The sequence below is a fragment of the Ochotona princeps genome, chromosome 7 (assembly GCF_030435755.1).
Source record: "Ochotona princeps isolate mOchPri1 chromosome 7, mOchPri1.hap1, whole genome shotgun sequence".
Classification (NCBI taxonomy): Eukaryota; Metazoa; Chordata; class Mammalia; order Lagomorpha; family Ochotonidae; genus Ochotona; species Ochotona princeps.
Window position 1 is genome coordinate 43,564,329 of NC_080838.1, and position 144,179 is coordinate 43,708,507.

The 144,179-nt window shown below is 42.3% G+C and overlaps 1 protein-coding gene, 1 non-coding gene and 1 pseudogene across 2 annotated transcripts; 2 read left to right on the forward strand and 1 right to left on the reverse strand.

Annotated features, from left to right (window-relative positions):
* The first annotated feature begins 17,069 nt into the window (after positions 1–17,069).
* On the forward strand, positions 17,070–17,204 carry LOC118759070 (small nucleolar RNA SNORA70). Its single transcript, XR_004995969.2, has one exon. It is a non-coding gene; the product is annotated as a small nucleolar RNA SNORA70 (small nucleolar RNA).
* Positions 17,205–19,830: 2,626 nt separating this feature from the next.
* Positions 19,831–90,795, reverse strand: TET2 (tet methylcytosine dioxygenase 2). The gene is made up of 11 exons (XM_058666980.1): positions 90,460–90,795; positions 62,911–63,059; positions 39,365–42,772; positions 37,997–38,087; positions 36,615–36,708; positions 35,885–36,093; positions 29,680–29,830; positions 28,627–28,716; positions 27,099–27,236; positions 25,667–26,015; positions 19,831–24,440 (listed from the first exon to the last, which is right to left on the reverse strand). The coding sequence occupies exons 3-11, from the start codon at positions 42,723–42,725 to the stop codon at positions 22,876–22,878; spliced, it is 6,048 nt and encodes a 2,015-aa protein (XP_058522963.1). The 5' UTR covers positions 42,726–42,772; positions 62,911–63,059; positions 90,460–90,795; the 3' UTR covers positions 19,831–22,875.
* On the forward strand, positions 32,765–32,834 carry LOC118759022 (U4 spliceosomal RNA; annotated as a pseudogene).
* Positions 90,796–144,179: the final 53,384 nt, after the last annotated feature.

The window sequence follows — 144,179 nt, forward strand, 5'->3', positions numbered from 1 at the left end:
GGGTGCAGCGGTTCAAGCATTTGGGCCATGCTCCCCTACTTCCCCAGGCCTTTAGTAGGAAAGTGAATCAGAAGCAGCACCCATGTGGGCTGCCGGCACCACAGCTGAAGGAGTAGCCTTTATACTATGATGCCCACTTCCATCTCAACTGTTTTTAAGTGTACAACTCACTGATCTATTTGTATTCCTGATGTAACCATCAGCACTGTCTGATAGTGGTAGGAGAAGGAAATGCAGAGAGGTTTAGGAAATAAAATCAATTGCTATTTAGTGGGTGAATAATGAATAAATGTGAAAACCAAATGACATGGGGGATAGAAAAAGGAGTCAGTGAGGATGCTCAGAATTTTAGCTTGAGTAACAGGTGCTGAGGTGAGGTTAGACCGATGGTATTTGGTCTAGGGGATACAGTCCCTAGTTGGGATATCCACATCCCATAAGGAAGTGTTTGGTTTGAAGCCCTGATTCCTGTTTCTGATTCCATCACCTGCTACCCAGGGAAGCAGCAGGTGATGGCTCGAGTACTTGGGTTCCTGTCGCCCTTGAAACAGATTTGGATTGAGAACCCAACTCCCAGCTTTAACTTGGCAGAGCTCCAGCTATTAGCTGCCCTGCTGAGGAGTGAATCAGCAGTGCGAGTTGGCTTCTCTTTGCTTCTCAAGCAAAGAAACAAAACTAAAAATGTAAGAATGGTGATATATGGGCCTGGTGCGGTAGCCTAGCATCTAAAGTTCTCCTTGCATGTGCAGCATCCCATATGGGCGTTGGTTCATGTCCCAGAGATCCCACCTCCCATCTAATTCCCTACTTGTGGCCTGGGAAAGCAGTTGAGGATGGTCCAAAGTCTTGGGACCCTGCACCTGTGTGGGAGACCTGGAGGAGGCTCTTGGTTCCCGGGTTTGGATCGGCTCAGCTCTGGCCGTTGTGGTCACTCTCCTCCTCTCTGTATGTCTGCCTTTCCAATAAAAATAAATAAATCTTAAAAAACGAAATTAAAAAAAAAATAAAGAATGATGATGCACTAAACATGTTGAATTTCAGATGTGGCTGGGCACCCAAATAAAGGTGCTTGGCTCACAAGCAGAAGGAGCTGTGGGCATGAAGTTCAGAAGAGGAATTAGGACATGAATTTTGGATTTACCTTTTTTTCCCCTGTATCCTTATATCCATAACAAGATGATATGCGGGCCCGGCGCCATGGCCTAGCGGCTAAAGTTCTCGCCTTGATCGCGCCAGTATCCCATATGGGTGCCCGTTTTAATCCCAGCAGCCCCACTTCCCGTCCAGCTCCCTGCTTGTGGCCTAGGAAGGCAGTAGAGGATGGCCCGGAGCCTTGGGACCCTGCATCCACATGGGAGACCTGGAAGAGGATCTGGGCTCCTGGCTTCGGATCAGCACAGCACCGGTTGTTGTGGACACTTGGGGAGTGAATCATCGGATGGAAGATACTTCTCTCTGTCTCTCCTCCTTTCTATATTTATCTGAATTTGCAGTAAAAATAAATATATCTTTTTTAAAAAAGATGATATGCTACTTGAGGCCATTTCAAACATTTTGTAATTCTCTGGTTTTTAGTTGTACAGTAAAATCTTAGAATCTTTCAGGCTTGAAGTGTTACACTGCTTTAGAGGAATTAAATAAGTAAGTGAACTTAAATATTGATTAAGGGCTACATAAAATTTACAAAATCAAGCATTTCTACTCTGAAAAATCAAAATCCCAAATGCTTCAGAATCTGATGCTCTTGAATGCCAATGTGATACTACAAGTGGAAAGTGTCACACCTGACCTCGTGGGATGGATCAGAGCTAAAACACAGGATCACTAAAACTATTACTTTACTAAGGTTACCTTCAGGCTCTGTGGGCCATCAAAAATATCCCCTTGGCTCATTATGTAACTGCAAACATTCCAAAATCTGGGTGATTCCTGATCCCAAGCATTTTATATAAATAGCGCTGAATCTGTGCATAAGTAATGCTGTAAGAGAGGCGACATTGGGGTAAATAGGGCATGTTTGGTAGTTCTAAAGATCTGAGTGGACCAATGATAATTACACATAAAAGGACTCCAGTACTTCTTTGTTTGAATGGTGTAATTAGGGTGCATACATGCTTTGCGGGACCTGGTGCAGCATGAAAAACCTACAGCTCCTTGTTCCAAAAGCCGGGCGGGGCAGGGGGATACTCCTCCTTAAATGTTCGTATTAACTTCCTTTCTTTTGTAAACTCTCTTAGATTGGCATGATATTTTGTGTTTGTCATTCAGTGTCATATAAAAGAACTGAGAATTATCCACACTGGATTTTATCATCTGCATTTATATTATGTGATGCTGGTGTAAAATACAAATATTAGAGCATCTGACACATAGGCATGATCATCCAAATGATACAAGTGGAATTTCATGACTCATCCCCTTCAAAGAATGTCTCAATCTAGCTGGAAGAAATGAATGCCAGCCAGGTCCAGAAAGGTCAGGAAGAGGAGATAGGAATCTCCTCCCACACAAACACACCTGCCGTCTACCACAGCCTGGGTGTACACATTGGAGGGATGAATTTACAACTTCACAGGCTTTGGGGACTGCGACTTGCTACAGCCGAGAAGGCTGGGATTCCAGTGGGCAGTGAGACTGCAGGTGGCAGCGTCTGGGAAGATCAGATCAGGGCTGTGCCTTTCCCAGGGATGGTGCCCTGACCTGTGACAGACAGGAGGTTTCCAAGGATCTTGAGCCTTCTTCCTTGGGTCAGGGATGGATGGAGCAGGGATTCCCCCATGCGAGACCAAGCCCATGGCAGCTGCTTGCAAGGAACATCAGGTGATGCCCTGTCCAATGAGGCCACCCTCAGCTGAGTCTTGCACTAGGATATTGCCTGCCATACTTGCCAGACCCAGCCCATATGTACTCCCCACAGCAGGTGGAAGGAAGATGCAGTTGAGGGAAGGGGCGGGAGAAGCCTTAGTGGGGCAGTGGGCTGGGAGGTTGAACATACTACTCTTTGACCTTTGGCAGGTGGCATGAGCCAGGTTCCATGGTCGCAGCACATCTTCCATGGTTTCATCAGACTTCACTTACAAATACACATTCAAAGGGAAGATATTCAGAGTTTCAAGAGAATGAGAGCAGAGCGTTAAACTCCACTTAACATGGGCCTGGTGTGGCTGCAGTGATTATAGGCCAAGAGCTGACCTTGGATGTCATCCATCCAAGAGAATGGGACAGGGGTTGCCTTTTTAGCACCAGGCTTTCTGTGCTCTTTAATCCAAGCTACCATCGTCAAGGAACCAGAAATAGGCTCTTCTTCTCCTTGAATGTGTACAATTATGCCCAGACCCACAGAAATGGCCCTTCTCCTCAAGGTAGTTAGAGCATGCCTTTGAGGCCACCTGTTTGACACCCTAGGAGAATGGAACCACAAGCTGGCATGGAAGTATTCTATGTCCCCCTAACACTCCCCACCCCCATCATGTTTCATTTATCCTAGCCTGGAAAATAAACAAGGAAGCAGCACACAGAAAATGTGAGTCTCAAGTCTCAGCTGCTTACTTGTTCTGACGGTTCCTGGGTGGGATGGAACAGAGAACAGGAAGGTGTAGGTGGCTTTTATTTGACACTGGAAAAGAAACATCCTTCTAAACTCAGGTCAGCCTTTGCTTGGTGTTCTGCCTTCCATAACTCCTGTCGTGTGATTCTGTTCTAGCCTGCATCGCAATTGTCACTGTTCCTGCTTTATCAGAGTGAAGGCAGGGAGGCTTCTGAACTCCAGTGATGGGTTCAGGTTCAAGGTGTGGCGGGTCGGGTCTGAGCCCAGGTGTGCTTGGCTGCACAGATGCTGCTGCTCGCTCTCTGGTGACCATCTCCAGCACTCTGCAGCTGACTTCCAGCATAATTCTATCAATAGCCTTGTGCCTGCCTGGTCAGAATTAGATACTTTCTAACAAAACAGCAGCCATTGGAAGAGGAAGAGGAATGGGACTTGTGCCCTCCTGGTGCTAGGAATGGCCTGCCTTCCTAGCTGGAGAAGGAGCTACTTCTGTTTCTCTTTCTCTCTCTCTTCACCCCTCTTCTCTCCTACACTCCGGTTCTCTTGTAATTGGCATATGGAATCCACAAGTAGGAGAGCCAACAGCAAGAAGGTGGAAGATGACTCCTCTAACCCAGTCAGCTTTTTTCACCTTGAATTTTTTTTCAGCACAGATACTGAACATCCTGGATTGTGAGAGTGCGTGCTTTTATGTGTGAGCTCATTCTTAAACCCAGTGATAGGGAGCTGCCTCCACTGGGTGGCCAGCTCCCAGCAAGCCTTCTTGGTGTCTCTGTTAGATGATGGAGAGAGACCAGCTCTGACTTAGAGGAAAGGCGCTTCTGGTCTCTGTCTTGCTCCCTGCTTCAGCCTCCGTGGTTGGCGCTGTTTCCAGCATAGGTAGCAACTCTTTTGAGTCATTCTTTCTGTCTCCAGATGGCTCACATTAACAGTGACTCAGAAGAGGCAGCACGGAAGTATCTCACGGCCCGATTTGGTGAGCCGCCTTTTGACGTTCTGCCCTTCCGTTGGAGAATGTCACGCTGTACAGCCCTGGGGGTTTTCCCTCTCCCAAAACTCTAGTTATGAATGGTAACCATGAGAGTGAGTGACTCACCAAGGCATGGGCGAGGCTCTGGGCTGTCCAGGGCTTGGAGCCAGACGCAGAGCCACCCACGCCCACGTGGTTTTGCTTTTGTCAGTCAGAGCTGGAAGTGCTCAGCAGAGCTGGATCCCAGGTGCTGGAACACACAAGTGCAAGGTTTTCCACTGACGATTCTGAGAAGGGAGCCGCCCATTCGGGGAGTTACAATGCGATTCCATCACCAAGGAATCCCTGTTGCAAGAGCTGAGGGAGGCTCTGTGTGGCTTTCCTGGCTACCCACTTGTTTTCACTGACTCGCATCCCGTGGCCCGGAACAAGGAAATAGTGGACTATGTGTTAACTACTTCATTGAAGAACCCCTGGGCAGGGGCCGCAGGACCAGCTGAAACCAATATGCACGTGGCCGCCTGGGGGCGCTGTTAAGGATTAGCCGCTCAGACAGAAGGCGGAAAAGCCCACATCTGCCTTTCTTCCTGCCAAGCTCTCATGCCACTGATTAGTTCTTTAATCCTGAGGAAAATACGTAAGTTCTGTTTCTCTACAGAACCTAATTTAAAATCTAAGTCAAAATATCCTTTAACTTAGGGATGATATTGTGGCACAGTAGGCTAACCTGCCGCCTGTAACGCTCACATCCCATATTCAAAAACCAGCTACTCTGCTTCTGATCTGGCTCCCTGCTAATGCACCTGCGAGAGCAGCAAAAGGCAGCCCACCTACTTGGGTCCCTGCCACTGATGTGAAGAACTCACATGGATTTCCAGGTTCCTGACTTCAGCCTGACCCAGCCTGGCTGTGGTGGCCATTAAGAGAGTGAACTTGTGAATGGAAGACCTCTCTCTTGCTCTCTCTCCCTCTATTCCTGTGTTTCAAAAATGAATAAATATTTCAGAAATGCATAATTTAAATGTTCTGTTTTTCTCAACTAGAAAAAGATCAAGTAGTAAGTACTCCCCTTAAGGATGACTAGTGGGGAATGAAAGAGTTAATACATATAAAGCAGTTGGTTCAGGGGCCAGTGCTGTGACATAGTATATAAAGCCAGGACCTGTAGTAGTGGCATCCATGCAGGCACTGGTTCATGTCCTGGATGCTCCTCTGCTGAGCTAGCTCCCAGCTCATACGCCTGAAAAATCAGTGGAGGATAACCAAGTTACTTAGATGCAAGGACCCAAGAAGACTGAGCCAGCAGATGGAAGATTTCTCTTCCTCTCTGTAACTCAGTCGTTCAATCAAAATAAATAAAATAAAATGTGTTTGGCCCATTAAGGTTAGTGGTTAGTAATACCCTTCCTAAGCCACATGTTTGGAAGTCTCATAAGTGGCAAGTCTGTAAGTGCTAACACAGCCTGCCTGGGAGACGAGAGCTCAGTCACTGGAAAGTTCTGTGTCTTGACCTGCGATTGGAGATCGGACATCAGTACCGTCACCGTCTGTCAACAATCAAATAGTCCTTTAATGTGACACTTGCCACCTGCTGTGGAACTTGGGAAGCCTGTACAAGTTGGAATGAAATTGTACTTAGAGCCGTTTCCAGCTCTCCTGGAGCTCTGCCGAAAAGCTGGCTGTGTGGTTGACACGTGACGGAGTCGGCACTGAGCCCTGTCGCTTTGAACCTTCATCATGAGAAGGTCGCCTGAAAACCAGAAACAACAAACGAACAACAAGGCCATTCCTGCCGGACAGTGCACAGCTGCCTGCTCTGTAGCATGGTGCGGATTACTTAGAGACAACAATAGCTGCAAAATCCCTGTGTTTACTATGATGTCAATGTGCCAATGGGATTTTACATATAATATATATGCATATGTAATATAAATATATTACAAGGCTGAGTGACAGATGAATGAGAGATGAAGAGAAAGAGAACTTCCACCTGCTGCTTCATTCCCCAAATTTCTGCAACAGCCACAGCTGGGCCAGGCTAAAGTCAAGAGCTGGTTCACTCCCCAAATGGCCACAATGGCTAAAGCTGAGCCAATCTGAAGCCAGGAGCCAGGAGCTTCTTCAGGGTCTCCCACATGGATGCAGGGTCCCAAGGCTTTGGACCATCGTCTACTGCTTTCTCAGGCCACAAGCAGGGAGCTGGACGGGAAGTGGGGCTGCCAGGATTAGAACTGGTGCCCATATGGGATCCCGGCATGTGCAAGGTGAGGATTTAGCTGCTAGGCTACCACGCCAGACCCAGGATTTTAAAAGTATACACACAACTGTTGGAAATGTGTAGACAGTGGGATGCTGGACTGTTTGACATTGTCTGTACCACCAATGTCGGGGCACACTTAAATAAGAGACTGATGGAATTATGATTCCTTATAAGGGACTATACTATTGTAGTAACATGGGGAAAAATGTTGGGGGGTGGGAGTTTGAGGGGGAATCCAGTCTATACAAAATCGTACAATAAAATTCAAAAATTTAAAGCAAAAATTTAACAAAGATAGGAAAGCATACACACATAATATATAGTTTATGTATTATAAAACAAGTATGTAGCAAATTATATATAAATAGTAATAACAAATTACATATATTATATATAATATATAATGATAAACTGAATTATTTCATCCTTACTTGAATGAGCTTTCACACTGTTTAGCCATCATCACTAACCATTTTCAAAAATTGTTCATCTCCCTAACTTGACACTATATCCAGTAATATTAACACTTAATTTCTCCCAGTACCAGCACCCGGTGACCACCATTCTATTTTTTTTTTTTTTGGTCTATAAATTTCATTAAGTATCTCATTAGTGGAATCCTGTACTCTTCATCCTTTCATTTTTCTCACTTATTTGTTTGTCTATATCATACCACACATCAGGATGTCCTCCATTTTTGAGGCTTACATTTGATTGTTGATACATATTACATTTTGCTTATTAACATATTAGTGGAAAATTTAGTTGCTACTGCTTTTTGGCTGCTGTGTATACTGTAATTAGCATGAATGCCTCAATGTCTGGGTCTCTGCTCTCAGGAGTTTGGGGTATGTTCTCGAAGTGGACTTGCTATCTCATATGCGAATGTTATTTTTACTGTTTTGGGGATCATCATACCATCTTTCATAGCAGCTGTAGGAATTCACATTCCCCAAAAAAGTGCAAGAGTTCCATTTTTTTCCCATATTCTCATGATTTATTTTTCTGTTGTTTTTTTAGGGGGGAGGCGGGAATTTGGTATTTTTTTAAAGTAAGCAGCACACTAACATGGCTATGAAGGGGTGTGCATGACTTTGACTTGCATCTTCCTAATGAATCAGCAGTGATCGCCCATCTGTTTATTGACCATTTATTTTCACTGAAGCATTTACTCAATTCCTTCACTCATTTTCTTCAGTTAGGCTGTTGATTGTTGTTGTTGTTGTTATTTAGAAGTTCTTTGTAAAAGTGCAACTTGGGCATGCAGCAATGGCTTAGTGGAAATATCCTTGTCTTGCGTGTGCCAGGATCCCATATGAGTGGTGGTTCATATCTCGGCTACTGCACTTCCCATACAGCTCCCTGCTGTGGCCTGGGAAAGCAGGAGAGGACAACCCAAAGCTTTGGGACCCTGCACCTACATGGGAGACCCTGAAGAAGCTGCTGGCTTTGGATTAGCTCATCTCTAGCCACTGTGGTCACTTGGGAGTAAACCAGCAGATGGAATATCTTTCTCTCTCTCTTTCTCTGTGTACATCTGCCTTTGCAATAAAAATAAATAAATCTTTTTTTTTGTAAAAGATGCATCATTAAAAAAACTATGCATATACTCCAAAATGTTTTTGCAACAAAATAAACATCCTTTAATTCAATTTTTAAAGTTACTTTCACATATTTTACATATTAATACTTCATTAGATATATGATTTGCCAGTTCTCTCCCACATTGGCTTTTCAACCTACTAATAATATTTTTTAAAATTAGGTTTAATTTTGGTGAGATGTAATTTTTGCTATTAGCTGCAATTTAATGTCATCACTAACAACTCATTGCCAAATCCAACAAATAAGTTTTTATTGTTATATTCTAAGAGTTTCACAGTCTGAAAACTCATATTTAAATTTAATGCATTTGTACTCACTTCAGGAGCATATATACCAAATTTGATGCACTTTTTAAAAAAGATTTATTTATTTTTATTACAAAGGCAGATATACAGAGAAGAGGAGAGACAGAGAGGAAGATCTCTCATCAGATGGTTCACTCACCAAGTGGCCGCAACGGCTAGAGCTGAGCCAATCTGAAGCCAGGAGCCTGATGCTTCTTCTGGGTCTCCCATGCAAGTGCAGGGTCCCAAGGCTCCAGGCCATCCTTGACTGCTTTCCCAGGCCACAAGCAGGGAGCTGGATGGGAAGTGGGACTGGTGGGATTAGAACCGGTGCCCATGTGGGATACTGGAGCGTTCAAGGCGAAAACCTTAACCACTAGCTAATTTGATGCACTTTAAGCATGGTGTGATAGCCTACTTGCTAAATTCTTTCCCTGCATGTGGAGGGATCCCATTTGGACCCAGTTCATGTCCCAACTGCTTCACTTCCCATTTAGTTCCCTGCCTGAGAAAACAGTAAAGAATGACCCAAAGCCTTGGGACCCTGCACCTGTGAGGAAGACCCAGCGAAGCTCCTGGCTCCTGGCTTTGAATCAGCTCAGCTCTGGCTGTTGCAGACAGTGAATCAGCACATAAAAGATATTTCTCTCTGTCTCTCCTCTTTGTAAATCTGTCTTTCCAATAAAAATTTTTAAAAAATCTTTTAAAAATATTTGATGCATTTTAAGTTCATTTTTAAATAGAGTGTAATAAAAATATTCAGCTTCTTTCTTTTATGTGGCAACATTGAGTTTTGCACCATCGTTGTTGAAAAGACTATCCTCTTTCCATTGAATAGAGTTTCCACTCTTGCTGATTTGCCTGTGTTTGTAAGACCAAGTCCGTTGTTCTGCATTCTGTCTATGCTGGCACATCAATATTTGGGATTCTAGAGCTTGTAGAAGATTTCCGATTCAGGGATTGTGAATCATTCAACTTTCCTAGTGTTTTATTTCCCCTCCATTAAGAAAAGCAATGGACTTTTGTGTGTTTTTGTTTCTTAAAAATTTTGCTTAGTTCACTTATTGGTGCTAATTGTACAATTCTTAGGGTTTTTCATAAACAGTATCATATTATCCAGGACCAGAGATTCTTTTACTTCTTCCTTTCCAATTTTGATTCCTTTTCTATTTCTCTTGCCTGGCTATTAGAAGTAGACATCTATCATTGGTTTGAATAGAAGCAGTGTAGGCAGGCTTGTTGTCTTGTTCCTGCGAAGGGGAAAACCTTCAGTCTTCCATCAATGAATATTATTTTTGCCAAGGATTTTTTTTATTGTTGTTTATTTTTTTGACCGTTATTACATTTTCTTTCATTCCATTCTGCTAATGTTATCCATTACTTCTGTTAGTTTTGTATACTAAGCAATCCTTTCATTACATGATTAAATCTCAGTTGTGAGATAATTATTTTTTAATATCTGTTAAATTTGGTTTGCTGGTAATTTTCTGAGGTGTTTTACATCAATATGCAGTGAGGATATCAAACTATCCTTGTTCTTGTGATATGTTTATTATCAAGGTAATGCTGGTTCCCTGAAGTGAATTAGTTTTCAGTTTTATTGGAAGAGTTTGAGATAAATAGTGGTAATCACCATTTAAATATTTAGTAGAAATACTGGTGACAGCAAATGGTCTCAAGATTTTGTTTAATCTTTGTATTCATGATTTAGTCTTGGTACATTGTGTGTATTTCTAGGAATTTGCCTATTTCATTTAAGCAGTCTAATTTGTTAACATACAGATATTCACACCGATTTGTGGCTTGTGGTTTTTCATTTAAGGGGATGTACAGTAGCTGTGTAATGGAGACTATCATATCCAGATGTGAGGATACAATGCAGTATGCATCTCTACTTTCAGACCAAAATTTGACTTCCAATGAAACTGTTAACTATATCTTGACAATAGGATGCTGGACTCTCTGCCATTGTCCATGCCCGCAATGATGGACATATGACTGTGTATGAAGAACTATATTATAGTAATAATATAGGGGAATTCAGTGAGGGGAGAGGGGGTTGGGTAGGGGGTAAGGGAAATCTCAGGGCCTATGGAACTGTATCATAAAATAATAATAAGAAGAAGAAGTAAAAATAAAAAAAAAACAACAAGCTTGTGTGGCTTCTCTGCTTGTCTTCCCTCTTCCCCCAGATACAGGAAGGAGAGAGAATGTGCAAAGGGTGATCTCACCCACCTTCCTGTAGCCCTTGACCCTATTCACCCTAATCAACTATGGTAAAAATCATCAAAATTAAAAATAATCAATAATTTAAAAAGGCTTTATTGTTTAAAACAAATTTAGATTTGCAGTAAAATTGAGTGGAAGGTGCGATAATTCTCCACATCGATGCACAGCCTTCCTCATGACCAACGGCCACCACCATGAAATATGTTGACATATAGTTACGACTCAAGGCCCAGTGCTTACCTCTGAGTTCACTCTTGGGGTTCTGTGTTCTATAGTACAACCATTACTAATTGGTCCCATATATCTTCTTTCAAGTCTGCCAGTGTTGCTTCATATATTTTGGCATTTTGATATTTATTGTATATGTGTTTACTTTTGTCATGTCTTCTTGGCAAACTGATTATATGATTATACAGTACCATTTATCTTTCATAATAGATTTTTACAGATTATTTCTCTGGTATTAGTGTAGTTTTATGTGCTCTATTTTTGCTAGTAAAGAGTATTTTTTATCATTAAAGGTTTCATTATTGATTCAAAATATGATTACATAGAGAGGGAGAGACAGAAAGACCGTCTAACCACTGGTTCACTCCCCAAATGGCCACAACAGCCAAAGCTGGGCTGATCCAAAGCCAGAAGCTAGGAGTTATCTTCTAGGGTCTCTAAGACTTTAATCCATCCTCCTTAGATTCCCCAAGCACATTAGCAGGGAGCTAGATAGGAAGTGGAATGGCGGGGACTTGAAGCAGCACCCATGTGGAACGCCAGCACTGTAGACAGTCTTAACCTATTATGCCAGCCCCAATCCTTTTACTTTCAACTTTTGTGTGTCCTTAGATATAAAGTAAATCTCTTACAGATAATATAATTAGGGCCCGACGCAGTAGCCTAGTGGTTGTAGTCTTTGCCTTACACGTGCTGGGATCCCATATGGGTACAGGTTCGTATCCCGGCTGCTCTACTTTCTCTTTAGCTCCCTGCCTGTGCCTCAGAAAGCAGTACAGGATGGCCCAAAGCCTTGGGACCCTGCACCCACACTGGAGACCCAGAAGAGGCTCCTAGTTCCTGGTTTCTGATCATCTCAGCTCTGGCCATTGTAGCCACTTGGGGAGTGAACCAACGGATGAAAGATTTTTCTCCGTTTCTCCTCTGTAAATCTGACTTTCCAATAAAAAAATTTTTTTTAATTTAAATATATAATTAGATCCTGATGATTTTTGTATTTTTGCCAGTCTGTATCTTTTGAGTAAGGAGTTTAGTTTCTTTATTCTTTCTATAATTACCAATAGGACAGGATATTCAGCATTTTAGGTTGGGTTCTGTATGTCTTCTAATGTTTTATCCCTTTTTCTTCTATTACTATCTTCCTTTGTGTTTACAGGATTTCTTTTTTTTTTTTTTTTTAAGATTTATTATTATTGGAAAGCCGGATATACAGAGAGGAGGAGAGACAGAGAGGAAGACCTTCCTTCTGATGTTTCACTCCCCAAGTGAGCGCAACGGGCCGGTATGCGCTGATCCGATGCCAGGAACCAGGAACCTCTTCCAGGTCTCCCACGCGGATGCAGGGTCCCAATGCATTGGGCCGTCCTGGACTGCTTTCCCAGGCCACAAGCAAGGAGCTGGATGGGAAGTGGAGCTGCTGGGATTAGAACCGGCGCCCATATGGGATCCCGGGGCCTTCAAGGCGAGGACTTTAGCCGCTAGGCCACGCCACCGGGCCCTAATTTTAAGCATCTTTTAAAAATAGTTTTTGAACATTTCATTTATGGGACTGATGTTGCCATGCAGTAGGTTAAATGAATACTTGTGGTGCCGGCATTCCTTCCCGGAGTGCCAGTTCAAGTCCTAGGTACTCCACCTTCAATCCAGCCTTCTGCCAATGCGTCCCAGGAGGCAAGAGGTGACTGCCTGAATTCATGAATCCCTGCATCCATGTGAAATACCCACATGAAATTCTGGACTCTTAGCTTCAGCCTAGCCCTGCCCTGACTGTTGTGGGCATTCGGGGTAGAAACCCACAGATGAAAGATCTTTTTTTTTTTTTTTTACTATTTCTTTATTGCTCTGCCTTTTGGACTGATTTATTCCCTGATAGCTCGTAATGTCCAGGCCTGGGTCAAGCCACAGCAAGGAACCAGTTATTCCCAATGCAGTATTTTTTTGCCTGCTGTATATCTGATTTCCTAGAATTTCTGTAAGGTTATTTTAGGCAGATTTTATTGTTGGGTTTAGTTCCTGTTATTGTTTTATGTTCTATGGGGAAATGGGGTGTAGAATTTCCTAGTTTGCCATTTTGCTGCCATTACTCCTCAACTTAGGTCATGAAAAGTATTTTCAGAGTAGTTTTGGGGTGTTGTGAGTAATTCATACTTTAAAATTACTTATTTGAGAGAGAGAACATAGGAGAAAGGAGAGAGAGAGAGATCGCTCTTTATTGGTCATTCCCCAAATGCGTGCAACAGCTCAACAGCTGGGGCTGAAGTGGAAGCTGGGAATTCAGTCCAGAGCTTCTGATTGGCAGGAACCCAATCACTTGGGCCATCACCACTGTCTCTCCGTTTCTACATTAGCAGCAAACTGGAGTCAGGAGTCAGCCCTAGGAATGAAAGACTGGAAACCCAAGGTTGGATGCATGTTCCTTGACAGCCAGGCTAACTGCCTGCTCCGGGAGAGTCATATTTCTGACTATTCTGTGCACTGAAATTACTCTTAGGAACTGTTAAAGATTTCTGGATTTTTGAAACTATGAAAGTAATTATTAAATCCCACTAGGAAACATAGGAAACTGGACTTGTGGGAAGCTGTATTGGGAATTGAGAAGACAGCGTTTCTGGTATCTGCCATGAGGAAATCACTGAGGACATTACTCCAATGTGTCTTTTATGAGAACCCATGGAAGTTTTTCTCCTCGTGATAGGGTGGAGAATACACAAGTGTATGTCCAAATCAGGCAGAACATGTGTCATGTCCAGTAACCTCAGGAGGAAACAGAGCGACCGTTTGTGTTGGTGCAGTAGGATATAGAAACTGGCATATGTCCCGGCTACTCTGCTTCCTATCCAGCTCCCTGCTCACGGTCTGGGTAATAAGCAGGGAAGATTCAAGTGCTTGAATTCAAGTGCTGGATGAAAGTTCTATCTAGCTCCTGGCTCTGGCCAGGTCCAACCCATTGTGGCCATTTGGAAGGTGAATGAGCAGATGAAAGATCTCTCTATCCCTTTCCATCTTGCTCCCCATAACTCTGACTTGCAAATAAGTAAATGTTAATGAAATACAGAAAATTGAAGCAGGATCCCTTTTCCTGCTTTGCTATGCTACTCTTGCCCATCTCCCTGGATGTGGAAGCTGAAAGCAGGGTCTCTTACTTGTTTGATGACAGTTTGGTGACAAATTCCCTACATCTAAAATGGTGCTTGGCACCAGAATGAGTGGGGCTGGTTTCCTATCATAAGAAAATTGAAGATTATTATCTTCGGAAATCTTTCTATAGTGAGCTTTGTAATGAAACATGACAGAGACACACAAAAGGTAGCTGTCACGTGACTATATGTCTTCGATCCCTCTTGAGTGGATGCAGTGAAGTAATCAGGTTCAGACATGGGAGCAGCATTGATCAGCTCCTGGGAAGCAGAAATGCCCTGTTGGATGCCCTTTCCCCGTTACTCACCACCAAACCTCATCTCACCCAGTAAATGGCACCAAGTATGCCAAATAAATTCATGAATTTGCGGTGCTTGTTTTTGAACTACATCTAGATGAAAAAGATAGGGTGCTTTTGGGGTTTGGGCTTTTTTGCTCAACATTTTGTGTCTTAAATCCAGATTGTTCGGTGAGATTGTAGTTGAATGTTGTAACTTTTGGAAACTTTGTAAAAACACAATAGTTTGAAATGAATCAATACAGGGTGAAACCCCACATCTACAGAAAACCTCTAATAATATTCATTTTGTTGAGCACACAATGACAGACATGTGGCTGAGAAGTGACATGTATGGATGGCGTCACTTAATTTTCTCAACAGTTTCTTGAGAGCTAAGCATCGTTATCCTCACACACTGATAAACTTGGAGAGACGTTAACTATGTTGCTGCTTAATGACCAGCTCATAACTGAAGAGATCTCATCTGAATCCCAGTCCCTTCATGAGCCTTGCTTCTCTAAGTGAGTGTGCATTTAGGTCAACTAGGGAAGGAGGGACTGGAATTGATTTAGAGTTGCTCTTTTAGGGTCATCTGTGCCCTGTGACAGCATAGTTTCCCAGGACCTCCTTGCTGTCTGGAGCTGTGGACAGCCAGACTGCTTGCAGTTCTTCGCCTGAGGCTGACTCAGGAAGCAGAGCTGGAGGAGCTGAGCAACTGGGCCTGGCCCTGCTTCTGCATTGCAGAATAGAGCCAGAAAGGATTGGCTCCAGTTACAGCCTGTTTTCCTAAGGGCTGTCACAGTCACAGAACACAGACCCGGCTAGAGGTCAGCTCCAGCCAGCTGTGCTCAATTTTTTTTGGTTGGGGGTGGTGACTTTGGTCTGAGTTCAGTTGAGAAGTGGATGGCCTTGTCAGTTTGTAAGGTACAACTCCGGAACTTTTCTCAGGAGGCAAAAATCTTTCATTCTGGGGTTTATTTTGCCTAGTTCTCAGCTGTAATAAATATACCTGATTAGGGTTTCCTTGAGGCAACACGTGGCCTGCTCCAGTGTTTGTAGCCTTTCAACACTCTCAACTTCTTTGGACTCTTTTGCATCTGTTTGCAGAAGATATCAGCTAGCGAGACCAGGGACTACCATCTGCAGCAGCCAAGTCCGCATTCGCATTGTGCTGTCTCGAAATTTCGACCAAATTCTCCTTTTACCTCTCTCTCTCTCTTTTTTTCTTTTTTTATAGAAAGGAAAAAAAATGGCTTACTTCCTAGTTTGGCAGATTCAGCCACAATTTCATGCTCGGTTTAGATTTTTCAATTTCCTAGTTCTGGAGGAGAACAGAACCTTCCCTCTATATTCCAGTTATTTTCTGCACTTGTCTTATTTCAAGCTTTCATCCTGTGGGGTAAATTCTCTTGGTGTTGTGAATTCCCTGACAGTTCAACAAGGTTTCTTCTTTTCTGTAGGTCTCTGCTGCTTTCACAGATACACACTCTCTGGGGTTTTGGATCATGGCCTTTACTCTTCTGCAGATGTTAGTCCCTTTTTTTTTACAAGGCATCTCTCACCAAACTCTCCCTTTTCAGTTCTGCATCCTCTTTAAACAATGATTTTTAAACTGGATAAATGCAAAATCCATAGTCCCCCAAGCTTCCTGTAATTGATTTGGAAGAGTCAAACTTACTTGTCTCTGGGCATTCTCTTGGGCACATTCTCATGTTTGGCTCACATAATTTTCACGGCCACTTTTGGGATAGACATGACTGTTTATTCCAGGTTGATAAACAATGGTGTCCAACAGCATGTGTAACTTATCTGAAGACAGAGCAGAAATGAATCATTAAAAGTCAAAACTGGCGTTTGCACCATGGGTCAAAAGGCCAACCCTCCACCTGCAAGCATAATGGGTGCCATAATGGGTGTCAGTTGGTGACCTGGATGCTCCACTTTCAATCCAGCTCCCTGCATACGGTCTGAGAAAGCAAAAGAAGATAGTCCAAAGTCTTGGAATCCTACACTCAAATGGGAGATCTGGAAGACGCTCCTGGCTCCTGGCTTCAGATTGGCTCATCTCCAGCAGCTGTTTGGGGAGTGAGCTAGCCAATGGAAGATCTGTCTATGGCTTATCTCTTTGTAGATCTTTTCAAATAGACAGATAAACAGACAAATAAACAAATCCTTAAAAAGCAAAAGCAAGCAAGAAAGAAAAACTTTGTCTTGACCAATAATGTGGTAGAGCTAGTTAAGCCTCCACTGGTAATACTGTTGTGCTTTTTGGGCACTGGTTTGATCCCTGGCTGATCAACTTCTGATCCAGCTACCTGCTAATGTGCATGGAAAAGCAAAAGATAATCCAGGCACTTGGTTATCTGCATAAATGAGGGAGAACTGGAAGAAAGCTCTAGGCTCCTGGCTCAGCCCTGGCCATTGCTGCCATTTGGGGAGTAAGAGTAAACAAACAGAAGATCTCTCTCTTTCTGTGTCTGTGTGTGTTTCTTCTCCTGTCTTTATAATTCTTCCTTTAAAATATGTTCCTGCAGCTAATTAAGCCAACCAGCTCCCTTCTGCCATAGACGCCTGGTGTGCAATGGCTGCAAACAGCATTCTCCTTGGTAGTGTATGCAACCTGTTCCTTGTATGGGTTGCTCTAAGGGACCTCGGAGATAATCCTTCAAAGTGGCCAAGCCTGCTTCTCACCTCATGCTGTTCCTCATCTAGGCTGCAGACAGGTATGCAGGGTGCTTTTGGAAAGCCCCAGGGCACAGTCGCCAGGGTTCACATTGGCCAAGTCATCATGTCCATCTGCACCATGCTGCAGAACAAGGAACATGTGGTTGAGGTCCTATGCAGGGCCACGTTCAAGTTCCCTGGTTGCCAGAAGATCCACATCTCCAAGAAGTGGGGTTTTACTAAGTTCAATGCAGATTAATTTGAAGACATGGTGGCTGAGAAGCGGCTCATCCCTGATGGCTGTGGGGTCAAATACATCCCCAACCGTGGTCCCTTGGACAAGTGGTGAGCTCTCCACTCATGAGGCCTCTGCTCTTCTGCGCTCCTAAATTTGACCAAAATAAATCTTGATTGTTGAAAAAAAATATATCTTAAGGGTTGGTAGGAGGGCCAGTACTGTGGTTCAGTGAGTTAAATCATCATTTGCAGCACCAGTTTCCCATATAGGTGCCAATTCAATTCCCAGTTGCTCCACTTCTGATCCAGCTCTTTCTTCATGCACCTAGGAAAGCAACAGAAGATGGCCTGGGTGGTTGGGAGATATGAATGGAGCTCCTGGCTCCTGACTTCAATCTGGCCCAGCCCTGGCCATTTGCAACTATGTTGAGGTAGGCCAGTAGATGGAAAATCTCCCCCTCTCTGTGATTCTATCAGATTAAATAATTAAAAAGAATCTTTTGTCTCCTCTGCCCTATTGCCTCTAAGTTCTTTTATTTTTGATAATTACAGAAGAATGCTATTCGGTGGGGGAAGAATACATCCTATACAGTTTCTCAGGGTTTTGCTCTAAAACAGCAAGCCTTTGGGTAGTCTGTGCATTGCACCTGTCCAAATACTTGAAAGCTCTGTTGAGATTCCTCCTCTTCCTTAAACCTTCCCTGGGAGCATTCCTTCTCAATGCTGTCTTGTGTGTTTGAATAAGGAGAATTGTTTGATCAACTCTTTGAATCCTACTTCAAAACAGTCTTGTTCCTTAAAACAGAGTCCATTTCCACCTCCAATCGTCAGCGTCTTACGGGTGAATGGAACAGCTACTTCTCTAGGTTATTTTTTAGATTCAGCTGTTCTCTATAATATTGTAATTTTTATTAATAGGCAACAACTGTACATCTTTGTTTCATTTATTATAAAGTGCATTTTATTTTTTTAAAGCTTATTTGAAAGACAGACAGGAAGAGTGAGAGTAAGGGAGAGACTGTGCTAGTTTTATCTGCCTTCCTTCCCAAATGATTCTACCAGCCATGGCAGGACCAGGCTGAACCCAGCAGTGTAGGACTCTACCCAGGTTTCCTGCATAGGTGGCAGCGGCTCAAGCACTGGGACCTCCTTACTCACTACTTCCCTAGAGGCCTTAGCTGGGAGCTGGATTAGAAGTAGCTCTCCTGGGATGTTAGCATTGTAGGTCATGGCTTTACATGTTGTGCCACAATGCATGCCCAGGTATTTCTTTCTTAGGTTGATTTCATTTTCTTGAACTACATTTTAAAAAATTGGTATAGTTGAGTCACATAGTAGATCTACTTTTATGGTCTGGCCAAAGCTGAGAGGCAGGAATGCAATTCAAGCTTCCCACATGGTTGGCAAAGACTCAAATATTTGGACTAGCATATGCTGCCTCCCACAGAAAACATAACAAGCTGGAATTAGCAATAGAGCCAGGGTTTGAATGTACCTCCTTATCAACATCCATTGTTTTTGTCTTCTTTATAATAGATTCTATTGGAGACACCTCACTGTGGATTTGATTTTCATTTTCCTGACATTGCCTAGTGATAGTAAACATTTTATATACTTGTTGGTCATTTGTATTCCTTCTGCCATGTTCGTTTAGACATTTTGACTGTTTCCTCTCTAGATTGTTATTTTTTGTTGTGGTTTATTGAGCTCTTGATATAGTTGGAATAATAATCATTTGTCATATACTTTGTGAAGATAATCCCCCTTTTAATGGAAAGGCAGATTTTATAGTGAGAGCCAAAGATCTTCCACCTACTGGCTCGCTCTCCATATAACCACAATGCTTGGGGCTGAGTTGATCTGGAGCCAAGAGCCAGGAGCTTCTTCAGGATCTCTCATGCAGATATAGGGTCCCAAGCCTTTGGGCCATCCTCCACTACATCAGGTAATAGAGTATCCAGGACACAAACTGGAGCCCGTATAGGATGCTGGTGCTTACAGGTGGAGGATTAGCCAATTGAGCCTCATGTTGGCTACAACTGGTGCTTATATAGGATGATATTGTTGCAGGCTGAGTATTAGCCACTAGGGCACTCCCTAAATGTTTAAGGTTTCATAATGTTTCAAGTGAAAGAAATTCAAGAAACAAAGAGCCCATGCATGACAAAAGTGATAGGGCACCATGGGCATCTCAAGTTTCCACCAACAACCAAATTTCTATTTCAATGACAATTCTGTACAAAGGCAAGTGCTTAGTGGACCTTGCTGTTCATTTAATTCCAATGAGATGTCTCATAAAACAGAAAAAGTAAACATTTTTCAAAGTATTCTCTTTGTAAGGTAACACTGATTCAGGCAGTAATGAAACTCCCAGACAATACTTTTGAGTGCATTAAATAAATATAAATTTTATTAAAAACACTCACATAGCGTTATCAGGAATGATATAATAAACAGCTTTCAAATAACCTGCATCCATAACATTACAATACTTACATTATTTATAACCATCCTTAGATTTCATTATAAAATGAAAATGAAGTGAACTAGTTAAAAAAATAAAGCATAGGAAATGCACACAGAAGTTCATTTTCTTAGTGTCAAACTGCAAAGTTTCCTAAACAAGTTACCACTAGCTTTAGAAGTGAACTGTACACCACTGTGCGTCAATCAGGATGAAAATTCATTCAAGTAACGTTGACACCACTCAGAAACATTTCAAGTATGGCTATATAGTCAACCTGATATTCCTATACAAGCAAACTGTACATCTGCTTTCCATTCATTCTGAGGCAGGTTTGCTATATACAGTTACAGATGGGATATTTACAACATGCCATTCAATCTCCTTTCTTCTTTCCTACCTAACCTCTCCCAACTCGCCAAATTACACTTCTTGCTCTTGCTGCTAGCAGTTTGACAAATGACAGTGGATGATGCAAAAACCAAATATTCATTAGGGATGGCTGACTCTGTACCACCAAATGCACATCCGGTAACCACTTTGGATTAGGTATATGGAAAACAGGAAAAGCTCAAATGGCTTCATTTGATGAAGAGTTGATGGGAAATGCTACTAAGCAAAAATGTATTTAAACAAAGCATAATTGTACAGTTTATTGCACACGAAACCTCAAAGTGTTTTGCCTGGAGAAGTACTTAGGGAATATTCACTTGCATTGATTACAAGATCAAAAAAGCTTTATTCAGAGATTTAAAACACTGGCCAACAGCCATTTGCCAGACTCCTGCCTTACAATTTTCCCTTTTATCAACTCAGTGCATTCTGTTAATCACTAATGTTTCTGTCCTGCCTGACACAGTCAAAAGATTCCCCGAATTTCTAAAATGCTTTTAACAAAGAGCCAACAAATTTACAAAATTAGTTTTAGTTACATTATTAAAAATATAAGTGAAACAAGAGGGATTCAAAACAAAAGGATTAAATCCCTGAAAAAGAATATATTTATTAACCTACAACAATTTTACATAAACACAGGTGACATGTTGGCATAAGGAGAACATGAGCTGAAATATCCCTGAATTTTTAGAACAAAAAGATTGAAGTTCAAGTTATACTTGCTAAGAAATCAAGTATTGAAAAAAGTATGCTTTCTTAATAATTAAAAAAAAAAGACTTGGAAAGCAGTGATGGTACACAATGCTATAAGCTGTCATTCTCACTCTCCTATTGCCAAACTAGTGTTGAGGTATATGACAAGTAGGAACATCACTCAAACCTTTTATGAATTCTTAGCTCACATTATATTTTTAGCAGGCTGAGTAGCACCATCAGGATCTGAATTCTGCTTCAATTTCATTTATATATATATGTGTGTGTATGTATATATTTAATTTTACAGTACTAAAATACTAAAGCATTGCGTTAAAAAAGTTTTGTTTACAATTTAATTTACTATACATCTCTTTCAATTCTTTATACAAATTAATGATTCAAAACCACCACAGCAAACCAGCTGCCTGTTTCTTTAAATCAATAGATTCACATGGAACTAACCCTGTTTATTCATCTGACGCAGGCATCAGTCCACTCCATCTTTCTGGTAAAGAGGACACTTAAGCTAAGAAAAGACAATCGCACAATGTACATAATGATCAACACCAAGGCAGACGGCCATCGGCTCTGTTTACAGCACGCAGATCCATGAAATGGCACACGCTTACGTGAATGAGTTGTGCCTGGAGCATGCTAATTATGACTGGCAGATGATAGAAAACTCTTGAAAACTCTAATACTCGAGCAATGACTTTGTCATACAATTTTGTATAAAATTGTTTTACAGTATAGCATGAGATGAGCACCAGAAAACAAGTTGTGTGGACTAATGTATTCCATTAAATCCAGTAAGCTCCATGGAGGATTTAACTGGCTGTGTTAAAAAATGAACATGTTGCTCATCAGCAGATGCATGGGTAAAAGCAAAATATACTTTAAAAGCCTTGTTTCATTAAAAAAAAAATCAACTTTGCATTCTAAAATGAAAGTAAACTTTAAAAATAAAAGTCTCAGTACCTTAGCATTGTTCAAGTTGTCAAAGCTTAGGTAGACAAAGTGCGTCTAAAACACCATTTAAAATATTTATACATTTTATATTTGTACATGTGTGTGCACATATACATGTGTGCATATATGTACATATATGTTTATTGTCCTACAAGGACATCGCTGGATGAGTGCAATCCAGAGTCCTTTAAAAATGTGAAGAATCTGCAATGGTAAAAATCTGAATGAAAAGGTACCCCGTATTACTGAAAGGGTATTGGAATACACAGACAACATCTTGATGATAAAGGCATTAAATTTTCAACTGTTAAAGACACCATTTTCTTAGCACCATTTCTTAGCACATCCAAATTCAGTGTTTTGCTGCTATTCATTTACACTCTGTAACTATTTTGATAAATAAAATATTAAGATTACAGTAAAAACTGCATATTTTAAAAGCCATAATTCCAGTATTTCAGTACATTGTATATTCAGCACCAGATGGTATTGTATGATTCCTGCAACTGTAATTCTACAGTACTTGTTTGTGTTCTATGACTATGCAAACTTGGTATTATTAAAAGTTGGTCACAGATGTGTAGAGTAGTAAGGGGGAAAAAATCACATTTACATCTCTTCTCATCCCATAATAGAACCAGTGTTAACAATGTAAATTGTGGAGCACATTCTTCCCGCCTTCTTTTTGCATAGAATGCTTTGGTCTTCTCCCTAGACACCATCTGTGACCACTTGGGCAAATGAAGTGCTGTGGTAAGATCCCCTCCTTTGTTGCTGGGGAGCAGGGGTTTTCCCACCACATCAGGAATACTGTGACCTCTCCCCCACTGCCCACATCATGAGAACGAAACTACAGACAGGTTTGGTTGTGGACTTATCAAGTGAGGTAACTGACAAAAGCGACCGCATCATATGTATCTGTTGTAAGGCCCAGTGACGCGAGTGAAGGCATATGGAGATGTAGTTATGGTGGAGTCTGTGGTCGCGGACATGGTCCTCTCGGCGAGAGTCTTGATGAAGCGCAGGTAACTGCGCTCAGAAGGTTCGTGTGGCTCAGTGGGTTCCCGCTTGCATTTTTTGCCATGCGTTTTCTGGGGCACGTGGTCCGGGCCGTACTTCTCACACTCTTCTTCTTTCTCACGAGCTTTCTCAGCCATTTTGGCTTCCCAGAGAGCCAAGCCGTGTTTTGGCTCATTCATGCTCTTATGTTGGTAAAAGACAAGTGAGACCCGGGTGGGGCTGTTCCTGTCGGGATTGTTTAAAGGGGTGGTGGCATGAAGCTCACGCTTTGCACACTCGATGAGAACGGACCCATGTGCTGGGGCCACAGCCACTCCCCCAATGTCAGGATCCAGAAAGTTCTGCTCACTGTCCGACCACACTTCATCATTTTCTGCTGCCACAGGAGTCCCAGCCTGAACTGTTTCCAAGGCCTGCTTGTCCTGACTATTAGCATCACTGGGTTTATGTGAGCTGCTGGGGACAGCAGCAGTTCTGTGGTGGTTCAGCCCTGGAAGCATCTTGGGCATCCCATTAGCAGTGTGGGGAAGAACTTCATTCTCCTTGTTCTGGAGATGCAGAGTGTGCGGGGAGCTGTCGAAAATGCCAGGAGCTACTCCGTAGTGATGAACCACGTGAGAAGATGGATGATGTTCGCCGTTTTTGTACTCTACAGTTGGGTTATTCAAATTGGCTGGTAGTCGAGAGGTGGCACCTATGAAATGGCTATCCATTTCATGAGTGGAGTAAGAGGGAAATCCACCAAGGTGGTGTGAATTTGATCTAATGGTACAGTTGCTGAAAGCATCTCCTTGCATATTTTGGTTGCCATAGCCCAGGTACTTAGAAGAATAATTCTGGCTGTTTCCAAACCTTGCCTGGTAAAATGTGTGGATGGGTGGCAGATTGAGCTTGGAGAGAGGGTCTTGGCTTGGATACCTGTATAGATCCATGGGATGGGACTGGGGAGAATAGGAGCCCAAATAGGGTGAGCAATTGTCCATGGGTATATTTCCATTACATTGAAAGGATGCATATTGATTATTTTGATTTAACAGTGCTGAGTAGGGACTCATGGGATTAGAATAGGAACCTGTGGCTTGGGATGAGGTGGGATAAAGGTTCATAGCATTGGCACCTCCATAAACATCTGAAGTGTGTGAAGAACCAGGGTGAGCACTCACTGGGTTGAGCCGTCTCATGTACACATCTGTGGACCCGGAAGAAGAGTAAGAGTTGGTGGCCTCTGATGGAGGGTTACTGGTCCAGGCATGATGTGCCGGTGGGGGCAATGGAGGCAGTTGCTGCTGCTGCTGGGGCTGAGACTGGGGCTGGGGCTGGGGCTGGGACTGCGGCTGGGGCTGCGGCTGGGGCTGCGGCTGTGGCTGGGGCTGGAGCTGGGACTGCAGTGGGAGCTGTTTCTGTTGTTGGGACTGAGACTGCTGCATGGCTGGTCCTGAAAGACGCAGAAGTTCTGTGAAAAGGGCAAGAGAATAACAACACGTATATTTATGGTGTTTTCTAAATGCTAACAAGGAGGCTTAAATCTGTAAGATAAACACCAACAGGATTATTCAATAACAATTAAGCAAGGACAAGGACCAAGTCAGGGTATTGGTCACTGAATTGTTTTGTGATCAAAGCATTAGAAATAAAATGTGGAATGTTCCTAGGTCAATGAACAAAAATGTAAAAAATATGCTGCCATGTCACTATGACCATCACATTGCCAGAAGTGCCCTGTTTCCATCTCCCAACAACTCTGTGACTTAGTGCAGATGCTGACTCATGAAACAATGGTCACAATGTAATGATTGGTGTGTATCACCATCCCCATTCCCAAAACTAACTTTCTAGAAACATGGCATGTTTTGCACATTTTCTCCACAGCCTGAAATGCACCCAAATTTCTTATATTTGTTATAGAAGACTTAACAGCTGGTTTGAATCCCAGCTATTCCACTTCTGATCTAATTTTCTGTTACATACCTGGGAACAGAAATGTTTTATGTACTGGAGCCCCTCCACCTGTTCAAGTATTCAGCTACTGGAGACAGCTGAGTCTACAGTGTGCTGCCTGTCAAGTATTCCAGACAGGAAATGTACAAGGCTATAGATTTTATAACTTTTTGGTGATGAGTGCAAAACAAACAAACAAAAAGATCTTACTACATTTCACTAGCTTAGTATGTCCTAGATTAAATAGTTTTGGTTAAATAATGTTCCACTGCTACCACTATAAGTGTTAAAATATCCTAAACAGTATATCATTTACATAGCATTTGTTGTATTAGGTGTTACAAGTCATTTCAAATTAGAGTATGGCAGAATGCAAATGACATAAGGAACCTGTTACACCTGAGATACTGAAAGACAATTATATTGATATTTTTTACTTTTGGAAGTTTAACACATGTTAAGAACACTGAGGCCATCAAAATTTAAGGTGTTAGTTTATCACCACAATATCTGACTTGGGCTACCAGTCATTGCAAGACTCAACCTAGCTTCAAACTTTGTTGTCCATTATGGGATAAAATATAAGCTTTTTCATCAAGCTTGGCTTGGTGGTGTAGTATCACATTACTATGTCCAACAGCAAAGGTACAGAATTAGAACTGTGACTGAAGCTACATTCCAATATTTAGCAATGGCTATTTTAATACAACACATATCCACAAAGCTTCGTATTACACTCACCTGCCAACTGTTTAGCCTGGCTTGCATTTTCAGGCTGTTTTGTACGTGAGGACTTTTCCTTTTCATTCTTATTTGAGTTATTCTCTAGAGCAGAAAGCTTTTCGGCAGCAGCTTTCTTGGCTTCCAGTTTCTTTTGTCGGCACGTCTTGACAGGTTCCGCTAACATCCTGACTTTGCGCCGAAAAGAAGTCAGCACCTCAATGGCACCATTCCGTTTCTTCTCCTCCTGACCCTCTACACTTCCAAACTCATCCACATCAGAGATCTTGTATAATGGCAGAACATGGAGCTGCTCATCCTGAGGTTTTGCTCCAAATTCTCGATTGTCTTCTTTAGTGAGGGTGCATACCTGATGGGCAAGACATAGCTATCTCAGGTAGGGGTCCAAAAGGAAAGACACACTAGGCAGATTTCTGCTGGTGGCCAAGATGCACTAGATCAATGACATGCATATTTCCATAAGATAGCTAGGTGGTGAAGGGAGAACTGTCACATGTCACTAACAAGCTAAAATCAGTACTTAAGCGCAAAGTGAGATGAAATCTTAGGAAGAAACAATGGAATGGAACATTGTCATGATAATTTGACTTGGAAAATAATCCTAACAAATCCAGGCCTCTGAGTATCTTGTTACCTTTTACCACATAGGTAAACCCCGTATTTAATTCCTGTCTAATCAGTCCATTTTATCTGACAGAGCATGAGATCCAACAGAGGCAAATTCCTCTTGAGTCTAAAGATCTTTCTCATGTCTCTATTTGCTGCCACCTTTACGTAAGGCAGTGAAGTGGGACAGAACCCTGCTCAATGGTAGGGATCCTGGATATGGCATCTCCCCTCATCTCCCTCCCTCCCCCAGACAGGAAATAGAAAATTTGAAAGCAATGTTCACACCCATTTTTCACTAACCCTCGATCTTTCCCACCCTGATCAACTATTTAAACATCATCAAAAATGAAAACAAAAATTTCTTTTTCAAAAGGAACCATGCTCGAATGTAAAGCCTCACTGCTTTTCTCCTCTCACGCTGGCCATCAATTCTAAGACCTGTCCACTGTGAGATGTTACCATCATGGGCTGCTTTGCACTAAGAAACTGCCAGAGTCATTATTGTGCTTGACTTTTGGAGAAAGAAGTGACAATGGCTTCACATTTTCCAGTTAGGCCTTTTTCCAAAAGAGGCTGCGACTTTGGGTTCTGTACGGATTTTGCTAAATTAATCATGTTTTCTAACAATATATGGTCACTGGTTAAGATCAGCCCTTAAAATTTCCATGATTCTCATGTTTTTAGGTTGGAGGACACCTTGCAACAGCAGTTCAGTATGAAAACACTACTGTACCATGGAACCCACATTAAACACACTAGTAGAGAATACCATGTTCTTATTGTTGAGTTGGAAGTGCTGCCAGGCTGTTCTCAAACCACTTACCACGGTGCTGCCATTATGCATGTTGTGCAGATCTCTATGGGCATGAGCACAGAAGTCCAAACACGCAGTGACCCCTGAGAACGGACGCCCTTCCTTCAGACCCAGACGGCACTCTGGAGCTCTGTGTTCATATTCAATCTGCAAAACAGTGCATAAGAAAGGGGAGACTGCATCCCAGTCTCCAGTGTGAGTTGCAGGAACCCAAGCACTTGTTTACAGTGTTACTAATTATTTTACAGCATTACTGATGTATAACTGACAAACATTAAATAGCAAAATATAAGCATACGTACATGCTTATATTTCTTGGAAAAGGATTAAAGATAACATTGATACAGGCAAAACAAAGCATGTATTTACTTCAGCAAGTTTTATTGTGTCTTTATAGCTGATATTACAATTCATTGCCAGACAAATACTGATCCATAACTAGTTTCTGCCAATGTATGGAACCTTAAGTAAATGAACCCATCTTGACTACTGTGAGGCTAAGTGTCAAGATTACCATTCCCAAAAACATCTGCAATACTAGAATTTAATCTGTCTTACTGAAGGAAGGTAGGGATCCACCAATTTCACCCATCCCCTGCTGACCACCAGCATACACATTAGCAGAAAATTCAATCAGAAGTGGAAGAAATCCTGAACCTGTAATTCTATACAATTAACAGGAGATAGTTTGGATCCTCAAATTTCAAGATGCTTAAAATACATTTAATTGCTTATAGACAACATTTGAAGGATTATGTGAATTCTCCTTTCCTCAGATGTTTCAAATTTACTCTGTTTAACATCTATGTGATTTCTTTAATCTAGCACATTTAAAATGACCTGCCAAGGGTGCCAGCATGGCACATTAATCCTCTGCCTACAAAACCACCATCGCAAATGGGCGTTGGCTCATGTCCCAGCTGCTCTGCTTCCGATCCAGATCCCTGCCTATGTCTGCAACATGGCTCATGTCCTTGGGTCCTTGCACTCACTTGGGAGACCAATGAAGAAGCTCCTGGTTCCTGATGAATCAAGCTTTGGCTGTTATTCAAGACATTTTGTTTTTGATGGTGAAAAACACATGTTCTTTTTGCTTCTATCACTAGAGAGTTTTGACCAAATTAACTACCTATCTGTTAGGTATTGTTCAAAAGCACCACACAAAGCCAAGTCTGAACAGAAAATACAGAAATATGATGCCTGTACAAAATGCAGTTATCCTGAACAACATATGCATACTGAACAACTTACTATTTATACACTTCATAGGAAGTAGAAAAATTTATGATCAATAGTGTGCACCAGTAAATTTTAATGATTACCAAACAAAATTGGAAGATAAAGTTTGTGAGTCCATTACACATATATAGCTAAAAAGACCACCAATATGCTTGTTTGGAGAGTAAAATGATCACATGCCCGAAATTTATGGTGGCTTCAAAATGAGTAGGAAAACATAGAAAAACAAAGGGAAATTGTTGGTTTGAAATTATTTTTGGAGATAATAAGGTCATCAGTAATGATGATTTAAACTTACCTGATTATTATATGCATCAGGTGCAAGTCTCTTATATACTGGTGCCAAGAGAGTGGCTAAGTTTTGCAAATCAGATTCCAGTTTCTCTTCCTTTGTGAAAGGAATAATTATATTAAAATCTATAAAATACTTCCACTACAGTTGCATTCATATACACGGCACTGACTTTTCTTCCTACATAGACTATCTTAGATTAGTTCTAAGTGAAAAGTTGGGTAATCACTTTTTTTACCATGTGCTATTTTGGTTGTTCTATTAGATGTAACTGACTTTATGTTTTGAGTACAAATGTTTGGAATTTTTAAGAATACAAGCCTTAGCTGGAAGTAAGAGAATAATGGCATTTAATATAGAAGGCTTTATTTTTTTATTTTTTGGCACTCATTGTCCAACCAGCTGCAAAGAACATCAACTTCAAAAATCAAGTAAACTATGTTTGCTTGTAGTATGTTCATATAAAAGTGAAAAACATAAAACATATATATATTTATATCAATAATATAAACATGGTAAAAATAAATATAATAAAAGCATTTCATCAATGCTTCTTAAACTGCTATCTTAACATGTTCTAGAATGTGCAAACTGAATGAATTTCGTGTGTACGGCCAGATCCCGACAACCACTTGGTAGTGTCTTCTTTTAGCTAGCAGCACACATGTCTATTTGTCTTGCAATACATACATGTCTGCCAGGTGGCTGCAGCACTGAATGCAATCATCCACCAATTTCACAGGAACATTATTGAGCAGGGTCAGTGCAGACTAGTGACTTAATGAGAAATCAATGTTCAAGTACTTCTGCTGAACATTTATAAGCATTACAAATATGGTTTAGTTTTAAACATTTAAGGAGTCAATAAAAGGGCCAAAATTTGTGGCTGAAATTTCATCTATAGCTTTGACACAACATGCTTACTCTATTGAGCTAAGTTCATAAATTATGAGCCTTCAAATTAAGTTGATTCATCGCAAAATACACCACACTGTTCATTTCATCAATAGCCTTCAATTCTAGGAGTAACAGAAAGATTATGTCAACAAGTGCACCCACCTCCTTCGGGTCATCCCCAAGCAGTTTAAATTTCCTTGGGACCTTGCTTCTGGCAAACTTACATCCATTGTAGTACATACTCCATGAACAACCAAATGAGAAGGAGGCACCACAGGTCTCTGGATCCAGCCCCTGACAAGCACAGGTTCTCCTGAGAAGTCAAAGGATCAAGTTCATGGCTATGGATAGCATTATTTAAGCTGTCATTCACATGCGGGGTGTATGTATGCACACACACACAAAAAAACTAAGGGAATCTAATTCCATTATGCTGTGTTATAACCACATAAAGTACAAAAAAATTTGACCTCATTTTTACTACAAGAGGGTTTTTATTGCAATATAACATATATAAAATATGCAGTTTTGTAGTCTGAAAATATTCATAAACACTTCATACTCAGCAGAGCACTGCCCAAAAAACAAAACAAAACATTTGCTGGTATTTTTATTGAAACAATCAGGATACTCTCTGCCAGGTGCTATCTCAGTAGTCATAAACTTGCCTCAGAATAGACTGTAACTTACCCATTTTTTTTTTTAAAGATTTATTATTATTGGAAAGCCGGATATACAGAGAGGAGGAGAGACAGGGAGGAAGATCTTCCATCCGATGTTTCACTCCCCAAGTGAGCCGCAACGGGCCGGTGCTGTGCCGATCCGATGCCGGGAACCTGGAACCTCCTCCGGGTCTCCCACGTGAGTGCAGTGTCCCAAAGCTTTGGGCCATCCTCGACTGCTTTCCCAGGCCATAAGCAGGGAGCTGGATGGGAAGTGGAGCTGCCGGGATTAGAACCGGCGCCCATATGGGATCCCAGGGTGTTCAAGGCGAGGACTTTAGCCGCTAGGCCACGCCGCCGGGCCATGTAACTTACCCATTTTTATATTTGAAATATAATGCACATCTATTTATGCCTAGCTTCACTTATAATATTACATTTGACTTCTTTATCCACATTTTTGTCTGTAGCCATACTTTATGCGACAAAGAATGTTCTCTATTTTTTTGCTAAAACAAAGTATTACCTTCACAGCCCTAGTGTGATATGTCCCAAAGACATTAAAAAAACCTACACAGTATCTTCACATTATTTTTTAAAATATTAACATAAAAACATTATTTTAAGTGTAAAGTAATGCAAAAGTTAACAGCTCATAATCCAATCATTATTTTCCTTTAAAATGAGCAGGTTAATTTGACAGCTATCTTTTATGTACAAACTATATTCATTGATAACAAAAACCTCTATTCAATGAAGCTGATAGTGCTTCAGAGCCATCAAAACCATTGAAGTGACAACCTTGGAACATTCCTTCCCATATCAGTATCGAGGGCCTCATAAAACAACTGTTCATGTGTTGTTGTAGTTTGAGAGTAAGGATCAACAACTTCCCCTTCACCTTCTACCAACATGAGATTTTAAAAAAAACAAAAGAAAAATATTGTCCCATCCATGTTTCTCCATCCCTTGACCCTCCCCACCCTAACTGGAATGCCACATGGGTATACATTCCTCAACCAAGTGTACAATATTAAAAATAAAAGCAGAAATTTTCGTAAGAGGTTTGTGTTATTTTATCATGCTAGTCTTGAAACAAACCTTTATGATTTTGCAGCCTGGTATCCATTAGATAGAAAATAGTTTGGATATTGTCCAAAGGCCTATCAAAAAACTGGCACTTTTGTACTTATTATTTTCCACTATCCAAGAATAGTACTTAGTGTTTTCAATATCATTTGTAACAGCTGATGTCTCACGAGAGACAATAGAACCCAATCAACAATGGAATTCTGCAAGAATTCCAAGCAAAAGTATCCTTTAAAATTCAAATATATCAGGCCCAGCGGTGTGGCCTAGAGGCTAAAGTCCTTGCCTTGAAAGCACCAAGATCCCATATGGACACCAGTTCTAATCCCAGCAGCTCTACTTCCCATCCAGCTTCCTGCTTGTGGCCTGGGAAAGCAGTCAAGGACGGCCCGGAACCTTGGGATCCTGCACCAGCGTAGGAGACCTGGAGGAGGTTCCTGGCTCCTGGCTCTGGATTGGCGCAGCACTGGCCACTGCACCCACTTGGGGAGTGTTTCATTGGACGGAAGATCTTCATCTCCTCCATCTGACTTAGCGATAAACATAAAGTAAATCTTTTTTAAGACAATTCAAATATTTCACAAGGTGCTCCAATAAAAATTCTCCATGCTCCAGCAGAAGATGGAGCAAAATGTTGGTTTGTTTTGGAGCTCAGGCTTGCTGTGGTGACATTCAGAGGCCAGCATCCCCAGGCCAGTATTTGCCAGTGCAAGAGCTAGACTTCATCTACTACTGGGACGCTGGCACGCTACAGTCTTACTGAATTACTTCATTTTCATACAAACTTGCAGTGTAACTGCAGGAAGGCTGAGAGACCTGAAGGGGCAAAACTAAAGAGAAATACAGTTTCAGGCAGCCTGGACAACCTGAGAGCAGCCATTGACACTCAGCCCCAGTATTGTATCTAAAGCAAGGGGAAGTTCTTTGGCCACAGGCAAATAGGAGCAAACTAGAACCCAGGTAGGCAAAACCTCTGTGCCAAACTGACCTGGACCAATGGATGGTTGCAGCAAACCTGAATCACAAAGTCCACCACATAACCCAAAACCATATATCTCTGCCCCTTGGCAGACTGTGCCTACCAATGCCACAATGACAGGATTTCTCAAACCATTCCTGCCTAACCCAATAGGGAAAAATGACACTAACTGATTGGCAGAACACGTAGGTGAATATTACATAGAAATTAGGGTGTGATTCCAGGGATCCACTGGGATTCTGGGTCTGATCAGTGTAGACTGACAGCATCTAGAGGTTTTGCCTGGGATTCCTGTAACTCAGACGTACACTGCACAGAGGCAGGCGAGGATACAGGGGCCTGGAACAAAACCCAAAGGTGAAGTAACCGATCTGCCAGATGTGCAAACATCAACTTAAGAACATAGAAAGTATGAAAAAATAGTGAACTTAAATGGTGTTTTAGTTAATAGATTACCAAGGGAAGAGATTGATTGCCTCACAGAAGCAGGAATTTGGGTTCTTAGATTGCCACACCCAGTTTTGCGCAGTGGCAGTATCGTAGCCAATGAGGTTTATCCGAGGCGCGATTATTGCTAATTGAAATTGCCACATCCTTCATTCACCTCCTAGCTCTGGCCTGGAAAGCAGTGAGTGCAGTACGCAAGAGCTCTAACACCTGCAGCCAAGGATGCAGTTCAGCAGAAACCTCGGAGGCAAGGAGGGCATGGAATGACATGTTAAAAAAAACAAACCTGAATTTTCTATTACAGTGGCTTAACACTGATTTGTCTTCAGATTCCAACATTGCCAATAGGCTGTTGTATTTTAAAATGTATTTCCACTGCAATGGATATTTTTCCCTTTAAATTCAAAGTAATAATTATATGTATTTATAAGGCAATGTCTAATCATTGAAAATGTGTACCTAGTATATAATGGTAAAATTAAGTTAGTTTGCATTTTATTTATTTTTATTGGAAAGGCTGATATACAGAAAGGAGGAGAGACACTGAATCACTCCCCAAGTGAGCGCCATGACCAGAGCTGTGCCAATCCAGAGCCAGGAGCTAGGAGCCAGGAACTTCCTCCAAGTCTCCCACATGGGTGCAGGGTCCCATGGTTTCAGGCCATCCTCCACTGCTATCCCAGAACACAAGCAGGGAGCTGGATGGGAAGCGGGGCTGCTGGGATTAGAACCGGTGCCCATATGGGATCCCGGAACATTCAAGGTGAGGAATTTAACCACTATGCTATCGCACCAGACCCAGTTTGAATTTTCATCTCCTTTTTATTTCTTTATACTTACAACCTTCAAACTCTTTTCTCTGCTTCTTCATAAAATATGTAATGGGCCAATATTAACCCTGGTCACCTCACCATACTGTGGGATGTTAAAACTGGCTTCTCCAACCAGTTTGAGGGCTTAACATCCACCCTTGGTATTTCACTCCAATGTCCTGCCTGGTTTCTAGTTGTTACTACTTGACTCTACAATTTTCAGCCTCCTCATCTAAGTGACTGCACAGAGTAACTGCCCATCTATGTCTGGCTTATTTCCCAGAATGTAATGTCCTCCCACACTGAATCAATTTTCAATAGCTAAAATGGAAAATATTAACAAGATCATGGGTTTATATCCTGTTTGATATTCTAAGTCTGTGACTTAGCCCCTATCTCATTTTCAACTTTACATTCTCATCTCTGATTGGAGCTTGCTAATGTCTACTTCTTAGAATTATGATGGCAATATTTTGAATATTTTATTGAAAATTAAAATAAAATAATATGTGTCAAAAAAAGCACTGATCCTGGCTAACCTTAAGAACTTCAAAGCTAAGCAAAACCCAAGGAATTCATCACCACTTAAAAAAATCCTACTTACATATTGAAAACAAAACTACCATTCTGAATTATTTTTCAATGTCAAGTAGACATACGGTAGAATGAAGCCATATCACAGAGCAAACTGACAAATCTTAAAGATAAAATAAAGCATAATAATATTTAACTGAGGGTCTATCATTACAAACTTCAATGTCAATAGACTACATTTCCCAGTTAAATCACATCGCATGATTTAGCAAGACACAAACACTGACTTTACCAGTAAAGATACTCAGAGTGAAAGTGAAAGGCTGGAAAAAAGTTACCGCAGGTAGATGAAAGCCCACAGCAAAGAGAACTAGCCACACTTATGTAAGAAAAAGTAGCCTTTAACACAAAACCTGAAATACAAAGATGGCTGGGCTTAGCACATTAGTTCAACTTGCTAATCCTCCACCTCTAAGAACCAGCATCCCATATGGGCGCTGGTTCATATCCTACCTGCTCCAGTTCCCACTCAGCTCCCTGCTTATGACCTGGGAAAGCAGCAACTGATGGCCCAAAGTCTTGGGACCCTTCACCAGAGCAAGAAACTGGAAAAAGCTCCTGGTTTCTGGCTTTGGATCTTTGTCTCTCCTTCTCTCTGTAATTATTTCCAATAAAAATAAATCTTTTATTATAAAAGCCAAAGATAGTCACCAATTCACAATCAGTACAGTTACATCCAATTTTATAAAATAGTGGAAAATTTCCTTTCCATCTATAGATAGGTCATCCAGTCAAATTTAAAAAAGAAATGAGAAAAAAATTAGCCAGAGAAATAGAGTTAGAGTTAGGCTACACTACAGTCCCACTGGGGAGGTGGAGGGGAAGAACAATTCATTTAAAAACCTTTGTATACATGTTGGTTTCACCAATATACAGAATATTGTCAAGGGTTAAGTATATAAAAGTCCCCATGAAAGCTTTAAAAGAAAGTCATCAGGGCCTGGCATGGTAGCCTAGTGGCTAAAATCCTTGCCTTGCACACCCCAGGTTGCTATTGCGGCCACTTGGGGAATGAAACAGTGGATGGAAGATCTTACTCTCTGTCTCTTCTGTCTGTAAATCTGACTTTCCAATAAAAATAAATAAGTCTTTTTAAAAAAGTAATCAAGGCATTTTTTTCTGACCACAATGAATTAACACTAAAAACTACTATACTCTGAAAAACACATGTATGAAGACTGATAAACACTTCTGAATGAACAATTGGAAGCAAAATTTTTAAATAGGTATCAAATAACGTTAACAAGGCTAAAGGAGATAATAAGTGAAAAAAAATTCAGATTAGCTAAATTTTGTAATCAACATTTAAAAACTGACAATGATTACTATGTCATTTAGTAATTACTAAATTACTATGCATATATCAAAACATTAAAATTAAAAATTATTTTTGAACAGCATTATTTAGGAGCAGTGTTCCACTGTAAGATTTCCTGCATTTTCTGAGGTTAAATGGAGTCACCCTACCATAGCAATGATAGGCAGGATGTGGGAATGTATGCTTCACATCTGCGATCTTTGAAAAATATGCATCCATAGCCATCAAAAGTTTTCTCATGGCATGCAAAAACTTTCAAGTTTATGGCAAAATTGCGGCTATTTTGTTACAGGTAACGAATGGCTACAGTGCCCGAGTGTGCACAACACTGCTTAATCAATTCTGAATTCATAATGCATGGCTATGAAACATGCAGTTCAATGCTCATTTTGTAAATGCACAAATGTAGCATCAACTCTTTCCCATCAGCAGCTCCTCCAAGAGCAGGAATCCTGGCCTCACTTACTCTTCATTCAGAGCACACCGACGGTTGGTGAGAGTGCCATGGTTCTTCAGGACTTTTGTGATGTCAGAGTAGAGTCTGTCTGCCAGGAAGCGCGGGATTCCTTCCCACAACATGATGAGAATTACAATCACTGCAGTGCTACAGGTGTGGCCTACACGCTTCCGCACCAAACACAGTAGCTTCTCCTCTTGGCTGCTTCTGCGAATCACCTGTGTGGATTCCGATCGGACCCAGACACCCCAGCCCACCCCAAAGAAAACAGGGTCACTTGGAGCAGATAACAACAATGTACATCACTACATCTAGGGTCACATACATTGGCACCTGCAATTGGCTCCCACTGCCCATCTATGCAGTGGGGGCATTCTTTGGTTTCTGCAAAGAAGCAAAAGCAATCCTCAAAATTCAGCAAATACTTGGAAACAACGAGAGCAATTTATTGGACCTGAGCTTAATAAAATAGTTGCAGGACTCAGCTCAAGGTTTTCTTAAATAGTAAACTATAGAACTAATGGTATCATAAGGGGTTAAAGACATCTTTACATTTCAAGCATTAGACTTCAAGCAGCCACTAAAATAAGCATCCTTCCTGTCAATCAATTTTTCCAATGAAATACAGTTTCATCTTCAGAAGGAAGACGATGAAAACAAGCAGCGTTCCATTCATGGTCATCCCATGAATCAAAATGCCCAAGCTTGAAGACCAGAGGCCTTGTGAAGTCACACTTACCCATTTGGCAATAGGACAGCCCTGGGAACTTTTGCCTTCTTTACCAGTATAGATGACTCTTTCAATCCTAATAGCTTTGCCCTTCTGGCCATACCTTAAAGAAACCCACAGAAACACACACACACATACATACACACACACACACACACACACACACATACACAAAATTAGCAATCAAATTTGGGAGGCATTCTATAACCACATCATGAGAGGTTTTTTAATTATTATTATTATTTTTTGTCCAACAGAAATCTCACGCAGGCGAACCCGATAAAATCTTTTAAGCCCTTTTTCCCAGTCTTAATATGCTGGTAATTGTAATAAACTATTTTATAAACTATATGCTGGGTGAAAAACAGTGGGAAAGATTATTTTTATAGATAATTTAAAACATAACATTTTTAAATTAGTTTGCAAAATTCGGTCTACTAAAATTTATGGTATTAATGCCCTTTACTAAATTTAACTATTTTAAAAGGTAAGAAGTCATACAGATTTTATTTAGTTATTCCTCAAAGGTTCTCTCATTTTGTAAATAAATCTGGGAAATAATTAGTAGCCAGCCATTCAGAAAATATAAGATATAGTTCTTGAAATACTCCATGTCCTTGTTTATAACCAAAGCACTACTTACTGCTACTGCTTATATTAATTCACTGTTAGTTTGCTACTCTGACCAGGGTGCTAGATGACCAATTCAGACATGGTGCTCTAGAAATGAATCATTTGCAAATGGAGTAAGACTCTACCCTTGCTATCTGAAGGTATCCTATAATAACTAACCAAACATACTGCCTGCCTTTTAATTAAAAAGTACCCTGCAAACATAGATACCTAGATGAAAACCCTGTCTACAAGGCTTATCTCACTGGTAGACTCTTCATGCAGGATCAACTGTACATTTAGGCAAACAGTTGAAGATTAATGATTGATATGGGGTGAAAAGGAGCTATAAACAGAAACTCTCTATTCAATATTCCACACTTGCGCTCTGTAGTTAACTCAGCTGTAGATGCATGTAAATCAACGCTTCCTTTCTTCATGCTACACTTTGTCCCTTACACCTTCTCATCAAGTAGGAAAGCCAGAGTGAGTCCGCTCTGCAGCTTTTACCAGGCTGGTTGGCTGGTTCCTGTTCATGCCTGCGTTTTCTGGCTTTAATCTCTGAGTGGGCAGCCTGTGCCAGCCAGCAGACTATTAGGCCTGTCAAATATTGTGACTCTGTGAATAGCACAGTGTGTAGTGTTGGCAACCCTGGAAGAGCTGGGTCTAATAATTACTCAATTTACAATTGTTTACAGCTTTGTGTGTGATGGCTGGAAAAATTCTGACATATACAAAAGGATAAACGTTACTCTGCCCTGTGCCTTTGCGTTAATTACCTTTCTTCCATGATTTCTCTAATAGCTGCCACATTAGGACCTGCTCCTAGATGGGTATAAAAAGGACCTTCATCTTTTTCAATAATTTGCTCTGTTGAGATAATAGAAGATTATTATTTTAGACCTCAATTATACTAAATATAAAGGCTACATCCACAAAGCGTATCCCCCAACTGCACATTAAGGGTCCTAACTGACTTTCAAAATTTCTTCTCTTTAAAATGAGTAAACTGATGGACTGATCAATTAGAAAATGTGCCAGATAATTAAGTATATGTACATGCTAGCTGTTGGATAAAAACATTTTGGTTTAGATATGAAAGAAGAAAATGAGTAGAATTAAAGAAAACAGGGAGAGGGAGAGTATTAGAAGATATTACATGTAACATGAACTGTAACCCAATCTTTGACATTGAAAAAAAAAATTTACTTAAGGTAACCATGACTGCTGCTGGGAGGTTAAAAGATTAAAAATTTTTCCTTTCCTATACCACCCCCTGAACAGTTTTGTTTCCTACAACATCTAATTATTCTATTTTGAAAATGAGTATAATCAATCCAGATCCACATTTGTGTTCAATGTGAGCACTTTATGTTGAGAAAAAAATTCTGGGAAATCAGGTGAAAGAAAGAGCCTGTTGCATTCTACAAAGTGGGAGGGCAGGATTACAGCGATGAGTGAGGAAGACGGTAACTTACCTAATGTTATCTATGGCATGTGTGGCGAGTGAACAGCCATGTACCAAATTAGGGAAGTTGGGGATAGTTCTCCCACTTTCACTCCCAATGGACAAAGGACTGGAGCCTTACGCTCACGAATTCAGTATCTTCTCCCTACAATGTCATCTGCACCCATATTCTAAGACAGGTTTTTAAACTGGAAATGCCTATAAATTACAAAGGCTTCTTGTGAGTCCCTCTAGAGCATTCACATTGTAATTTCACAACCCAGCAAAACTGAAAATAACATTATCTCCTTAATGCAAAAACATATAATAAAAACAATGTAATGAAAAAAGCTCCTACATATGGCAGTCATCTCATTTTACTATTTTTTTACTTCTCTTTCTAGAAAATGATATAGATAGAATCAGATAGAGATTAGACTAGAAATAGACATGTTTTAAAGGGGGAAAAGGAACATATTTTTTGAAAAGCTGCATGTAAGCTAAGGTCTCCTTTGCATGGCACAAGCATCTGTACTACAAAGAACAAACAAAATAAAATTATATGTAAGAGTCAGCTTTTCATGAGCCTTTTCAAATTGCTGCCAGATTTGAGATTTATATGAAGAAAATCCCATAACAGAAGATAAATTCACTAATTCTGGATAAACACCATGTGTTTCAAAACATTTCTGGCACTTACCTACACATCTGCATGACGGGAAATCATACTGAGTCTTGACAGGTGTGTCCAATAAATTTTTTATCGGAGTATCTAGAAATGTATAAGGTGATTCTAAGAAACTATTGAGAAGAGAACCAGCTGTTTTTTTGGTTGGAGTCCTTTCTGAAGCAGTTACGAGCTGGTCTGAAGCTGCAGTGTGGCTCTCAAAATCCACAGCAGTGATCTGCCTGCTTAAAACCGTGAGTGAGCCTGACATTTCAACTTTTATTTGCTTCTGTGATTTCAGAGCAAGAGCCTTATGGTCAAATAGTGATTTGACCTGAAACTGCTTCAGATGCAGCTCCATGGTCTCAATAATACTCTTCTGCTGCATATTATCACAGCTCGAAGGCAGATTTTCTTGCTTACTTATCTTTTTCCACGTTTTATTGTCTGCTTGTGCTGATGGGGAACGCATACAGGAATGGGGCTTGGATCCAGGTTCAACCTTAATTGACCTGTGCACCTGACTATGGCAAGATTCCGTCTGGACTTGTTGCGCTTGCTGCTGCTGCTGGTGCTGCTGCTGCTGCTGCTGTTCCTGCTTCTGTAACAGGTGCCACCTTAAAGCAGCATGCTTTTGCAGGTCCTTCTGTGGAGGAGTCTGAGTGTGACTTCCTCCCTGCTCAGGAACAGGAAAAGCATTAGCTTGGTTATGCATCATGTACCTTGGCTGAGCTAGTTGTGTGGCTAGCTCACCAGACATATCTGGGTTTCTACTTTTATATCCCTGTAGAATTGAAGCCGGTTGAGGCTTCTGCTCTTGTTCATGAAAGCACCTGTGAAGAACATTTTGCTTTGAAGTCACATTATTTGGAAAATATTGCATGTGATCCAAGGTTTGGGCCTTGTTTTGGGCCAAGTTTGAAACAGTCTGTTCTTTATTCTCTGGAACTGTGTGTGTATTGTGTGAATAAGAAATGTGCACGTTACTTGCACTTGGTTTCACCTGTCCATAGGGAGACTTTCTACCGTTCGCATGCTGTACTGGCTCCGATCCCACTTGGGGATTATGAATCTGATGTTCACTTGATCTTGAATACTGATTTTCACCATGAAAGCATTCCTCGACTTTAACATGGGCAAAGAATAACCGTTCTCTTGACTGATCATTGTTGCTCTGTGGATGAGCCACAGTCTGGGGCGTTTGTTCTTTATTCTTCATTTGTAACTTCTGTTGCTGTTGGCATTGAAGGAGATGTGAATTTTGGGATGGTTGTGTTTGTGCTGCCTGCTTCTGAGGCAACAGCTGTGAATTTGAAAACGGCTCAGTCACTGAAACCTGTTGATTCAAGTGCGGCTTTAACAGTGGCGACATGAGTTTTTCGGTGTGAAAATCTCCTTTCTGTGGAAAATGAAATTTTGGGTCACATTGTGACTGCAGGTGAGTGGCAGGTGAAAGGTCTGTCTTGGAGAAGGGCACCTGCTGTGGGGCTTTTGGAAACTGAAGATGTTGGTCCGCTGCACCTTGACACTGATTCACTTCAACTGGGTACATTGGTGACTTTTGTTCTCGCTGCCTTGATTTCTGGATGTAAGCTTGCCTGGGGAGTTCCCCAGGCACATTGGAATTTCCAGTGTATTGTGTAGAGGCCATCTGATTGGAGGAGTTGGACTGATACTGAAGAACTGACCGCAGGGATGTGTCATTACATTTTGGATGCGATTCTGATGCAGAAAAACGAGGGGACTTCAATTCAATCCATCCTGGCTTCACACAGCGCCGCATCGGGAGCACAAGATCTTGTGTTTTTTCCTTTTCTCGACCTGTCAGAATCTCTTGCTCCATCTTCCAGCAGTGGTCCTGTAGCTCTCCACTGCTAGTAAGAGACGCTGGGTTATGTTTTAAATGTTCTGATACTGGTCTTATATTTTCAGAAGTCAATGGAACTGTCTTTGTCCCTGGGGTCTGTATGCCATTCTTGCTAACACAGTTATTCTGAGGCCCTTCTGGAAGTATCAGAGAGGAATTAGATGTGTGTGTAGTTGGAATAGGACTCGGGCATATTGGCGTGTCAGATTGACGCTCTATCTTTACTTCCTGTAAAAGTGCCCTTTTCTTTCGGATAGGCTGGTGAGGGTGTTCTTCCAAACCTACATCATTCAGACTCCGTTTTCGTTCTGCAGGCAGCTGAAGAAGTGGAGTGGGAGGCGGAGAAAGCAATTGTGATGGTGATGTGGTAGTGGCAGAAAAGGAGTCCTTAGTGAACACTGAGATCTGCTTCATGTAAGCACCATTCGTTTCATTTTGCTTTAAATACTCAGAGCTGCTACCAGGAGCTTGCAAACTGCTGCTGGAACCTGAACCGAATTCTTCAGATAACAGATTTGTGGCTCCTAGAATGTTCGCGTTTTCTGCAGGAGATGGGCATATCTCAGGCACGGCCTTTGGCTGTTTTGGTTGGTCTGGTTTCTGAAATGGACAGGTCCCTAGCATCGCAGCTGGTTTCCTAGCATCAGCATCACAGGCCTCGGTTTCCATTGCAGCTGGCTCCGGAGGCAGCTCAGAATTCGAGGTCTGTGGGGAATTGAACTGCCCTGAGGTATGCAATGGCTGAGTGATCTCACAGGACAACTCATGAGGAGCCTGACTATTAATGGCATTTTGATGAGATGTGGTTTTCTGCACCGTAATGGAAACACAATCTGGGTAATATTGAGACAGTGTTTTCTCCAGGAGTTTACCATGTGTGTTTTCCACGGAAGAGGCAGAAACTGTAGCACCATTAGGCATTAGCACTGCCTTGTTTTTAAGAAGTAATTCCATGTTCTGGTCTTGCAAGTTAACATTTTTCCCTTCTTGCTCAATCAGAATCTGAAGCTCTGGTCTTTCTGGCCCACTGGTGCTGCGTGATGAGAAACTGGCCAAATCTTTGTTACTGTCTTGGGCTACAAAGCTTGCAGATTCGACTTGATCACTCAAAGCGGAGACATTTGGTTGACTGCTGCTTTCCCCTGGATTTTGTTCATGGCTTTCCCCGAAGTAAATTCTTTCTTCATTAGCCTTTTGGTCTAGTTTTCGTTTTTGACTCTGAAGGAGCCCAGACAGAGAGGATTCACTAACTGTGCGTTTTATTCCTCCATTTTGGAAACACGTGGGATACCCTTGCATAAAATCCAGACTCTTCTGGCTTTCCTTGACATTGGCTGTTCCCTGGCGACTTCTGATGGCTTGCCACTGGGTGTCTCCGTTGACCTCTGGAGGAGCTCTCTCGGGTAACGGGCTGCCATTCTGGAGGTTTAAGGCCAGAGGTTCTGTCTGGCAAACTGCAGAAGGTGACGGTATCAGGAATGGACTTAGCGTGTTGCCCTCAGCATGGTTGGTTCTATCCTGTTCCATCAGGCTTTACTTCGGGGCCATCCACAAGGCTGCCCTCTGAATGAATCCTAAAACGCAGAGAAGCAATCATGAAAATACATTAGTATATTGCAAGCAATAATTACAGATCTTATGAAAAATAGTATAAGAATACCTCCGCATTGTATGTATACTGATAATTATTTACTTTTTCATGTTGATATGTCACAAAGAATTGTACAAGTCATGCTGGAAACATTCATGAACACAGCGAGCAAGAATGGACAATGTCATCAACTGATACGTTAACTGCATCCCCTAACAACTGTAAAATGCCAGTATCAATTAAAATCACTGGGTAGAGCACTTCATATGCTAAAGTCCTGTTACATATATTACCTCTAGATCACTGCTTCATGCCTGTGACCAGCCCTGACTGCACTTTTGCCTACTCCTTCGGGGCTCCCTTTAATTTGCTGAGAATGTTCCAGGTAGCTACTACTCCTTATCTCCTTTCACTGCCTCCGCCCTGCCTGCATTCCTTTTTACCTGCGATTAGGCCACACTGCCTTCATTCTTAGCAATTTCCCAAGTCTCTAACTGCCCTTCGTAGATGACTCTCCCTCAGGAGCCAGCTGTCCGCTTCCACTGAGAACTCCTGCTTGATAGAAAATGACTTTCCTATGCAGGTTTCTATCTAGCTGCTGCTACCCCCATCTCTTAGTTTATATTTCAGCAACAACATCTTAGAAATACCCAAACACACCTTCACTGATGCAGCCATTTGGAAAGTGAATCAGAGGATGGAATACCTCTCTCTGAATTAAAAAAAAAAAGAAAGTCTGTGAAAATATTAACAATCTCATGACTGATTAAGGTATTTTGTTCTGATATAAAAAATGTACTAAATGTACTAAAGTATGCCTGCAAAATAAAATTTAACACACACAGCATTCCTAAAAATTGCTAATAAAAGCAGGAAAACATACAAGGCAAGCGGACAGTCCACAAAACTAAATACAACTGTAAATCTTATGTAGGACAATTATACAGCATGAACAAATTTCAGAAACACTGTCATCAACCCCTTTAAAAAAAAAACAAAACAAAATAAACCGGTAACAATTTTTTACCTATAGCAATAGGTTATAGGTACAATATAAATAATAGGCTACTTGACTGAGAAAAAAATGATATTTCTACTATATCTGCTTCTTTCCAAACATTAAAAGGTAGATATGCAGGCCCAGTGCAATAGCGTAGCGGTTAAAGTCCTTGCCTTAAATGCGCCAGGATCCCATATGGGCGCCGGTTCTGATCCCGGTGGTTCCACTTCCCATCCAGCTCCCTGCTTGTGGCCTGGGAAAACAGTCAACGACGGCCCAATGCATTGGGACCCTGCACCCGCGTGGGAGACCTGGAGGAGGCTCCTGGCTTCGGATTGGCTCAGCTCCAGGTGTTGCGCTCACTTGGGGAGTGAATCATTGGACGGAAGATCTTCCTCTCTGTCTCTCCTCCTCTCTGTATATCTGCCTTTCCAATAAAAATAAATAAATCTTTACAAAAACAAGGTAGATATGCATCATTCAACATAACAGTGAGTAGCCCCAACCAGTTATTCAGTCCTGCGTACAGAAAGTGTGACCAATCATTGCATTTTAAAGATTCAAATTTTTTTAGAATAATTAAAATTATACTATTTTGGATATACCACATAAGAAAATTTGGTTTAAGAGGCTTTTATTTAAATGAGGGCACTACTACCTCAGTTAAGTGCATCACAAATCTAAAAGAGACTAATTAGCTCTCCAAAAAAAAAACCCAAAACGCTCTTTTGCCACCTAAACCAATTCCTTGCAAAAAAAAATTTATGCCCCACAAAAATGAACACAACTGTTCAGATTATATAATTACACAAAATTCATAAGCCCTCTCGATATATTGTCCTTCATGCTACATAAAATATTTCAGCTAGCTAATACGCCATTCTCTAAGATGTCACAAGAATCACACCTGCTGATGGCTCCTTGCTGACCGAGTCCTGACACATCAGAGCACATTGTTGTATGGTGAAGACAGCATGCTGGTCTCTTCCCCTCTTTTCACTCAGTGTTACCAGAATTCAGGTCCCCATACTGCTGACTTTCTATAGTCTTAATCAACTCCCCTGGGCCTCATCTCCAAATATCTCACTCAGATTGAGTTTCTACTTTCTCAATACCTGAGAATGGGGATTAAACTTGTATAGAGGTGAAAGGACAGGCAATCCTTGTACAGATGCATATAATGAAAGTAATGCCTATCAATGGGATTTACACACAGCCAATATTATTCACTAATCATTATTTTCATTTCTGACAAAAAATGATTTTAAAATACAAACTGGTAGAACTGGCACCATGGCTTCACAGACTAATCCTCCACCCTGTAGTGCCAGCATCCCATATGGGCACTGAGTTGTGTCCTGGCTGCTTGAATTCTGATATGACTCTTTGCATCTGGTCTGGGAAGGCAGTGGAGAATGGCTCAAGTCCATGGGCCTCTGCACCCACAAGAGAGTCCAGGAAGAGGCTCCAGGCTCTCAGTGTCACATGGGCTCAGGTCTGGCTGTTTCTGCCATCTGGGGAGTAAACCAGAGGGTCATTTTGCTCTGTAAATCTGCCATTTATATAACAATAATAAAAAAAATTTAAAAATATAGACTGGCAATCAGAAATAAGGCATTATGTTTCTCTGAAACAAACTATTAAAAGTTATATTTAAAAAATAGGGAGAAGAGTCTTTCTGGCAATATTGCATGCTGAACCATTTACTTACCATCTCAAACAGGTATAAGCTGTTTTTAACATATTCCTTGAGAGGGTCTTATTTGACACATTCATTGAGAGGCCAGGGCTGGTATCAGGGGCCAAAGTCCAGTGAAACTTCAAAAAAAATTTCACAATAAGCTCTTCAGAGCTATCAAGATCTGTTTCTAACTATATCATTAGATCTACTGGAAGATTATTAATCTCTTAGTCATATGAAATTTCTCTGTGATATTACATGTTTCTGTCCATGCTTCTAAGAACTCCTTCCCAATATGAGTCTTTGGAAATCCTAATGTACTCTGACCTAACTTTTCTTATGGCAGATAAGGCTCCTGCCTGAGACCCAGGAGAGAAAAACACTATACTGGGAGGCCAAGAAGAATGTGAACAGACAAGCCTTGCTGGGTTTTCCCACTCAGTCTATTAGTATCAGAATTGCACCAAAAGTTTCTCTAAGGTTTAGGCAGATTCTAGAGAATACTCTGAGATTACTGAAGTGGGTATGCTTAGAAAGAGCACCCTTTCATACACAAAGCTGTACCAGCATTATTTTTTTATATGCTTTATATTAAGTAAGTAAGCCGTGTGTAAGGATGTGTGTGTGTGTGTGTGTGTGTTTTCCCTGAGTTGTTTAGTCAAATCACGCAATGAGGGAATAGCAGGAAGCCTGTACAAGTGAAACAAGCTGAGATTTGGCCTGAGAGTTCCACCACGAGGAGCCCCCACTGCTACCAGGTATATAGGGTCAGAACGGCATCTAACAGAGAGACGCCCATTTGTCCGTGTTGCTGCTGGGGAGCGATCACTGCATTCCTCAGTATTCTCTGTTGTGAGGCTCAGTGCATGCCGGTTACTTGATAACCTTTTTTATATTCAGTCTTGTCCAGCTGGCAAAATTACTAGGTAGAACTTTAAACTTCAGATGGCTGAGACATCCTCAATGACACTGACATGAGAGTCATCATGAAATGGCTGATGTGTTTTAATGATGTATAAGAAGATCTCAGGGTCTCAGAAAGGATCCAGAGTTACATATAAACCCAAGCATCTTCCCAGGACTAAGCATTAAAGGAACAGAACCACAGTGTTGAACCTACAACCTTCTAGGAGATCATCATGATACCCACTGCATAATCCTGTGGGTAGCTTTTAGTTTTCTCATTCTATGAGCTTGTTTTTAGTTACAATCGAAACATGTTTTACTTATTTGGAATTTGGTCTGTTACATTTACTATGATTTGTAGATAAATGATATTTATAAAAATGATATTGTCCTCCTTCCTTTCTGCCTCCTTTGTTGCATTTTTATTTTTTCTTCATTATTCAGCTATGCAGTTTGTAAGAGGATAATGATCAGATTTTCTGTAAAACATCTGAGGGCAATTATAGCATTTAGCATTAGTGTGCTTTGGTATAATGCTAACATGAGGATATCTACCCATATTGCCTGATAACAAGGTAAATTAAAGTTCTAGATGTGTAACTGAAAAAAACCATTTGAGGATTTTTTTGAAGGTGAAAAGAGAATTATAGGGCCCGGCGCGATAGCATAATGGTTAAGGTCCTCGCCTTGAACGCGCAGGGATCCCATATGGGCGCCGGTTCTGATCTCGACAGCTCCACTTCCCATCCAGCTCCCTGCTGGTGGCCTGGGAAAAGCAGTCGAGGGTGGCCCAAAGCCTTGGGACCCTGCACCAGCGTGGGAAACCTGGAAGAAGTTCCTGGCTCCTGGCTTTGGATCGGCATAGCACCGGCCGTTGCAGTCACTTGGGGAGTGAATCATCGGATGGAAGATCTTCCTCTCTGTCTCTCTTCCTCTCTGTACATCTGCCTTTCCAATAAAAATAAATAAATCTTAAATTAAAAAAAAAAGAAAAAGAAAAAAAAAAGAAAAGAGAGTTATAAAAATTATCTTCTACCTAAATGACAGAGGTTAATTAAATGTTAATTGAGGAAAATGTCATAACTCAGAAACAAGTTATATCATTTATTTATGTTTATCCTTTCAGCCTAATAGTCTGGCAGTCCTTATAAAGCAGAGTCTTAAAAAGAACTCCAATAAATCTTCAATAAACACAATCAATTGTTTTGTAAATTTGAAAGGTCAAGTTATAATCAGGTAATTTAACAGAGCAATGTAACAATGATATGACTGGTCTGTGGTTTCAGCTACTACCACCAGGTAACCGTTTGTGCACCAGGAGGGGAACCAAGATGAGGAGAAACTTATGTCAAGCCGTATATTCTACATCACAGGGACACATGAAGAAACGATTCTTTCAGTGCTGGCCTTTTGACTGAGTACCAGCTAACATTCTTGCTTGCCAGAACTAAAGCAGCTGCTTTTCAGCCACAGCAGTTTTCCCACTTTTCTGACAATTTATTATGAATTCAAGTCGCATCGGCAGCATCTGTGAAACAATTACTGCATCTAGGACTGACTCTGCAGTCTAATCCATCATAATTATGACAGGCCTCTTTGAAGATGCCATGATGCATGACTTAAAAATAGCACATTAGTGTGCAAATGGATCAGCCTCTCATTTCACCAATATGCACAGAGGGTCGTAATTTACCTCAGCACCATTTGACTCTTTGAATTACTCACGAATGGAAGCTGTCTCTCTCACCACATAAAACCCTAGATGAAGCTCAATGTTTGCAAAGAGGGGTTTCTGTTTTTGCATTTTTAAAATTGTTGATTTTTGTGAGTGCTATAGGAGAAAAAAATGATTTAAATCTCATGTTAGCTTCCTTCAAATAAAACAGAGGACTAACCAACAGAGTTGTATAGTTGCCATTCCATAAGGGATTTGTTCTGTGAGAAATCATTCCCTGTACCTTCCAATATTGCAGTTTTTATAAAATACCATCATGAGGTGAATCCTGTTAATTGATTAATGCAAAGAGTAGCAGGCAGGGTCACTTGTGAAGACAGTAGCATCTAAGGCCAAAACATTTCTGTGTCAACTGGTGTTTATCTCTGTCACTCTTCCTGGCAGCTGTGACCCTGTTATTAACTCAGGGTGGTAGAAATTACATAGACACAGAAAACATGGAACAAAGATAATATATTTGACTCCTATGTGGATGACACTGTTCTCAAAACTACTTTATTGACTTCCTACTGAAACAGGTCGTAATTTGTGTCAATTATATACTTAGTTCAAGGTAAGTGAGGGACAAGCTTAATGCACATGTGGGTGGTACTCTAAAATCCCGACAAAACTAGCTTGAAATCCTATCTTCTGCGTCTCTCCTTTTTTTCTCCAATTTTATCATTATTTAGAATTTGTGGCAAAGATGACTTACTCCACGAAGCTGCAGTTGTAAATATGAACACACTCACCCACACGTGTGCACACATCCTCACACAAGGCACTCCAGGTCCATTTTACCCCCTTCCTGCCCAATCTTTAGGAGAGGGCACACAAAGCTCAGAGTGGGAAGACATACACAGTGTGACATTCCCTACTTCTAGCGGAGGAACCAGAGTTTTAGCAGACTGGAATTAAATTGTTCTAACTTAAGATGCTGCAAATGATCTGTAACCTGTGTTAATGCTCGTCTGCTGCTCAGCATTAACATTAATAGAAAAGTTCAAAAAGAAGGTGTTGTATCCACAGGGAGTGCTGCCATATATTAGTGTGAAGTAAACTAACAACACACTCAATAATTTAAAATAACCCATAGCACAGATTCTTGAAACAAATATTTTGGCAACTATGTGCCATATTATATTCATGAATTGATTCTCCTCAAAAATATTTTGTTCCCTAGCTTGAAGTGAAAAGGCATGCCAATGTGCTTCTGAGAAGTTCTGCACAAGCTTGAGCAACTTCATCTTCATGCTGATCTATGCAATCCTAATCAACTGTTACCATGACAACCTTTCATTGGTCTTCCTCCTATTTACCAGCAATTCGTGTTTTGGTTATTCTCTGGGTGTATTACAGTGCTATTGTGTCAATGCTGCTAGAGTTGTGTCAATCCCATATCAGAATGCTGATACACACCTGGGTGCACAACACATGTGCTTGGGTTCCAGCCTCTGAGCTTTGTCCTGTCCCAACCCAGCCACTTGGGGAGTGAACCAGAGTTTAGAAGATCTCGCTATCTCTGTCCCTTTGCTTTCAGATAAATCTTTTTTTAAAGCTAAACAATCTTTTTAAAAAGTTAACTCTTTTGGGCCCGGCGGCGTGGCCTAGAGGCTAAAGTCCTCACCTTGAAAGCCCCGGGATCCCACATGGGCGCTGGTTCTAATCCTGGCAGCTCCACTTCCCATCCAGCTCCCTGCTTGTGGCCTGGGAAGGCAGTTGAGGACGGCCCAAGGCTTTGGGACCCTGCACCCACGTGGGAGACCCGGAGGAGGTTCCAGGTTCCCGGCATCGGATTGGCGCGTACCAGCCCGTTGCGGCTCACTTGGGGAGTGAATCATCGGATGGAAGATCTTCCTCTCTGTCTCTCCTCCTCTCTGTATATCCGGCTTTCCAATAACAATAAAATCTTTAAAAAGTTAACTCTTTTGACTCCTCTCTCGCTGTGTAACTTTACGTTTCAAATAAATAAGGCAATCAGTCACAACTGAATGAAATATGTGCTCCTGCAGTATGAATACAAAGCAATGCAAACTGAAATTGTCAACCACCTTATAAGTTGTACTTTATCCCACTGCTGTCTTGTAAACACATATGGCTCCATAAAATATTCTTCCAACTAAAATAACCACTAAATTGGGAAGCAGCACAACACGTCCATGAAAAGGCTTTCTATTTCCTTTAAACTTTCTATTGCAAGGAATTACAGTGACTACCTAAGCAAGCGTTACAGGCAGTTAGAGCTTGGAGTGCATGCATCGGGATTGGGCCTCCTCTGTTGCTCATGACAGTGCAGGGGACAGCATGTCCAGGTGCACACAGAGGATGAGACAGCCAGCTTGTCTAGGCCAGAAGAGGATATCAAGTGCCCTATCTGAGGTTGGAGAGCAGAGTAGGTTGGACAACTCTCCTGGCAAAGCTTTGCAACATGTTTCAAGGTCTGTGGATGCACTAGGTGGACTTGGTTAGCCGTTAGGCCTTGGAAAGGTTTCCTCAGCTATGTTGCAGTTGAAGTCCAAGCTGCCTCACAATTATCAAGTAGCACCCTCAGAGCACTCTTCCTCACATTAGGATCTCTATGTCAGCGTCAGAGGACTGACTCCTATCTCCATGTGCACTTACTCCAAAATACACACAGCACAGTGAAGTTCTATACTCTTACTTATGCAGTTAATTTATATATACAGGCTCAAAATCCAGAGTCTCTGAGTGCAGAACAAAAAGCTGGTGTGTAGCTAACAGGGAAAGTCACATCACACACAATGGAAAAAAAAATTGAGACGTTTCCACTGAAGAGTATTGACTCAGAAAACAGGTTACTGAGGCCATTCATTGATATGCATTAGAATCCCCCAAACTATTTGGTATTCCATTTCAAAACTTAACACAAATTCTTTCCCATGTTTAAATGTTCTCTTTGTGACAAAGCTGCAGCATGAAGAGATGCAGAAAGCCACTGCAGCTAAGCAGACACAGCTGATGCCATCTGCGCTGCAGTTAGTGTTCGGAGATGATGCTGCAAGCAAGGAGACTGAAGCAGTGCTGGGAAAGCGTTCCAGTTCTTTCTGCTTCTCTATCAAAAATACTTGCAAAACTCTGAATCTTACAGAGCACCCCCCATTTTTTGGGAAGCCAGCCACATCACCACCAATCTTTGAGCTCCTCCCAGCTAGACTTTAAATAATTAAAATTAGAGTGTGCTGTGTAAGATTTCTGGCTTTCCCATAATATATATACATATATATATGAGATATATATATCAAATGTCAAACTTAAAAACCTCTTTGAGTAATTTTCCAGAACATATATTTCATAGCCTGGCAAATGATCATAAAACACTGAAATAACTGATTCATTTCCACTTAAATGTTACTCAGTTGAAGAAAATTCAATTTCATAAAATCGCTTCCTATAGCATTTTCTGTGAAAGTCAGCTTCATTCCCTCTAGTTCTACAAAGGACAACCCTCTAGGATATACTTATTGATACACAGACTCAAAGCTCTAGCTTAGCTGTTCAGTCTTCATTGTGATTTGTGTTATGGATGTATAGTCTTAGAGTTGCTTGTTATTCCTTGATCATCAGGAATTCCTGGATATGCTGATTGGTCTGCTTACCCCAATTTTGGAAACTTAGATGTGACCAGCCATCTATTCATCTGATCACCAGGGTTAGGGATGTAGAGGGTAAACCAGACAGTCTGGCTTCCTTCATTCAATGAAGATTTTAAAGACAATGAAGTAGCGACAACAGTTGATAAACACTAATTAGGAAATAAACTTGACTGACAAGAGTGCAGAGGAACCAAAGGAGGACTATTCAATTCCCTGCTTTCCTTCAGACTGGCTCATCTCTGCCTATTGCAACCATTTGGGTAGTTGAACCAGTGGATGGAAGGCCTCTGTCTTCTTTTTGTGTAACTTTGCCTTTCAAATAAAATGAGCTGGAAGAATTTCTGTTAGGGTAGTAAAGTTCAACAGCATTGACATATAAATTGATTTGGAATATCTAAGTAATGCATAAATAATTCTCAATCAGCAAGAAAACATGTGGTTTTAAACTACAGTTGGCAGGCCTGGGGGAAGTGGGAAGGTGCTGTACCAGTGGGATGCTTGTGCCCAGACTGCTGGGCCTTTGCTCACTCCTACCACCTTCCCACTGATGTACATCAGGGAAAGTAGCAGATTATGGCTCAACTGCTTGGGCCCTACTCATGTACTTGAAGTCCCAGGTAGAGTTTTAAGCTCTTGGTTTCTGCAGGAATTTAGAAAGTAAAACAGCAGATGGAAGATATTTCTCTTACTCTGTGCCCCGAAGGCACTGTTGATCCTGCCTATGCTGGTGGGCTGGGGGCTGGGCCTGAGCAGCCTGAAAGTCTATTGTCATAGGCCTCTGCAGTTATGGCCAATACACATGTTGGTATGGGCAACGGCCCTAGGAGTGGGCCAAATTGGGAGCTTCCTGGGTGAGGTGGTAGGGAGAGGGCATGCAGGCCAGCGCACGTGGGGTACACACTGGCCTTAGTACATGTGCCGCACTATTAGGACACATCTGTTGCTAACAACTTCTCAGAGTGAGAGTCACTGGCAATGACACTGAATGGAGGTTTTATAGCTCACAAGCGGTATGTATTCCATAAGACAGAGATTTCCTGAAGCCAAAACAAGCAAACTCCCAATCAGCAGGAAGTAACTACTGAAATCTATGAGGAAAGAATGAAATGGCATAGCTAACTTGGGGAATCACTGCTCCACCATATGTAACTCTGACCTGCCCATCTATCAATCCAATGACCCCTGCTGCGGAAGTATACCCCCACTCCTTGACAGGTTCATAGGTATCCTAGCGATGTTGATGGCCTTCTGTCCTTAGTCTCCTGCTCCACTCCATCCCTGAAATAGCTCATAAGTGTCTCAGAAAGTCTCACTTTTTAAATTAGCTTTATTTCATATGCAATCAAAGAAGTTGTATCAGCTGATGGACAGTATTTAAAGCCAAGTGACACAATGGAATAATTCCAATAGACTTCAATTGGTGGCCTCAAAACCCAGAGTTCAAATGACCTAAAAGATGGCCCAGACAATAAGATAACCACCTGCTGGATAACCCACTTTAGTCCTATGGACTCAAGTGGTAAACATCACTGCTCTTCCCAGTTTAAATGATGCAAATCCAGATCATTTCTTACTTCAGACCTATCCTTTATATTCCCTATCAAAATGAGTGGCAATATCTACATGGCTTCTTCCCTTCTTAGAAACACGTCAATCACCAAGCACTACTGGTTCTACATTCTTACTATTGCTGGAATCAGTTATTCAGATCCAGAAATCCCCATGGCTGGATGATACTACTCCCACTCTAGGAATGTGTACTGAAATTATACATTACATAGATTCACCTCTAGTGATACTCATCTGTTATCTATTCTTCAGTATAAAGGCCAACTAAAACCCACATCTCTTCAGTCAATGCAAGCAGACATTTCCCACTTCCTCCTTATCTAAGTTTTGGTACAGAAACCTGTCACTAACCTTGTTTGGGCAAGTGTCCATGGGAATGGACACCGTCATCCCAGCTAGGGGATATCACAGTGCAGAAGTTTTGAGTTAGGAGCAGTTCAATTACTCGAGTCCCTGCTAATCACATGGGAGATCTGAAAACAAAGCTCATTGTTGCTGACATTACAGAAATAAACCATTATATGGACAGTCTATATCTCTGCCTCTTGGAGTGGAAACGTTTACCCTCATCCTATATACTCAGTTTGTCTTGCAGGAGTCCTTGCCCAAACATGCCTGAGACCTCTACAATTGCTGAGCAGGTTCTAACTCATTAAACACCAAACTTAATTAAACTGGCAAGAAACTTCGAATGTTTTCCAACAGATGGCAAAATGTAATAGCTCTGTCCCGTTTTTTTTTTTTTTTTTTTTTTTTTTTACTCTAAAAACACTTATCACGGCTTGAATTTGAGATGGTATCTGCTGACAGTCAAGGTCTCTGGTGGAAGGTTTTAATTGGTAACAAGTTTCCAACAGTTTCTTCCTTCTAATGGCAGGTCAAGATGTCAAAAAGAAGAATGACACCAAAGAACAGAATTCATGCTAAATTAATCCTCAACTTTGAAATTAATTGGAAACAGTACCAAGTCACCCATTCCAATTTCAGTCTTCTTGTTACAAGCTAGTAATCAAAATTGGGCATGTTCAGCAACTTCTCAATGACTAAAAACTTTCAGGAAATATAAAAAGGTTAAGCGACAGATAAAACTAGTTCACACAGAAATCCATAGTCTCTGTGTATCTCTTATCATTTACAAAAATCCCAAAATAATCAGACAACAACAAATTAAAAAAAAAAAAAAAAAACAGAAAAACAAACAAAAAAAATCCGAAATTACTAGCTGTGGAATTAATTCTTCAGGACCCCAAATGTACTAAAAGGAAGATGGGCATCTCAGCCATGGTTGGCCACGGAGACTATTCTTACAGTGGATAGCTTCCCCAAAGAACAGAAAGCCTTATGAAAATATTACTAGCCAGCAGAGAAATAGGAAATTTGTTCCACTTCTGTGAAATTTATTCTTATTCTAATGCACAATTATATAATGATAGTATCCACAATGATTTCTGTACCAAAAAAGTAATAGCATCAAAACAGACTATCATGAACAATCATTTTAGTTCCTTTCTATGATATCATAACTGAAGCTGTGGCCAAAACAGAACATGATCTTAACTCTGTCTCACTTTTTTCTTCAGCATTCTAGAAGAACTATACACAACAGAATCTTCTTTAAAATAAAATCTCTGTCTCTCCGCTTCACATCAGTTAGATTCTCATGTGGCTCATGAAGTCACAAAATGAATTTTTATATGACTTTCTTCATATATGAAAGCAATAATTACTATGACATTTCATATAATCAGTCTCTCTTCTCCAAATATGAGGTATGATAGTGCTTGTAATACTTATCAGTTAAGGATTTTGGCTCTATAATTGTGTGTGCTAAGTAGAACTCAAATTTGCAATGTAGAAAAAGTTCTTCCCAAAACCTGTTTCAAAGATTTGGCTTATTTTTGTCCTTGTGAGACTGGGTGTTAATTTATTCTCTCTTAGTGAAAGCCTGTCTTCTATTTTAAATTTCCTCGAAAGCATTATCCAATATTAAAGCCACCTAAGGTGCTAATTTCTAACATGCTCATGAATAAATTAAGTTAGAGAACTTGTAGGAATGGAAGTGTAAAAGCAGATATCCAAGCCCTCCTTTCAAGTGAATAGTTAATAACCACAGAGAAGCAAACAAAAACTATAGGATATTAGCACAAGAATGAGTACGAGGCAATATTGCGAACTGAGATGCAAAATTTTTTCAAGAGTTAAAAAAAACCAGATGAAGTCACATGAAAGGGCATTACTAATGTAAAATCACACATAAAGTCAATTGTGGCATGGTGTACAGAAAAGAGAGAAAGTTCCAGCCGGTGTTCCATCACCATAATCTGAGAGCACATGTTGGGGTACATACAACAAACACATGGCAAGACAGTGCAATTGAAACTACCAAATCTGCACCATAGCTGCAAGGGACATGAAAACATTGAGCAACATGTGCTAGTCCTCTGCTCCCCCTTAATGCTAAGTGACAGGAAACCAAAAAAACGTAATCCAGGAGCAGCAGTGCTGGGTAAGGGAAAGGTGCACACACTCAAACAGAATGCCTGTGGGTGCCTGGACTCTGCTAACCAGGCTTCTTGCTCAGAGCAGGCTCATTTCAGACAACCAGACCTTCCAGGAATCAGAAAGACAATGAGGTCTTAAACAAATATGCGAATAAGCATTCTGAGAAAGCACTAATACTATTATAGATACAGGTGCATCAGATACGTTTATTTATTGAAAGGCAAGGAGAGAGGCAGAGACTGACTGATCTCATGCCTACTGGTTCACCTAGCAAATGGTCAGGTACTTGGAACACAATGTGGGTCTCCTGGACTGAGGCCAAGGACTGGGTTAACCTGTTGCACATAAGCACAAAGATCTGATGTGGAGATGGTACTGAATCTCTGGCACTACAAAATGGAATGCAGGTGTCTAAAGTCCCAGGGAAACCTACTAGCTGCACTTCAGTACCTGTCCCCTACAAATACTGTTCTGACTAGGGACTAGTACAATTGCTCAGTAGCACTGGCATCCCATATGGGTGCTGGTTCAATGGTGCAGGCTATGTTTTCACCCATGGTGCAAAAATCCTAGTTCGAGTCATGGCTTCTCTATTTCCAATCAGGCTGCCCTCTCAATGTGCCTGTGAAAGCAGCAGAAGAGAATGTACATTCTTATAATTAAACTGAACTTACCCAAGACATTCAAAATTTCCTTATCAAGATTTCCCGTCTGCTGGATCACAATGTAGATGCCCTCAATAACCCACCCTGGGAATGGACAGCAGCCCAGAACTCCCACATGGAGGCAGGGATGCATCACCTACCGCTGATGTTGCAAATCAGGGAGCTGCAATGGAGAGTTCGATGCAGGCAACCTAAGAGCAGGTTAACCCACTCTGCCAAACGCCTACCCCTCTGATTCTTCCTGTTTGGCAGCATCAGTATTGTAATTATGAATCATGTAAATGTACTTTCCAAAGAAAGGCACTCCCTTCTCAGTGGCGTCATGCACTGGTACATATACGAAGACCTTTCTCTGGGACAAAGCACATTCAATTCCCAAGTGATTATGATTATTTGTCAGGAAATAAATCATGGCAAAACATCACCTATTATTTGTTTTCCCAAATACCTTACTAACCAATTTGTACAAATTATACTGGATAAATGTAACCTAAGTAACAATTAACTTACTCTTAATGAAGCACAGCATCCATATATGGCATGCATTTTTTCTTGAAATTTCTTGAAAATATTTCAAAGGAGCTAAATTGCTATTGATGTTGATGATAGCCACTAAAGCAAACGTAGTCGTCCAAAAGTTATCTATAACAATCTTTCAGTCCAAATACTTTGGAACTCAACTGCATCTCACAGTGTTTCTGTGTGGAATTAAGTCCAGGATCTAAAACCCTCAGGAGCACCAGGAGCACCTACACAAACTTTTTCACTTACATAATCAACTCTACATTACTGGCAATGACTGAAGTGATGTGTATCTACGAAAATCTGTTACTAAGCAATAATTGGTGCTGGCGTTATGGAAACCCATGTGAGCACCAGTTTAAAAACTGGCTGCTCTACTTCCAAAACAGCTCCCTGTTAATGCACCTGGGAAAGCGGCAAAAGATGGCAAAGATCCTTGGTCCCCTGTAAAAAGGTGGGAAACTCCCAGCACCAGCTATTGCAGGCACTTGGTGAGTGCACCAGTGAATGGAAGGCCTCTATTTCTTGAAAACCCAATCAAAGATAGGTTCTTTATGTATTTTAAGAAGGGAAAGGTAGGATGCAAAGAGAAATAAAAGGCATGAAAATGATCATAAGCTGAACTCATTCTTACATGGCAGAATCAGGCACTCTGTTAGGAGTAAAAAAAAAAAAAAGAAAGAAAAAGAAAGAAAAAACCCAACCTAAAGGATTTCAGAGAGGTTGGTGCCTTGGTATGTTGAGTTATGCCCGCATCTATAGTTAAGCGTGGCTATTTTTTTTCCTCTGACTGCTATAGTTCTGATCCAATTCTATGTAAATGTGCTAGGAAGGCAGCAGAGAATGGCCCAGAGCCTTGTTGCCTGGCTTTGCACTGGCTCATCTGGACAGCGAACCAGCAAATGGAAAATGTTCCTCTCTGTGTGTAAACCTGCCTTTCAAATAAAACACAGAAGCAAATGACTGCAGTAAGTATTATGTTTAAGGTACAAAACTGGCACAAGGTGGCCTGGGGCAATACCCTAGTGCTAGATCTTCATCTTGCATCTGCCAGGCTCTCATATGGCTCCCTGCTTGTGGCCTGGAAAAGCAGGAGAGGATGACCCAAAGCTTTGAGACCCTGCACCCATGTGGGAGACCTGTAAGAAGCTCCTGGCTCCTGGCTTTGGATAGGCTCAGCTCCAGCTGTTGCAGCCACTTGGGGTGGGAATCAGTGGATGAAAAATCTTTCTCTCTGTCTTGTCTCCTCTCTATATCTACCTTTTTGATAATAAATAAATAAATAAATAAATCTTACAACAAAAAAAAGAATGGCACAAGGGTAGCAAACACTTGGACCATCATGCACTGTTTTCACAGGAATTATGGGAAATGCAGCCACTGGTAATTGAACTAGCATTTGTGGGATGCTGGCTATTTGATTTGCTGCTTCACAGTGCTGGCATCCTACCTTCATTCTATTCTGCCTGGTTACATACTTTAAAATCCTCAGATGGGTATCCATCAATGAAGGTGATCTGGTCAGTGCAGAGCTGAATATGACCTAACATTCTTATAACCAAACTATAGTTCTTCACAGTGACCCACAGCAGCTCTGTGAACACTAGAGATCAAAAGAACATAATCCAAAAACCCACTAGTTTAAAGGAACACCAGCTAATTTTCTGTTGTGTATCCTGGTCATCCCTTAACCTCCTTGCTATGTTGCTGTCCCTCAGTTCCTGCTAAGTAATTATTACAAACTGCACATTTTTAACCTGAAATTACATTTCACACATTTCAACCCTTATATTCACTCTCCTGAAACTTTTTTTATTACAGGTGTGTGTTGGAGGGAAATCTTCCATCCATTGGCTTATTTCCTAAAGAAGCTCAAAGCTTCTTTTAATTCTCCCACGTGGCTGCAAGAGTCCAATTACATGGAACATCTTCCACTGTTTCCTGGGTGCCCTAGCAGGGTCTAGATCAGAAGTGGAGCAGCAAGACTCGAGCTCGCACCCATATGGAAATACAGGCATTGAAGGCAGCAAATTTCCTGCAACAAGTGCAGTGATGACCCCAACCTTTACAGCTAAGGTTTCTTATCAGAGTGGCAGAGGACTGCCCAAGTACTTGGGCCCCCGCACCCACCTGGGAGTGCAGATGAAGCTCCTTGGTTCCTGGCCTGAAAGCAGCCCCGGTGGAGCCACTGAGACCTCTCTGGGAGTGAACCAGTGACAAAAACCTTTCTCTCGTCTCCCCCTTGTCTTTATACATGCATGCCAGAAGTCATGAGGCACTGCAAGAAAATAAAATGGTTTTTATAATGGAAGTTCAAAGCTTTCCATAAAAAATAAGCAAGCTGGAGAGAACAGAAAGATGGACAGCATGTGTGTGTATGCGCACATGCATGCCAACTGCATCTATCTGAAGACATGCTCAAAATCTATGATGACCACTACATTTTAAAATTCCCGATGAGACGCCTCCAAAGGATTACACTAAGGCTTGGTTGAAAATTCACCAACTGCTTTAGAAGATGACAGTTATTTTCCAAACATTAAAAATCCTTAGAATTCATTTCTCCCCATAACTGAGGAAAAGAATGGCCAGATACACATCTGAAAACCTTTACTGGCTTTGTAACTCATTTATCCAATACAAAGTATTTTCCCCATCACTCTCATTTCTGCTGAAAATATCCTATGAGATCAATAAACACAACTGATACTTCACCTTTTGATGAGGAAACTGAAACATAAGAGTGATGAAAATGACTTTCATAGGGTGCAGTCGATTTTAGAACCACTTACTTGTTTTTAAACCCAAAGGTCACATCACATGAGGATATGCATTAATTAAAAAAAAAATGCCATAGAGCTATTTGTGGATTCCGGAATTACCAAAGTTCTCAGCTGAACCATGAGAGAATGTGGATGGGTCTCCTGGGATTTACGGACTATTGAGACCCCACAAGATGCCACGAAGAGAGCTTGAGCGTTCACATACTTCAGTTTCGACTTGTTTCATACTGTGGTATGTGTCACAGAAAAGGTAGACACATATGCAAAGTTGTAGAGCTATTTCAAAAAAATGTTATTGTTTAAACACATTTCTGCTCACATGACAATTACATGTCAGTAAAAATAAAATACGGGTGGCAGAAAACATGAAGTTCACTGGATCCAATGAACTCTGTGACTCGAGGATAAACTGCTCATGACTATGGGTTTCAGTTCCCATTAAAGCTAAGGTGGGATTTTAAATGTTGGGCATTAATCAATGACTTGATCAGAATTAACAATCATGCCATCCTATTTTGCAGGCCAATAAGAAAAGCTTCTTTTAGTGTGAAAGGCCAAAGCGGGGGGCGGGGAACACAATAATTTTGCTATGTATTTTAAATGCAAAAAAGATCATCAGGAACAACTAAACCTTCTAAATATTCTACACACAGACCATCAAAACATCACAGGAGAAATACGATTTCTTACAGAGACACCATGGAAAAGCAGGGCTTGGAGACAGCTCTTCAAGAGGATTGGCCAGTGTTGAGATATAAGCTTCTGCCTACAATGCCAGCAGCCCACGCAGGAACTGGTTCCTGCTGACTTGTCCCAGCTTCCAAAGCAGACCCCTAATAAGAAAACGGGGAAAGCAGGAGATGGCCTAGGTCCTTGGGACTCTTTATGAATGAAACTCTTGGCTTGAGCCTGGTTCAGTCCTGGTCCATACTCTCCACCTTTCAAATAATCATTTACTAAAAAATCTTATAAAAATAATTGAAACAATGAAGGAAAGATTGTTTCTAGGAAATTTTCTTTGCATTAATAGAATTTTAAAAATGCTTTTATTTATGTGAGGCACACACACAGAGCAAGAGATAAAGAAGGACAGAGATACTCAGCTAGTTTCCATTCACTGGTTTAATTCTCAAATGCCTGCTCAAAAAAAGCCAGCAGCCCAGGATTCAGACTCCCCCATGGGTGGGGCAGGAACCCAATTATGTGACTTACCAGCCCCACTACTGCAAATGTGCCTGGAATTTCATGCGTGTATAAAAACACTTCTGAAAGAATTTCTGTGTTGAAACAGAAAGCAGGATGGGTCGATGGGTTAAGACACTGCTTAGGATGCCTTGTGTGTGGCTAGAATCAAGTCCCAGCAGGCTTCCAATTCTGACTTCCTAGAAATGCACCACCTAAGAGGTGGCAGAGGAAAGCTCAAATTTTTTTGAGTCCCTGTCACCCACCTAACTCAGCACCCCCACCTGCACAGGTCCTTAGTAAGAGGAAGCTGGGAGGGGAACATACACATGCCAATGTCATATGAGAATCCTAACATCTTAACACTAGGCCAAATGCTCACCCTCCACACACACTACAATCATTTACTATTATCTGCTTTCCTATTGGCTGGGTTGAAAGTCAAAAGCAAAGCCTTCATAAATGTACTAAAAAGAACTCTTGTGGTTATTTTCTCCTAAAAATAAATGAAGCTTAAATTAGCCATCTGACAAAAGCTAAATAAAAACTAAGCTTTTGCAAGAGGTGGGAAAAACTGGGAATATAGGCGAAGAATCAGAAAGAAGGGTTGCAAAATGCTCAAGCAGTCAGTGTTTGATTTCTTGAACTCTGTTAGTAATTTATTTTGTAGTTTTTTTTTTTAACAAATATTGATACTTCCTTCCTTTCCACCCTTCAGTTCCAAGAGAAAAATCTTCACTACAGAGATGAAAATTCCATCTTAAATAGAACAAGCACAGAATGAGTGGCCACGATCTTCATGGTGTGTGGTAAAGCAGTCACTTGGGGAGGAGGGGAAAAGCAAAAGATGCTTTATTCATAATTACCTAAGATTTTCCAGCTTGAGGGGAGAAAGAGGAAGTCTATTTTCAGTGACAATGATTACTCTAAAAATATTAACATGCAAGGGAAAATGTTCATTCTGAGAGTTACAAACGTGCTGAGTTCTTTTTGTCTCAGAGTGACTTCACATTCCGGGGCAAAGGTAATCTAGGCAGATGCACTGGCCCTAGGGCTTCCAACTGGCAACATCTAGGAATCATGGGAGTTTAACTGAGGACATGCTGGAATGGACTGCTCAGGACCAGGGTCGTACTGGGTGGCAGAACAGACACAGAAACAGACAGCTGGCACATTGAGAAGATTTCATATGCCAACCACATAATAAGGACTTAACCTGAAGCTCAATTCTCTGCCTGTCACTGCTTCTGTATATTTTCACAATGTCATACAAAAAAAACCACACAGGGGGTGTCATTTCCTCTTGATCAAGTTGCTGGCTCAAGGGCACACATTTGATGAGACCTGCCTACGTGGAATCAGGGAGTGCTGTTTGTAAGAGCAGCAAACCACCCTGAACCCTGCTCATCACAAGCAGAGGGTAGAAGGAGATTCTATCGTAAGTGCTTATAGATTGTACCTACAGTTTGGCTTCATCCTTGCTTTTACAGATATTAACAGGGCCTGGCACAGTACCCCAGTGGCTAAAGTCCTCGCCTCACATGTGCCGGAATCCCATATGGGCACCGGTTCTAATCGCAGCAGCCCTGCTTCCCATCCAGCTCCCTGCTTGTGACCTGGGAAAGCAGTCGAGGACGGCCCAAAGCCTTGGCGCCCTGAACCTGTGTGGGAATCCCAGAAGAGGATCTGGGCTCCTGGTTTCGGATTGGCAGAGCACTGGCTGTGGTGGCTGCTTGGGGAATGAATCAATGGATTAAAGATCTTCCACTATGTCTCTCCTCCTCTGTGTATATTTGACTTTCCAATAAAAATAAAATAAATCTTAAAAAAAAACCCAGTACGGTTTCAAAAAAGATATTAATAGACATTGGCATGCTGATGAAAATCTTCAATAAACATTAAATTCAGGCAACAACTGCAGGTTGGAAGAGATTCACATTGTATAGTAAACAAGCCATGTGTCAAGTGTCCCCAGCTCCTTACCAGCAGCTTTATCCCTCACTGCTCCTCCTGGATCATGTCCTGTTGGCCACTGCCGAGCCCATCTCCTGCTTTCTCCAAGTGTGGCAACTCAACAGGACCAAGGCTGAGAGGACGATTTTGAGAGGGCCTGCTGCTCAATGTTTGCCAGCCTGAAAAACAAAAAATTGAATCTTACAGTTAGCAAAAGGTATTAAACGCTAACACCCGCTAGGAAAGCACACACCTAGTATGTTCAGGTTAGGTTGTTTTAGATACATAATGGGGTATTTAGCTATTAACATTTATGATTAGATAATCTTTGTCAAATCAATACAGCATAGAGTTACTGTAACCTGTATAGCCGCTTTCACTGTCCTAAGCATCCCTGTTGATCATCAGTTAGGCTTGAGGATCCCTGATGTCATCATTGCCATCTGCTACTTCTCAACCTGGGTGTCAAAAGATGAGGTACCGAGCTGAGGTTCTCTGCCCAGGGATTCTGACTTACAGGTTAGGATCACATTTCATTCCACTGATACTACTAATGTAAAGTGAAACAGGATTTAGACTCATCAGTGTAAACCCCTGAACATTAATTTGTTGATCACCTAATAAAAACATGTGAAAAACAAAACCATGGGCCTGGCACAGTAGCCTAGCAGCTAAAGTCCTTGTGTCGCATGCACCGGGATCCCATATTGGTGACAGTTAGTGTACTGTGGCCCCACTTCCCATCCAGCTCCCTGCTTGTGACTGAGAAAGCAGTCAAGGATGGCCCAAAGCCTTTCGACCCTGCACCGACATGGGAGATCTGGAAGAAGCTCCTGGCTCCTGGCTTTGGCTCAGCTGAGCTCTGGCTGTTGCGGCCTCTTGGGAAGTGAACTAGCAGACAGATGATTTTTCTCTCTGTATCTCCTTCTCTCTGTATATCTGCATTTCCGATAAAATGGGGGGGGGGGGGGAAAGGCACAAATCCAGGGAGTTAGATTGGAAATGAAACAGCCAGGACACAAACAAGGACCCATATGGGATACTCTTCTTGCTGTAGTAGTAGTGCATACTATATATTAAATTACCCATAAATAAACTCTGGAGTTGCTTTCATCTTTTGGTTATAATGGACAAGAGTGTCTATTGTCTTTTTTTTTTTATTAATTACATTGCATTATGTGACACAGTTTTATAGGCACTGGATTCCCCCCCAAACCCCACCCCCCCTTGGTGGATTCCTCCACCTTATTGTCTTTTCAATAGACATGTTTTCAAATCTTCTGGGAATAGAATTGTTGGATCATATGGTAATTCTCTAGGTACCTCTTTGAGGAACAAACTGCTTTTGTAATTTATCTGGGTTCCAATTCTTCCATTTTGTTATTTTATATCTTTTGAATTATTAGATAAGTGTGAATTGGTAGAAGATTAGGGTATTACAAATAATCATATGCAATAAACTGGATTATTATTTTATGTATAAAGTTATATCAGCCTAAATTAGAGAATGGTACAACCAATGAAAGAAAGCAGGGAAGCATCAATGGAGAAAGTCTCAATTACAGTACTCAGTGCCTGAAGGAATGAGGAGATTAAACAGTTAAATAAATACTTCCAGAAAGGAATATTATATACTAAACAGCCATGAGGCAGGTCAAGCAAAGAAAACATTCAAATCTTAAAGATCTAGGTATGTTCATCAATTTATGGAACAAACATGGAAAAAGGCAATAGTGTGTTATCTTTATTTTTTGCTAAAATGACCATTCATTCACTCAGATTTTCATTGTTACTTCTTTGAGCTGCAGAAGGGTGATCACAGATCCTCAGCAGCCTTAATGGGATTACCCTTCAAGAACTGGCACAGAATCAGGAGTGCTAGAGGCCCGAGTATTCCTCAAGAATTGATGTGGGCGACCGGGAAATCAGCTTGCAAACTCTAGTGGAAATGGGATGAAGTTTCAATGCTTCAAGCAGGAAGCTCCCGTAGCTTCAAAGCAAACATCCCTGATAAACAGTCTCTTGTGAGATTACGACTCAGTATGATCTATGATCCTGACTTGTTCCAGTGTAATAATATTCAGAATAAATATGCATACTTGATTCCTATCTTGAAATTAACACTATGAGATCTTGGAATAAGCTTTCACAATGAAAATGCTGACACTGAATTTTTCTTCTCTCCTCTCAAGAATTAAAAAGAAACAAGCATCTAAAGAAGGCACATAGTACCCTCCTCCACTATTGGTGGTAATGTGGGCTAGTGCAGCAACTACAGAAATCAGTAGAGTGCTCAGACAACTGAAAATGGAGCTCTCCATGACCCAACGAATCCCAAGGAAGTAAAATTTGTGTAAGAAAGCATCCCGTAACACTATATTTATAGCAGCACAATCTATAATAGACATGGAAAAAAACCCAGATGGCACTTCTATTCCATGGAATACTACTCTACGATTAATAACAATTCAATTCTACTATTTAAAACAAAATGGTCTCAACTGGAGACCACTATTCTCAGTGAAATAAGCCAACCTTTATGCAAAATACAAGTTAAAAGCATACAGATAAACATGCATATGTATACATTCTCACAGATCACCGTGAAGAAGTGAAGATACATTGCAATATGCATCTCTAATCCCAGATAAAAGGAGAGAGGATTCCCAATAAAACGAAAATACCAGATGTCTACCTTTGCCTGTACCTACAAAGTCATGATACAGAATGGGATTTTGGACTGCTGCTGAAAAAATGTAGTATTGTACTAATACAGGGGCAGGCAGTAAATGCACAGGAAGGAGGAATCCCTGTGCCTGTGGAATTGTACTGTGAAAAATGGGCCTGGCGGCATGGCCTAGCGGCTAAAGTCCTCGCCTTGAACGCCCCGGGATCCCATATGGGCACCGGTTCTAATCTCGGCAGCTCCACTTCCCATCCAGCTCTCTGCTTGTGGCCTGGGAAAGCAGTCGAGGACGGCCCAATGCATTGGGAAACTGCACCCGCGTGGGAGACCCGGAAGAGGTTCTTGGTTCCCAGCTTCAGATCGGCGCAGCACCAGCCCGTTGCGGCTCACTTGGGGAGTGAAACATCGGATGGAAGATCTTCCTCTCTGTCTCTCCTCCTCCTCTCTGTATATCCGGCTTTCCAATAATAATAAAATCTTAAAAAAAAAAAGAAAGAAAAATTATTTTCAATTTTTTATTTTTATTTTGATGACCCTTACATAGTTTACTGGGGTGCAAAGGATCAATGACTACAAGAAAGTGAGTAAAACCATTATTTCCACATTCTCGTTTTTCCTTCCTGTATCTGCAGGAAGGAGGTAGTAAAGGGAGGAGCCACACCTAGCCTCCCAACCATCGCAGGGTGCCCAGTGTGGGGCATGCTCCGAGGGCACTGCTCAAGTGGTTTTGGTAGTTCAACAGTTCTAAATTTCTGCCAATCTCACCATTCCAAGTACGATGAAATCTCTCCAGAACCCACTGGCTGACACAGTCCACCTTAGAATCTCCGTTTGCCCATCTTGTCACTGCTCAACACTTGACTGGGTACTTGATCAATCTGTTCTGTCCTCCATCCTCTGTTATGGTACTAGGTGTCCTCTGCAGGTTCTAACATATTGTCATATCCTCCATGTGCAACTGACGATGTTGTCCACTGTGCCATCTAAGCCACTGAGAAGGCCCAGTTCTGACACATGTACTCCACAGTCAGACCATTGGACCTACAATTCTCTCCATGATTGGAGTTCTAAGCACAGCGATTCAGTTGGGGGATCCCCAAAGAAACCTCATCTGAAGTGATTCCAGACCTGATTCTTGTGTGTGCTTGCCAATACAGGGTCCAGCACAGTCTGTTGCCCCCATCAGCTTACGCTCACATTGGTGGTTGCAATTGCTGGGTCAGTTCTATCTCCAGCCTTGTGCTAACTACAAACCAATGTGTGTTGCAGCTCACCTGGTCCTCCCCACCACACACTTAGCTATATCAAGCAGTGGGAGCTGCAGCCTAGTAATAGGGGCGACATACAATAGTCCCCATCAGGAGCGCCTCCTGCCCTGGTTCCCGTGATTGCCAATATGTACAGTAGACTGGTCCTGTCCCTCCCACATCCCATCCAGCTCTTGTGTATGTCAATGACCATTGAAGACTCGCTCAACCCAACCAGCCCCCATCCAGCCCACACACACCTGCCGGCGGATATCACTCTGTCTAGCCATGCCTGCCCCTAGTCCTGGTTTCCATGCTCACCAATGGGAATGGCAACCCAAGAGAGAGATACCAACAGTTTTCCTACTAGGCCCACTCCCAGTCCTAGATCTTGCATTGTCCAGGTGGTTCTGCAGTTTCACTTAACAAAATTAGCCTCCAGTGCCAGCATCTGCCAGCTGATGTTGTGGTAAAGCTCAACCAACCCACATGCGCTATATTTATTGAAAACAATAACAAAAGGCTATTCAGTGAGCAACTCATTGCTTTCTGCAATTTTCCACAATGTCAACATCAAAAATAATACTCCAGTTCATTTTCCAGTGGACCCCCTTCCCACCCAGCACCCTGGGAAAGCAGCTGAGGGTGGCCCAACTTCCTGTGCCCCTGTACCCATGCAGGAAACCCAGAAGAAGTTCCTGGCTTTGGATCAGCTCAGCTTTGGCCAGTGTGGCCATTTGAAGACCTGAGCAGCAGCAGCAGAAAGATCTCTGTGTCTCTCTTTCCCTCCGTAATTCTGCCTTTCAAATAAAACTAAACCTTAAAAAAAAAAAAAAAAACAGTAAATGTAACACATCCTCAATCACTGAATCTCTGTTGTGAACCTTGGTTAACACACACTGTGTAGAAACCAGTGCCTGGGTTCTTACCTACCGTGTTCATGTAAAGAGCACAATTTCCCTTCCACAAAAAGATAAAAGGAAAAAGGGAAACAGTTATTCTAGACACTTATTATTCTACATATAAACTGGTATACAGTAATAATTAGCTATCTTGCAGTGAAATCTTTTTGGGCAATAAATAAATTCTCCTTTCAATACACCCGTACATCAGATCAAATGTCATGAACCACTTCCATTAAGAACTGGGCTATGAATCAAGTGCTGAATCAAGTCTTTCCCTTTCGTGCTTCTCCTGTGCCCTCATGCATGCCTCTTCAAAGTTTCCCACCAATAGTCGTTTCCTTCCTGTTGCAATGCTGCATTAACTGTAGTGCCCCTTCACATGACTCTTACCGAGTTCTAAAACAGCAGCTTATGACGTCAGCAGGATATGCCCAGAGTTCTGCATGCTAGCATACAAATGTACATACACACTCTGTCTCTCCCATACAAACACCTTTCTTTCTGCAAGTAAATGATCCCAATAGGGTCCAACAAGAAGTGGTCTTGCAGAATGTCACATATTTGGTGGCAATGGCTGTTCCCATAATATTTTTTTTTTTTACTAGAGTTACTTATTTTTATTAAAGTCAGTTTTGTAGAGAGAAGGAGAAACAGAGAAAAGAGTCTTTCATCCACTGGTTCACTCCCCAAGTTGCCACAACAGGCAAAGTTAAGCCAGTGAAGAGCCAGGAGCTTCCTCTGGGTCTCCCACGTGGGTGCAGGGTCCTAAGGCTTTGGGCTGTGCTCGACTGCTTTCCCAGGCCTCAAGCAGGAAGCTAGAAGGGAAGTGGAGCAGTCAGGGACATAAAGCAGTACCCATATGAGATCCCGGCACACGCAATGAGAGGATTTTACCAATTAGGCTACCACACCTTGCTACATAGAAGTTAAACTCTAAGAATAAACCAAAGATCCTTGGAGTATCTACTCCATGCCCCTTTCTCAAAATAGTGACTCAAGGAAGACTCTAGTAAGCTTTTGCAAAACAAATCTACTCTACTCAGGGGGACTTCCAATAAACAGTCTCACAGAACTAAAATTGCTCAGCAAAGCAGAAATGTTAACAAGCAGTTACAAACCCTGTAGCATAGAATGTCTGTTACACAATGGAATTGTTGAACAATCGTAGGACCATGACGGGCACAGGCATTCAATTCCACTAGCACTGTTAGCTAGATTTTCACTCAAGATAGAAAATTTTTAATAAATGGGTATTTTTTAAAAGAGGCCTCTTTGAAAACCACAATAGATGGAAACTGAAAATATCAGGCAAGGGGACTGCTTTCACCTGTGAGTCCCAACTGCCTGTCCTCTGATACAGCACCCTAAAGGGTACTAAAAGGAAAATTGTCATTTGAGACTTGCTAAGTAACAGTGGGAAAGATATTACACTGACTTTAAAGTTTCTAAGGTTGACATTGATTCCACTCATCTTGGAAGAACTTCTATTCCATTGGTCCTATCAGCAAACTCAGGGAGTATACACAAAGAGCTATCAAAATATAAGCCACTCAGGTTTGACTGATAAATTCATGATTTGTAACCAGAAAAGACTATAAAAGAATAAATTGTATCACCTCTGCTCCAACCCAGCCTTGAGGCTTTGCTAGTTTCAGATACTGTCCAACATATACTGTTTTATAACACAAGCAACTTGAATATACAAATCAACATTAAATTTTCAAATAAAGCTCATGATTACATCCAAAGCAACATTTTTGTTTCCTTAGAATTCGCCAAAATGAAGCATAAGGCTGCCAGTTAATTTTGGCACCGTGGCATAGTAGGCTAAGCTTTCTGCCTGTATGGCTGGGATTCCATATAGGTGCTGGTTTGTATCTCAACTGCTTCACCTCTAGTCCAACTCGTTGCTTATGGCCTGCATCGAGTCTTGGATGCTATACTTTTTTTAAAAATTTATTTATTATTTTTAATTCATTAATTCATTAATTACATTAATTACATTGTATTATGTGAAAACAGTTTCATAGGTACTTGGATTCTCCCCACCCTATACTTTCCATTTGGCTTCCTGTAACATATCTGGGAAAGCAGAGGAAAATGACCCCTGCACCCATGGGAGACGACCCAGAGGAAGCTTCTGTTCGATTGGTTCAAAGACATTGCAGCCATATGGGGAGTGAACCAGTGAATGGAAGATCTTTCTTCTCTATTTCTTCTTTTCTCTGTATTTAGGCTTATCACATCCCAACATTTTAATTTGTTCCAGAAAGTAAAAAGAATTATTTAAAAGTGATCATTATAAATCATCTATAACCTAACCAATAATTTTAAATAAGAATGTTCTGAGACAGGTAACTCAGAACTAAGCTATGAAGTCAAATTAGTATTGGGGCTAGCAATGTGGCATAGTGGGTAAAACTTCCATCTGTGACACTGGTAAACCCCATAATCCAAACTAGGCTATGACAGCCACTTGGGAAAAAAAATCAATGGATGGAAGTTCCCCCACCCACCTTTCCGTCTTTCAAATACATAAACAGGTGCCGAAAAAGCTGTGAATGTGTATTTTTCCCTTTTTTGTGAATATATAATTTACTAAAAACAAACAATTTTCCCAAATTGGAAGTGTCATTTAGACTTCAGAAAATACCCCTATCATAATTTTTTAAGCGATTTATTTTGTTATTGGAAAGGCAGACCTACAGAGAGAAGGAGAAACCAAAAGACCTTCTGTCCTCTGGTTCACTCTCCAAGTGAAGCAGAAGCCAAGAGCCAGGAGCTTCTTCAAGGTCTCCTACGTGGGTACAGGGTCCCAAGGCTTTAGCCTGTCTTCAACTGCTTTCGCAGGCCACAAGCAGGGAGCTGGATGGGAAGTGGAGCTGCCGGGATTAGAACCGGCGCCCAAATGGGATCCACCAGATACAATGTGAGGATTGAGCCACTAGGTTACTACACCAGGTCCTATCATAATTCTTAAAGAAGGTTAGTGATCACCAAGTTAAGATAAATAATTGCCAACATACACACAAATGATAATATAACAGGTGATATTTCAAAGCCCAGTGTTCTCCTGGAGAAGGATAGTGGAGTCCTTAGGAAAGAATAGTGGTATTCATGGTCTCACAATGACAGCCACCTTGGAACTGTTTGCAGGAGTGCCAGCACAGCCTTACTTGCCATGCATCAGCTCTCACTGCTTTTACAATCTTTAAGTAAGGGATTCTTGAAAAAGGAACAAAGCAGTGTTACACGCCCTTGTAAATCTACTAGTTATGGCTTGAGAACAACACTACGGGAGAAATGAAAATGTAAAGATGAAAATTGTGGGGTCGCTCCGCCGAGCAGCGTTGGGCTGGGCGCGGGGCACTGCTCAGCCCCATGAGGAGCCGGAAACTCACAGGTGAGGTACGGTCTTCGGTGAGCCTGAGAGCCCGAAGCTGCTCGGCCCCCCGCGCAGGACGCCGCTGGTACCACATCGCAATATGTGTAAGCAACATTAAATAAGTTCGGCCTGGGCCCGGCGGCATGGCCTGGAGGCTAAAGTCCTCGCCTTGAAAGCCCCGGGATCCCATATGGGCGCCGGTTCTAATCCCAGCAGCTCCACTTCCCATCCAGCTCCCTGCTTGTGGCCTGGGAAAGCAGTCGAGGACGGCCCAAAGCTTTGGGACTCTGCACCCGCGTGGGAGACCCGGAAGAGGTTCCTGGTTCCCGGCATCGGATTGGCGCGCACCGGCCTGTTGCGGCTCACTTGGGGAGTGAATCATCGAACGGAAGATCTTCCTCTCTGTCTCTCCTCCTCTCTGTATATCCGGCTTTCCAATAACAATAAAATCTTTAAAAAAAAAATAATAAGTTCAGCCTTTATGTAAGGAATGAGATGATTACTTTATATATCCCCCCCCCCCCGAGACATTTAGTATGAGAAAGTGCAAATTCACATGCAGTTAATAGTGTGGAGTCATAAAGAAATTATCATTACATTATACTGTATTTTCATGCTGTAAAACTTCCTGGAAAAATTATGAAACAATTGCTACTTAAAAGTTGACTTGTTAGAAATGCTTAAGAATAGCAGAGGTGGGCACTTGCTGTGGCAGTTAAGATGTCAACCAGTACGGTGACACGCCGCACATCAGTGCTAGGTTTGTGTCCAAGGGAGGCTTCACACCTCTGGCTTTCTGATACACGTATTCTGCCAGCAGTGGTGATGGCTCTTGCCACCAAAGTGTTCATACTGAGTTCTACTACAGCAGCCGCTAGAGCACTGAGGACATCTGGGCAAATGAACAGGCAGACATGCACATTGAAGAAATTTGTTCATCATCCTTGATTGGCTAGATCTTCCAGGCGAGACAGAATCTGAAGATAGCAGGAAATTGTTGACTGTCCTTTGTTGAAAAGGATTAAAGTTACTTAGCAACTTCTGAATTCTAGAAACAAAAACGAAGATTCAAATGTGAACCACCAGTTCTAAAGTGACAGAGCAAATAGAAACACATAAATTATGCCATGGTGTTTTCACAAAAATTCTTTATTGCATGGCAAAGTAAACATCACCAAGAATTTCCCGGGAAAGTAAACTCCTCTAAAAGTAGATTACTTGTGGCTAAATTGCCTTTAGGTACTGCCATGTTCACAAATGCACACACAACACATACTATCCACAAAAGAGGTAGATCAGGGTTTAGAAAAGATGATTGACCTGGCTTCAAAATATCCCAGGTAAAATACAAATAAGCCTGATTAGTCATAGGATTAGGGACTGTATCTTAAAACTAACAACCAAGGAAGGTAGGTTGAATTAGCAGGTAATTAGGGAAATAAATAAATGTGGGGTCTGAGCAATAAAGCCTCAAAACGTGGGCCTGGCAATATAACATAGCAGCTAAAGTCCTCACCTGAACATGCCAGGATCCCACATGGGCGCCGGTTTTAATTCAGGCTGCCCTGCTTCCCAATCAGCTCCCTGCTTGTGGCCTGGGAAAGCAGCTGAGAATGGCCCAAAAATCACCCTCATGGGACACCAGAAAAAGCTCCAGGCTCCTGGCTTCGGATCTGCTCAGCTCTGGCCATTTTGGCCATTTGGGGAGTGAACCATCAGGGGGAAGAGCTTCCTCTCTGTCCCTCCTCCTCTCTGTATATCTGCCTTTTTAATAAAAATAAATAAATCTTTAAAAAAAAAGGAAATGTAAAAAAAGACTCAAAAAGTGCATTGTTGATCATAATCTTTTTGAAGTAAAAAATGCACAAATTTAGCTTCTTTTTTAAGTCATTATTATTTTTTAAAGATTTATTTATTATTATTGGAAATCCAGATATACACAGAGAAGGAGAGAGACAAAGAGGAAGATCTTCCATCTGATGATTCACTCCCCAAGTGAGCCGCAACGGCCGGTGCTGCGCCGATCCGAAGCCGGAAACCCGGAACCTCTTCCAGGTCTCCCACATGAGTGCAGGGTCCCAAGGCTTTGGGCCATCCTCGACTGCTTTCCCAGGCCACAAGCAGAGAGCTGGATGGGAAGTGGAGCTGCCGGGATTAGAACCGGCGCCCATATGGGATCCCGGGGCTTTCAAGGCGAGGACTTTAGCCACTCGGCCCAATTTAGCTTCTTATCTGGGTGTATTTATGTACAAAGTCAAGAAGCACATGCACATGGCAACTTCTGTTTTCTTTCACATGATGTGACTAACCTTCTAATACAAGGAGGTTTTTCAAATTCATGTCAGAAGAAAATCACCATTAAACAAAGTAGAGTTGAAGAAGCCAGACTGCCCTTATCAAGACTTTAGTGAGAAGCAAGTTCAAGTCCATAAGCCATGTATAATCAACAGTCTAATCCATATGTTAAGCAAATGTTGGAATATCTTCTTATATTTGCAGATGTGCAGGGACAATGTCTATCTATTGTCAGTTGACCAGAGAGGAACAACATTGTAACTTCTAAGAGAGGAGAAAGGTTACAATCAAATGAACAATGGTTAGTTCATGCATGAGGTTTCACCTAAGTAGTCACCATGCCAGGAAGGAAAGTCTCTAATCCTGCAGAAGCTGAGAGAGACCGCTGCTTCACAGGAACTCGCCGCAGTGGGCTGTCAACCCTCCTTCCAAGTGCGGCTGAAATAAAATGACTTCACACTCCAGGTTTATGCCAGGTAGCTACGTCACCTCCAGAGCTGTGCATGACGTCAGGCACGATCAGAAGTCAGGTCAGAAGGGACGTAAGTCATCCACATGTAACATCTGACTACAAATAACTTTCTATTACAAGCATTCACTTCCTAAATGAAAATCAGATGGCAAGAAGGGGACTCCTCACATCAAACCAAACCAAACTGGAATTCCCAATTTCCATTCATGGGGCTTACAAATCACACTGAAAAGAACACTGCTGCTGCTATTGCATGCTTCATCTCTGGGAGATTACCACAGCTACGCTACATGGATCTGGAAGTCAGTTTTCACCAAGATGCTATTGGGCACGTCTACACTCTATACTGAAGTAACTAGGCTACAGTCCTGGCAGGCTGTGCTCTCCAACCTTGCTGTGTACAAAGAGCACCTGGGCCCCACCATCCACACAAGAAACACACATTCAGTTGCTATTTCCTGGACTCTGCCTGGCCCCACTAAGCCTTTGTGGACATTTGGTTAGTGAATCAGTGAATAACTCACCAAATCAACGTTTTATAAAGCACGCAATATGGATCAGAACATAATTACATTACTGCGCTTTAAAAAAAAAACTGTATTCCCTTATCCATATCTAAGCTCACAAATACTTATTGTGTGCTATCACCGCATGTGTGCACATGTGTGTGCACAGGAAGATATAAATCACCAAGCCATGTCTCTGAACTCCAAGAACTCACACCTGTTGAAGGGAGCAGAGAAGAAAGTAACTTTTCATTTTTTTAAAAAAAAGATTTATTTATTTTTATTGGAAAGTCAGATATACACAGAGGAGGAGAGACAGAGAGGAAGATCTTCCGTCCCTTACTTTACACCGAAACAGCTGCAACAGCTGGAGATGAGCAGACTTGAAGCCAAGAGCCAGGAGCTTTTCCCAGATCTCCCACATGGGTGCAGAACCCCAAAGCTTTGGGCCGTCCTGGACTGCTTTCCCAGGCCACAAGCAGGGAGCTGGATGGGAAGCGGGGCCTGCCGGGATTAGAACTGGCGCACATATGGGATCCCAGCGTGTTCAAGGTGAGGACTTTAACCAATACGCTATTGCGCCAGGTCCAACTTTTCCTTTTTTAAAGTTGAGTTAATTCTGGCAGTGAAGATTGACAGGGAACAACATGGGATCTCCATTAGAAGAGCCAGAATCTGAAAACCAGGGAGAGTTCACAAGGGAAGGATCTGAATGAAGGGTGATCGAGGAACTGGTGCCAAGTGCAAAGACCCGGAGGAAAAAGATCCTCACTTTGTTCCTGACGAGTAAGTCAAGTTACTGGAATGACAAGAATCGAGAAATCTACAGAGCAGCCAGTTCTTCAGGACACTGGCTGGCACTGCAAGCAAAATGAGGATGTATGAATGGTTAAGCAAGAGAAGCACCGTGACATGTGTAAGTTATCAACTTTCTATTTTTCATCTATGTTATACTCAAAGAATTACTGGTTCCATAGTCCACCCAGAAAAGAGGCAAGAGCTATAAAGATGTACAATTTCACTCATAAAATAAAATCACAAGACCACTAGAACCACACTATTATAATTTCTACTAGTTTGACAGAGATGTAAAACAATTTTGACACCCCCTCCCCCACCCCCACCTGCTGTAGGCAACTGCGTAGGTTGCCTTGTAGCTAGGCAAGTGCTTCACCGCTGAGGGAAAAACAACCAAGACTGGTGGGCATTCCGGGCCTGGTAAATGACCAATCTGTGTTGATTATACCATGTGCCAGCATCATTGCCTATTGAATTCTAATTTTCTTTTTTTAAAAAAAAAAATAGGTGAGGAAGGCAGGGAAAATTCGGTTGAGACACACCATTCTGGTCTCAGGGTTGCAGACTGCCCAGAGATTGAGATCTGGGAACATATCGGAGTGAGAGCAGATAAAAGCTTGTTTGACTGGGGAGGACTGACTTTCCGAGGTGCTCCCACCAACCCAGGCACTTCACTCACAGGTAGGTGAGAGAACTGACAAAGTGATTTAGATGGGGGAAACTGAGGGCACTCACTTCTGGGTCAAGCCAAGGCATCTGTTCCTGTGGGATGTCTGGGCTGCCTACAGCCCTCTACCAGACGCAAAAGCTGGGGCTGGAAGGCATGCCTGGCTGGGCTAGGCCACAGTACACACGAGAATGCGAAGGAACAGGGTCTGGAGGCAGATTCTATAGGGGACCTGAGGGCTTGCCTCTGTGGGACTGCTGCACCACCAGTTTCTGTGGAGAGCCAGGGGCAATGACATGGAACTCACCCGGGCTAGGCTAGGGGGCAGCATCCAAAGGCGTGCAGAGGCCAGATTGAGGGCCCTAGCAGGAGATCTCAGGAAACTCACCTGCTGAGATGCAGCTCCTGCCTTGAACCACAATCACCAGGGCTGGGAACAGGCTTGCTGGGAGAATTCTGGGGATTTCCTGCTAGCAGCTCCCACTGGAGAGGGTGAGAGCTGGGCCTGTGCTTGGCCGACTCTCCTGTCCAGGCTTTGCAATGTGATACATACTGAGGTGGACTTGGTCAGCCAGCAGACCTTAGAAAGCTTCTCAACCCTGGTACAACCAAAGCTATCAAAACGACACAAGTAACACACTCGGGACATAATTCCCCACAACGGGGTTTCTAAGGCATCACCAAATGACCATCCCCCATCCCCGGGAGGCTGATGTAGATTTATAACAAGAAATGGGCACCACCCCTTCCATCCCTGCAAACACAGCAGAGAAAACAACGAAACGTTTGTGTACCCCCTTGCGCCATACCTCAACCCTCCCACCCTAAAGGAGGACCATACAGACATGTGTTGCTCTTGCTTATATAAATAATGTAAAAAAATATAAAATATAAAAAAACACAGGTTGACAACTGCATCCAATAATATGCATTTCTTTTTGTTGTTTTGCTTCTTTTAATTTTAGCTCTCACATATAAAGAAGTATATGCAGTATTTATTTTGCTCTGGCATTTTCCTCACATTTCCTGCAAATGAAAAGAATTCTACCGCTCTTGTTTGAACTTTCATGTGGGTGAATGACGAGACTGAAAAAGAAGGGCACAGAGACGGGGAGACTTCTAAAGAGGGCTCTGGCGACACTGAAGTCACACCTGAAGGTGGGTTGAGGAGGTTGCCAAAAATGGGGTATCCTTTGTCTACTGCTTCTCTTGTTGACGTTACATTCCCTGTATCTAGGCTCTGGGGGAAAAGTACCTTTATGAATCAGCTTTCTGAAAATCTTTTGTACTGCCAAATTTTGGAAGTCGTGGACTCTAGCATTCTCATTATTTAAGACAAAGAAAAAAAGTCAGTTGCACATTGTGCACCTACACACATAATCTTCTTGAGGTTGATTTTTGGATTATGAGTGATGGTTAAGACAAAATTTTAATTCTACATTTTTTTTCTGCACCATATAATTCATCCCACAGGATCTGACCACAAAAAAAAAAGTATTACTTTTGAAAACAAATCAGAATGAGTGACTAGAAATGCAACGTCAACAAGACATCAAGACGACAGGAACTTTCACTAAAAACTCATCTGAAGATCTAAGACACAATGAAGATGAAGAAACAAAACTTGCTGCAGCGACCTAAGCATTGAATGCTGAGAGAGATGCGTTTACAAAGAGCAACAATCTGGCCCCATCTGAAAAGATAAGGGCCCCAGCAAGCATCTGACTAAGAAAAATGTTACCTAATGCAATGCAATCACCACAACAACACTACGTAACTTAACAAGCTCAGCATCTCCTAAAATGCCTTTAAATTATGATTGTAGATACAACAAGGGACAGGCACTTGACAGGTAATGACTTGTTTTCTTTACACACACCAGTTTTGGAAAGAAGAAAAACCTTAGGGTTGTACACCAACTAAGAGGAGGCAAAAAAACAGAAGCAAAAACAATGGAGCAAAACAATAGTGATCCAAACAAGAGAAAACAGAGTCAGTAGACCAAGTAAAATTCATTCAGCAATGCTACAATTTAGAAATCTGAGAAGAAAATCTATTTCTTCAATCAAGAACAAAAGAGACATTTAGAATTTAAGAATTGTGAGGTCAGCCCAGCGTGGTAGCCTAGTGCCTAAAGTCTTCGTCTTGCACGCACCAGGATCCCATGTGGGTGCCGGTTTGTGTCCCAGCTGCTCCACTTTGCATCCAGCTCCCTGCTTGTGGTCTGGAAAAGTAGTAAAGGATGACCCAAAGCCTTGGGATCTTGCACCTGTGTGGCAGACCCAGAAGAAGCTCTTGACTCCTGACTTCAGATCAGCTGAGTTCTAGCCGTTGTGGCCACGTGGGCAGTGAGCCAGCAGACGGAAGATCTTTCTGTCTCTTCTTCTCTCTGTAAGTCTGATTAAGGGGACCCAGTGCAGTAGTGTAGTGGTTAAAGTCCTCACCTTGAATGCACTGGGATCCCATATGGGCACCAGTTCTAATCCCAGCATCTCCATTTATCCTCCAGCTCCCTGCTTGTGGCTTGGGAAAGCAGTTGAGGACAGCCCAAAGCCTTGGGACCCAGAAGAAGCTACGGGCTCCTGGCTTCGGATTGGTTCAGTGCTGACCATTGTGGTCACTTGGGGAGTGAATCATCGGATGGAAGATCTTCCTCTCTGTCTCTCCTCTCTGTATATCTGACTTTGTAATAAAAATAAATAAATCTTAAAAAGATCCGATTAAGGAACTAATTTGATAAATGGCTATCACAGGGTCATTTCTTCCTTTTTATGTTAAATCACACTACTTGGTGTGAAAGTAAATTCTATGATCATAATCTCATTACAACTTATGCGAGTACTCTGTAATACTTCCATTCAAATAAATAACATAAATCTTAACAGGCAACAACAAAACTGAGTCCAAAGTTAGCTCTAGACAAACCAGGACGTAAGCCAGCAGAAGTCAGAATGGTAGATGGATGTGACAAATACTATTTTTCACATGTCATCATACTCTGAAACATTAATAGTTTTAAAACCAAATATATTGCTTTGGGGATAAGATAAACCTGTATAAAAGTAACCAATCACAATATCTCTTTTATGTTATTTTCCAAAACAATATATGCTCTTTAACCTGGCAGCCCTCCTATCAGTACAATCAATCATTTGATTGCATAATTATTATCATGGAATATGGGATAAGCAAAGCATGGCAAGCTATCTTTTTTATTCCTGGAAATCATTTAACATTGATATGGAAATGTGCCCTTTCATTGTACCTCAAAAAGACAAGTATGACTCTGAACAAGGACAAGGAGCTCTTCAAAACAGTATAAACAATGGAAACAAAATCTTTACCTTTTCTTTTTCTTCAGTAATTTGCATAGTGCCTATCACATCAATATTGAGAATTGCAACCCAAGTTTACATAGGACCACCCCAAAAACTGAGGAATCAATCACACCTCTAAGTGGTGGCCCGGAAATCTGCTTTGAAAATACTTATTGTTGAGTAACTTACTATGAACAATACATACATAGTCAGTGGCAATTGTTCTTCTTTCCTGATCTATAGCTACTCAACATATACTTTGTAGAAATGAACAAATACATATTCAATATAATTTTGCCAAGTAATATACTGCATGTTTAATAAATGTTAATTCATTTGATTCTCTTAGTAGCTCATGATGTTTTATAGATGAAGTATGTCCAGAGTAAATAAAGTAAACTGGTTAAGGACATTACACTTTTATTACATTAATGCAACAAGAACACTACATGATGCAAAAAGAACAGGTATGCAGGGGTATTACAGCCCTAAGACACAGGCATTCAATATGAACACCTGCAACTAGCTTGTTGTGCCTGGCTCCTGGTTTATGTCTAATCCTGGCCATTTGGGGAGTAAAGTACTTCACTTCTAATGCAGTGTCCAATATGGCCCAAGATGGGGAATGGTTTCTATCAAGAATCTCTCTGTAATAATTCTGCCTTCCAAGTAAGTCTTTTCTTGTTAAAAATTTTTTTATTTGAGGGCCTGGTGGTGTGGCCTAGTGGCTAAAGTCCTCTCCTTCAACGCCCTGGGATCCCATAGGGGCACCGGTTCTGGTCCCGACAGCTCCACTTCCCATCCAGCTCCCTGCTTGAGGCCTGGGAAAGCAGTCAAGGATGGCCCAAAGCTTTGGGACCCTGCACCCGCATGGGAGACCTGGAAGAGGTTCCTGGTTCCCAGCATTGGATCGGCACGCACTGGATGGAAGATCTTCCTCTCTGTCTCTCCTCCTCTATGTATATCCAGCTTTCCAATAATAATAAAAATCTTTTAAAAATATATTAAAAATTTTTTTTATTTGAAATCTATGAATTATCTATACTCTCTATTTCCTTTGAGCTTTGTAAAGAAGCTGTGCAGACAGTGTTACAGATAACAGGAATGCCATATTTTTAAAATAAGGCAGATTCACTGGGTGAGAAAAACCAGAAAAACCAATGCAGCTCTATGACCCACTGTTGGTTTCTGTTCAGCTATGTCACAGAGGGTTAGAGATGGGCAAGTTACTATCTCAGCTGAGTCAGCTTGGTGAGAACAGAAAGCAGTGTTCTACAGGGCTTTCTCACCTCCACACCTTGAACAATTCAGTGCTTACTCACTTGTCTGGGTTAAAAGTTACTATTTTAAGTTCAAAGTGGAAAGCTCTTTTCCCATACTAATGACAGTTGAAATAGACAAGGCTTCCCCTTCCACACTACAAACACACGCTCTCTGTAATCTGCGTCAATATTCATGAGCCAATTCACTCCTCTTCCTATTCGTCAGCATTCTAGAACTCTGTTTGCCCACATGGACAATCTAAACTCCTGGGGAATACTGCAGTGACGAGGTGAAGGCCAGCAGTTTGTTTTTGTGTAGCAGTTAACACCTTAGATATCTGTAAGACCTTATGCACAGTAGCAAAGACCCTTAAGTATAAGTACCTTCATGGTATTTGGAATGACTTTTCCATTTTATAATTATATTGACAGACTTTTGTAAGTCGAAATGGGACTTAGTTTATAGATCAAAATACTTCGTAGTAAACGGAAAGGGACTAGATAGCCTAAAATGTAACATAACTGTTGGTGTCCATCTGTCACATTTACCATTTTTGGCGTTTTATAATACAAAGGAAATAGTCACTCAGTCTCATCTTTATGAAGAAACTCATTCATTTAATGAATCCATGTGTATTGTATGCTGGCTCTATTATAAACCATAGTACTTAAATCATCCCTTACGCAAAAAAAATACAATAACTAAGAAGTCTGATTAAATCCGGAGAACTTCTAGCCTCTCATGATTTACTGTCCAAAGTTCGAAGAAGAGAGAAAAATCGGTGTTCTAAAATGCCATAATGTGTAACATATGCAAGTGTTTAAACATGGCTCTGTGCTGCTATTCAAGAAATAACTCTCCTTAAGTAATTTTATACACACTACTGGGTGAAGAGTGACTGAGAAATAAGCCATTTCTAGTTCAAAAAAGCCAATAACCTACAACAGATATTAATTCACTGAATTGGGAAAATAGGAAGCTTTTAACTAATAAATACAAAATAAATTTTATTAAAAATTAAGAAAACAGGGCTAGTATTCTGGCCATTTGGGAAAAGATCTCTGTTTCTCCCTCTGCCTTTAAAACTCTGCCTTTCAAATAAATAAACTAAAAAAAAAAAACATAACATGGGCCTGGTATTACAACCTAGTGATTAAATCCTTGTCTTGCATGCACCAAAAATCCAATTTGAGATCTGGCTGCTTCACTTCCCATCCAGCTCCCTGCTTGTGACCTGGGAAAGCAGTCAAGGACAGTCCAAAGCCTTGGGACCCTCCACCCACGTGGGAGACCCAGAGGAAGCTCCTGGCTCCTCACTGGTTTAACTCTGCCTGTTGTGGCAACTTGGGGAGTGAACCAGTGGATAAAAATTCTTCCTTTTTGTCTCTCCTTCCCTTTGTAGAATCTACTCTTCAATAAAAATAAAGCTAAAACAAAACAAAGCAAAAAACTCAGCAACATGATCCTCAGATCTCCTTGTATTGACTAAATGTAGCACTGAGTAATATTAACTAATTTGTCTCTTTTACCAAATGTTATCTTGAAAATTAGATTTTATTCTTGGTAAAAAAAAATCTTTTTTCAGAAAATATCTTTTATCTATAGCACCACGAACAAACACAGATATTTTCCTGTTTTAAAAATGTTATGCAGGGCAACTTTATGATCTAATTTCGTTCATGTTAGGCAAAGAAAACTACTAAGATGACCACTGATGACTTCTAAAGCCACAAAACATGCTCAGATTTTAAATATTCTAGCCACTTTGTTGACAACTGATAATACCCAAACATATACCAGCAAAAGATTACATTTAAGTTGATGCTATACTTTTTTTGATGCAAATTAAGTAAAAACCTACAAAACACTAGTAACTAGGAACAGGTCCCTAAGTATAGAGACCTCAAGCCCTATTGTTTCACCCCAGGTCTTAATGGCTGTTAAGTGTTTAATGGGGGTGGGGAGGAGGGTGGAGCTGTGGGAATGTAGTAAAAGGGAATTACAAAGGAGAAGAGGGAGGGAGACACCGGTGCAGGCAAAAAAATGCACATTACGCCTGATCATTTCATTCCTAGTTAAGTAAATCATTGTCACAGACAGGGCACCAGCTTCCTCGAATCACCAGAAAGGGTTGGCATGCGTGATTTTTTTGGTTGCAGAGGAAATAAAAAGATGAATTCTGTATTTAGGCACAGCCTTTGAGGCGTTGGCAGGACACTAGCACTGGCTGGATCCTGACTGAGACACCCTGATCTTGGGTTCATGACCCCAAAGCCAGACAAACACTCCCTGTCACTGTGCTGGTCTCTACGCCCACAGACACACAAGGCTGACTCCCTCTGGCCTGTTAGGTAAGCGTCATGGAATCCCCAGATGGTGTTTGTAAATAAAACTGCCATGCTCCCAGCACCCACGTGTCCAGTGCTGCTGCAGTAGCCTGTGCAACTGGAGAGCAAGGAAGTAACGAAGTTGCCAATATCTCCTTTGTTACCCTAGATGTGAAAACATCCTTATAACTTGATACATTAGTCAAAGCATGCTCCATTGTAACAAACTAACAAATGAAGCAAAAACTGTCAGCAGTAAATTTAAATTGTGTACGTTTTACATGTGTTATAATAAATGACATTGAATTATTGAATGCCTGTAAGATTTCCTAATTCTTAATATTGAACAAGTTAAATTTCAAAATATGGAAAAATGTGGTTTTCAAAGTACCATTTATTCCAATGTTGTCTCCATAGAGAGCATAAATAAATCTTGGTCATTAACAAGGTTAGCCAGTGTTTTCCTACAAGCTACAATGAGAGAAAATAAGTTCAATTTCACTTCCTTCTAAAAATATATATTTATTTTCAAATGGTGGGAGGGGAAATAGGGAACAGGGCTAGGGAAAGAGAGGAATCCCTATACCTACAAAACTGTATCATTGAATAATTTTTTAAAAAGTTTTTTTTTTTTTACAAAGGAAAAAAGTGTTCATTTTCATCTATCCGAAAGACCAGAAAATAAAAGACGGAGTGAGACGGAGAGAGTGAGGGAGTGGGAGAGTTTAGGGAGAGTGGCCTTAGATGGGCCAGGTAGCAGCAGCCTGGAACACTAGAGACCAGGTTTGGCAGAGCACTCACAATAACCAAACAGTTCCCACTGGACATATTAGCAGGAAGTAGTCCCAAAGGGGCAAAGCCAGATGCACCACATTCACCCCTTTTATCACTTCTTTTTGGAACATTAAGGATGTTTAGGTAGCCACTGTGGCACGCTGAAGTAAACAGCAGTTTGAGACACATGCAGCCCATATTGTTAGAGTTCTGGCTACTTTACCTTCTGACCCAACACCCCGCTAGCATACCTGGGAGTTATAGGATGGTACCTGTGTTCCTGACACCAATGTGGGAGTCTCGTACGGCCCTGGCTATTACATGCACTGGGGGATTGAACCAGCACATCTCACACATTCTATTCCCAACAATGTGTTTCCAATGAATAAACATTATTAAAACTAGAAATGTAATTTTAAGAACAGAATTCACTTTTTAAGATGCTCAAGGTAATTTCACAAACTACCAGAAATATTTTCAGGAAGTTCCCTGTTACATCAGGAGGTGTACAGTAAAACAAAATGTTAATAACCATCTAAACTAATTAGAGGGTGGACGGAAGTACTGTTTTTAAAATTACAAAAATCATAAAAGGTTATAAAAGACCTGAGAACATTCTAGCCAATGGCAAATATGAAAATTATAACTTCAAACAGACTTCAAGCATAAGCGGGGAAAGTGCTGAAAGGGAAAAAAACAGATTGAAAAAATAAATGACTAGGCACAAGACAGTACATCAAGAGTGGGATCTAGGTGTGGTATTGTATTGTTTTCAGATTCTGGTGTCTTCCTTTAGAAGCGGCACAACCAATAATTAAGGTTTTTTTTTTTATAACTGGTATATCATAAACAAAGCAAGAGAACTATAAAATATCATGTTGTGTAAGACTTTCATTACCATTACTTAAGCCTTTGTAGAACCAAAACACATACCAGTTTCAGCAGAATGGACCGTAATGCAGGTCCACTGAAGAGCTGTGTGAATGGTTTCCATTAAGTATGTTCTGGATGTAGAAATACATCTAACACCCTCCTATGAAAGTAAGTGAGAGTGTTTGTGGTGATCGATAATAAGCCATGACAATTGTGATTACGATGATTATGACTTTCCAGCACACACAGAATGATGGTAGTAGCAAATGGAAAACAACAGTATGATGTTCATAGGGCACACCTGAGTAGCAGATCGCCTGCAGGTCTAGACCTGACCACAGGCAACTCTCTGCAGCACAGTCCACCAGCAAAACTTGTGACCTAAATTTTTTTCCTCCTGCATATGGTGCAGAAATCTATCCATAAAAAGCAAAACTAAAATCAATTTATCAAAATATTACTAATTTCTGGGCCCGGCGGCGTGGCCTAGCGGCTAAAGTCCTCGCCTTCAACGCCCCGGGATCCCATATGGGCGCCGGTTCTAATCCCGGCAGCTCCAATTCCCATCCAGCTCCCTGCTTGTGGCCTGGGAAAGCAGTCGAGGACGGCCCAAAGCTTTGGGACCCTGCACCCACGTGGGAGACCCGGAAGAGGTTCCTGGTCCCGGCATCAGATTGGCGCGTACCGGCCTGTTGCGGCTCACTTGGGGAGTGAAACATCGGATGGAAGATCTTCCTGTCTTTCCTCCTCTCTGTATATCCGGCTTTCCAATAATAATAAAAAATCTTAAAAAAAAATATTACTAATTTCTGTGAACAGATTTAGGGACCTTCAAAGAACAAAGATATCACACTCCATCAAAATGAATAAACCTGAAAACTTATACCAAAAGCCACTGGCAGCTGAAGTAGCTCACGGAAGTATTAGAGGAAACAAGAAAGGATAATAGCAAGTGAGCTTCTCCTTTCTCTGCCAGGAACCTGTTTCTGCTAACAATCACCAATCAACTTGTGCTTTTCATATATATATATATATGCAGACAATGAACTTCCAAATAAGGGCCATGATCAATCATAAAAGTAGAATTCTGAAATCAGTACATAAAGTGGTAACTGCTGTAATATGAAGCCAAAATACTTCCTTATTGAGTGTAATCTATTATAATTGTCCCTGAACCCTAAAGTCCAATGCGTCCAGCTCAGTGACTGCTCCCCACCCCAATTATCAGTCATGCTCAAGATACAGAATTCAATGTGCAGCAATCCAACATTTGCAGCATGAAAAGGGAAAAACATTGCCTGTTGTCTAGTATTAAATAAGCTTAGAAATTCAAGTATTATGAACCCAACATTTGACCTGCAAGTCATAATTTCATAGGGGCTGGTGCTAAAATTCACACTCACTGGCCATTTCATTCATATTACTGTAAAAAGATTGTTTTCAAAATTTCAAAAAGAAGTTTCCATGAGAGTGCCACTATCATTCTACACCCCTTCCCACTTTGTCCAGGTATCAGAAGAGAGCAGTTCCCCGTGTGATTCATTTAAAAATAGGCAACCCAAGTACATAAATCACTGCAGCCATAGCCCTAGGAGGGAAAACCAAGTACAAAATGATAGGTAGTTTTGCAACAGTTTTACTGAGATACAACTTATCTAATTCATCCTTTTAACCGATACAATTCCCCCTTTCTACTACCTCAGCCCCAAAATATGAATAAGCTACTTTTTGTCATATAAATGTGAATCACACATATGGGCTTGTTTCAGTAATGAATCCCTTTTTACTGATGTGCAGTATTCCACTCTGTGGATGTATTAGTGTTGTTTACCATTCTGACAGTGTTAATACTGACAGATACACACATGGAGGTACAAGTTTTTATGTCAGCAATCATGGTCTTTAAAAAAAGAACTAAATATAATTAAAATTGGGACCAGGTGTGATTTTACACCAAATTTTGCAAAAGGTTACCATTGAGGGCATTTGGATTGTATATTGGATCTTCATTATTTTCTTTTTGTGCAGGAGATACATCATATTATTCCATTTACAGTTTCATAAAGCTTTCAAATAACGATAAGGTCCAGCATAAATTTATGAGAACCTACAGTTTCAGTGGATCACTTTTAAGGACTTTGCCACTATCACTATCACCATTACCAAGACCATACATGATAGAATCATATTTTCTAGTTAATGACAATGTGTTTTAGACTAGTTCAATGCCATTAACTGAATCTCAAAATTAAGACATACCCAGGTGCTATTGTGTCTGAAATTGTCCTTCAAAAATTTTCATTCTAATTTAGCTTTCTATTGAGTATAAAACACTGAGTTCCAAAATTGAAACTTCACCTACTATGTATGTCTATTTGAAACAGGACACTTGGAACTACATGTCATAACAGTGGAGAAATGATCAAAACACACATAAAGTCTCTTTTTTTCTGTAAGATTTATTTTTATGGAAAGACAGATCTATACAGAGGAGGCAGACCATCTGCTGCTTCACTCCCCAAGTGGCTGCAATGGTCAGAGCTGAGATGATCTGAAGGAGCCTCCTCCACGTCTCCCATGTGGCTGCAGGGTCCCAGAACTTTGGGCCATCCTCTATTGTTTTCCCACACCACAAGCAGAGCACTGGTTCGGAAGTGGAGGAGCCGAACAAGAACTGAAGCCCATATAGGATCCTGGCACTTGAAGCGGAAAGATTAGCTAATGGAGCCATTGTACATGGCCCCTACAAATCTCTCTCAAATTACAGGTTCTTTGCAATGTACAATGTAGGATTATGATAATGCCAGATACATACAATTCTTTTGGTCACAATAATTTGCATGTCCTCCCTTTCTGGAACCCTTCTTTCCAGTTATACAACAAATGGATGTTCCACACAACCTCCTTGAACGAATGGAAATTGGGAGATACATTTGGCAAAATCACTTAAGGTTCTGTTCTTCAATGCAAGATATCTCCAGCTCTACTTGGCAACTGGACTCTCCAAAAGTTAGACTCCAATTATAAGGGTGGCTTGGGTGGTACATATTCCTGCTGCAGGTACTGGTTTTATTACTACCGAGAACATGTTGCTTTCATGTACCAATGCAAACAGCTGGTGCAATGGTTTTTGTCTACCTGTGTGATAGTAAACAAAAGCCTACCTATTAGCCTACGGAATTCTGATACAACAATTGAACTTGCACTAGAAGCAAAGCATTAAAAAGCAAATCTAATACTTTCTAAACATTAGTCTTTTCAAAGCACTGACATTTCACAATGCTACACATATTTGAAAGTATTTCAAAAGATATACAAGAATTTACCCACTTGGATCTGGGCAGGGTGGAAAGTAAGAGTTTGTACTAGGTGTGTCGTTGAGTGAATCACAAGAACTTAATGAGGTCAGCAAATAAGGAAACACATTTCAATGGTGACATTTGGCTTCTAACAACATTGTGTGTGGGTGGAGTCTTGGAGGAATTGATAGGGAAATTCTAACTTCCACAAGTGAAACCAAAACACTGACTTCAGTTTTTTGTTACCCAATACAATTCCGGTATGCAAAAAGGACTTTGGAAGTCTGTCAAAACTCCTCAGCAGGTGCACTTCACTTGTTCTGGAAGTGATGTTGACCTGTCAATTTCTACATCCTTCTATTACTACATCAAAATCCTATCAATTGCTCTGGCTCCTGACAGGGACCAGCACAATTTCAGCTCTAACAAAACCCTTTAAGAAGGGCTTGGTAAAACAGGAGAGTACCTTCACTCCAAGTTAATTTCTCAATAACGACTAATTTAACAATGAACATTATTGTTGTGGTTCAGTGTTTAAGAACACTGTGCAACTCAGATCCACTTGATCAAGAAATGTTGTATCAATTATTAATTGAATACCTAAAGACAATACCATAACATTTGGAAAGTTGACCCTCAGAAGTTAGATCAACAATAGGCTATTATCAAAAGCAACTGCTTTATTTTTAACCCTGAGTAGCTGGACAGGTAACTGGTTTTCCCAACCAGTAGCAAGAAGTTAGGCTAAAATGCTACATGTTCTATTATTTTAGGGCATATAAGAATTCACCAATGACCTGCTTCTCTTCCAGAGATGAGTAATGCTTCTCCTTGTAACCATGAGTAAGAACCTCCACTATCAATGACTAAAGCCTTAACTGCTTTTCCAAGGATCAAAAGAAAGAGGTCCCTACACAGTAAACTGCTGAGGATAACTTAAAAAAAATTTTTTTTTTGTTTTGGTCCAGATTTGTCCATTACTATTCTTTTACTTCAATCTATCTTCAAATGCTCAAAATACCGCAATGCTTCACTAAACCTCCAATCCTTCACTAACATTTTTAAAGAGGAATGTATTGTATTTCAAACCTATTAGAGATGCATATACAAACATATTAAAAAACCCATAACTAACCTTCAGTATTTCAGCTATTAAGATGCAAATGGAATGATTTCATTAGACAGACAACAATACAGGCAGTCTTAAACCAAGCCAAACCGCTATCTTTTTCTCTGGGAATTCCAACTATCCCAACATACAACCTTATTTCCTATGCTGGCTAATTTCGTTGATGAAAAGTTTGAATTACATTTGCCACTAGAGTCCCTCATTAGAGAAAAGTACAGCGTGTGACGAGGGATTTTCAAATTCATGGATAGCATGTACTCCAGATTCAGGCAAATATTTTACTAAAATTCAAGCAAATAACGGGGGGGAAAAGGAAGCGACAGGAATCTATTTCAATTCCTAAGCATCAGATATGGGAGGAAAACAATGCCACTAAAAGTATACCACGAGCGCACAAACTAGCAACTATAAGCCAGAAACAGAACCGACTTTTCCAGGAGTCCAGGCCACACTTGATTGTCATAGGTAACTATAGAACATTAGACAGACAGTCCGGACGAAAACATTCACAAGGATGACTGCGTATGCGTGTGTGTGTGTGTGTGTGTGTGTGTGTGTGGCGGGGGTGATTGCAGAGGGAGGAAAGAGTAGAGAACAGACAGAGCAATCACAGACCAAAGAAATGAGAGAGGAATTTGGACAGTTAGCAAACTGTCCCGCACTTGGGTGCCAAGACTGGGTTTCCCTGCTTTGGGTATCCCTGACCTTGTCTGCTGCAACTCTCCCTCCTGGCGGCTAGCCCCCTCCCCGGGCCTGCGCCTGCCTTTGTGTTTGCCTGTCACTGACCGGGGAGCAGCACAAAGCCAAGACACAGATTTGCCCACCAATTCTAGAACGCACATTGCCCAGGCTGGCAGGAGCAGCCCGGATCAGATCTCGCGTCTGCTGAAGAAAAAGTGGATTCCCGTCGCGTGTGGGGGGAGCCCAGCAACTCCTCTCTCCTCGCGCACTCAGCGGCAACTAACAAAACGCGCGGACTCCAGGAAAACACACACACACACACTCACACACACACTCACACACACTCACACACAGCCATCCTGTGCGTCTCCCCACTCTGCCACCGTGACACTCACCCAGAGCACCCCCAAAATGGGGGCAAGGAAGGGGCAGACACAAGCCAAGCCCCAGTCCCAGCTCTTGAAGCCGAGAAAAGGGGCTTTCAGCAACAAGAAAGAAAAACACCAAACACAGCCGTCAGTGCTCTCTCCGGGGCGGCTGGGGAACCACGCTCCACTCGCCAGCAGTAGAGGGGGGAGAGGATTAAAGGGAAAAGTAGTGCCCTCCCCCAGAGGGAACTATTTCAGAGGGAAACCCAGACACCCCACTTTCCAGAGCTTAAAAAGGTCGGGCAGGCAGCGAGTCGGGGGCACAAAGGTAAGTTTTGGGGAAGGGGGCGGCAGGAGCGGAGGAGAGAAGGGAACACAGAACTGCAGGTTTAAAGGGGGGGGGGGATTAAAACTATATTTGTCAGCCATGTTGAGGAGGCTCCAGTAATTTGTGAAGCTTCCCTCTTCCCTCTTGGTATTATTTGTGGGTGACACTCCAGGGTTGGCTCCCCGGTCCCTGGAAGCCCGAGAGAAAGCAAGCGGGGGAGGAAAGGGAGAGTTTCGCAGCGAAAGAGAAGCGCTCTGACCTCGTTCTCGTCCCTCAGCCTTGCAGCAATCCAGCAGTTGCAGTCGGGTCTCCTTTCTAACAAATCCTAAAGGGCAGCCATCTTGCTTCCTTCTGCTTCTCTACGAAAGCAGCCTAGCCTCCGCATCAATATTCATAAGGCAGTTTGACGTCTGTTCTCATCACTCGGCGGGGCTGGCGTCTCGGGGCGGCCGCGCCGAGGGGGCGGACGTGACTCGCATGCGAGCCGGGCCTGGGCGCGCGGCGCTCGCAGGAGGCGGCGGCGGCCGCCCGAGCTCTCCCCGCTGCCGCTGCCGCTGGCTCGCCTCTTCCTCCGCCCGGGCCACCGCCTCCGCCTCCTCCGCACCAGCCTCCTCCTCCTTCTCCTCTCACCGCCTCCTCCTCCTCCTCTGCCTGGCTCTCATCCTCCACCACGGCCTCCTGCTTCTCCGCCCAGCTTCTGCGGCCGCCCTAGGGGTCCCTCAACTCCAGCTCCCCGGGAATCGGCCCCACGCCTCTGGACGCCCGGCGCCGCACGACGGCCGGCGGTACAAATTGGACGAGCGTGTAGCCCGGCGTGGAGGGCTGAGAGCGGTACGCTCGAGTGAGCGTGGGAGGGCCGGCTAGGTCCATGGGACCGGAGACCCCCAGCCAGGGTTCATCACCGGGTTAGAAGGAGCGGCGGGCCAGGCACCGAAGCGGAAGTTGGTGTGGGCTCCTGGGCAAGCTGATGTCAGATTTCCCTTGCAAACTTTGTGGGAGTAAGTCCCACACTCCCCAACCACATTGGAGGTCTCGGCGCACACCTCTGCCCCTCACCCCCTGCGCACCAGGGCCTCGGCGCCCGCGCCAGCCTTGCCCTTGCTTGCAGGTAGGGCCGCACTTGTTTGTGCCCTTGGTCTGGCCCTGACCCGCCCTCCACCACCCACTTGCACCTAACTGCATCCCCATCGCGTTTTGTGTTGCGCGCCCCTCTGCCTTGTCTCTCCTAGCACGCTGGCTGCGCACCGGCACCATTACTGAGGGCTTGCCCTCTGTGCTTTAGGGGCCTGTGTTTTCCAAGACTTGACAAATTAGGAAATTGACCGCTCTCTCCGCCCCTGCCCACCTTCTGTTTACTTTGGCCACGTGGGCTGGGAAGGGGAGGGAAGGAGGTTTTTTTGTTTTGTTTTGTTCGGGTTTTTTACAGTGACCCCTCTCCTCCTCCGGTAAGAAACCTGCACTTTGAAATCTTGCCTCCCCTCTTCGAGGAAATTTACACCCGTGCAACGGAGTAATGGGAAAACCGACCCCGTTGACTTAAATTCCCAGTGAAGAAGGTGCGCTCTCACCCCCATGTTCCCGAACCTAGTGCGCGCATCCACTGCGGCTTTCTTTTCTATGGCTGGATTGTTTTACTTCTCGTTTACAGCTTCTTATGTCTCAACTTTTCATTTGAAGATCACAGAACAAATCACTTGAAGTCGCAGTAATTTTTGGAATCTGCACTCCCAACTTTGCCTCGCGGGCATTTACATTTCTTTGTATCAGAGACACAATATTGTAGCCACAGTACTCTAGTTTTATTGCGTAGCCCAATTTTGGGGGCTCAGTGAAGGGAGGCCTTTCCTCTTTGACTTGTTGAAGAAGATAATCCTTAACATGTATCACATTTTTACCAAGAAAAAAGTTCAAAGTGTGACCTAGCGAAACATTGTTTAGTCCATCTTGACACAAACTTGACTCAGGTTTCCGATTTTGCATAGACTAAGCAAAATCATTCATTTTCCACCTTAGCATTTCATGTAAACATACATTTCCATCTTTTCTGCTGCACACTAATGGGTCATTTGAGGTCTTGGCAATTTCTAATGGCAAATTCTAAACTGTTTGGAAGGTTCCTTGTGATTTATTTTAACTTTTAAAAGTCAAGTTCTGCAGAGACCACAACACACGTTTGCGCTTTTGAAAGCATGAGCTTGAGTAGGGCCGACTGTGTGGTTGTGAGGATACAATAAGTCACTAAATAAGTCCGGGTAGTTATTAACCATGATCAGTTACAAAGCACCTACTTCCATGCCTATAGAAATGAGTAATTACATGTCTTCCTACACTTTATACGTGTATTTTAAGTATTTATAATCAGGAAACTGATCTTTAAGGTCACCTCCATCTCATTTAAGCTTTTCAAAGCCCTCCCTGAAGCAACAGGTGGCATTTGTCTGTCTGGCATCATATTTGGCTTGCAGCTATTTTTACAACATTTTCTTGCCAACTTCTCTGCACCCCTACCATTTCTTTAACCACCATGACATTTGTTCATTTAAGAGAAGATGGATTATTTCTGTTTAGTGCTGTGACTTTTTAACAGCAGAAGAAACTCAACTTGGGTAGGTCTCTTAGGGCAAAACACGCAGACTGTGTTGATTTTTAAAACTTTTCTTAGCCACTATTTCTAAACTAGGAAGGATAAAGTGTGTGTAATTATTTACTGGACATTAAGGGCACATTTGTACAGAGAATTCAGAGCCAGTTTTTATTAACTGTGCCCATTCTTGAGATTTCTTCTTCTTGAGATAGATGTGGACAATCTATAGCCGAAAGATAATTTCCTGCTAATAGTTAATCATATTAAATTCCTTAGTTTCTCCCTCCAACTAGAGAGAATAACACTGCTTTTATACAGAGAATTCCTCCCTTCCTAATAGGAGAGAAAGAGAGAGACTAACAGAACAAGTTTCACAACATACTGTTCTGTGTTAGAAAATCAAGCAGGCGGGCCCCGCGGCATGGCCAAGCGGCTAAAGTCCTCTCCTTCAACGCCCCGGGATCCCATATGGGCGTCGGTTCTGATCCCAGCAGCTCCACTTCCCATCCAGCTCCCTGCTTGTGGCCTGGGAAAGCAGTCAACGACGGCCCAAAGCTTTGGGACCCTGCACCCACGTGGGAGACCCGGAAGAGGTTCCTGGTCCCGGCATCGGATTGGCGCGTACCGGCCCGTTGCGGCTCACTTGGGGAGTGAAACATCGGATGGAAGATCTTCCTCTCTGTCTCTCCTCCTCTGTGTATATCCGGCTTTCCAATAATAATAAATCTTTAAAAAAAAAAAAGAAAATCAAGCAGGGAACTTACTGTCCATTTCAGTTGCTTCATCTCTAAGACAGCTTTCTAGTTTATTGCAGAAAAACAACATAATAAGGGCATCCTTAATTTCTGCCTCACCTATAGAATAGTACATTTTCTTTAAGGGATTGATTTTCTTAGCAGAAACAACATGGCTTTTTGTAACAACTGTAGTGGTTGAGGGGCTGGTGTTGTGGTGTGGCTGGTAAAGCCCATGCCTGAGACACCTGCATCCCACTGCAAATTCCATTGGCATCCTGCCTGCTGCACTTCTATCCAGCTTCCTGCTACTGCACCTGCAAAAACAGCAGGATGGCCCCAGTGCTTGGACCTGGACACCCACCTGGGAGACACCAATGTGGGCCTTGGCTTTCTTCTGACCCTGCTCGATCTATTGTGGCCAATTTGGGAGTGAAATAACAGGTCTTTCATTGTTTTCTCCCCCTTCCTAATGCTACCTTTCAAATAAATGGAATACATTTAAAAAAAATCAAGGTGGTTGAACAAATGATGGCCTATTATTTCCTTTCCTTGAAAACAATTTTGTTGTAACATTATAAAGATTTGCTACAAACTAAACATAATTCACCTTCCAACAGCTGAGCAGTCATCAATATGAAGGAGCTTTTTTGGGGGGAGGGGATTTGTTTGTTTGATATCATTGTATAAAGTTTCATGTTTAGAATAGAAGGCTACACATTTTGATACCACACTTAGTTTGAATAAAAGCCAGGGATCATGTCATGAACGTTGACGCACTATTACAATATTTATTTGAAGAATTGAGAACAGTGAAAGTCTTCCATCGACTGGTTTGCTCCCCAGATGGCCAGAATGGAGTGCTCTGGGCAAGGCTAGGCTAGAGTCCCAAGTCAGGAGGAACTCTGCTGATCTCTCTCAAGAGTGACAGGGACCCAAATACTTGGGTCACTTTCTCCAAGTCATATGCTGGGAGCTGGATTGTAAATGGAGCAGCCAGCCACAGAAATCTCTTTTCCTAATACAATTTCCATTTATGCTTTTCCTGACCTTATATGATTTGGTTACTTTTCCTTTTAACAATTTTTTTTTCAATATTATTAAATGACATTTAATACAATTCCCCCCCCCACACACACACAAATTAAATGAGCACCTCTCAAACCTAAGTTTTGTGAAATAAAGGCCTTCCCTACCCTTATACCAAAGTTTTCCTCTTCATCTATCTAAATTGTTTTCTCACTGTTGTGCTAACTGACATACCACTCTTCCCTTCAAAACACAGTAATTCTCTATTCTCTTGTGACATCTACTTTGCCTTAACACTCCAAAGGCAATTGTTTAAAACTGGCAATTGTTAGAAACTGGATATGTACCAAGTATGGCAATGATTGCTTTCCATTATCACTTTTTTTAATGCTTATTACAAGCAAGTGAGTTAGGTAATATCTTCCTGAGAATTAAGGGTTGCATAACACTGTTGGGATTAAAGAGCTGGAAGGTTTGTCCTTTCCTTTCAAGCTACACACTGATTTCACCCAGGTCAGCAGACAGAAAAGTCAGTAGACAGAAACATCGGTGCTATTCCCATAATAAAGACACAGTCATTATTCCTCATACATGACTTCCTTCTCTATATGGAGTTAGTTTTTCTTGTGTGGGTTTTTTTTTTTTTTTTTTTTGGCCTTGTTTAATTTCTAATTTTGTGCCAAGAAGTTAGGATGGTTGAACTCCATGTTGAAGAATGATTACATTGCATGAATAAGCATGCTACCAAGTCCCTCCTTGCCAAACAATGTTAATATGTTTCTTACCCACCGACAAACTGTTTGCAAGCCCAAGTTCTGTCGTATATGTGTACCATTGGTGTGTTGAGAAAGCATCACACCTTTCATCAGAGTCCTAAATTTAGGGTTCATTCCGCCAACCAAGGCGGCAGGCAGGTGGAAAGAGCGCCATCTACTGAAATTGGTCCTAGGGCATAGGACTTTTGGGAATAAAATATTCAGAATGGGACATCATCACATCTTTTGATTGGTGATATGAAAGGCTGCTTTTTAAAACTCTGTGTAACTAAGTTCCTCCCCTCTACCCACAGGACTCTTTTGAAGATTCTGAGGATTGAGTTGGGGCTGGGGATTGATTGAGTCTTTCCCAAGACTTGATCAAACAGATCTACAATTCAACTTCATGCAGAAATAATATCAAAGCCTTGTTCCTGCACCTGCTAATTATAGGACTACAATGTGCTCCCTCAGAGAGAGCGTCGGTAACGCAAACATTGTGTATTTCTTTGCAGCGTGGAGGAGCCTTTGCCATCTTTGGCAGAAGTCCAGTAAAGCTGCTGGTGGCGCCCTTTGGTAGTGCAGGTTGATTAAATCCTTCTGTATTCTCGTGAGTGTTAGCGAAAAAAAAAACTTTGAGGAAGAGACAAATAATTAGCAGCTGAAGAATGACTCTGATTATGGGTAGTGAAAAAGAAAGATCAGGAGGGAATAGATCAGTGATGAAAAACTGCTGCCCTGCAACAGCGGAAAGTAATGGAAGTTTCTTGGGTCCAAGTTGTGAAGGACTTTGGGATTTGTTCAGTTTGCTATATCGTGAGAGCCTTCCTAGAATCCTGACAGCTAGACAAAGTCTTATTTCTCTTTCCAAAATAATGCCAAATGCAGCAGTTTGAGTGTATAATGATGCCATGCTAAACAGTAGTGCAATTCTTCCTGGAAGAGTCAGAGAGGAAAACAAATTTAAAATTTTTTTCCTTTGCAAATACTCTGAGTGAAGAAAAAGGAATGAGGGTAACTTCTATGTAATATCTATTTTTTTTTAATCTTACGAAGTGTGTCAGAAAAGCTAATGAAATCTGACTCAGTGCCAACTCAGAACCCATGAGACAATGAGAGGCCCAGCAAAACTGATTTATAGAACCCTACTGACTTTGCTCCACTCTTTCTTAGAATATAATATTACTATTTGAGAGAAAACCTCCTTGACATGTCAGTAATTAAGCAGGCCTCTAAGCTGAATATGGGTTGATTGCCAGGCAATTGTTCCACAATTCACAGTGGCATCTATCCCCAAGAGAATAACTTGTAGCCAACCAGGGACCACAAGACAGAGCTCCTAGCAGAAAGGCTGGTGTAGAAGGCAAAAAAGGAAACACATTCATAGTAATTGAAAACATCAAGAAGTCCCAAAGGAACATTTCATTGTGGGCCCTTGAGTTTCATTTCTCTGTAGTCTCACCACCACTGATCTTAGGCTGGGAGGGAGATGTAAGGAAGTGAGAAGTCTTGGAGAAGATTGTTTCCCTTGGGTTAGTGATAGCCATGGTAGAGTGAGGGAGGTGGAGGAGGGGGCGGTGGTACTCCTCCAGCGATGGCAATGTGCTCTTTAATGAATGATGCTTTCCTGTACCTTCTTTAATTATAAAATGTTCACAGATTTAAAAACCTGGAAAGGACCAAGTCAGAACACTGATGAGTGAGGACTTCTAGATATCAGTGTAAAGTAGATTGTACTTTACTAAGCTTGACACACTTGCTGGAAAGATTCAAGTAAGTCTGAGTCAGTACCTAGGAGTCCAGGATTAGAGTCCAGAATGGCTAATATTCTGCCAAAAAAGGAAAGCCTTTTTTGTATTTAGTATTCAAGTAGGTTAGAAAATTACGATCCCTATAATTTTTGAAATTCATTTTAACAAAGGACCACGTGTTTTTAACACATGAGAAAATCAGAGAGGGATTAAGTCACTTGCTTAGGGTCACACAGCAGGTGATCAATTCTACTACTCAGATCTTTCTAAACAATTTTTCTTCAACCAAAGGGAAACAAATGAGCCAGATGTAATTCTTTCCTGGGGGCAGAAGAGCTCTGATCAACTGGACATTCCACTTTGCTTTTGCTCATTCACAAAGAGAATGTTACAACAAGGTAAACGTTTAGGGAAGCAGGCTTTTCGCATGGCAGTCAAAGCCTCTGAGGGACACCAGGGTCCCATGACTGCAAGTCATGCACGCTCACATTCTAATCAGGGTTACTACTAATGTACAAGTCTGGGAGGTCCAGAAGGGGCGCCTGGCCCCTGACAAGGGTCTGGCTCAGCCCTACCTCACACTGGGATTTGGAGACAGAACCAGAGGCTGGAAAGATTAAACTTTTTTTTCCTATTTCTTAGAAGCTCTTTAGGAAGAACAAAATTACTCAAAAGCATGAAAAAATAACAAAAATTCTTGATTAGACCCCTCTGAAACCACAAAGAGAGATGCTTGGAGGAGCAGGAGGAGGAACAGGAGATGAAGGGCAGTGGGAACACAAAGCAAGCGAGAGGTAGGGAAGAGCCAGTGTGTTTAATGAAACAAAAATCATGACATACAACTTCCTAGACAATATTTAAGGTGGAAAGAGTGAGGTGGGGGTGAATTAGGCTCTTCTTATTACAATTAACAATTCCACGGGCCCCGCGGCGTGGCCTAGCAGCTAAAGTCCTCGCCTTGAACGCGCCAGAATCGCATATGGGCACCGGTTCTAATCCCGGCAGCTCCACTTCCCATCCAGCTCCCTGCTTGTGGCCTGGGAAAGCAGTTGAGGACAGCCCAAAGCTTTGGGATGCTGCACCCATGTGGGAACCTGGAAGAGGTTCCTGGTTCCCAGCTTCGGATTGGCACAGCACCGGCCGTTGCGGCTCACTTGGGGAGTGAATCATCGAATGGAAGATCTTTCTCTCTTTCTCTCCTTCTCTCTGTATATCTGACTTTGTAATAAAAATAAATAAATCTTAAAAAAAAAAAAAAAACAGGTAGCTGGTGCAGAAGCTGGTGTCAATGGGAATGTCTTAACCCACTGTTCTCCAGAAGATGATTCAAAAGTTTTGGGCCCCTGGACCCATATAGGAAACTCAAATGAAGCCTTGGGCTTGCTCCCATCCTAATTGCTGTGGCCATCTGGGGAGTGAACCAACAGATGAGAGATCTATATCCCTCTCCCCATTTCTTTTTCCTTTTTTTTTTTTTTTTTAGATTTATTTATTTTTATTGGAAAGGCAGGTTTACAGAGGAGGCAGAGAAACATCTTTCATTTGTTCACTCCCCAAGTGGCCACAACAGCCAAAGCTAATCTGATCTGGGGCCAGCGGCCAGGGCACCCTCCTAATGGGTTGCAACTCCCACTGGTGATCTCAAGAACCAGGGTTGGAGTAGGCCTCGCTAAGCAGGTGCTGGCACCCACTGGCATGAGTGAGGGCTGGAGGGTGAAGTCAGTTGGGTTGAATTAGCCTTTAATACCCAGTGATGTATACAAGATCTGAATGGGATGCAGGACAGACCAGACAGTCCACTGCACATGCTGGCAGGCACAGGAACCAGGGCTGGGGGACAGCCCATTGGGAGTTATCGGGGGTTGCTCTGACTGGCTGCAGCTCCCTATGGTATACATGGGGATCGAGTGTGTGATGGGCAGGGTTGGGCTAGGCTGAGTACCCATTGGTTTGCAGAGGAAGACAGAGTTGGAGCGAGATCTGACCTAACCATTGCAATTATCAGTGTGTGTGTAGAATGATGTGGGTGACAGATGGGCCAACCCCGTATTGGTGGGTGCACACAGAAGTCAGGCCTGCAATTACCTCAGATGATATTTTTTTGAGGGCTCCACCAACTAAACCACTGGATTCAGACTCCAATCATGAAGAGAGTTGTAGGACCTGTGATCTGACAGTGGAATGCATATGTCTGAATGGGGCTTCCTCCTGAAGATGGTGCAGTGGCCAGCATACCCCAATGCACACGAAGGATTAGGTGGTCCACTGGCACCTGTAGAGGACATCAGATACTATTGCAGAAGGAGGACAGAACAAATTTCTGGGCAAATGGAGGGTCTGGGTGGACTGTGCCAGCCAATGGACCTTGGTAGAATTTCCTCATCCTTGTATTGGCAAGAGCGATAGCATGTCAGAACTATTGAAACCACTTGAACATAACCCTCAGAATATGCTCCAAATTGGGGACTCTGGGATGACATCAGGTGGCCTTTCCCTATTCCTGGGTATTGAGACAGTTGGGATGCTGGGTGTGGCTTTTCCCCTTGCCTCCCCCCTCCAGATATAGGAAGAAGGTAAGGAAGGTGTTGAACTAGTGGTCTCACCTGTTTTCCCCTAGTCCTTGACCTTTCCACCTTAATCAATTGTGTAAACATCAAAAATAAAATTAAAATAATATACCTACCAAAAAAAGAGTGGTGCCACTTTTTAATATGGATACTTTGCATTGCTTATTCCTAAAACGTATGTGTTATGAATTGGGATGGAAGGTTTAAGTTACCAAAGCATTTAAGATGAATGAAAACTAGCAATAGTCAGGACACCTTCTCAGAAATGTTTTCAGAGACAAAGGATTCTTAACCCCATTTTCAACTGCATGAATTCTATTTTTCCACGGGCTTTATGGTGAAGTTTAAAGTAACTTGTGTCATTTATGTTTCAATTTCCACACTTGTGATCAACAGTGTCATCAGGAAATGACCAGAATCAGGGTCAATTGTGTCAATTTCTTCTGCTCAGGAAACAGGGTAGGGCCACAAGTGGATGGAAATGCCACCACAGACCTTTCTTCCAAGGATGCTACAAGAATTTGTATTCTTCCTTCTTGTATCACATTAGTGGTGGCATTTCCCAGTCTATTTTCTAAGCCTTATTCTGAGTTTAAAATTAAATGTGAGTGGTTCTGACTCACTTGCCTCACTTCTACAAGCTTTTTAATTCATTCTTTCAGTGATATGATAGTGATACAATGCCTGACTGTCCTCCCAGTCATATACATGGGTAATTTCGAAACATCTTAGATTATATAAAGAAAAGTGTGCAAGTGCAACTGGATGATTGCTTAACAGTTTCAGGCTCAGAGGAAGCATCCGTGCAAGTAACATTTATGCTGAGATCCTGAGAATGACTTGGGGGATGGGCATTGTGGCACAGTGGATTAAGTTGTTGCCTGTGTAGCATCCCATATGGGTGCCAGTCCTCACTTACCTACTTCTGATCTAGGCCCCTGCTAATATGGTTAGAGAACAGCAGAAGATAACCCAGGCATGTGCCACTGCTGCAAACAGCATTAGGAAGGAATTCTGGATTCCTGGTTTTCACCCAGCCCAGACAACTGCAGTCATTTGGGGAATGACCCAGTAGAGGAAGAACTCTATCGCCCTATCTTTCTGTAACTCTACCTTCCAAATAAGTATGCCTTTTTCCATTTTATATAAAAATGATTTAGAATTGTTCAAATTAAGAAGTGAAAGATTGCTTGAGAGAGATGGTGTGCATAGCAAGAATATGGGAGAGCAAGACATGTTTGAAGAAATCAGAGACCTGTATAGAAAGCCAAGAGGATGAGTTCATAGCACTAAGACACAGCACACTGCCAGAGTCAGACTGTGAGGATTCCCATAAATCATAGTAAGATTTGACAGTAAGATTTTGGATATTGGACCAGGTTAAGAAAATTAGATAAGGGGCCCGGCGGCGTGGCCTAGCAGCCAAAGTCCTCGCCTTGAACACGCCGGGATCCCATATGGGCGCCGGTTCTAATCCCGGCAGCTCCACTTCCCATCCAGCTCCCTGCTTGTGGCCTGGGAAAACAGTTGAGGACAGCCCAAAGCATTGGGACACTGCACCCGCGTGGGAGACCTGGAAGAAGTTCCAGGTTCCCGGCTTCGGATCGGTGCGCATCGGCCCGTTGCGGCTCACTTGGGGAGTGAATCATCGGATGGAAGATCTTCCTCACTGTCTCTCCTCCTCTGTGTATATCTGGCTGCAATAAAAAAAATGAATAAATCTTTAAAAAAAAAGAAAATTAGATAAGAACTTGGATTTCTATAGTTGCAGTGATAAGATTACAATATAGGACATCCCAACTAGGCATTGGAAGCTGCTTATGTAAAAGTCAGAATGGTATAAAGATTGACTAGGCAATAAGAAATAGAAAACAGAAATATTCAGCAACATAACTCCCTGAGGGTATGCTGAAGCAGAGACAGGGTCAAGCATGGTGCCTAACTTTGTCAACTGACCAGTGAAATGGTTGATGGTTACTTTCCGTGGAGACAGAAATTACTAGAAGAATCTAGCAGTGAAAGTTTGGGTGGTGTGGGAGAAAAAATGTTAGTGATGAACAAACTTGAGGCATCCACATGGAGCTGTTCAGTGGCTACTAGGATATGCAAGCCTGGGACCAGCATAAAGAAATTACACACTGAGTTAAGGGCGCGGGGGAACTAGATCTAGCTGCAGGAGAGAAGCAGGAACAATTCAAGGTTCATAAACCCCAAAAGGAAGAATCAAGTTAGATAGTATAATGGGAGTCAAGATATCAAGGAAGGGATACCCTGATTAGGACATACTATTGAATTGTCACCTAAGACAAGCAATGAGAAGTGTCCCCTAGATACGCAGCATGTGGGTATTCACTACAATCAAGTATTTCCATGGAAGAGTCATGATGATGGGAGCCAGATGGCCTGAGGTTTGAAGGATAAACAGGAACTGAGGCTGCAGAGATAGAGCAGATGCTCAGCTAAAGATGAGAGGAAGAGATAATAAAGTAGCTGCAGCAGACATGGGATTGAGGACAGAATGTAAGATGGCAAAGATCTGAGCATGGTCCAATGCTGTCGGAAGACAGCAAATTGAAGGTGGGCAGTGAAAGGAAAAATCCCTTAAGATCACTGAAAGGCAAGATTTTGTTTGTTTGCTTAAGTAAAGAGAGTGAGAGACAGAGCAAGTTCTCCCATCTGCTGCCTCACCTCCCAAATGGCAGCAAGTCAGAGACGGGCCAGTTGGAAGCAGGACACTGGGAGGAAGAGACTCAACTACTTGAGTCATCACTGCTGTTTCCCAGGGTGTGCATTAGCGAGAAAGCAGATATAGAAACTAGAAGCAGGCATTTAATACCTACTCCAGGTAGAGTCTTAGAATACTCTGACATGCTGAGGTGGTGGATAGGCCTTTTAAAGAAGCAGAGCTACTTAGTTCAATGTAAGATTGTTTTACATTTTTATAGTACAGATAAGATCGAAGCTTCACTTCCAAGAACTAAAGGAATTCTCACCTTGTACCTCTCCAAAGTTAGCATATTGACATAGGCCAAGCCTTCGTTTCATTGTGCACTCTTTGCTCCTACTCAAGCTCTTTTACATCTTCAGCATGGTGATGTGCCACACTGGTTGTCATTTTCCATTGTTATAGTACAACACCCAAAATTTGGTAATCTGTTTTTTTTTTTAAATAAAAATTTTGCATTTCTTTTTTATCATATTTTTGACAATCTTTACATAGTTAATTAGGGTAAAAAGGTTCAAGGGCTATAGGAAAGTGGGTAAGACTATTATTTCCATATTGTTTCCTTCATGTATCTGAAGTAAAGGGGATATTGAGGGAGAAGCCCCACCCAGACTCCCACCCACCCCAAATCCCGGATGTGGGGCATGCTCCAAGGGTCTTGCTCAAGTGGTTTTGATAGTTCACCAGTTATGAATTGCTGCCAATCTCGCCACTCCAAGCACGATGAGGTCGTTGAAAAATCCACTGATTGACATAGTCCATCATGGAGTCTCCGTTTGCTCAGTGTTTCACTGCCAACATATAGCTGAGGAAGTTGATTGACCTGTTCTGTCTTCTGTCTTTTCTTGGTTAGGGTTCTGAGTCCGGAAGCTCAGTTGGGGGGGGATCCCCAAAGAAGCTTTGAGGTGTTCCCAGACCAGATTCTTGTATGTACTAGCAAGTACAGGGTCTGGCACAGTCCATTGCCACAATCAGCTGGTGGTTGCAATTGCTGGGTTGGTTCTGTTTCCAGCCCCGACTTCTACTGGAACCAATGGGTGTTGCAGTCCAGCCTGGTTCTGCCCAGCACATACTCGGCTCTTGCATAAACCAGTGGGAGCTGCAGCCCGCCCTGCCCTGGTTTGTCAGTATGTGTAGCAGTAGTCCAGTCTGTCCCACATCCCATTTGGCTCTCTTACATGTCAATGGGTATTGAAGCTTAGTTCCATCTAACCAGCTCAACTATCCAGCCGTCACGGATGTTGCTGAGTGCCTCTCTGTCTAGCCACTCCAGCCCTTGTCCTAATTTTTGTGCCCTCCCATTGGAGTGGTAGCCCAAGAGGGGGGAACCCACTATTTCCCTCCCAGATCTCTCTCACTCCCAGGTTATGCACTCTCCAGGTTAAACTTGACAGAATTAGCCCCCAGTGCCAGCTTCTGCCAGCTGTTGCTGTGGCTAAGCCCAAACAACCCTCACCCACTCTAATTGTGTTTGCACCAGTAGGAATAATCCGCCCAGCCTGGCTTTTCCCTGATCTAGTCCACATGAGGTACACAGGTGTTGTAGCCCTGCTTAGTCTGGTCTGCCCCCATCCCAGCCCACGCTCTCCAGTGGGAGTAGCTGTTCAGCAAGGGGACCCCTCTTTATTCCCCCTGCTCTGCCCCCTCCCTGCTGGATGGGCGCTGCGGTCACATCCAGTACAGGCAACCTCACCTTGGCATTCCATATTGTGCACTGGTTTTTGTTGCGACTGAACTGGCCAACCCACACTCTGTTCTGGTGCTCGGATTTGCCAGTGGATGACGTGAACTGATTCAGCCTGGTCTGCCCCCGACCCATGCCAAATGTATGCCAGTGGGAAACTTTCCATGGCCTGTTCTGGGCTGTTTCCTATCATGCTTCTTGTGCTTGCCTGCCAGGTCTGTGTCCTGCCAGAGGAGTTGCCCAGGCTCCTCCATCAGAACTCCTCCCAATGCCAGATTTTGCGCATACCAGGGGGTCCATGAGCCAGCCCTACTCAGCTCACCTCCTGTTGTAGTAGGAACAGTGACTTTTCCTGACTGGCCTTCAACCCATTCTGGTTCTTGCTGTTGGATGTTTCAGCCCAGCCACGGCTCGTCCATACACACATACGGCTCACACATGGCTCAGTAGGGGTTGAAACCTAGCCTAGTCCATACCACATCTACCCTGGTCCTCCAGGATACCAGATGGTGTTGGGATCTGGCCCGGCTTGGTGCATCCAGTCCCAGTGCACACTAGTGCCATGGGAGACTACAACTGTTTCCTGATCAGAATGCAGCCCCCATTCCAGCCCACGTGCCCCTTGGTGGGAACCTCAACCCAGTTAGGGTGTCCCCTTAGCTCCCCAACTGAGCCTGTTTCCAGCCATAGATCACGTGCATGCCAGTGTTGCTCTGACTCAGCTTAGCTCAGCCCCTCACCTGTCCCAACCTCTCCCTTAGACACTGTGGCTTAGCATCCCTGACTCACACAGACCAGTAGCTGCAAGAGCCTCACTCAGCATGACCTGTGCTCCATCCTGGTTTCTAGTTTCGCTTGTAGGCTAAGGTGTGCTCAGTCCTGCCCAGTACATCCCGTTCCATTACCAATTCACACATTGGCCAGCCATTCGAGCTACTTTGCCCAGCTTGTCCGGCCCCTAGGTCTGGACCATATGTTCACCAGCGGGAGCTATGACTCTCTAGGGGAGTTTCCCAAGTTCCTCCACTGATCCACTCCCAGACCCAGTTCCCATACATGCCCTTGGGTTTTAGGCCAGTGCCCAATGCAGTCTGGCCTTCCATTTGGCCGTGTATGAGCTGGTGAATGTTGCAGCCCGGCCCGGCTCACCCCACACCCTATTCAGGATGCACATTAGGGTGCTGCTGCCTTGACCAGTCCAGACTGTTGTGGGTTCCTTTACCTGTGATTGATGGTAAGTAAGCTCCTTGGTCACACCTAGCTTAGTCCATCACCACCCCAACTCTTAAGCTAACCAGTGGGGTTAGAATTTCCACGGGGTGTGACCCACACATCTCCCACAGAATCTACCCCCAGATATGGTTCTCAAGTACTGGTTAATATCATGGCCTTGCCTACTGTGACCTCTCTGCTGATCCATCATCATGTCAGGTAATAGGACATCCTGCTAGACAAGCCCCGAGCCTTAGCTTTTACAAGAATTGGTGTTCATGCTCAGCATTGTTAAGTAATTACAAGTTCTTCAGAGGAAGAGTTACTGTAATTGGGAATCTTTAGGATTGATTCACATACCAAAAGCACTGTGGGTTCAACCTGGAGGTACCTAAGCAGCGATTCAAAGAACCAAAACCCCAGAGGCAGCCAGCAGGCAGGGTCTGGCGCCAAATGGCACGCTGGCCGCCCAGGGACAGCTCACCATGTACACATGGTGGCTGGAGCCGGGATCTGATAAGATGTCCGGTCCTAAGGCCCACAGCAACTGAGCGGCTGCTGGAAGTTTAAACCCCCAGGCCCAAGGTTGCATCCCTCCCCAATCCCGTCTGCCACTCAATGAGAGCAGTGGGTGGGCCCAGGACCCCTGGCCCGCCCAACCCAGCTCAGGAGACTTAACCCGAAGGGAGCAGTCCCAGGAGCCCAGGCAGGCACGGGGACAGCTCACCATGTGCACGTGGTGGCTGGAGCCGGGATCTGAGCAAGACGCCCTGTCCTGAGGCCCACTAGCAACCAAAAAATTTGGTAATTTGTAAAGGGATGTTAATTTAGGTTATACTTTAAGAGGTTCAAGAGCCTGGCACCTACATCTATTCTGCAAAAGTGTGGGGTCCCTTAGTTATATCACACAGCAGAAGCCACCACAGTGTGAGTACAAGGGATCACATGGTAACACCAAGAGTTGGTGAGTAGGGAACCATCAATTTCCATCTATCTTCAGCAACTCTAAGGGGAACAAATTCTGAGAGCCCTACACTAATTCCTTCTGAGGTATTCTACCTCTTAGCATTGCTACCTTGACAACTAAGGTTTCAAACACATGAATCCTCAGCTAGGGGACACACTCAAGCTATTATCATTCATTCTTTCTTAAGATGCATTTTGTTGTTGTTGTTGTTGGAAAGGCAGAGTTAAGATAGAGAGAAACAAGTAAGAGATCTTCCATCTGTCGGTTCACTCCCTGGATGGCCGCAAGCCAGGAGACAGAAGCTTCTCCTGGGTCTCCCACATGGGTACAGGGGCTCAAGCACTTGTGCCAGAGTCCGCTACTCTCCAAGATAAAACAGGAAGTGGAATTGGAAGCAGCATAGCTGGGAGATGAACACCCATGTGGATTGCTGACATTGCAGACTGAGGCTTAGTCTCATATTCCACACTCCAGCTTCAAGATACCGTGGCAATCCTATAGTGGCATTCTTGTGATCCAAAAATAATCACAAATGGGCCAGAATTGTGACTGTCAATGCTAGAATCTGATATAGGCACTGATTTCTGTACCAGTCATAGTATTTCTGATCCAGCTTCCCAATACTGGCCTGGAAAAAGCAGCAGAATATGGCCTAAGTGTTTTGGTCTCTGCCACCCACCTGGGAGACCTGACAGGAGTTCCTAGCTCTCGGCATTGGCCTGGCCATTGGGAGTGAACCAACAGATCTCTAACACTTTTAAATATATAAACAAATCTTTATAAATTATCACTTTTGGGCCCGGCATGGTAGCTCAGTGGCTAGAGTCCTCACCTTGCATGTGCCGTGATCCCGTATGGTGCCGGTTCTAATCCTAGTGGTCCTGCTTCCCATCCAGCTCCCTGCTTGTGGCCTGGGAAGGCAGTTGAGGACGGCCCAAGGCTTTGGGACCCTGCACCTGCGTGGGAGACCCAGAAGAGGCTCCAAGTTCCTGGCTTCAGATCGGCTCAGCTCTGGCTGTTGTGGCCACTTAGGGAATGAATTAATAGACGGAAGATCTTCTTCTCTGTCTGTCCTCCACTGTGTATATCTGACTTTGTAATAAAATAAGTAAATCTTCAAAAATTATTGCTTTCCTGTTGTGTCTTAGGCACAAAGCCTACATTACCTTCATATTCTTATGAACATTCTGCAAGATACAGTAGTTTATAGATAAGGAAAGTTTCAGAAAGTATAAATATCTATAAAGTTAGTAAATGATTGCTAAATTGCTATTTCTTATTTTTCATTTCGTAGGGGGAATACTTTCTACTGAGTAACATGACTCAACTTGAGTTGGACATCTGGTGTGGTGCTTAGGACTCCGGTTGGGATGTCTGCATCTCAGCTGAGTTCTTAGGTTTTTGAGTCCTAGCCCTGCTTTCAGTGCAAGCTTTCTGTTAATGTGACCCTGGGAAGCTAGATGATGGCCAAGTGTTGGGATTCTGACCATTATGAAGGCAGTCTAGATTAGGTTCCACACACCCAGCCTCAATCTGCCCTAATCCTTGTTCTAGGCATTAGGAGAAGAGTTGTCTTTGACATCATCACCATTACTATCACAACATAACCTTCAGAAATGCCTAACTGAAAAGATTTGCTCCCAATATCCCTCATCGTCATACCACTATTTTCTGCCAAACAATGATAAACAACCAACAGAAGGAAAACTTGGCATTTGCGTACAAGAGTAAGTGTGCTTCAGAAAAATTGGACATGAAACAGGCCAAGGGGGCTAACAAAATCATTATCAAACTCTTCAGCTTTCCTAATTTTGCTCATGCACTTCATTTATTGATTCAATGAGTGAAAACTTATGGAAATATTTTTCCTTGGAGCTAAACTCAATGACTCACTTAAATAATTATAATTAATGAAAAAAGCTACAAAAATTTGTATGCTGTGGGGGAAGATAAAAGGAGAGATACATTCACTCTGAGTCAACCAGAAGTTTGTTGAGGAAGTGATTGTTGAGCTGACCTTTGAAAAACAAACAAAAATGAACCAAACAAATAGGATGTGAGAACAAGTTTTGTTCCCTGCCAAAGAATTGCATATGGGAAGATCTAAAAGTATAAGGAAGCATGACAAAAGATGATGGTTGGCTGGATCCCAGGTTAAATAAGGCAGCATCAGGCTGGGAAGGTAGGTTAGTCAATGTTTCATTGCTACAAACACCTGAAAGGAATTGGCTACAAAGGTCCATTCGAGCTTACACCTTCAGAGTTCACAGAAAAAGCTCCATATCCTCATTGTGAGGCTGCAGGGTGAGGTAGATACAAACAGTTGGGGAGCCTGGAGGCAGAGAGACAGATAACATGCTCCAACTCCATGTCCCAGTGCTTGTCTTTATAAAATCATCTTGGTTTAATCATGGACCTACACACCTAGGGGGAAGGTGTATGTAAACCAGGGACCAGAAATCTGAAAGACTACAGAAAGAACTGGGCTAGATGGAGGAAGTCCACCTACAGAGACACAGAAGCAAGCAAGGCAGGTCAGGAGCACTGATTTGTGAGGAAAGAGTAAAATGATGAGGCTAGAAAAAAAAAAAAACACTTGAGAAAAAGACTTGAAACTACAGGACAAAACCTAGGATTATGGTTTTATAAAGTATTTCTGCAAATGAATTTTCTGATTTTATAGCCTTTGATTAAAATTTCAGGCCAGGGCCTGGCACTGTAGCTTAGCAGTTAAGGTCCTTGCCTTGAATGTGCTGGAATTCCATATTCACACCGGTTCTAATTCCAGCAGCCCTGCTTCCCATCCAGCTCCCTGCTTGTGGCCTGGAAAAGCAGTTGAGGACAGCTCAGAGCCTTGGGACCCTGCACCCACATGGGAGACTTGGAAGAGGCTCTGAACTCCTGGCTTCAAGTCGGCTCAGCTCTGTCCGCTGAGGCCGAGTGAAATAGTGAAATAATGGGGAGTGAAATAATGGATGGAAGCTCTTTCTCTCTGTCTCTCCTCCTCTCTGTATATCTGACTTTCCAATAAAAAAAAAATAAAGAAAATTTCAGTCCAATTCATATTAAAGGATAGTTCAAAAAATCTTAAGGCTTCTGCACACAAACCATGACAAGTTCAAGTATTGGTCATGCATCTATGCCTGTTGTACAAACACTGATTTTAAGTATTAGAGTTTACCAAACTATACAGCAAACAAGGGCCTTATAGTTCCTATACTTCCCAAAATTTCTTCTTCCTTCCTCTTTTTTCTAGACACCCACCTCCTGTTTACATACTATGTGCATCTTCTTGCTCCACCCTCTTCCTTCTTTACTGTCACATGGCCTTAATAGCCATATTATGCTCAAAGTCCTGCCTTTGTATAGTATTTCAGGCCACTCCACATATTTAGAGAGTTAGCATTCTACCCTTAGGCCAAAGGCCAACTTGTTTTGCCCAAACAAGAAATTTCACTATCTTTTAATCTTTCCTTTAGGTCCTTTGACTTCCATGTGAGCAATGAGTACTGTGTGAGCAAGGAGTACCTACATTTTAACTCTGGACAATTTTTAAAGCAAAACGATGGTGGATTGGGTCACTACATATTCTGAACCATCAGGCCAGATACCAACCATGCTCAGTGACATGAGCGCATGAGAGCAGCACAGGGCTGTGTTCATTTTGCTTGCAGAATCAAACACTACCTTGACCTATGCTGATCCCTATCCAACTAAGAAACTAAGACCTTTCCATCACAAATGTGGATGAACAGATCAATGGAAAAGCTTCTGCCCATTAAGAGCGATGTAATGAGCACAGCCAGACCGTTCATCTCCCTCTCCTCCGTCACTGCCCCCGTGAGTTTTGACTGGAGATTTCTGTGAGCGTTTACCAGTGAGGGTTCAGGAGTCAGATGAACAGGCCAGGAAGGGAAGACTGTCGCGGCAGGAGACTCCATGTGGGCAACAGTCATGTAGCTGGTTTCTGGGTGTTCTAGTCTTCCTGTTATTTTTTTAATTGATGGATAACAAATCACACCAGAATATTCCCCTTTAAACAATCATTCTTTTCTCAGGAGCCTACTGATCAGAAAAGCAGGCAGAGCTTATTAGGGTACTTCTAATCTTGACATAGGTCATCGTCATTCATTCACTTGCACCCAGTGGTTGCACTGAGTTCAAGTTTCAGGAAGCTGTGACACTTCTGTACTCCTTCATGGGAACTTTTCCCACTGTGAGGACAGCTTGCGATCCTCCTTATGTGATGGTCTCAGGGTAGCTGCACTCGGCATTATTGATCTCTGAAGGGACAGCCTTGGAAGTAAGAGGCTTTTTTTTTTTTGCTATAGCCTGTCTGTCAAAGCCTGGGACAGGGCCAGTCTTGACTTAAGGGACTGGAAATAAACCTCTCCTTAGTGAGAGGTGTGGGAAGATTCCGATAACATGTCTGTAAGTCACCACATCAAGATTGTCTTGAAGCCAAATGGCTTTGTAGTTCTGCCTCTTAATACAATACGCAAACAAGTTCCTAAAAGGCAATAGTTCTGGGAAACAGGAAAAATGAGGTGTTTTCTAATGTTCCTTAAGTCAAATCACTATGCCTGCTAGCATGTTTTGCTTAAATAATGTCATAACAACCCTCTAAGCATACATATAAGTACTTTAAAATTCCAATAATCACTTTCTGTGTCTCCTCCCTAGTAAGTTAACGTAGGGTGCTTAATATATTAAAGGGAAATTTAAATGTACATAAAACTAAAAGCAATTTTTATGAAACTTCTTTCAAACCCCTTTCGAGAAAATAATGCAATCTTGCCTGTTTCTCCATTGATAGTGAACTATAATTGAAGTGAATGTAAGAAAGAAAGTAAAAGATACTATTTTTTGGTCTCAACTAATCAAGGAAGAAATGCTAACCTCCTCGCCTTGCACACTCTGGAATCGCATACGGGTGCCAGTTTGTGTCTTGTGGGCCCGTTTCCCATCCAGCTCCCTGCTTGTGGCCTGGGAAAGCAGAGAGTATGGCTCAAAGCCTTGGGACCCTGCACCCATGTAAGAGACCCAGAGGAGACTCCTGGCTCACTCCTGGTCACTTGGGAGTGAACCAGTGGATGGAAGATCTTTCTCTCTCTCCTACTCTCTATAAGTCTGACTTTCCAATAAAAAAAAAATAATAAATCTTAAAAAAATGTAAGAAATTGGGCCTTCGAGGTAGCGTAGTGGCTGGAGTCCTCACCTTGCATGCACCAGGATCCCATATGGATGCCATTTCCAATCGCGGCAGTCCCATTTCCCATTCAGCTCCCTACTTTGGCCTAGGAAAGCAATTGAGGTTGGCCCAAAGTCTTTGGACCCTGTACGCATGAGGGAGACCAAGAAAAGGCTCTGGGCTCTTGACTTCGGATTGGCTCAGCTCTGGCCGTTGCGGCCGTTGGGGAGTGAATCATCGGAAAGATCTTCCTGTCCTTCCTCCTCTCTGTATATCTGACATTCCAATGGAAAAAAATGAAAATAAATCTTAAAAAAAAAGTGGGCCCTGCGGCGTGGCCTAGCAGCTAGAGTCTTCGCCTTGAATGTGCCCCGGGATCCCATATGGGCACTGGTTCTAATCCCGGCAGCTCCACTTCCCATCCAGCTCCCTGCTTGCGGCCTGGGAAAGCAGTCGAGGACAGCCCAATGCCTTGGGGTCCTGCACCCGTGTGGGAGACCCGGAAGAGGTTCCTGGCTCCTGGCTCCGGATCGGCACAGCACCGGCCATTGCGCTCACTTGGGGAGTGAATCATCAGATGGAAGATCTTCCTCTCTGTCTCTCCTCCTCTCTGTATATCTGACTTTGTAATAGAAATAAATAAATCTTTTTTTAAAAAGTAAGAAATCAGTTGAAGTCTTTCTGATCTAAAATCAAGGTGTATTCCAAAACAAATGCTTTTGATACTTCTCATGCTAAATTAAGGATGACTAAGGAACATATCTTATGTTCCTGCTGGAATAGAGAGGGAGGCAGTGAAAAGGGAGGAAGGGCTTCATGTAGCTGGTTAATTTATGGAAAATAAGACCTCTTGTGGGTATCAGGATCGTGGCTGGATTCTGCAAGACTCCGGGTAGATTTAGTCTAGGTTCATGTCTTCCTGAGTCACGTGCATAGAAATATAGCTGGGAGCTCATCTAGGTGAGCAGAGGACATTGAGTACCTCGTCAGGGAGAAAGCAGAACAGGCTGGACCACACTCCTGGCTCAGCTTTGCAGTATGTTCCTGGGTTTGTGGCTACTCTAAGATGGACTTTGTCAGAGGCCCATATGGACATGCATCCCTCAATTTGGTAAGCAATATTAAAATTTTTCAAATAGGAATACAGCTGGAAGAGGTATATGAAGGTGAGTGGGAAAGCAAGATTTATTAAAGAAATGGATGGATTCAGCTGTGCATACTGGCAAACCCAAGGGGAGCCTTGCCCCCAGTCAGATGGAGATGGAGGGTGGTACTCGGGATAGGGCCAAATCAACTGTCCAAAGCAGGCAGGATGTGGAGTGAAGCTCGAGCACAGGTGAACTCCAGAGTGTGTCTTGGTCTCCTGCAAGAGGTGGTTTGGTCTGCCAAGCCTTCAGCGGTGAGGAGGTTTGGGTGGTGTATACAACTTGAGTGTAGCAAGACCTTAGCTCCTTATTGATCATTGGTTACTTATCTATGCTATCATAAGAAGTGAAGCCTTCTTTCTTATCCTGTTTTGATTTTCTCTTTTGCAAACAACTACAAGAGAAGAAGAAACTCCCCCTCACCTCCCACGCTGCTTTTTTTTTTTGTTCTTGTTTTTGAGATTTATTATTTTTATTAGAAAGGCAGACTTACAGAGGAGAGAAAGATCTTTCATCCGCTGATTCACTCCAAGTGGCTGCCAAAAGCCCAGCTGATCCCAAGCCATGAGTGTCTTCCGGGTCTCCCATGTGGGTCCCAAGGCTTTGAACCATCTTTGATTGCTTTCCCAGGCCACAGCAGGGAGCTGGATGGGAACTGGAACAGCTGGCCTACGAACCGTTGCCCATATGGGATGCCAGTGCCAGTATGGGATCCTGGTGGTTAGAGGTTGCAAAGTGAGAATTTAGCCACAAGGCTACTGCACCGGGACCTCAAGCTGCTGTTAATACATGTGGCAAACCTCAAATAATAATTTCAGTATTTGGGTTCCTGGTATCAATGCAGGAGACCCAGATGGAATTTTGGGCTCTTGGCTTTGGCCTGGGCTGGCCTTGGATGTGGCTATTTGGGGGAGTAAACCAGTACATGGAAGATCTCTGTCTCTGCATTTTAGGTGACCTGAGAAATCAGAAGATGGCCCAAACCTTGGGTCCCCACACATACGTGCGAGAACCAGATTCTGTCTCCCAAGGTTTGGATCCTAGAGTAAACAGTGGATAGAAGCTCTGTCTTTACCTTAAACATACATTTAAAAACACAAACAGAAAGGACCCAGTTCCTAGTGGCTGAAGTCCTCACTTTGGATATGTTGGGACCCCATATGCTCCACTTCCCTTCCAGTTCCCTGCCTGTGGCCTGAGAAGGCAGTAGAGGATGGCTCAAAGTCTTGGGACCCTGCACCCACGTGGGAAACCTGGAAGAGTCTCCTGGCTCCAGGCTTCGAATTGGCTCAGCTTTGGCTGTTGCTGCCATTTGGGGAGTGATCCAGCAGATGGAAGATCTTTCTGTCTCTTCTCTCTGTAAATCTGACTTTCCAATGAAAATAAATAGATCTTTAAAAAAAAAAAAAGCTTTGCACCTTCCAACACTTCCTCTGCACACTTTGTATTTCCAGTCAAGTAGGTTTTGACATTAGTTTTAAGACAATCTCACCTATCAAAGACAGATTCTCTCTAATTTCACAGTACACATTTTATAAGATTTTATTTTATTTATGAAAATTAATTACAGAGAGGAAGGCAGAGCTACAGAGAGGGATAGTCCACCTGTTTAATCACTCCCCAAATGGCCATAATGGCCAAGGTTCTTCCAGACTGAAGCCAGGAGCCAGAGCTTCATCTTGGTTTCCTCTCGGGCCATTTACAGGGAGCTGAATCAGAAGTGAAGGAGCTTAGATTGGAACTGGCTCCCATGTGGGATTCTGCTGTCGCAGGCAGTGACTTTACCCAGTAGGCCACAATGGCCCCAAGACAAAGTGCACATTCTGACTTCACAGGTGTGTTTCGTTCATATTGTTAAACAGAAATCATAGGAGGCCTAATTGGCACAAGGCACCACGACAGGGGGCAAAATGACTTTCAGAGAGATCAGAAGACAAATAGCTCAATAGCCTAGTTTTAATATGACAATAAAGTTCCTTCAGCTTGGAACCTAACACAAACAGGCAAGCTGAAGATAATCTGAGAGTAATCAGTCATGTTTTTGTTGTTCTGTGTTCCTGTTTCTGCTTACAAGGGAAGTAACTTTGAAATGACCTTTTTGTTGTTGTTGTTTTGTTTTGCTAAGTACAGAGTTACAGAAGGACAATTGCTGACAATAGATGAGGCAGAGTCCAGAAAGGAGCTTGAACTCTAGGTCTCCCCCATAGGTGGCAGGGGCCCAAACACTGTGCCACCCTTTGCTGTTTTCCCAGGTGTGTTCCCTGCAGGGAGCAGGACGTGGTACAGCTGCACTAGAGCCTGCAGCTTAACCTACTGTGCCATAGACAAGTCCCATCTTCTCTATACGTGACATCAACCTCCCTATTTAACCTCGTATGTTTTTATGGAATTACTGTCCCTTAATGCTGTAGCTTTTTCGTGAGACAGCTGAGATTTCACAGATCTCAAGCTCCCACATGATGGTAATGATGCTGGTCCGTAGAACACAACTTTGAACGACTAAGAAACAGGTAAACTGTGGATACTGCAACGTATAGCTGCAGAGACTACCAAAAAATTAATATCAATTTGATTCCACTTTGCTAGGTTGATCGGTCAAAAATCTATTCAAGAAATATTTATCAAAATGTTACTATGTCAAGAGGCAATCCTAGGAAAATTACTTTTTACTGTCTTTTTGTTTTGAGTTACAAAATCACTTCTGATAAGCTCAAGTGAAAATGCTTTCTAATATACTTGAGATATAGATTGTGTGTGCCCAATGACCCTTTATGGTAAGACTTTTCTGTTATTCACATTCTTGGATTTTTGGAAATATTTTTAGATTACCTTCAGTGAAATGTTGTTTCAAAATAAAATACTTCAACAGTTAAACAAGTGGAAAATCATTTATTTTCATATCCAGTAGAAACCAGTCTATTCTGTATGTGGAAGCCTTGAATTGTTCAATGGGCTCAGGATGTTTGTGTGACCCTTGGGATAGGATCACCGATTTGCTTCCACAGTTGCCCCATGTGGCCTTTCATGGCACAACCCATGTCAGGCTGACCTGCCAAATAGCTAGCATTGTTGAGTGTCAACCAGAAAGAGCAAGCTGAATTATTTTGCACTGCCTTTCCCCATTGCAAGGGCAACAAGTTCCATTTATTACTCCAATGAGATGCTCACATTATAATTAACCTGGGAGTGACATCAAATGTCTAATTACATTCCTGATAGCAAGAGGGTGAGTTTGTTAAGCTTCTCAACGAATCTGTAAGCACTACGGCTTTTATAGCTGTCAGTTAGTGACTATGGGAATGAAAAAATAGCTGTCATGGTATTGCAACAGAGGTTGCCCCAGTTGCTTCTTTCAGTTAATGAAGTGTTGAAAGTTCAAGGCATACGTTGCTAATGAAAACCAAAAGAATACTCCTTGCTGAAACAAAGCTTTTAGGATTTTGAGTTTATTCACATAGCCTCTGATTGGATCCTATTTTGTATGCATTTACTGGGTCACTATAATTTATTTAACTCATGCAGATCTTTTAATACAAAATATAATCTATTAGGAGATTAAATACACTGTACACTGTATTCATATGCAGCCTTGTTCAGTATAAATGCTCAAGGTTGCTTGCTGAATACAAGCAGAATATTATCCATGTACTTTTTTCTTTGTAACAAATTCTGCCTATTCCAGAGATTTTCTAGGGTCATTCTCACATTCCTGATTGTAGCTAAAATTAGAAAATGAAACTAGTTGGTATAAGAAGTTTGTAACAATTGTTATGATTGCATAATTGGCTTGTCTGAAACTAGAAATTAAATATAAGTTATCTAAAATGTCAGTTTTCTGAAAATCTTCCCAGTCTGATGCTACGTTTAGTGTAATATCTTCTATACTGATAGAGCTAGGACACTGAAGAGGTCTTCAAGAATATTACTCATCTAATCTTGTGGCTATAACAGAAGTTACAGCCAAGCTTAATGTGCCTTAATTTGATCACTTTTAGACCCAACTGCTTCTTATGTGGAAGTGGATAGATTAAGCAACTTCAAATGTACCAACTCATTTCATCCTCATGATATCCCAAACTTAGGTGTATTTGCTTTACAAATGGGGAAATAAGACAAAGAGTGACCAAGATACTCAAGCATACTCAGCTAGGAACCAGGATTCGAATCAAAATTTGTCTGACCTTAGAATCATTGTTCTAACTTCTAGGAATTCATGTGACCCTTCCAGGTCAAGCTTTCTCTAAATTACAAATAGAAACAGAAGTCTTACTCATTCAAAAGGTATAAATCTAATTTCAGGGGCCTAGCGCAATGGCTAACTGGTTAATGTTCCACCTTGCAGTGCTGGTATCCCATATGGCCACTGGTTAGTGTCCTGGCTGCTCTACTTCTTGTCCAGCTCTCTGCTTATGGCCTGGGAAAGCAGTGGAGGATGGTCTTGGGACCATGAATCCCATGGAAGATCTGGAAGAAACTCCTGACTCCTGGCTTAGGATCAGCTCAGCTCTGGCCATTGTGGCCATCTGGGGAGTGAATCAGCAGATGGAAGATCTTTATCTCTCCTTCTCTATAAATCTGTCTTTCCAATCAAAATCAAAATAAATCTTAAAAAACAATTTTAAGTCCAAACACTACCGCGCAGAAACCAACGTCATCGGAAAGACAACCAGAAGCCCTGAGCGGTCCGCAGAAACCGAAGAACAATAAATGTCCTTCGGGACCAGGGAGGAGAGCTTTCTCTGGTGCGAGCCAGGCTCCACCTCTGGACCCCCGCCCTCCCTCGCAATGACCATCGGGATCGCTTCGAAAACCCCTTACAGCAAACAAACAATCATACAAACTAAAAAAAAAACCTAAAATAAATAGACAAACAACAGAAAGTAGAGCTTGAAATCTGACAGGAAAGAGCTGGCGTGGATTGGCTCATACCTCACTGGGTGGGACACAAAGATTAGTTACTCCTCACCATGGTGTTGAGGATTTTCCTGCACAGCGCCCCCCCCCCCAAAATTTACAATTGGCATAGTTTCCCTAATTTTGTAGATAGTTTTAAAAAGCTCTTTTTATAGCAGAATAAACTAAGGAATAATGCAGAATTAATATCACTTTTATATAGAGTGTATAACAGAGGGGAAGATAAAACTCTAAGATATTCAATTTAGTAAACTTTGCTTAAGGAACAATTTAAAGAACATGATAGCTTAGAGGCTAAATCCTCACTTTGCATATGCTAAGATAACATGTAGGCACCAGTTTGTGTCCCAGCTATTCCACTTCCCAACCAATACTAACCGCCCCTGTCCAGCTCTCTGACTGTGGTCTGGGAAAACAGTAGAGGATGGCACAAAGCCTTGGGACCCGGTACCCACATGGGAGACCTAGAGGAAGTTCCCGTCTCCTAGCCTTGGATCAGCTCATATCCAGCCATTGCGGACACTTGGAGAGTGAACCAGAGGATCTTTCTGTATCCTCTTTTCTCTATTTATCTGCCTTTCCAATAATAAATAAATCCTAAAAAAATTAAGTTTATTATTAGAAAAGTAGCAATAAAAGCCTCTTCATAAACAGACTGCTTCCCTCCTGAGATTATAACTTTATGTAGTTGAATCATCTTGTAGAGACAACTTTAATTCTATGTGGCTCACTAGACACTGTCTTAGCAGTTTTTTTTCCTCCTGCCATCTTAAGGTTGAAGTTTGATGTTCATCATGACTGAAAATGTTCTTTATTCCCCCTTTCTTATCTATTACTACTCTTATCTGAAGTGGGTGGGTCAGAGGTTGAGGTGGAATTCTGAAATAAGACAGAGAAGAACAGTTAGCCAGCTAGGAGAGAAGAATGAAGAGAATACACCTGACAGCCCAAGGGGGCATCTCAGAACTGTGAGCCAGGCTGCACCCTTTCTCTTCTCCCCTCCTTGTAAGATCTTTTTGGGTGTGGAATCTGTGAAAATCCTCCCCTTTTATCAGCATATAATTACTGGACCTAGTATACCCTCTGGTGCAGGGCTGGGAAGATTTCCCCTAAGCTGCTGCATGGAGTGGGCTGGGATCTACTCAAGCTCATTCAACAAGAACACGTCTCTTGATGAGCAAATGTGCTTTGCTTCGAAGAAGGTCCTTCTACATTTCTTCCCATGCAACCACACAAAAATAGCCAACTTTGTAATATAGCTCCTCTGGCATATATAGGCTAAGGTCTACCTTGCTATCTATCACTCACATTGTCTTATTACTCTTCTATTTAAGATAGATATTCTGATGACCATCTTATTTGATATTTCCTCCCAACGCTTAGCTCTTTCTTCCTAATTGTTCTCTTGTGAGAAATTAACCACTATTTTGCGCTGGGTGGTGCTAAAGCATGCTAAGCCATCCCAGATGGGCATCAAGGGAAGGCTGGTCGGAGTCCGCGTGCCCCTACACCCACATGGTAGATGGCAGATGGTTTTGGCTTTGGCTCCTGAAATCAGCATGTATGGGGATACTACTTCTATTAACTATTGCTATTTTTTTTAAGATTTATTTTTATTTATTTGAAAGGCAGAATGACAGAGAGAAGGTGAGACACATGGAATTTATCTTCCATCTGTTAAATTGGTGGAATTCAATTTGCGTGTCTCACGTTGGTGGCAGGAGCCCAAGCATTTAGGTCACCTTCTGCTGCCTTCACAGGGGCCTTGGTGGGTAAGTGGGATGGTCACAAGGCCAGCACCTTCACTATAATTTGAAGCCTAATGTGGTAGAACACTCCCTGGTTAACAAGCTTTTGCCCCTTTTTGTGGATGATTCCTTTAACGCATTTCGCCTTTTAGGTTAGAAGAGAGCAGATTTTTATATAGTTAAAACAATTTAATCCTCTACTAATACGTCTGGGAAGGCAGCAGAAAATGACCCAAGTACTTAGTCCTCTGCCCCACATGTGGAAGTTGTGGATAGAGTTCCAGGGTCCAGGTTTTGGGCAGGCCTAGCATTGTGGCTAATTGTGAAGTGAGGGCTCGGCAGTGTGGCCTAGTGGCTAAGGTCCTCGCCTTGATCCCATATGGCCGCTGGTTCTGGTCCCGGCAGCTCCACTTCCTCTCTGTCTCTCTCCTCTCAGTATATCTGACTTTGTAATAAAAATAAAATAAATCTTAAAAAAAAAAAATTGTGAAGTGAACTAGCCTATGAAAGATTTCTGACCCTCTCTCTGTAATTCTGTTTTTGAAATACCATATTTTTAAATTAATGAAGACACTAATTCATTTACCCAAACCTGTCTACTTTCTACCTTTTCTGCCTGACACAAAAGAAACATATGACTGTGTCTGTAATTACCCCCTCCTTGCTTATCCAATCAAGACATCACATTGTTACTTCAATCGAGGAAAAGAAATTCCCCTGTGCTAGCTTATTTTTTAAATTTTTAATGTTGTGAAGACCACAGGCTTCATTTGCATTTAGAGGTTCCCATTTTCTCTTTCTCGCTATTACCCAATAAATACCACAAAGTAACCGCCCCGTCCAGACTGGCAGTAGGAAACTCATGGTTCTCATTACTAAGTGCTAACCTCCCCAAAGCCTGCGCTTGGGCGCATCTGCAGCTACTTTCACACATTCTCTTTGATGAAACTGAAAGGGAGGAAGATAATGCACCAGAGTTTCACACGGCTGGAAAAGCTTACTGACACATGTATTTTTCCACGACTTAATCAAAAACATGCGTGAACAATGTTCAATTTCATACTTTGAGAAACTTTAAACCCCTGACATCACACTTGTACAGGAATACTTCAATATTTTGTGGCATGGAACATGAAATAAAGGCCCATGTTTAGATTTTTTCCACCAACTTTTTAAGACCCTTGTGGATGTTTTTGCCATATTGATTGTTATATCCTCATTCCCCACTAATAGTTAAGAAAACTGGAGATGCCTTATTATTTTACTTCCAAATACTAAAGCCTGAGAGTACTGGAAGAGCTCCTGGGGAGCAAGGGCAGTTGTTTAATTGAGGACGGACATCAAGATGCCTTTATTGCACAAAGGAGTGCCCTAATTTTCCCCCTGACAAGCTTCCTGTTAATGTAGACCCTAGTGGTGGTGGGTTCAAAAGCAATGATTACTCAAGTGGTTGAGTTCCTGTGACCCACATGGGAGACCAGGGCTGGTTCCAGGCAGGGTTGGGTGGGGCTGATGTTGTAAAGAGCACCAACATTTGGACAACTGATGAAATTTTAGTATGCATTGTGTATAGGACGTTAGTATTGTGTGAGTACTATTTTCAGTCAGGGCTACTCCCATTCCAATCCAGCTCCCGGTCACTGGCCTGGGAAAAGCAGTTAAGGCAGCCCAGGCACTGGGTCTCTGCTGCTCACATGGCAAAATCAGTTAATGCCCCTGTTACTCCACCTGGGCCTAGTCTGGGTCTTGTACACATTGGGAGTGAACCATGGAGAATTTCTGTCTCCCTCTTGCTTTAACTTTATCTTTCTTCTTTTAAAATCCAATTATTAAAAAAAATATTTACTTTTACTTGAATGGCAGATTTACAGAAAAGAAGAAAATCCATCTGCTGGTTCACTCTCCTAAATGGCCATAATGACCATGTGAGCGTCTGAGGAGGCTCGGCTTTGACACATGCACTCCTTGGTCAGACCATGAAGCCTGCACTGCTTTTCATGGGTGGGGGTACTGTGCCGGACCCTGTACTGGCAGGCACACACAAGAATCATGTCTGGGATCACCTCAGATGAAGTTTCTTTGGGGATCCCTTCAACTGAGCTGCTGATCTCAGAACCCCAACCATGAAGAGAAGTGTTCCTCCTTTTTGTAATTCTGATTTTCAAGTAAATAAAGCTTTGAAAAAAACCCCACAGGCTGGGAATATATGAAGTGAACCAGTTGATAAGAACTCCGCCTCCCTATCTGTCCCCTTCAAGTAAAAACTAAGTCTTAGAGGCTGAGGCTGCTAAGCACCCTAATGTTGTGGGCAATTGCCCCAGCCCCCTGCATTGCTGCCTTGAGGGTGTGGCTTCAGCCTAAACTTCCCCAAGGCGTCAGCAACAGCTTTCAGGCCTAGACCTCCAACATGGCTAGAAGGTCAAGGGAAGTACACCTGGAACATGACCTCTAACATGACCGAAAGATCTAGGGAGATAGACATGTCATACAGCCAATGGCAGTGTCGTTGGTGCGTGTGGGGTCCGCAGGGAAGCTCCTGACTGCTCCTGACTCCTTCTTTACTCTTTAAAATCTGGAACCTATCTCTAGTTTCAGACCAAGGATGGTCTCCCAATGAAACTGCTCAATTTCTCTGGATAAAAAGATGCTGGACTCTTGGCAAGGTCCATGTGTGCAAAACAAACAAACAAAAAAAACAAGCCCAACATAAAGAAAAAGCTGTAACCTATGCATAATAAAGCTGACATTCCTCACCAGCTTATCTCCAGCAGTCCTTGCAGCCACTGTCTGCCTCATCCTTGGTGACCTCCGGGCCTGCTGGCAGGCCAAAACCCTGAGATAATGTCCCATCAGAGCGCCTGGGAGCGCAGTACTTGACCTAAGCTAGCCACATGGGTGATCTGGGGAGAGTTCCTGGAGGTCCTTAACGAAGGGAAGAGGATGGAAGATGTCTTTCCTCTCTCTGTCACTCTACTTTTCCAATCAATATTAAATCAATATTAAATTTAAAAACTGTACGATCAGCTAATCGTACAGTTGAAGGAACTAGAAAAACAACAACAAAGCAACCCTAAAACTAGTAGGAAAAAAGAAATCATCAAAATAAACCAAATAGAGACCAAGAGGACTATATACAAGATTAATCAATCAAAGAGTTGGTTCTTTGAGAAAATCAACAAAATAGACTCCCCACTAGCTCGACTAATTAAAAAAAGGAGAGAGAAAATACACATTAATAGTATCAGAAATGAGAATGGAGATGTAACAACAGATACCTTAGAAATACAAAGAATCATCAGTAACTACTATAAGCAACTATATGCGAACAAATTAGAAAACCTAGAGGAAATGGACAGATTTTTGAACTTATACAATCCACCAAAATTGAATCAAGAAGCAATCAACAATCTAAATAGCCCAATAACATGCACTGAGATTGAATCAACAATTAAAGCCCTCCCAACCAAGAAAAGCCCGGGACCAGATGGCTTCACTGCTGAATTCTACCAAACGTTTAAGGAAGAACTAACCCCAATCTTACACAAGCTTTTTCAAACAATAGAAAAAGAGGCAATTCTTCCAAACTCGTTCTATGAAGCTAATATCACTTTAATACCAAAACCAGAGAGAGAAACAACAGAAAAAGAGAACTACAGACCGGTATCCTTGATGAACATAGATGCAAAGATCTTCAATAAAATATTAGCCAACAGGATCCAACAGTACATTAGGCAGATTATTCACCCGGACCAGGTGGGATTCATCCCAGGTATGCAAGGATGGTTCAACATTCGCAAAACAATAAATGTGATACATCACATCAAAAAGTTGACTCATAAAAACCATATGATCCTCTCAATAGATGCAGAGAAGGCATTTGATAAAATCCAACACCACTTCATGTTAAAAACCCTAAATAAGATAGGCATAGAAGGAACATTCTACAACATAATCAAAGCAATTTATGATAAACCCAATGCCAATATCATACTAAATGGGGAAAGACTAGAAGCCTTCCCGTTAAAATCTGGAACTAGACAGGGATGTCCACTCTCACCGCTACTCTTCAATATAGTTTTGGAAGTTCTTGCCAGAGCTATTAGACAAGAAAAAGCAATTAAAGGAATACAAATTGGAAATGAGGAATTAAAATTATCGCTATTCGCAGATGACATGATTCTCTATATAGGAGAACCAAAAGACTCAGTCAAAAGACTATTGGAACTTATAAGAGACTTTGGCAAAGTAGCAGGATACAAAATTAATGAACATAAATCAATGGCATTCGTGTATACAAATAATTCCGCCACTGAGGAAGAAATTGTAAGTACAGTTCCCTTTAAAATAGAGGAAAGGAATCTTAAATACCTAGGAATTAAGTTAACTAAAGATGTGAAAGACCTCTACGATGAAAACTATAAATTATTTAAAAAAGAAATAGAAGAAGATCTTGAAAAATGGAGAACCTTACCATGTTCTTGGATTGGCAGGACCAACATCATCAAAATGGCCATATTACCGAAAGCAATATATAGATTCAATGCAATCCCAATCAAAATCCCAGCAATATTCTTCTCAGAAATAGAAAAGATGATACAGAAGTTCATCTGGAACCACAAAAGACCACGAATAGCTAAAGCTGTCTTGAAAAATAGAAATCAAACCGGAGGAATCACAATTCCAGACCTCAAGACATACTATAGAGCAGTGGTTATCAAAACAGTCTGGTACTGGTATAGAAACAAAGAAGATCAGTGGAACAGAATAGAAACACCAGAAGGGGATCCACACATGCATAGTCAACTAATCTTTGACAAGAAAACAGAAAACAATCCAGGTAAAAAACCTGGTCTATTCAATAAAAGCTGTTGGGACAACTGGATAGCAGCTTGCAGAATAAAGAAGCAGGACCCGTACTTGTTGCACTATACAAAAATCAGCTCTAATTGGCTCAAGGACTTAAATCTACACCCAGAAACTATTAAACTACTAAAGGAAAACATAGGAAGCACACTCCAAGATATAGGAACAGGGAAAGACTTTTTAGAAAAGACGCCTAAAGCAACGGCGATCAAATTCAAAATGAACAAATGGGACTATATCAAACTAAAAAGTTTCTGCACAGCAAAAGAAACAATAAAAAAAGTGAAGAAACAACCTACAGAATGGGAAAAAATTTTTGCATTCTACACAAGTGACAGGGGACTAATATCTAGGATCTACAAAGAGCTTCAGGAACCCAAGGATAGTGAAAAAATAAACCCTGTAGCAAAATGGGCAAAGGAAATGAACAGATGTTTCTCAAAAGAACAGACACAAATAGCTAATAAATATATGAAAAGATGCTCAGGCTCTCTAGCCATTAGAGAGATACAAATGAAAACCACCTTGAGGTACCACCTAACTCCTGTGAGACTGGCCTACATTCAGAATTCGAAAAACAACACATGCTGGTGTGGATGTGGGGAAAAAGGTACCCTCCTTCACTGCTGGTGGGAGTGTAGGCTAGTACAATCATTGTGGAAATCCATATGGAGAGTGCTTGGAAAATTGCAAATAAACCTGCCATATGACCCAGCAATCCCGCTCTTAGGAATATACCCAACAGAAGTGAAATCTGCATACGAGAAGGGGATCTGTAATCCTATATTCACAGCAGCACAATCCACAATAGCAATGTCATGGAAACAAACCAGATGTGTGTCTAAGGAAGAATGGTTAAAAAAACTGTGGTACATCTATTCAATGGAATATTATTCAGCTGTCAAAAAGAACGATATTATTCTATTCAAATCCAGGTGGTCCCAACTAGAAACTATTATGCTCAGCGAAATGAGTCAATCACAAAAGAATAAATACCATATATTCTCTCTCATATAAGAAAGCCAACATGGAAAGGTAGAGTTCATCAAGTGCCCATGGAGTTCTGATCTAAATATAGATTGCTGCAAGTCAGGTCCCACATCAAGAGATGGTGAAAATTCTCTGTTCTAGGCATGTTGGCATTTCATGGATAAAGTAACAGCAGAGTATATTTAGCATGTTGTGAACATGAATATGGCAAATTGGCAGTTTTCGTCAGTTGCTGGCAATAGTTTAGAGTGATGACAAATATTATTTTGATTTTTTTGTGTGTTATTTAGTTATGAGGAAAGTGTATGGTAAGCAGTCCATTTGATGGTTTACTAATTTCCTTGTTGTTGAGAAGTCCGAGTTGATTATGTATTTAATATGATAACAATTTGTGTGCTGTGAATTGCATGAAGAGTTAGGTAGGGCAGAGATGATGCCTACTAAATGTACAAAATGGATTGATGAGATTAGCCAGTTAAATCTTTTCACCAGTAAGGCACTCAACAGCCCATGAGAATTAAAAAAAAAAAAAACAAAAAACAAACAAACAAAAAACAACAACAAAAAAAACAGCCCATGAGATATTTATTAAAAATGTCAAGTAAATCCTCTTATTTTTGTATCATATTGTCAAATAGCAGTAAAATAAACATGTTAAGATCCTTAATCTACTGCTATGTTTCACTGTAAAATTTACCTTTGTTAAAATTTGCTTCTGTTCAAATTTGTTGAGATCGCACGTAAAAGTATCCTAATATTACTTTGGCTGGTATTTTCTAATTACTGTATAATGTTTTGGGAATGTAAATTTTATTTGAATGTCAACTACAGTTAAGCATGTGCCGTTTGTTTTTCTTGCTCAGGTTTTGTAATTTGATTGAATGTTTTTATTATAGCTTAATAAAAAATTTAAAAAAATGTTTAAAATTTTCATTGTGACTATTGATTTCGTGATTTATGATTTATTTCTTTTAAAGATTTATTTTGATTTTTAAGAAAAGCAGAGTTATGGAGCAGGGGAGACAACACACACACACAGAAATCTGGTGGACTCCCCAAATGTCTAGAACAGACAGAACTGAGCCAGGTGGAAGCCAGGAGACAGGAGTTTCACTATGGTTTCCCATAAGGCTGCAGGGACCCAAGCATTGAGATGTCCTCTGATGATTTCCTAGGCTAATATGCCTAGGAACTGGATCAGAACTATAGCATGTGGAATTCAAATTGGCTCCTATCTGGGATACCTGTTATTTATTTATTTATTTGCTTATTTATTTATTTATTTATGCAGATGGTGTCTTAACCTACTATGCCACAACACTGGCTCCTAAAAACACATTTTTAATTTAAGCATAGATACATTTCCATGTAAGAGGTTTTGAAATAATTACACATTATATGCAGTCCGTGAAATTTTTGAGGTTCTCCTAACATGCATATGCAATTTTATTTTTGCACCAAAATTTCATCCCATTTTACATTAATTTTTTCTACCCTCCCCCCACATTAACTTTTTGAAGTCATTTAGACACATGAGTTATTGAATAGTTTTTAGTTTCGCTAGTCATTGCACTATGTGAGAGATCTAAGCATAACATGTCTCTGCCTGTGTCCCAGGCTTCACTTCAGAAGCTCTCTGCAGAAGCCACCATGACTCTTCATTTCTGGATTCTGCCTTGCCTACAAGCTAGCAATGGCACGAGCCAAGCGTGGACTTCCTAGGGCCATAAATGCAGAAGCCTCCAAGAACCCTGCAAGCAAGGCGGAATCCAGAGCAGGCCCGGGGGCTTCAGGAAACAGTTCCACCCTCCCAGCCCTCCGGCGCTGAGAGGAATGCCCCCAGAGGTTTTCTGCTCTCCCTGCCATACAGCTCCTCTCACTTGCAATTATCTCTTGAATAATAGGTTTCTCCACTTCACTTTCCTGTGCTCAAACTTTTCCTTCAGTCCTTTCCTAGCCAAGTAAGACATCTCTAAATCTTTGTGCTCTGCCCCGTTCGCTCCTGTTTCTCCCTGAAGACCAGCTGCATACATCTCCCGTTCTGCCTCATAACATTTTACGGTCTTCTTCCTTAAAAATCTTCTCCACCAGGGTCCTGCTCAGTAGCCCAGTGGCTGAAATCCTCACCTTGCATGCACGGGGGTACCTTATAACTGCCGGTTCGTGTCCCGGCTGGTCCACTTCCCTTCCAGCTCCCTACTTGTGGCCTGGCAAAGTAGTGGAGTGTGGCCCAAAGCCTTGGGACCTGGCTCCTGACTTTGGATCAGGTCAGCTCCGGCCGTTTGGATCATTTGGGGAGTGAACCAGCGGATGGAGGATCTCTCTGTCTCTCCTCTCTGTAAATCTGATTTTTCCAATAAAAGTTAAAAAAAAAAAAAAAAGAAAAGAGAAACTCTTCTACCAGATTTTAGGACACACACACACATACACAAAGCAAGGTTCTTTTCCGCCATTAATGTGAGTGACCTTTACGTTCAAGACTTTTGTCAATTCCATCTGAAGCATGGACCCTAGTGGCCACATTCTCAGCAGCGCTGCAGCCTGTGAGCCGTGTCAGAATCACACCGCGCCCACTCTGCTTACGGCATTCTTGGCTTTTTCTGAGCCTCTCTTCCAAACCCTTCCTCCACACTTGGCAGTTAACAAATTCCTTAACAGTTATGCCTCCCTTCTCTGACCCCAGCTTCCAGAGGCTTACGGTTCTGGCGGTTCTGGCGGTCTGGAGGCTAGTCCCGGCGGTCTGAAGCTAGAGCGCTTGCCAAGAGGGGAATCTCACGGCGAGCCACGAGGCACAAGGAGAAGCTGGGCCTCGCTCAGCCTAAATAAGCCAAACCCCTGGGAACAACCTTGCAAAGGACAAGCCCTTGAAGCGTTGATAACCTTCCACCAGTCCCTCCCTAGGTGCCGTAGTTGGACTGCGTCTCCACCCTTAATTCATTAACCATTCGCGTAAAACTGGAGCTGAAATATTTGCATGAGTTAGAAGAACTGATTACTATTCAAAATATAGTATTATAGTATATATAACACACATAACCACAGTACAGTTCTACTTAAGAACTTTTTTAAGTTCTTTAAAATAAAAAGTAAAATTCCAGAAACAGGGGAGAGATAGGATGAGCCAAAGCCAAAAGCCTGGGATTCCGCCCAGGTCTCCCAGGAGGATGCAAGGGCCCCAACACTTGGACCATCATTTGCTGCTTTCCCAGGCGATGAGTAGGGATCTGGATGGGAAGTGGGGCAGTCAGGATTAGCACCGGCACCCATATGGAATCCCGGAGCATGCAAGGAGAAGACTTTAGCCACTAGGCTACCGTGCAGGACCCTGTGAAATAATTTTGTCCATACAAAAGTTTTAAAATGTTTTCTGTAATGTAACTTAAATTCTCTTTTAAGAGTTAAACCTGCTGGGTGAGGGTTAGTTGGGCTTAGCCACAGCATCAGCTGGCAGAAACTGGCACTGGGGGCTAATTCTGTCAAGTCAAACCACAGAACTACCTGGAGAGTGCAGCATCTGGGAGTGGGAGTGGCCTGGGAGGGAAATAGTGGGCTCCTCCCTCTTGGGTTACCACTCCAATGGGAGGGCATGAATAGTAGGATAGGGGCTGGGGTGGTTAGACAGAAAGACAGTTGAGCTGGTTAGATGGAACTAAGCTTCAATACCCATTGACATGTAAGAGAGCCAAATGGGATGTGGGACAGACTGGACTACTGCTACACATACTGATAAACCAGGGCAGGGGCGGGCCTGGTGGGGTTATTGTGGGTCGCTCCAACTAGGCTGCAGCTCCCACTGGTTTATGCAAGGGCCGAGTATGTGCTGGGCAGAACCAGGCTGGACTGCAACATCCATTGGTTCCAGTAGAAGTCGGGGCTGGAAACAGAACCAACCCAGCAATTGCAACCACCAGCTGATTGTGGCAATGGACTGTGCCGGGCCCTGTACTTGCTAGTACATACAAGAATCTGGTCTGGGAACACCTCAAAGCTTCTTTGGGGATTCCCCCCAACTGAGCTTCCGGACTCAGAACCCTAACCAAGAAAAGACAGAAGACAGAACAGGTCAATCAACTTCCTCAGCTATATGTTGGCAGTGAAACACTGAGCAAACGGAGACTCTGTGATGGACTATGCCAATCAGTGGGTTTTTCAACGACCTCATCGTGCTTGGGGTGGCGAGATTGGCAGCGATTCATAACTGGTGAACTATCAAAACCACTTGAGCAAGACCCTTGGAGCATGCCCCACATCCGGGATTTGGGGTGGGTGGGAGACTGGGTGGGGCTTCTCCCTTAATATCCCCCTTTACCTCAGATACATGAAGGAAACAATATGGAAATAATAGTTTTACCCACTTTCCTATAGCCCTTGAACCTTTTTACCCTAATTAACTATGTAAAGATTGCCAAAAATATAATAAAAAAATGAAAAAAACAAAGAGTTGAACATGCTATCCCATTTCTCCAGCTCTTTACTTTGAGGGGGCCTTCATTTTCCCTGTGCCCTAAAACAGAAGTTTACTTTTATTAAAACTAAGTGCACTGGGCCTGGCGGCGTGGCCTAGCGGCTAAAAATCCTCGCCTTGAATGCGCCAGGATCCCATATGGGCGCCGGTTCTAATCCCGGCAGCTCCACTTCCCATCCAGCTCCTGCTTGTGGCCTGGGGAAGCAGTCGAGGACGGCCCAAAGCCTTAAGACCCTGCACCTGTATGGAAGATCTGGAGGAGATTCCTGGCTCCTGGCTTCGGATCGGCACAGCATCGACTGTTGTGGCTCAGACCGTTGTGGCTCACTTGGGGAGTGAATCATCAGGTGGAAAATCTTCCTCTCTGTCTCTCCTCCTCTCTGTATATCTGACTTTGCAGTAAAAAATAAATAAATCTTAAAAAAAAAAAAGCTAAGTGTATTTTGAAACTTGCACAGTGACATAGCAAGCTAAACATCAGCCTGCAGTGCCAGCATCCCATTTGGCCACTGGTTCAAGGATTAACTGCTCCAGCTTCCAGCTAATGGCCTGGGAAAGCAGTGAAAAATGACTCAAGGCCTTGGGCCCCTACAGCTATGTAGGAAGCCTGGAAGAAACTCCTGGCTCCTGGCTTCAGATTGACCCAGCTCAAGCTGTTGCCTTCAGTTGGGAAATCTACCACTGGATGGAAGATTTCTTTCTCCCTTTATTTTTCTCTGTATATCTTTCATGAAAAATATTTTTTTCTATTAAAAATATAGGTCCTGGCGCGATAGTGTAGTGGTTAAAGTCCTTGCCTTGAACGTCCGGGATTCCATATGATCGCCGGTTCTAATCCTGGCGGCACTGCTTCCTATTAAGCGGCCCTGCTTCCCATCCAGCTCCCTGCTTGTGGCCTGGGAAAGCAGTTGAGGACAGCGCAAAGCCTTGGGACTCTGCACCCACATGGGAGACCTGGAAGAGCTCCTGGCTCCTGGGTTCGGGTTGGCTCAGCTCCAGCGGCTGCGGTCACTTGGGGAGTGAACAGAAGATCTTCCTCTCTGTCTCTCCTTCTCTCTGTATACCCATCTTTCAATAAAAATAAATAAATCTTCAAAAAAATTAATTAAAAATATATACATTTACAGGCCACCTGTGATGCTGGCATATGGTTATATGAGTGTCAGCTCAAGTCCTGGCTACTCCACTTCTGATCTAAGTTTCTGTTGTATCTGGATAAGTAGCAGAAGACATCCAAGTGCTTGGGCCCCTGACACACAGGTGTCAGTCTTAGAGAGGACTGGGTTCCTGGCTAAAAACCTGGCCCAGATGCAGCTGTTGTGGTTGTTAGGAGAATGAAGTAGCAGAGAGAAAAGTCTGTCTCTATCATGCCTTCTTTTTAACCCTACCTTTCAAATAAATTAATTTAAAAAATAGAGAATGTACTTTTAGATAAAGCATATCATTTTACTCTTGAGTCTTATAAATTTATTTTCTCATTTTCTTTGGTGCAGCATTCATAGAGTCTCTTCTGGTTGACACAAACCTTTGATTTGAGATTTAAAAGAAGGAAAAATCAGCCCAATAGATATAGGCAAAAGCATGTGTGAAAAATACTATAAAATGATACTCCAACTATTTCAGAATAGAAATGTCAAATGCAGCTTTGTAGGAGATACTGTCAGAATTCAAGGACCTTCAGAAATGATTCAATTTATTCCTTTAAGTTATCAGATGGGGAAACTGAAAGCCCAAATCACTTGTTGGTTGGTCATGTTGGTTGTTGGCAAAATTCAAGGAACCCTACCTCGTGGTTCTAAGTTTAAAATGTCTTCTGTCAGGACACAGTAAGTTAAGCAGCTGCCTGTCATGCCTGTGTTGACTCAACTCCTGGTGATTCTGCTTTCCATTCACATTACGGTTTATCTGCCTGGGAAAGCACTTGGGTCCCTGCCACTGGTGTGGGAGACCTAGCTAGAGTTCCAGGTTCCAGGCTTTGGCCTGGCCCAGCTCTGGCTGTTGGGGCCATTTGGGGAGTAAACCCTTAGCTAAAAGATCTCTTTCTCTCTCTCTTTCTCTCTGCTACTCTTCAGAGTAAATAATACAAACCTTAAAACACAAAATGTCTTATTTTGTTCTTACTGGTTTTTTTTTTTTAGAGATTTACTTATTTTTGTTGGAAAGAGATTTACAAAAAGGAGAAACAGAGAAGATCATGTTCATAGAGCATTGCGGTTAGCTGTAAATATCAGATCCCTAACAAGTGGCTTATTTGTGCATGAAGAAAAGCAATTCCCTGGGTCCAGTGTAATGACTCAGTTGACTAATGGCTCAGTTGGCTAATCCTTCACCTCCAAATGTCAGAATGGGCAATGGTTTCTGTCCCAGCTGTTCCACTTCCCATCCAGCTCCCTGCTTGTGGCCTGGGACAGTGATAGTGGATGGCCCAAAGCCCCGGGGCCCTGCACCTGCTTGAGAGACCTGGTAGAGGCTCCTGGCTCCAGACTTTGGATTGGCTCAGTTCCAGTCATTGTGGCCAACTGGGGAGTGAATCAGTGAATGGATTTTTCTCTCTGTCTCCCTGTCTCACCATAAACCTTATCTGCCTTTCCAATAAAAAATAAATAGATCTCAACAATGGAAGAAAGCAGCACTAAATTCCTCATACCACATCTGTGATGAAATTTTGTCATCATCAATGTGCTAACACTGTGGCTATTGCTGTGAGATCATTTTTCACAAATGTTATTAAGATTGGAACCATCTTAAACATAGTCCATAATAAAATAGATAATAGAAAATTAAATTTTTGGTTGAGTATGGCATATTGCTCAAGTTGTCTTGTCAATGGGATAAATAGTCAGCTGATTAGCTAAGTCCTGGATGTTTCAGACCCTTTGAGAAGGAAGAATTGTGGTCTAATGTACTTGACGAATAATGAATGACACCATAGTGTCCCTCTATTAAGTTTCATGACAAGTAGGAAATGATACTGAAGAGGCTGGAAGAATTTCACAAAAATTTGCATTAAGCTGCCTCTTTTTCCAGTACACATTGACAGACAGAGGAAGAAGACCTGGAAATGAGAAGAGATGGGATGGGTGCTGAGGATTCAAGGCGTACCGTGAATCCTTACTGACACCAATACACACTTTTTTCTTTTTGACAAGCTAGAGAATGAGAATGGTCACCAACATAGTGTAATGAATAGTGTGAAAACCACTGGCATAGCCACTAACATTTCCAGTGCTGTTTTGGGAGCTCGCCTATTCAGCAGGTGATGACAGAGAGGACAAATATTTAGCTGGCATAGTGTCGTAACATGTATCACTTGAAGAATGAATGCAGGAGTCCAGCTCAGGAAGAAAGCATGGCTGAGCAAGCATTCTGAGAAAAGACTTAGACAAACGAAGAGTATACAAAAGAGGAACTCTAGTCATAACCTTTCTATTTTTAGTCTTCTAGATATGGCATAAAATTCTAGAATCTGGAGCCATTGCTACGGTATAGTAAATTAAGCCTCCACCTGCAGTACCAGCATCCCATGTGGGTACTAGTTTGAGCTACTCTGCTTCCTATCCAGTTCCCTGCTAATGTGCCTGAGAAGACAGCAGAAGATGGCTCAAGTGCTTGGCCACTGTGGCACATTGGAGACCAAAAGGAAGCTCCTGGTTCCCGGTTTCAGAATAGCTTGGCTCCAGCAATTGTGATCATTTGGAGAGTGAATCACCAGGTGGAAGATCTCTGTTTCTTCCTTCTCTAAGAATAACTTTTAAAAAGCAGATTCATATGTGTCAGATTAGAATTTAGATACCATGTATATTCTGCTATACATCTATCTATGTAGTAACCCAGAAATAGTTCTATGGAAACGGCTATTCTGGTACCACCCTCAGAGATCAGAGTGGTTTAGAACACAAAGACCTAACTGCTTACAACTCAGTATTAGGATGGTCCAGAGTTTCAGCTGCATAAGGGAGAAATAGATTGTGTAGGTTTCTGGGTTGGCCTTATAGTACAGTGCGTTCAGCTGTCACCTACACAGCTGGTATCCCTTTATGCCAATTCTAGTCTCCACTTCTGATCCAGTTCTGTGTTAACATGCCTGGTGCAAGTGCTTGAGCCATGGCACCTATCGGGAGCCCTGGATGGAGTTCCAGGCTCCTGGGTCTGGCCTGACAGCCCTGGCTATTGCAGCCATCTGGGGAGTAAATGAGCAGATCAAACATTTCTCTTTTTTTCTCTAGTTCCGCCTTTAAAATCAATAAATAAATACTTATTAAAAAGGGCTCTAGTTATATTCTGAAAACCTGAACTTTAGAATTAGGGGGAAAAACGGTTCTGACACCAATTAACTGATTGGCAGAGGAATGTTGGTACACATTGTCTTCTTAACCTGAGTGCATTTAAAAATTTTGCCTTGGGCCTGGTGACGTGGCCTAGTGGTTAAAGTCCTCGCCCTGAACCTGCCGGGATCCCATATGGGCACCTGGCTTCGGATTGGCTGAGCTCCAGCCGTTGCGACCGCTTGGGGAGTGAACCATTGGATGGAAGACCTTTCTCTCTGTCTCTCCTCCTCTCTGTATATCCATCTTTCCATAAAAATAAATAAATGTTAAAAAAATCTTTTTTGCGGGCCTGGTGGCGTGGCCTAGCAGCTAAAGTCCTCGCCTTGAAAGCCCCGGGATCCCATATGGGCGCTGGTTCTAATCCCGGCAGCTCCACTTCCCATCCAGCTCCCTGCTTGTGGCCTGGGAAAGCAGTTGAGGAAGGCCCAATGCATTGGGACACTGCACCCGCATGGGAGACCCGGAAGAGGTTCCAGGTTCCCGGCATCCGATCGGCGCGCATCGGCCCGTTGCGGCTCACTTGGGGAGTGAATCATCGGATGGAAGATCTTCCTCTCTGTCTCTCCTCCTCTGTGTATATCAGGCTGTAATAAAATGAATAAATCTTTAAAAAAAAATCTTTTTTGCCTGAGTATTTATGAAAAACATGCAATGTGCTGTTCTCTAGCAAGGATGTACATTTTGGGAGAATGTAGATAGTGTGCTGTTTAGAGTCCTTGGAAAGTAGTTTACTTGAATGCACAAAGCTTATTCTCCTCCCTCTTTGCTCACTTCTAAGGAATTCTATTACAATCTGGTACTTGACTTATGACTTCCTTCTGGATCCAGGGAAACCGTTTTCATAGTTACGGATTAGTTTAAAGCAAATTTTCCAACCACCTATAATGCAAAGGAGAGATTCACTGCTTTTATTTTTAAGCATTCCCAGAAAAAGTTTCCAAAACTCATGTAGTTCTTCAGGCCTTGCTCTCAGCTGCTGCTTGAACTGCTGCTGACGCTTGACTCTTGCTGGGACCAGCCCTGCTCCTGCATGGTGCTGCGAGAACTGCACACTCTATTGCTGTCTGAGGGCGAGGTGGCACAGCACACAACCCTTCCAGTGGCAACTCCAACGATTTCCTGTTTACCTCAACTTTTTTTTTTTTTTGCAAGTTTATGTCCTTTTTGCTTCCTTGCTTTTAATCACTAGCTAGTTAGAACAACAACAAAAAAATCTAGTCATGAATCCAATTACCAACAGTTAAAGAAGAGAATCAGTCTCTTGCTAGATTCCAGGCAATGTTAAGAAGGTCACATTTACTGACATTCGGTGTTTTCTTGTTTATACTTTTAAGAGGGAGCCGGCTCTGGATGCGCCATGACATAGCAGAGGAAGTCTCCATTTGTGATTTCCAATATGTCTTTTTTTCCCGATTGCTCCAATTGGCATCCAGCGCCCTGCTTATGGCCTGGAAAGGTAGCAGAGAATGAATGGTTCAAGTCCTTGGTCCCCTGCCACCCATATGGGAAACCTGAAAGAAGCTCCTGGCTACTGGGTTTGGGTTGGCTCAGCTCTGGCTGTTGAGGCAATTGAGGGTGTGAACCAGCAGATGGAAGACTTCTTTTTCTGACTCCCTTTCACTTTGTGGCCCTGTGTTTCAAATATGAAGAAATCAAAATTTAAAAAAAGAGGGGGGCAGGGACAGTGCCATAGCCTAGTGGTTAAAGTCCTTGCCTTGCACGCACCAGGATCCCATATGGGCGCTGGTTCTAATCCCGGCTGCCCTGCTTCTCGTCTAGCTCCCTGGCTTCTGTTTCTGACTGCAACTTCTTCATATTCCTGGATCTGGGAGACAGTGGTGCCAGCTCAAGGGAATGAATCCTGCCACCCATGTGAAGGCCTTGAGAGAGAGTCCTGGCTCTCACTTTCCACCTGGTCTTTGAGGGCATGTGGGGAGTTCATCATAAGATGGGAACTCTGGGCCTAGAACCAAGCCTTGCCTTAAATGTGCTGGGATCTCATATGGGTGCCGGTTCTAATCCCAGCAGCTCCACTTCCCATCCAGCTCCCTGCCTGTGGCCTGGGAAAGCAGTTGGGACTCTGCACCCATGTTGGAGATCTGGAGGAACCTCCTGGCTCCTGGCTTCGGATCGGCTCAGCTCTGGCTGTTGCGGTCGCTTGGGGAGTGAATCAGCCTGTAAAGGATCTTCCTCTCTGTCTCTCCTTCTCTATATATCTGACTTTGTAATAAAAAAAATAAATCTTTAAAAAAGATGGGAACTCTGTCTTAAGGAAAGAAAAGAAAGAAATACAGATTGCATATTTTGCCCTGTAGAACAGGGGCCTAAAATCTGAAAGAAGTGTTTGTTTCAAGTATTAGGTAAAATTTCTGAAGCAGACAACTCCTTGGTTACATAAATTGACCTGTTAGGGCAAATGAAGGGTAGATAGACTAGTTTGGCTATTCTGAAAAGAATGCCAGTTTACACCTGAAACATGCTTTGTTAGCAACTGCATTTGCTACAAGCAGCTGGAGTCATGGGACCCTTCTCTTGCCACTGTAAATGCTGGTCTTCCTCTGGTTTTCCACCCCAGAGTTCCTAGTAACCTAAGACTCAAAGCTCTCTGGGATGTATAACTTAACTCTTTAAAAAAATATTTATTTTATTTATTTGAATGGTGGAGTTAGAGGGAAGAAGGAAGGGTAAGAGAGAGAGAGAGAGGGAGAGGGAGAGAGAGAGAGAGAGAGAGAGAGAGAGAGAGAGAGAGAGAGAGAGAGAGAGAAAGAAATCGAAAAGAAGTCTTCCATCTGCTGGTTCACTCCCCAAATGAATGGTCCCAGTGTCCAGGACTGTACAGGCCAAAGTCAGGAGTTTCTTTTAGGGTTCTGCTTCTACATGGATGCAGAAACCCAAACACTTGAGTCATTCTTTTCTGCTTTCCTAGGTGCATTAGCTGGGAGCTGCGTTGGAAATGGAGCTGTCAGATCTTGAACTGGAACCCACACAGGATGCTGATGCTGCAGGTAGTGGATTAACTCACTTCTCCACAGCAATGGCATCGTGATTGAACTCTTAGATAGTTGGGTTTTAGCTACATTGTGGGTTGATTAGAATTTCTGAGATTCACAGAAATCAACCATAGATATTGTGAAGATGTATGCCTCAGTTCTGGATAGCTATATTGATATATCTGGCTGACATGATGAATCCAGAGTAAGTGACGTGTTGTTTGATTGTTAATGCTTTTGATACAAGAACATTGGGAACAGATAATTTGTTATTGTGTTTTGGTCTTGGGTTATCAAACAAAAATGAGAGAAACCTAAGGATCAAAGTGACATCTGGGGACAGAGGATATGTTGGCAAAAACACCAGGAAGGCTATTTATGAAGCCAGATGGCAAGCAAGCAAGCAAGCAAGCAAGCATGAGGTCACTATAGCTTAATTTTAGAACATCTTCATCACTCCCAAAGGATACTTGATAGCTACGAGGAATCGTTCTCTGCTCCTCACACTTCTCCCTCTGCCATCCAGTCTCCTACTGAGCAAGTACAGATGCTCGCTCTCCAGATTTGACTGTTACAGACATGCCACAAACATGGAATCACAGTGTTCGGCCTTTCGTTACTGACTTCATTCACCTAGTATGTTTTTAAGGTTCATTCAGGATGCACCAGGCATTATGACTTAATGTCTTTTTACTGCCAGATAATGTACTAACATATTGATGGCTATACTTACTGTGTATTGGTTATTCATATACCAGTTGATGAACATTTGGAGTATTTATATTTTTTTTTAGATGGGAATCTACTTTCCTCTCTCTTTAATTTATGTATTTATTAGTTTTGTTGTAAATTCAGATATATCGAGAGGAGGAGAGATAAACAGGAAGATGTTCCACTTGCTGGTTCACTCTCCAAGCAGCCGCAACAGCCGGAGCTGAGATGATCTGAAATCAGGAGCCTCTTCTGGGTATCCCATGAAGGTGCAGGGTCCCAAGGCTGTGGGCCATCCTTGACAGCTTCTCCAGGCCACAAGCAGGGAGCTGGATGGGAAGCGGGGTCGCCAGGATTAGAACAGGCAACCATATGGGATCCCTATGCATGCAAGATGTGGACTTTAGCCACTAGGCCACCATGCTGATCCTCCACCTTTGATTTATTTATTTTTATTGGAAAGTCAGATATACAGAGAGGAGCAGAGACAGAGAGATTTTCTGTCTGATGATTCAATCCCTAAGTGGCTGCAATTGCTGGAGCTGAGGCAATGTGAAGTCGGGAGTCTGGAGCCTCTTCTGGGTCTCCCACGTGGGTCTGGAGCCCACATGGGATGCCGGCGCTTGCAAGGCAAGGACTTTGGTGTTAGACTACCACACCAGGCCTTGACTCAACATCTACTGTTTTTACAGATGCAAAGAGCTGCATTAGAAGTGGAACATTTGGGCCCAGTGAGGTAGCCTAGTGGCTAAAATTCTCGCCTTGAACACACCGGGATCCCATATGAATACTGGTTCTAATCCCAGCAGCCCCACTTCCCATCCAGCTCCCTGCTTGTGGCCTGGGAAAGCAGTCGAGGACGGCCCAAAGCCTTAGGACCCTGCACCCGTGTGGGAGACCTGGAAGAGGCCTCTGGGCTCCCGGCTTAGGCTTAGCTTAGCTCTGGTTGTTGCAGTTATTTTGGGAGTGAATCAGCGGATAAAGGATCTTCTTCTCTGTCTCTCCTTCTCTATATATCTGATTTTGCAATAAAAATAAAGAAAAAAAATTTAAAACAGTAGAACAATTAGCAATTGTACTGGTGGTATGTGGGATCACAGGTGGTGGTTTTATACACTGTGCCACAATGTGGGCCTCAGAAATTTTAAAACCTATCCTAGAATAAGCCTTTTATTGGACAAATGATTTGCAAGCATTTTCTTTCTGTGTGTGATCCTAGAGAGCATTCTTCCAAAGAGATGTTGTCAATAAGAGGAACATACCTGGGTCTGGTGCGGTAGCCTAGCAGCCAACGTCCTCGACTTATACTCAGTGGCATCCTGTATGGGCCCTGGTTCTAATCCTGGCGGTCCCACTTCCCATCCAGCTCCCTGCTTGTGGCCTGAGAAAGCAGTCAAGGACGGCCCAGGATCTTGGGACCCTATGTCCCAAAGGGTACCATGGAGAGGCTCCTGACTCCTGGCTTCGGATCGGCACAGCATCGACCGTTGGGGTCACTTAGGAAGTGGATCTTCAGAGGAGGATCTACCTCTCTGTCTCTCCTTTCTGTATATCTGACTTTGCAGTGAAAATAGATAAATCTTAAAAAAAAAAAAAAGGAACATATGCAATTGAGAAAGCAGTAAGAAAAAGAGTAAGAGTGACAGAGAATTGGTTCAGGTGAACCTGTCCAGCCTACTGACAGGCCGAAAATTCTCTCTAGGGTTGCTATAAGATCTGGGAACTGAATTCCTGCTCTGCCAGAGAACTTAAGGCCTTCAACTGATTAGATAAGGCCCACCTACATTGTGGATGGTAAATTCGCTTTACTCCAAGTCTCTTGACTTAAGTATAACAATCACATCTAAAAAATAACTTCATAGTGCCCACTTTGGCAGCACATATACGAAAACTGTAATGATGCAGAGAAGATTAGCGAGCCGATGTGCATATTCATGACACATTGCATATTTAAAAAAGAAGCAAATGTACACACACACACACACACACACCTTCACAGCGTTTTCTAGTTTTGTTTTAGCTGTGCAATGGAATACCATTGCCTGCAGGATGACACAGAATTAACCATTACAATTGTCTTTTCATTTTCCTTCTTTTATTTCAAAATTTATTAAAATAAAAAAGAATGAAAACAAACAAGCAAACAAAAAAGATTTATTTCTTTTTATTGGAAAGGTAGATCTACAGAGAGATGGACTGACAGGGAGAGATCTGACTGTTGCTTCACTCCCCAGATGGCCATGAAGGCTGGAGCTGAGCCGATCTGAAGCCACGAGCGTCTTTTGGGTCTCCCATGTTGGTGCAGGTCGTAAGCAGGGAGCTGGATGGGAAGTGAGTAGCTGGGATATGAACCAGAGCCCATACGGGATCCTGGAGGTTGCTGGGGGAGGACTGGCCAATTAGGTCATAGCACTAGGTCCAGAACAGTAAGGCAAGAACTTTAACCTACTGCACAACGCCATTTTTTTTTCCTTTTCTTCCTTCCTTTTTTAAAGTTTATTTTTTTTAATTAAAAAAAAAACATTATTGGGACTGGTGCTATGATGCAGTGAATAACACCACAACCTCCGGATTTGGCATCCCATGTGGACACTGGTTCGAGTCTTGGCTGCTCCACTTCTGATCCAGCCCCATTCTAATGTACCTAGAAAAGTAGCGAAGGCTGACCCATCTGCTTGGGCCTCTACATACATGTGGGAGACTCCAAAATAAAAATCCTGGCTCCTGCCTTTGAACTGGCCCAGCTCTAGTTGTTGCAGCTACTGGGGAATGAGCCTGCAGATGAAAGATGTCTCTTTTTCGGTGTGTATGTGTGTGTGTCTGTCTATAACTCTGCCTTTCAAATAAACAGGTTTCAAAAAAAAGAAAAAAAATGATTTACTTATTTTTGCTGGAAAGATCTACAGGGAGAAGGAGATATATAGAGAAAGATCTTTGTCTGCTGGTTCACTTCCTAAGTGACTGCAATGGCTGGAGCTGAGTCAATCCAAAGCCAGGAGCTAAGAGTCTCTTCCAGGTCTCCTGTAGAAGGACATTGTGACCCCAGAAGGTCAACGACCACAGGATTACAGTTGATAGGATAATGTTTGTATGAAAACAACCGAATGTGTACCATTCCTATAGTTAAATGGATATCATTTACATGAGAACAGCTGAGTGGACAGAAGGGTGGAATATACAAAACAAGAGTTCCAAACAAAAGTATAGAAACAGTTGATCGGTTTTGTTGATAAGCCCAATACTTCTTCTCTTATCCTATTTGACCTTGTATAACTTCTGATGCCACTAATAAACTTTGACTTTCGACCATCACTCAGAGTCCACCTGTGTTATTATCGGCTCCCTGTACCAAGTCCATCGCTGCAGGACAGCAACAGTCTCCCCCATGCGATCAGGGTCCAAAGGCCCTGGGCTGTCCTCCATGGCTTTCCCAGGCCACAAACAGGGAACTGGAAGGGAAGTGGAACAACTGGGACACGAACCAGAGCCCATATGGGATCCTGGCATTTGCAAGATGAAGACTTTAGCCACTAGGTTATCACGCTGCCCTGCTTCATCGTCTTAAGAGTAACATTTGAAGAACTTATGTTGAACAGAAGGCCACAGGAGAGGACATTCTGGTTTATTCCTGAATTTAAGGTGGACAGTGCATTCAGCTTTCTGTCACCAAGTATGTTGATAGCTGCAGATTTTTTTTCACAGATGGTCTTTTTCAGGTTAAAGGAATTCCCTTGTACTCCTGAATTTTATTAGAAATGGTGTTAGTTCATTGTCTGTACCAACAATGTCATGAAACACTTAGACGGCAGAATAATGGACTTGTGACTGTTGCTGAGGACTATACTGTTTTAGTAATATAGTGGAAACCAGTGGGAGAGAGGGGGGAAAGGGGAGAACGGAAGGGAAAATCCCTGAGCCTAGGGAATTATATCAGGAAATATAAAAGTTATACGGTTTTTAAAAAACTAGGTTAGTTTTTGTCAAGTGTATTTTCTGGATCTGTTATGATTATCAGAAGTTTTTGTTATAATGTCAGCTAATCACTGCGCATTATGATTAAAATAATATGTTTGATATTATAATAATCAGTTTTGTTGATATTGAATCCACCTTACATTCCTGAAGGAAGTCCCACTTTTTTCACGGTGCAGGATTTATTTATCAAGGATTGATTTACTAGTACCTCACTAAAGAGCTTCATGTCTTGAGACAGTTGAATGGCAATCTATAGCCATCTTGAGGTGTATAGAACAGGGTTGAATATAAACCAAAATGGAAACGTCTATGAAGAGGCTGTGGTTGAGAACCTGCATTTTCCTATAAACATATTGGTTAATCAATACCATGTCAATTAATGCCATAATGTTGCACTTGATTGTAAATATTATGTTGGGACTTTTAATTGATTGGGATGATACTCTGCTGGCTCTACCTTCAGACCAGAGAAGGTCTCACCAAGAATTTATTGAACTTACCAGGACAATAGGATGCTGGATTGTATGCTTGGTAAACACCTCCAATGAAAGAATCTCAACTGAATTTGAATTATGGAAATGCAATAAGATGGAGCAATCCAACGTGGGGGGAGGGTTTTGGGAGGGGTGGGAGGAATCCCAGTGCAAAAAAAATGTGCCACATAATGCAATGTAATTAATAAAAAAAAATTTTTAAAAAAGAGCTTCATGTCTATGTTCACAGATATTTTTTTCTCTAGTTTTGGTATCAGGGTAATGTACCCATAGAATGAAATGGAAAATCTTCAATATTTTGAGTGACTTGTAAAGGATAGCTGTTAATTCTTTAAATATTTACTATAACTCACCAGTGAAGCTATCTGTGTTTCAGTTTTTCTTTGTGATAATTTTTTTTAATTTTATTTTTATTAGAAAGGGAGATATACAGAGAGGAGGAGAGACAGAGAGGAAGATCTTCTGACCGATAATTCACTCCCCAAGCGGCTGCAATGGCCAGGGCTGCGCTGCTCTGAAACCAGGAGCCTGGAATCTGCTCCAGGTCTCCCAAGAGGGTTTAGAGTCCCAAGACTTTGGACCATCCATGACTGCTTTTCCAGGCCACAAACAGGGAGCTGAATGGGAAAGTGAGGGCCGCTAGGACTAGAACCGGCAGCCATACGGGATCCCAGAGTATGCGAGGCGAGGACTTTAGCCACTAGACTACTGGGCCTAGCTGGGTCGTGTAGTAAGTTTACAAAATTATTTATTTATTTGCAAGTCAGTTGTTGAGACAGAGAAATCCATGGCTGCCAGTTGACCCCTCAGATATCCACAAGAGCCAGGGCCGGGCCAGTCTGAACCCAGGAGCACTAAGTTCCATCCAACTCTTCCCTGTAGGGGACTCAAGCACATGGATCAGCATCTACTGCCATCCCAGGCAGAATCCAGCAAGCAGCTGCAGCACAAGGGGGTACCTGGGACTGACGCTGGCACTCTGATATGGGCTGCAGGTGTTCTGAATGACTTCCAATGCATTGTGTCCCAAATGCCTGCCTCTTGTAAGATATTTGAAAATTACTTGTTGTAACTTTATTCTGCCAATTTTGTTGTTATTGAAGCAGTTTATATATTTTTGTAAGAAACTGATCTCACTAAAATTATCTAATTTGTTGATAACCATTTGTTAACAGAACTTTAAAATACAAGCCCAGCATGATGGCTTGATCGGCTAAACCTCTGCTTGTAAGCACCAAGGCCCTATACCTTATTAAAATATAATAATCGAGCAAGTTGAAACATACAGCAACTGAAACTTAATACCACTGAAGAACTCTTACCTGATATTTATCTCAACTAAGTGTTAGGATAGTATTCACCATCTCTCTTGGTTATTGGCTACGGGTAAGTCTAGGTAGGTAGTAGTTACATGGTACTTATGCCTTCTCTATAGTTAGATGTCCAGAAAACGAGTTCAAATGAAAAAACAAGCAAACTCTGGATTATAGTATCAAGCTTGTATTTTCATGAAGGTGGAAATTTGATTTACTGTCTTGGCTACATTTAAGTACTTTCAAAGTTGTAACTTTAGAGCTGGCATCATAGTGCTGTGAGCTAAACTTCTGACTAAAGTGATGGCATGAGACTGCCTGCTCTACTTCCACTACAGCTCCTTGCTAATTCACTTAGGTAAACAGCAGAGGATGGCCTAGTACTTGGCCCCTGCCACCTACTTGGAAACCTGGTTGAAGCTACTGGTTCCTGGGCAATGCAGCCGTAGAAGGCATGCAGCAGCAGATGTAAGATCTGTCATAGAACCATGAGTAGGTAACAAAAAAAAGAAAGAAAGAAAGAAAAAAGGGAGGGAGAAAGATTTGTTTCTCCCTTTCTCTCTGTAATGCCACCTTTAACATGTATTTGTTTTGAAAACATTTTAAAAAATGAAAAGCTGTAGCTTTGATTTTTCTAACAACAATAAGTCTTATATAATTAGGGATGAGTGTTTGTTACCTACAGAGAATATCCATAATAATTAAACACTCAGGGACAAGGGAAATACCCAAAGAATGTTCTATGAACCATTGGTGGATCTTTGGTTAGGTTTTTTTGGCTCTTCATAAGTTCCACTCTAAGTGAGATAGAGGGAATGTGGGCATTCGTGTCTCCTACTTATTT

What these genes read in the sequence shown, in the direction of transcription:
- TET2 (XM_058666980.1), bottom strand. Translation starts at nt 42,725, where the DNA reads ATGGAACAGGATAGAACCAACCATGCTGAGGGCAACACGCTAAGTCCA. An exon ending in GCTGTCCTATTGCCAAATGG is followed by an intron (nt 36,094 to 36,614) that starts GTAAGTGTGACT and finishes GAATCCACACAG; the next exon opens with GTGATTCGCAGAAGCAGCCA. An exon ending in CTGATGCATATAATAATCAG is followed by an intron (nt 27,237 to 28,626) that starts GTAAGTTTAAAT and finishes ACTGTTTTGCAG; the next exon opens with ATTGAATATGAACACAGAGC.